This window comes from Anguilla rostrata, chromosome 5, assembly GCF_018555375.3.
Source record: "Anguilla rostrata isolate EN2019 chromosome 5, ASM1855537v3, whole genome shotgun sequence".
NCBI lineage: Eukaryota > Metazoa > Chordata > Actinopteri > Anguilliformes > Anguillidae > Anguilla > Anguilla rostrata.
Window position 1 is genome coordinate 38,446,637 of NC_057937.1, and position 118,042 is coordinate 38,564,678.

A 118,042-nucleotide genomic window follows, 5' to 3' on the forward strand; every position below is an offset into this window, starting at 1 on the left:
CTCCAGTCTGGCTGGTGTGCAGTGAGGTATTTAATAAATGGTGTCGCACTTTATATAGGGCAGTTATAAATATAATCAGCCATAATTACAGCAACTGGACATTCAGTACAGCACCCTTTACATTCATAAAACCATTTACAATTGAACACAGCCCAGGTCTCCTACTGCACAATGCAGCCAAATTACAATATAGACAAGATGGTGCCTCTTTGCAAGGTAGGGTGGACCTTCTACAAAGCTCCAAACAGCATCACCCCGTATCACCCTAAGAGTATTTATAATCCATGACAGAAGCTACTTTGATACAGTACCACAGTGGACGGAGTGTAGCACAGTGGGTAAGGAACTGGGCTTGTAACCGAAAGGTCGCAGGTTCGATTCCCGGGTAGGACACTGCTGTTGTACCCGTGAGCAAGGTACTTAACCAAAATTGCTTCAGTATATATCCAGCTGTATAAATGGATACAATGTAAATATGCTATGTAAAAGTTGTGTAAATTGCTCTGGATAAGATAAGATACAATAAGGTACTCTGATATAATTATTTTTATACTGATAAATACAAGAAAATACTCATGCCATTAAGTTTATGAGATAATCACATTAGATGTTTAATATTGCTGTCTTGGATTATCAATAGATAAAAAAATAGTACTTCTTAGGTTTGGGAAAATGCTGGCTCCTGAGAGAACTTGATTTAGTTATTACAAAATTAAAATTGGCACGGTACTAAATGTTACACCTTCCCACATGATAGTTAGGTCATTTTGAAAACCAAAAATTAGCTCTAAAAACCATTATTCAAGCAAATGTTTCTTATATTTTGCCATATATTGTAAATGGTCATCATTAAAGGTCCTGGAACTAGATTCAAATTGTGATTATATTCCCCAGAAGAATTGATTGTCTTCTCAACATTTATTTCAAGTTTTTAACTCAGTTATAACCAGTAAATTGTAATAAACACTATTAGATTATCGTGACCAGTTTGGCAAGTATGCCATCCAGCCAAGTTACGCCTTGGCAGGGCAGCATGTCCCATACCTATACAGCACAGAGAGTTTGGCACTTTTCAGGGTTCCCGACAGAAATAACCGGAATGACCACAGACTCTCAGCCCTTAAAAACATTACTTTCTGTACCTTCTGACCTCATTTCAACAGACATAATTCACAGACAACTTCCACACACGTCCACACAATAAAGCCCCAAACAAAGGGGATTTTGCCTTTCTCCTTGTTTTTCCTTCCTGATTACATCATCACAAATGCTCCAAGCCCACAAATAAATATGTCTCCCCATTGGACATTTAAGGTACACCAGCCAATAAAAACATTGGATGCACACACAAAATGATAGAAGTGCACTCATTTAAAACAGTCAAACTTCACTATTCTCCTTCACTAGCAGCTCAAAGTATTGATATCAAAATTTCACCAAGTTACATGAAACAGATGGTAAGATTTTTAAAAACACAGGGCCAAGTTACTTAAAAGAATTTAGGAAACATTGAGTAGCATTGCTTTGGAATACAGCTTATTTAATTGTCTGTCCTAAAATAGACGATATTGTTTCATGTAACTTGGCGCAAATTTGATATCAATACTTTTAATGGCGGACCTAGATTTGATTGAATGACTTATAGACAGTGCTTTGTATGTGTGAGTAACTTGGCATTTTTGACGTTGAAAACGTGTTTTTCATCACACATTTTACAATACAACTTCAATGTGTTCAGAAAAGCAAAGCACATTTCCATATACATACTTTTCAGTGCATGCACACGTGTAATTGTGTGAGCAATTCGCCACATATGACATTAACTTTCTTGTGTTGCTTATTTCCGTACTGTTTGATTCTATAATTAATATTGAACAAAGGGCATTTTTTATCTCATCCATTTAAAATGTGACAAATTAACTACGATGATTAAGATGTTTTATGAAACACCTTTATTTTGCTTATGAAGCTCACTAACTAGTTCAAATATATAATCTTAAGACATTTCAAGTATATCCTTTTTTTTTTTGCATGTAACTATTTTTTCTTACTCCTGTAGCAGGACCACCCGCCCCACTTCCACGTCTGAGAAAAAAGCGCGAGATTTTATTTTTTTTAATTTGGGTTGCTTCCCATCACCGCTTGCGGCTTGTAGAACTAGTGCGAAGCAAAATGAGGGCAGCCATGTTGTAGCATCACCACAGAGAGAAAGAAAGAAAGGAAGGAAGGACGAAAGAAAGACAGATAAAGGAAGAAAGACTGAGGAGAGACCATTGGAAGTAATCACCCGAGGACAAAGACCATTTAAATTAATCTCAATTCGCCATCACAGGAGTCCCACATAAACCGGAGACATCATGAGCGGGGGGACCCCTTACATCGGCAGCAAAATCAGCCTCATTTCGAAGGCCGAGATTCGCTATGAAGGGATTTTGTACACTATCGACACAGAAAATTCGACGGTGGCACTCGCAAAAGGTAGCTAGCATTAAGTTATAAAGAGGATAAATACAGAAAGTAGATGGCTGTGGTAATGCATGCCCTAGTTGGCACATAAATCATAGTGTTTGGTCCTACAGTTCTGCATTTGGTTAGGTAACGTTGGCTACCTGGAAGCTAACTAACGGATAGAATGCTAGGTTGCTAAAGAACTGGTTTAAGCAAGTAGCTCTAGCCAAGGTAGCGAACTAGTATGGGGGTAGCGGTTTCGAAAGTTCGTTAGCTAACCGTTCAGCAGAAGATTAATTTAGTTGTATTTAGATGGTGGTGACTAGCTAGCCAGCTATAGTTGTGATGAGTCACGACTATCCCCAACCTTAGGTAGCGAACGTTATCGATTGTCTAGACTAACTACGTTGTTATGAGTTCGAGTTCACATTAGCTTGCTGGCTAACGAGTGATTTCAATTTCAATTCAGTAACGTCGGTATAGTGCTAGCTAGGTAACGTTTCATTTATATCTGTAATTAGCTTTTCGTCCACACTAAAATTAATTTGCTAGATTATTTGAATGTGCTACATTATTGTAATCATGGTGACTGACTATTCGCATCAACCAGTTAACGTGAGCTACTTGGTCTGTAGTCTGATAATTTATATTATATGTTGATGATGGTAGTCAAACAATAAATTGAGACTTTTTGAACGTATTCATCGATATCCGCACAGTTTGCTAACATCGTTGACTGTCTGATTTGGTTAATTGCAAATATGTTCGCTGTCAAAATGGTGAAAACATTTAAGTTAGACGAAATGCCTTATTTACTTAGCTTCCGTTATCTGACTAACACTAGAATTCCGATGTGGCTAGCTCTAGCGCTAGTGTTTTTGATTACGAATACAGTAACGTTACCGATACAATATTTACATACTAGCTAACAGAACATTAGATAACTTAGTCTTTTAAGGAAGCGAAGCCATGCGATGGTCTTTGAGCCACGTCGTCCCTCGAATGCAAAAGACAAAGATGGCTAGCAGCCCGAGTCAGTGCCATTATTACGGCTTTAACATGGTTACAAACGTGCATGTTTGTTAACCAAGGTACATGGAAAGGTCATTAATTCGCTTCTTTTTCGTGCTAATAACCCTAACCATGACCCATGTGTTTTACTGCTTACAGTGGCATTGCTGTGGACTGCTAGCTAATTTATTTAAAACTGATCAAAGTTAGCTGACTGGTTATGAATATTAAACTATGTGAAATGTAAGCGGCATAACGGTAGGCTGGCTAAGTTACAAATTAACCAAACTTCTCTCGAAGTGCAGGCGTGGTGCGTTGAACAAAGGGTTGTCCTCAATTAACGTGGCTAACTCTGTGATGGAGCCATTCTCGAAGAAATATGGTTTAAACTTGCTTTTTTCATCATGGGAGCTAATCCTGTATCCTGAAGCTCAACTAGTCAATAACCGTAGCTGAAAAGCTAACTACATTATACATAAGTAGACATTGCTAAACTTGCTTGCTGTCTTATGTTACTCAGTGTGATAAGTACGGTTAGGCAGTTAAAAGTGATCTTGAAGACGTTATACATCATTATCAAACCCATCAGTTTCCACGTTATTAAGGATTCTATGACTGCCAGGAATATATTGCACGTTGTACCGAGACCATCCAGAGAATCCATTTCCATGGGGAACCATATTGTATAAATATTTGCATGTATAATTTGTGTACTTGTATATTTATCATTGAATGTACATTTACCTACCGAACATGACTAACTGTTATTAAAATTAAGCATGCTGGAATGTTGAAGGTTTCGTATCCAGCCCATTTATATGAACGTTCATGTCAGCTTCTCGATATATTGGGAAATCGTGTATTTGAAGCTGATGTGGTAAAACGGTGCATTATAGCTATCTGGTACCAGGGGTGGACATCGCTTTAGTTCAGTTACAACGTGATGAACATGTAATCTGCCTTGATTGAAAAAAGACTGGCACTCCTTGGCTTTCTAGTTTCTCAAGTAATTGTTTTTTTCTGTTGGAGTGAAACGGACTTTGTGTTCAAACATAGTTATAAACTTTAGATTATAAACTTTAATCAGTATAGTCAGCCAATCTGACATTTCCACTTCTATGAAAATGCATTATGGCTAATATATTCGAGTAATGGTGCCAGACACATCTTGCAACATTCCCAGCCTAGTGAGAATATATGTCATCAATTGTACTAGAGTCAGGAAAACAAATTGATACACAAAAGGTTTTTGTAAATGTTTATAATGGTGATATGGGCACAGTGCAGAAATGTATTATATTTATGATACACACATTAGAAACCTGTATGAACCTAATGTACAGATTGTTATGATAAAACTGAGGAATTCACTGTAGGTGTTTGACACAAGTTTGTCTAGGTTTGAAAGTGATATATCCTCTTATTAGTGATAGAGTTCATGCTGAGGTCACCAGGAGAAACTACATGAGAAGTAAATACAAGTGACAACACACTCAGTATGTACAGCACTATTCTGATGATAATATATGACTAGTAGACTGTGTGAGAGAATGTTTGAATCCTTAGCAACACTGCCCACTGATCTACCAGTGATGAGCACATATCTGAAAGGAAGCCACATATGGCGCAGTACCTTTTGAAAAGTTTGTGTTGGCAAGCACTTTCATGACAGGTCAGGTAAGCACGCCATGGCTTATTTGAACTCCACTGCTTTTTCAGCATTGGCATCTCTAACTGTCACTTAAAACATCTGTACTTGCGATGGCTATAGACATGATATGAGTCTTCAAATGAGTAGTTTTAATCAAACACTTAAAGTGAAGTGCAGTGAAGTGTCACAATTGATTCCAAACAAGCGACACAATAAGCAACACTTCTAACCTACCTGACAAGCAAACACATTTGTCACCATACTGAAACCCTGATGGAGCCACTGGCTCCAGCTGCTAGCTGTCGTTGTCATTTACATTTGCATCCTCAGAAGACTAGCTAGCAAGCAAATATTGTATCAGTACGATATTCACATTTAAAGCACTGGGCCTAAAGTTATATTGGAATAAAAAATGGGTATAACTAGTTAGATTCACATTTAAACAGGGTGTAACTAGTTTTGCGGATTTGTGTCCTTGTTATGATATTTTAAGTCTGCTTGTCGATTGTATGTGAAACTGTCCAATCCACAGCAGCAGAAAGTGAATTTAATTTGGTGATGCGGTCCTGAATAAGTTAATATTGTGCGTGTCTGTGTTTTCTTTTTTTCTCCCATTAGTGCGTTCTTTTGGTACGGAGGATCGGCCCACCGACAGGCCCATCCCACCCCGTGATGAGGTTTTTGAGTACATCATCTTCAGAGGGAGCGATATCAAAGACCTCACGGTTTGTGAGCCTCCAAAACCCACATGCTCCCTCCCCCAAGACCCCGCCATTGTCCAGGTAAAGGATCTCATCGCCCATCTTTTCTATAACGCTTGCAACACCAGTTGAGTTCCATACATTGCAGTAATGGGGCTTGTCTTTGTGGCTTTACAATGCATTTTTAGTTTGCGCAGTAACTGCAATATATTATAATTGATATACAAGCTCTGTGCAAAGTTTTAAGACAATTTTAAGCGTGGGATTCAATGTCAAGACATGCAGATGAAGCCTAAAGAAACTAGTGTTCATTGGTTCTTTAGAAAGAATTGTTAAATGGAATCAACAGTTGACAGCTGAAGGGAATTATCTTAAACAAAACCAAGAAGCTGACCTTGGGTGATTTAATAGATGTTCTGGACAAACTAAATGAAAGTTAGAGTTCACGATTCCTGAAAAGCACGGAAATTCTGAACAGGCTGGAAACGAGACAGAAAAGTTTGACTGGGGCAGTAGTAGAGTGAGTTGCAGGAGTCCAAGCAAGAAGAAACAAAGGGATGAACGTCTTCATATCAGAATGGGACAAAAATAACTTAATTGTGCAAATAGTTCTTAACTGGAAGAAAGCACTACACTATTCTGTTGTTGCTTGAATGATAGATCACAGTCAAAAATCCACTCCTTATGTTTCTGGCCGTTGAGGTTCCACAGTTAGATAGGCTGCCCAGGTGGTTGCGAATTGTATTTCTGGAATTGAGTGGGCCAAGTAAGTATATCTCAGATTTGGATTTGTTCAGTTGCAAAATATTTTTGGGACATCCAGAAATGCATGTCTTGGTGGTGGCTAATGAGAGAGGCAACTCAGTTGGGGTCACAGGGTTTTAGCAGGAGATACTGCTGCATATCATCAGAATAACAATGAAAGGAAATATTGTGGTTTTGAATGATATGACCCAGAGGAAGCATGTACAATGAAAAAAGGATGGAGTATGACAAGTTTCCTATAGTAACGGAGAAGTGTCTGCAAAAGTTATATGCCAAGTTCATGCTGAACTGGACATAAACTAAGGAGAGGTAAATTTGCTGACATTTGCCAATTATTCAGATTATATGAAAACAGGTTACCAAGCTAGCTCGTGAGAGAATATTACCTGAGTTACTGGTCATTCCAAAGGGAGCAGTAGTACAAATAGCATCGGCAGCTGATGTTACAAAATCCATTACTTTGTTTAAAAAATTTTTTTTTTTTTTTAAACTGGCCTGCTAATGATTTCTTGCTGGTAGCTTCCAGTTGACATTTAGGCTGGCATGCAAACTAGTTGTATGCCATTATGAAGCGTGTACTAAGTAGAGCCTAGGTCAGGACACAGGTGCTAGCTTGCTACCTATCTACAAAGAGAAGACGATAAAAAAAGATTTAGATGCCAACAAAAACATATCTCTGCTTGGTTATCAGACTTGCCTGTTCAAACCATAGCCTGTAGGAATATATGGACCAAGTCACTGTGACGTCACCCATTGACTCTCCATGAGCTTGATGAAAAGTGTTTTGAAACTCAAGAATTACAGCTCATGGGCGCTGCCATGTTGCACAAATTGGAGCCAGAGACTGCGCTGTAGGGACAGGAAGTTCAGTCATTCACTAAGCGCGTGAGTTACAGTGACTCGGTAGTGATGCAAACTGTCCGTGAGTCGTCCACAAAATATTAATATCTTGTCCGAATAGCATGATTTGGGTGGAGAAACCACATCTGGTTACTGTAAACTTAGTGTTGAAAATATCTCCAAATCATTTTCATTGCATTGTTGTTGCTGCAAATTTGTGACAATACTGGGTTTGGTTTTCATCATCCAGCCCAGTTGGATTTGAAGTGTTTTCTGGATTGCCCTTGTCTAGTGTTACCGATTTTTGCGTTTTGGCATTAGTCTTATCTGAAGTGTGTATCAAATGCCTGAAACTACTGAAAATTGCTACAGGAACGACACAAAAAAGTTCCTTCTGGCTCAACAGTTCCTGGTCTGATCGTGACATTCAACTGCTAACATGAACTGAGTTAAAGTGACCCTCTTTGCTCCACAGACACTGCTGGCCATCAGCTTAAGTTCAAGCCACATCCATTTGGAGAATTCACATGCAGAGAAAGAGATTATACTGCAAATGTGCCCGTCTGTTTTTAGACACTGACTGTGTAAATAATAGCCTATATTCATAAAGTGTACAGCTAATGCTGGCACTGATGCCACATGGACTAGCTCTTGTACAACTGTGTATTGACTGGCTTGTGGGTTTCTTTAAAATCAGAATAAACAAGCAAGCAACCTGTTAATGCTGACTTGGAGTAATTGCACTCTTGATCATGTTTTTTTTCCAGCTGTAAATGTGTTTGTATGCCTGCTTATAGTGAAAAATTTACATCCATGCCATTATTTCAACATTTCTGAAATGGTAGCATTTGGCAGAAATAACTGGTAGAAAAGTCCTTTTGCTGCCGTCTAACATTTGAACCTCTTTGGAGGTTCTACTACACTTTAAATGTCAATCAAGATATCCACCCGGAAAATTGTTTCTGCCCGCAGATATGTCCACTTGTTACACTTTTTAATACAACAGAACCCTGCTGTCGCCTGCTAGGTCGGTTTTGGCCCAATGTTTTCAAATCGGAACAACATGGCCTATTCATAAACACTCATATTCCGCCTAAACAGTCCACTGAAATGTGTTTCTGAAAACATTTGTGGTGTGAAATAGGCCATGTAATAGCTGAATCCTGATGCGTATTTGATCTGCATCGCCAAGTTTGACAGTTTGATCCAAGTTCCAGAGCTGGGCTGGACAAATTCATTAGCATAGAGAATACTTTATGCAAATGAGTGGGTCACACCTTCTCCACCCACTCCAAGAAGCATATTTCAAAATTGTGCAGTAAGCGGAACTAGGCTAAAACAGAGAGTGCAATTTCTCTTGAAGTGCATTTGTTTAAGGCAGGCACCAGTGCGGTTAGACTTGAAGCCACAGAGAAAGGAAGTGATTTTTCTCAGCAGTATATGTTGGTTTCAGGCCAGCTTGTTTCGTCCTGCCCGAAATCTGCGTTCTCCTTGTGTTAAGGATCGTTTTTTCCCCCCATCTTTCTAGTCATCTCTTGGGTCCACCGCTCCTGCGACGACATTCCAGTCCGTGGGCTCCTATGGGCCTTTCAGCCGGGCTCCCGTGCCTCCCTACAGCCAGTTCAGCCCTGGCCCCCTGGTGGCTCAGCAGTTTGGGGCCGTCGGTGCAGGTAGGTGCCACCTCACTGGGTGATGGCTTACACGGATTAAACTTCCATCTACAACCACTATCGCATCAGCTCAATTGATTTTTTTGACAGCAATTTAATATGCTCAGTGCAACTTGTCTTGTTGGGAAGGTATCAACATGAGGTAGATTATGTGCATTTGGTTAATCTGGTACAGAAAGGGTTAGTTAAATGGTAATTAGTTCTATATGAAATTCACTTATTGGATTTAAGGACTGCTTTGTATAAATATAAAAATTCAGTAAAGCTGCATGGAATTTATTGAATACTAGAGATACACTTTTGTGGCCAAAAGTATGTAGACACTCCTTCTGATTGGTGGGTTCAGCTACTTCAGCCACACCCATTGCTAACAGATGTATTCAATCAAGCAAACAGCCGTGCAATCTCCATTGACAAACATTGGCAGTTGAATTGGGTGTACTGTAGAGCTCAGTGACTTTCAATGCAGCATTTTCATAGGATGCCAGTTAGTCAAATTTCTGCCCTGCTAGAGCTGCCCAGTCAACTGAAAGTGCCGTTATTGTGAAGTGGAAATGTCTAGGAGCAACAACAGCTCATCCACGAAGCAGTAAGCCACTCAAGCTCACAGAATGGGACTGCCAAGTGCTGATGTGCGTATCACATAAAAATAGTCTGTCCTTGGTTGCAAATCTCACTACCGAGTTTCAGACTGCCTCTGGAAGCAACGTCAGCTCAAGAACTGTTGGTAGCTTCATGAAATGGATTTCCATGGCCAAGCAGCCGCACACAAGCCGAAGATCACCATGCACAATGCCAAGGGTCAGCTGGAGTTGTGTAAAGTACATCGTCATTGAACTCCAGAGCAGGGGAAGCGCATTCTCTGGAGTGGTGGATCATGCTTCACGATCTGGCAGTCTGATGGACGAATCTGGGTTTGGTGAATGCCAAAATGCATACCCGCCCACTACCTACTTGATGTTTGTTTGGAGGAGGAATAAGGGTCTGGAGCTGTTTTTCATGGTTTGGCCTAAGCCCCTTAGTTCCAGTGAAGGGAGTGGAAGCAAATCCCTGCAGCCATGTTCCAAAATCTAGCGGAAAGCCTTCCCAGAAGAGTGGAGGCTGTTACAGCAACAAAGAGGCGACCAACTCCATATTAATGCCCATGGTTTTAGAACGAGCTGTTGAACAAGCACACATGGGTGTGGTGTTTTGGTGTCCACATACTTTTGGCCATGTAGTCTATATCCGGTTTTGTCATACATGTCATAAACACAATTGCTTCCTCTACACAATCACAGTGGCATCTCATGACTGTACTGGAGTCCTGAAGGTGTAAGGAAATTTAAAGCAGTAGCATTTCTGCGTTCAGTTGTACATTGAGCCCAACTCGAAAAGAATGGGTGTAGAGATGGGAATAACTCCATGGCAACTCCTCGAGTGCATGGCAGCTTGAGCCTGTAGGTTTTCATAGGAACCGGGTGATATGCTGAACATAGGCCACTGATGGACGTCTTCCCTTCGGTGTCCCGACCACAAAAACCCGGAGTGGCTGAAACTGCATTGCACGGATCAACCAGTCTCCATGCCCGCACCTCTGAACCTGCTGTTCCTCTCCATCCAGGAAGCTCAGAGCCCGCCGTTGGTAGCGACACGAGCGTAGCTGCACCCCTGTCCCAGAGCAGTACTATTGGCTCAGCTTTTACCCCTGACTCAGTGAATACACGCGTAATTGAAGGTAACGGGTCTGTGAGGGAGGAAAATACGAATAGACTTCTGTGTATGTAAAGTTTGATATCAGTGTCCAGGCTAAATACATACAGTATAGAAGCACAAAAAAACCTGTTCTGAATACCCCCCAGAGCCATCATTCTTTATTTAAGGGAATTATTGTGGTCTGTATGCTTTGCGGCCTTTGCTTTTTAAGCTTTTATTGCTTCCCTGTTCATCAGGTGTCCCTATTCCAGTATGTGATTTAATTTGTATTAATGTAATGTGCTTTCAAATGAGGCATCTGAGCTTGTTCTCCTTTTCTTAGACTGTATAATTGGACATATGCAGCCAAATGAGGCATGGCACCATGTTTAAAAAGGAAAAGCGTGAAATTCCTAAGGTCATTTCTTATCTTTAACATTGCAGATGGGCAGGGAAAGGGGTTTGTGGTAGCAATAACAAGCTGATTTCATTATGGGATTTTAAGTGGTGATTGTGTAGTGAGAGCCATTAGCTGTTGTGTGTTGCTTTAGTCTTCCTTTAAGCCAGTCTCAGGTTTATGTGTTGTGTTGAGCCGCGGAGAGTTCTTATACTGACTGAGGACAGTATAATTGACCCATTTTTCAAACTCTTATTGTCTCCTCCAGGTCGCACAAGCCCCCAACTGGACCCTCTGATTAAGAGCCCCACCCTGGAGCAGGCAGCACAGACGGCCCCCTCCCCTCCCGTGGCCGTGGGACGGAGGAGCCCCGCCCCAGCCAGACCCGCCCCAACCAGCAGCCAGAAGCCCCTGGACGGTCCAGAGCAGCGGAGAGGTGGGAGAACCATTCCTTTTCAATGACTTGTCGAGATGCACATAGAAATTAATGTTCGAAGTGGCCTTCTTTAAATATTACCCTACATTTGCATTTAATCTCCGGTAAATGAATTGCTGCTGCATTTATTCTGCTGTCTTCCCACATGTATGCATTGACACTGTTTTTTGTTAATCCCACAGGGCATTTAGTAAACATTAAACATTATAACTTGACAGGAACTGAACCCCCAAAAACCCAGAGACAAGATTCTGAACCAGGAAGGGGTGATCCGTCTAAACGGCAATCGGGTAAGAGTGTTGTTCTATTGTATTTTGTTTTTGTGAATTTTATTGGTTTTAACTGTTCCTGTTGATTGATTTCAGTGTATGTTATGTTATGCTAATGGAAGAATAGCAGCCAGGGCCCTTGTGGTCATTTTGAATTGCATAAGTGCGCTGATGTCTAATAACCTACTGTAACTATTTATTGTAAGTTCTAAGTTGACCGTCTCTGGTAGCTTAAGGTGCCATGGTTTAGAGGCGTTGCATTGTTTCCCATCACAAGTAATTGGTGTTAAACTGATTTAACTTGAAGTGAGTCATTCTTTTGTTTCATTAAAGTTTGAAAGTTTTAAAATCCCGTCCATAGAAAAAGGTGTAATTCATATTGTTACATATCTCCTTCTCTGCTGTCTCACTGTAATCTCAGGTGAGCAGGGCTTGTGAATATACGCTTGTTCAACAGTAATATAACAGGCTTCTCTTTGTCTGCAGGGCTTGTCTGCCCAGGGCATTGTGGGGGTTTTCCCCAACCCTGACCTTTATATGAGCATAGACTTGCTAACGGAAGAGTTGGTGCGGAAGGGCTATAGAGTGCAGGGCCTAAAGTGTAGCAGGGACCTGACTGCTGAACCTGCACTATCATGTTTCCTCCAGGAGGGGCACCGCCTGTCCGTCGGGGCCGTGGAAGTGGAGGAGGTGGTGGTGGTGGAGGAGGAGGCGGAGGCGGTGGTGGTGGTGGTGGTGGCGGAGGAAGCGGCGGCGGCGGCGGTGGTGGTCATGGCGGAAGCGGTCACGGCGGTCACCGTGGCAGGGGCCGCTTCGCCGTGCGGAGAGACGGGCCCGTGAAGTTCGAGAAGGACTTCGACTTCGAGAGCGCCAACGCCCAGTTCAACAAGGAGGAGATTGACAGGGAGTTCCAGAGCAAGCTCAAGCTAAAAGGTTCGTCTGAAACCGTGAAGCATTTTTTCAATACGATGCACAGATTCTGCAGGTCGGTTTTCATGTGCCTGGTTGCAGCTGTATAAAGTCAGCTTAATGCTGAAATCTGGGTGTTCCAGAGCAACAGCGTACAGCAGGCTAGCGGGATGTGTGGAGTGATGCCTGCTCGCGTAATAAATGACCTCCTGTAATGAACGCAGACGAGAAGCCCGAGAAGGTGGAGAAGGCCGTGAACGGCGAGGACAAGGGCGACTCCGGAGTGGAGACGCAGAACAGCGAGGGGAACGCCGACGAAGAGGACCCCCTCGGCCCCAACTGCTATTACGACAAGTCCAAGTCTTTCTTCGACAACATCTCCTGTGACGACACCAGGTACTTAGAAGTTTCTACGTTGCGAAGTTTCACAGTGTTACGTTTGCCAAAATTCACTACATTAACGTTACACATGATAAGGAACACGGTTTTTGAGTATGACTGTCTGTACGGGTATCAACTTGAGGATTTCAACGGTCAATTGTAGCGACTTCTGACGCCATTTTCTGCTTCAGCTCATCAGCGTGTTTTACAGCAGTCTCCATTGGGACATGAGATCAAGTTACTCCCGGTTAAGAACCGTTTCTGTATGCGTTCATTGTTTACCTGAAGTTGGAAAATATCTGGCCCCAGTGAATTGCAATGCCTGATTATTTTGTGTTGATTAACTATGGATATTACTTTTTTTAGGAAAGCAGCAGAAAAGTCTGGAATTTCAGCATTCCCAAGGTAATTACATTTTTTCTTCATAATTGCTTGAGGTTTTTCCCTGAGCATGTACAATAAATGGAATTAGTGTGATTTATGGAAATTCAGAAATTCTGGATTTTCAGGGACTTTCATTGTGGATCCATTGATTTTCTGTTAAACATTGCAGATTTTATTCATAATTTCCCTGTAGTTATTGGAACTATGTCCTCCTGTTTCAAAATAGAGATTATAGAGGCGGAATAAATCAGGGGGAGGGGGAAGAAATATACATAAATTGTGAACAGAATAAAGTGGTCTGTCCCATAAACCAAGTGAGGGAAAAACAGGGAGAATGTTGTAGTTAAGCAGATGCTGGATGAAGACATGGATTTCAAATATTTTAGGATGTTGGCCAGCCGATGCGATGAATAAATGAACTGCATCCATCCTTAAATTGTACACATAATGGCTTTCTTACTATTTTAAAAAATTTATTTTGCTTTATTCCAATGATCAGTTCCAGAGACAAGTAAAAAAAACAATTTCAATGAAAACTAATTTCAGAGTTCCCTCTGACTGTGTCCACCACATAAAATTCTAGAAATGTGCGACAAAGTCATGTGACACTTTCAGTTGAAACGTGTCGTGCAACAAAATATCAGTTAGGCTTTGCTGATGGAATTGCAGAGAAACAAGAACGTATTGTGGAGTAAGGTTAACATGGCTTGCATTATTAATTCTGATACTGCAGCCCTTTGCGATGTTTATTGTGGAAATTCACGTGGCAGTGATGATAAACAAAACGATATGTTGTGCAGCCCTATTCTGCTCTGGTGCAGTACAAAACTTTTATTTAAAAAAAAAAAAAAAAAAAAAAATGTATTTATGTATTTTTTGTGGCGTTGTTTCAGTCTGTGCACCGGTATCGCTTTTGCCTCAGGGCTGTTAGCGTAGCTTCTTCTGTCTCTGGCGTAGCGTCGGTACGGTACTGACTTCCGTTCTCACCCCTGCGTCTGCTGCAGGGAGCGAAGGCCGACCTGGGCCGAGGAGCGGCGGATGAACGCCGAGACGTTCGGCATCCCCGTGCGCCACGGGCGCGGCCGCGGCGGCTACAGGGGGCGCGGGGGCATGGGCTACCGCGGGGGCCGGGGCCGCTCGGCCAGCCGGGGCTCTTTCGGGCCCCCGCGCGGAGGCACCGGAAGCTTCCGCGGCTACAGAGGAAGCCGGGGCGGCAGGGAGTTCTCGGATTTCGAATACAGGGTAACGACTCGCCGCTTTCGCGAACCCGTCAGCTCAAGGCATCGTCGCTTACCGCAGCATCATCAGACCTGGGTCAAATACGTATCGTGTTTTGGATTCAAATACTTTTCTGTGCTCTGTTGGTCTTGCCTGGTGTAATTGAGCCTGCCAATATGACCAGAAGGCGGGGTTTGCATTTTTTTGAGTTATTTCATTGGTTCCAACGCACCAGACAAGATCAGTAAAGCGTAGAAAAGCATTTGAATCCAAAACAAATATGTATTTGACCCAGGTGTGAGTGTCATGTACAGCGATATGCGTTTAGTTAACAGGTGTTTAAGTCGTAAAGATGAGACCGTATGAATAAGTGGTTTATCCCGCCTTAGAGTTCATTTAATATAGAGAGCCCATAAATGTAAGAAAGTGTATGATTAATAGCATAAATGTCGCATCACGTATGCATTTATCTGCCTGTTCAAAGTCTGTATTCTTAGTGAAGATACATTTTTGTGCTGTGGTCTTAAGCACGGAGAATACATGTTCAACCCCATTTGTGCTTTCTTCCAGAAGGACAACAAAGTGGCTGCGTAGTACAACAGGAAGGCGGATCCAAAAAGAAGCCTCGCTCCTCTCGGTCCAGAAATTCGCTTGGGGGGTCTCAACTTTTGCCAAAAAAGAAAAAAAAAAAAAAAGAACGAAGAAGAGTACTCGCTGTTTATTCGTCACCAGCACTGGGGGTGGAGACTGCTGGAGTTCAGCGGGTGTAAAAAGATTTACACGCATTTATGACGCAGTCTGCGGGGGGCTTATTCAGCGCTACGTGGGAAACATTGGCAGAAGGACGAGAGATTATGTAAAATACAGTACTTCAGTGGAACTATTCAGTATTTTTGCATCAATTTGAGTTTTTCTTACTAAAATTGTATTTGATAATGTTCTGTTAAGTGTAAAGATGTATGCAGAAGCCCGCTGATACTGTGATGAGTACTTTGGTCACTGATATAGCTTTATTTTTTTGGATATATCCTGTAATGTACCTTAGAAGCACCAAAATCTTGTACATAGCCAGTTTGGGTCACAGTTACAGCTTTATACCTTGTTTTCTACTTCACGTATCTCGATAGCCGGTTTAATCCCACTTCTCAACTGCCTGCTGTATTTTGCCGAGTCGTCCTTGTCCGAAGTACTCGTTTTAATTTGCATTTTTGATGTTCTTGGGTATATCGGCACAGTGTGGCTCACACGGCGAACAGACTTTTCAGCATACTAGTTGAGCATACCTAGTCAGTATGGTTCCACAAAGAAGTACGGAGCCATTGGTGCGAGCTAGACTTCAGCAGCTGTCGTTCTTTTCTGGCTTGATATCGTTCTTTTCTGGCTTGATATCATTTCTGGCTTGATACCACTTCGATGTTTTGTAGTCACTTCAGACCTCCACTAAGACCCATTCACACGGGACATACGAACAGGTGCCACCGCTCCCTACAAACCACTGGAATGAGATTTGTTGGCCTTCGGGTTGGTTGAAGGCTGTGATTTTCTGTGGCGGTAGAAGAATGTGTTCATTTTCATTTCTACCCCAGAGATGCGACACTGCCCATGTTTTGTGACTTCAGAAGGTCAGTATGGAATTGCTGCAATTGAGTTTTGACGAGCTTAAATAGTTTACTTTGACATTGTTATGCTGGGAGTTGAAGTGTGTCCATGCCGTAAACTGCTTATTTTTGTCAGTTGTATAGACCCAGTAACTTGCGCCTGGTGTAGATGTCAATATTCACAATAAGTTAATTTTGTTCTTACGATTACTGATTAAGATGGCGAAATGTTTGCATCACTGGGCACTTGAGTATTCCCTTAAAATTTTGTGATCATTGATGGCGATGGTCTCCATATTGCGAAGGATGTTTCCCTTCCAGCATTTTTAAAGTACTTATCCAGAAAGCCTTGAATTACTCTTAAGGAATTATTTTTTTCAGAAAATACTCAATTGCACTTTGAAGAATTGGGTTTTTAAAGAGCAATGTCATCAGGTAACCCTTTAAAAATAACCTGTGGGTTGTGTTTTGTGTCGACTACGTGGTGATTTGTGATGCCCGCTATATCCTGTGTGAATGGACCTTGACCTTTTAAGCGTTGCGTTGGGTGCGTAAGACTTCATATTTTTAACATTAATATTAGAGATGTCAAATTTTGGTATGGTTTCTAAAAAAATGCTATATAACAAGTGTTAATGGTGACTGTAAGGTGAATGGATTACTTTGTATAGCAGGCTAAGAAATGTAAGCCACTTGATTTGCTGCCTTGTACGTGCAAAGTTGCCTCTGACATGTGACCGGAAATTTACTTTCTCCTAAAATAAGGATCTAATGGCTACATGCTCATGGGTAAGCATGCATAAGTAACTGGATGTTTTTAATATGATTTTGTTGCCTCTGAAGATTTGGGACAGTGTCGAGTTAGTCATTGCGTTACCAAGTGACTGGGTGCTAGAAGACTTTTTTTTCTCTTAAAGTTCTCTGGGTTTTCCGTTGACAGGAATCTGATATAGCCTCGCTCTCAAAAAAAGTACAATAATCATTTTATCCTTTAAAATGTGGATACATTTTTTTCTCCTTTACTTTCTGTTTTTGACCTGTTTTTCAAATCTGTGACTGTTACAGAATTGCATTTCTCTGCAAGTCACCTGGCTCCAAGTGCAAATTTCAGTTTAAATGTAGGTTCACAGACTTGATAAGCTAATATAGGCCTACAACTTTAAACCAGAGAGTTTTGAAATCTAACAAGCAGCACAACTTTGGCGTATTTTTTCTTAAAAAAAAACCGTCTGAATGGAATTAATTTTTTTTCCTTTTGGTGTGGGAGGGGTGGGTGGTCACATGGTAAAACAATGCTTAAACTTTGGTACTCCATTAGTTTTCAGACTGGGGAAGGGGATGTTTCACATTATTAGTTCTCAAATTTGGGAGGTGCAGGGATTATTGTGGCTAGCTACTCCCCAGAAATGTTAAACCAAGAAAAATTAGTTTACGATTCTTGCATAGACTTTCTAAAGGCACTACAAGAAAACCAGACCGAGGTGATACATGATGTAGGGCAGCTAATTAAATGTCTAGTAGTTAGGTATGTACAGTTGTTTGACCGTACATTATAGCGAACTCGCAATACACTGCATGATAGTCGTGCCGTGTGAAAAGCCACAAAATGAACGCTGAACAACTTCGACATGTTCCCGGATTTATTGCAATAACTGTACGTTACTGAAATATCCCATGCTAAATAGAGACCAAGACTGTACATACTGCCAAAATGCTATACGCTGTGAAGGTTTCATTTTGTTTATTCCTGATCTCTGGTTCCAAACTCAAGCAATTTAACAGCATGGTGTACCCTCAGCTCGCCTCAGCAGATTGGGGTTTTTATTCAACGCAAAGAATAAACAGTTGTTCAATACCTGCGCCTCGTCCTTTTTTTATGCTTTTCACCGTTCTCGATCAACTGTTGTTCCTAAAAAAAAAATATATATATGCATCTCAGACTAGATTTTAAGTATGCCAAACTTGGGACATGAGTTTGAAAGTGGGGAAAAGATGAATAGAGATTAAATAGTGTATTTGTGTGCGTAGAATAAAGTTCTTGTGGTAGCCTAAATTAGTTTTGTTATGCATGATCATGTATGTAATGTAAATCCAGAAGTCTATTATAATTTAGTATTTTAGGATTCGAGTTGTGTGCAAACCTTTTTTGCCGAGCTGTCGCGTCTTGTCAAGTGGGCCAGCTTTTCCATCTCATATGCACTGTGTTGCCTGTGTCACAACTGATATTATACAGTTTGGCCTACAGGAGATTTGTAGGAAAATTGTGTTGACATGGAAAAAAGTGTAGGTGTACAACTAGAAGACCAAAAAATGACTTGCCTATACAATATGTTTCGTCTGTGAGAAACCATCCTGGATGGCAAACCATGACCTGCACAGTTTGACCTGTAGAGGGTGCAAGTGTCTTTACAAAGTTTTATATTGCTACTAAATACAATCGTACTTTGATTTACATAATTTGGTTATTGCAAGTACAGGCACATACGAAAGATTGCAATGACATTAAATACGTGCTGGGAGAAACAAAACAATTGCCAAAGTTTTTTTTTTATTGTTAAATGTTCATCTGTAGTAAAGCAAATAGTTTTTCTTTTCTTTTTTTAATTACAGAAGCTTTCGAATGTAAAATACAAAATGTACAATTTCAGGTTGGAAAAACATTGTACTCCACGAAAAAGAAAATGAGTCTAGAGCAAGTAAGTCTGGGCTCTAGCACTTGGCAGTTTCAGTGAAAGGAACGTTTGTGGAGAACTGCTCTGACCAAATGCGATGAAATGAGTTTAAACTGCCTGCTATCTTTTCAAAGTTTTCTCTGAAGCGTATTTAACATTAAGAGCACCTACATAACAGTGTCAGGAGAATGGTTTGCCTTTACACCTTTCCTTTTCTAGAGCCTTGCCTTGGTCTGTTTCTTGGTAGTCATTTTGTAACTGGACTGCTCATCTACTGAAGATAACAAGTGACCACTTTCGGAATCTGCAATATAAGGTTAGGAGAAATTTTAAATATTGAGTTTGGGGTCTGTCACAAAAAGAGACTAACAATAAGCAGAACAATATTTATACAGCTTTTTCAACCCCACAAAGCCAACACCCCCTAACTAAAGGAATTTGTTTGGAAACAACCTCAAGTAAAACAATACCCAAAATTCAAGTACTTGTCTTTCTACATTGATTTTTTTGTTGCATTTAATCAAATAAACAGTAGCCAAACAGTTCCTTCTATTTTCTGTCTGGATTACAATATTTTAGTAGAACCAAGTTGTAAACCATTTGACCCTGCAGAGAGAGTTCAAGGTCTTTATGATTTTTGTTAAAGGCTGCAAAAGTTTAGGGAGATTAACAGACAAAAAGCAACAAACCCCATATTCTGATTGTGCAAAGCATGTAACCATAAAAGGTATACATATATACACAGCAAACAATTCTCTGTAAACATGGTATCTTAGTTTTCAGAAAATGGTGTAATATAAATACAGGCAACATTGGCATCCACAAACATCACAAAAAAGGTAACATTCTCCGTGTTTAAAAACAGCCCACCGCCATAGAAACCAAAGATGTGGTCTCAAAAAAAAACCACCCAATTTCCCCCAAATATTTATAATGGCATATTTGGTAACCTTTTAAATATATTGATGCAGTTAAACTCTGTAGCAAAGAAAATGTGCTTTTCACCATCTTTAAGGGGAAGAAAAAATAGTCTCATACATATGCCTATATTAGCCACATATAGTAATGGTATATTTCCAAAAATACAAAAATAAGATTAATACTGTTAACATTTGTACAAGAAAAATATTGTATTAAATGACCAAATGCAGAGTTTATTTTTAAGAGGTGAATAGTTATTTCAGAAACAACCTGCAAATCAGGGAAAACAAAATCCAAACTCAGAACTAAGAGCTTTGACCATTGGACATTCAGTTTATTATATATTGGGCTGGGCAACTGCATTTTAGACAATATCAGACTCCATTCTTTTACACTGAAGTCACCTTCTGAATGACACTTTGGTTGGAAAATAATTATCTGCAAGTTGCCAATATTAGCATGGCACATAGATACTGCTACTATTCTTACATAGTCAGTTGTCAAAAAAGTAGTGTACGTCTTCCAAATTGCACCTCTGCAATGATTATTATACTTTTGCTGAGCCTGCTCAAAGCTTCTAATAAAAAGAAGTAAATTATTTATATAACAAACAGAGTCATTTACAAACTATGAAACAATTGTGAAGGGCTGTAGTCTGGTTCACCACATGATTTGACATGAGATTTGGCAGTCACAGCTTCTTAGACACACAGTACAGTTAATGGAGGGGGTACCAGAAGAACCTCCCCTCCCCCAGCCCCCTACAGACACAGACGCACACACTATCACATTCATTCGGCTGCGGTAACATCATGGATGGTTGCACAGTGTGCATGCCACAGGCTACCAACGTCGCAGGAAATAAAGCACGTACGTAAATCAGGCCAGGACACGACCGTCAGACCAGCTGCTCCTAACGTGGCTCACGCGCGACTCGTTAGCGGGTTCGAGGGCTTAGAAAACATTTGCTTTGAAAATGGGGGTTTGTGAAATGGAAAAAATACGTACAAAATACTCGCATGCTTTCTAAAAATGCATCTGAAGAGACTCGTTTTTCCATTTTACGCATTTCTGATTGGAGGACTGATGCCTAATGGTCGTGGCCATTTAGCCGTTAGCGAGGAACACAGCCACGAGTACGCGACAAGCCTATGTACATTTCCTTCACTTCTCGGTTGGTTAGTCAAGTTAGAGGCGGCGCTCCGAGCCCCGGACGTTTGGCTGGGTCGGGTTCCCAGCGGGCGGGGTCAGAACTGGTGCAGGTAGGAGGGCCGGTGTTCGTGCTTGAAGGGGAAAGTTTTGAAACCCTTGTTAATGGGCTTGTGCTGGGAGGCTTGCTGCTGTTGCGCTGGGCTCTGCTGCTGCTGCTGTTGGGCGTAGGGGAAACCAGAGGAGATCCCAGAGGAGATCCCTGGCGAGGGGGAGCAGTCGCTGGCCGTGGACCACACCGGCGACTGCAGCATTTGCATCGAGTCGTTCCATTGGCTGGAGGGGATGGTCATCTGGTACAAGGAAGAGCTCGGATTGGGCAGAGTGTTGGTGTGGGGGGAGGAGTGCTGCCAGGGGGCCTTGGGGGGCCACGTCTTTGTTTTACTCTCCTGTGGAGCAGAGTTGGAAGGGTGATTCACACATCCTAGAATGCTCAAAACAAGATCCCACTGATTGTCAGCTAAATCTGCCACACAGCAGCTTAAAAAAAACATCACAACAAATGCTGCAGTCCAAGGAGAGTAGTCAGAAACACAGCATGTAACCTTGGCACAAAGTTCATCTCAAAACAACAGACGATGAAATTAAAATGTACACAGGAACGGTCGGTTTCCAACAATTAAAAATATGTACAAATTAAACAAATGTTAATAGTTTATTAAATACAATTTTATAATTTCTTATTAAATTCCATGTTAAGCAGCAGTGTCTTTATAAACAAACAAAATGCTAACCTTGTAACACGTGTGTAAATTTACATGAAAAAAGCGATGGATGCTTCTTTAAATTTTTTTATGAAAATAAACTCTTTGCCCCAGAAGTTTTACTGGTGCTTTATTTAGGTATAGAGGCTGCAATCTGAGATTTATCTGTTGGGACTGTTAATGCTGTGTTGTGTTAAGTACAAGAATCGAGGCCAATTAACACATCTCAGAACACAAGTAGCAGATGGCTGTTTGTAACCAGTGAAAACAAGGCACTGACTGAAAATTGCAGGAGCAGAGAAACCTGCCCCAATGAAGTCATGGCTGAAAGTTGGCAAGCCGCAGATACCGCAGATTCTGCCTGGGAGGCCTCACCTGATTGTTATCGTCCCCGGAGTGGTGGAGAGGTGACGAGGGCAAAGGACACACTTCCTGCTCGCCACAGCTGTGTTTTCTGCACCGAGAAGAGGAGCAAAACGCACGTAAACAACACAGCCCTGATGGCTCAAAATGGTGGCCAACACCTGGTCCTGGAGAACCTCTGGGTCTTGTAGATTTTGTTTGAAATCAACAGACCACGTAGCTCTCCAGGACTGGGGATTGACTTATTTCACTGATAATGGAGACCCACTGCGTCTGGGTGTTTAGTTTTCACCTTTAAAAAAAAAAGATCAGTAAAAAGCTCAGAGGAAAGAAGTCAAGTGAGGATAGCTTTAGTTAGCCACTGCTTTAGATTTATTTCAGTGCTGTATAAAAATAAATAAAAAACCATTAGGCCCTGTGGCTTAAGATATCAGCAACAGCAACAACAGATTGATGAGAAATCACAAGGATGGATTAACACAACATTTCTCTTGGGGAAGACAATGGCCATGTGACTGGGAGGGGGGCAACAACTGTACCTTCTCTGTTTGACAGCTGCTACGAGGTCAGGTCCTGAGAACATAGAGAACAGGCTGTCCCCATTGGCCGAGGAGGTTTCATCACTGGAGCTGGCGGAGTCCCCCTGATTGGCTGACCAGCTGCTGTTCACGGCATCCCTGGTCACATGACAGAAGGACCTATGATGAGTTTTATTACTTTCTCCCCCCTTGTGTGCCCTTCTGAACACAAAACTGTTGGGACTCAACATCACATAGCACTAGATAAAGTAATTACATTTTTTAATCCCGCCCCCCAAAAAAATCCCTTGCATGAAGTGAGCAGCATTTATTAGGAGCAAGAAGCTCACCCCTCCGTGTAGTATTCAGGGTGGGGCCAGGTCCTGTGTGCCTCATCAGCGATTGGCCAGTTGCTGCGGGCGTTGCTAGGGCGACGGACGTGCTGCGCTTGCCGTTTCTGCTGCATGGCTTGGTTCACCCCGGCCACATACCGAGCAAACTCAGGGTCAGAGCCAACTGCGTACGGGAAGATAGAAACCCCCCAGTCAGTTTCTGCTCCACCTCTATTCAGGAACTCAGGAACTTCATTCTGAAACATAATGACTATAAAATAATACAGAACTACAAAAAAAGATAAGTTTAATATAAATACTTACATGGGAAATACACATAAGTGTAAAACGAGTACTGACATTTATGAAGATATATGAAAGAAACATGCAAAATGAGCCACCAAGAGTCAAAGACCCCGTGAGACAAGGATCAAGCAGCTAACGCCGAAGGGAGTCGTTTCTCACTGGCCCATGATGGCGGGGACGGGCCGAGGCGACAGCCTTCCGGCACGCTCGGGGACCGCCTCTGACTGTCCGTCACCGTGGCCTCACTTCCCTTTCCCCCCTCGCCGCGTCCAAATCGGGAGCGAGACTTTCCGACCGCGCATTGCTCCCCTATCCCGTCTAATCCTGGTGGGGGTGCTTCTCTGCTGCTGTGGGCACGGGGCCATGCCTCCTTGTTGCTGTGGTATTTGTGTGGGGGCGCCAGGCTTCTATAGGCTGCGAGCGTTAATGTGAACGGGCCTGTAATGGCGTCCCAGGGCTACGCTTCTGAGTCAACGTAGCAAAAAATAACCGCCCGATTACTCGAACGGCGCAAAGGCGGTCTCTTTACGGCGATTGGCCCGGATTGTTTTCCGTCACACGGGAACTTAAGGAAAAGAGTGTCCTTTTTCCTTTGCGAAAAACACATTTTCTGGCTCGAGTCGTGAAGGGAAGGCCTGTGGACGGAGACGGCCTTTTCTGAGAAGCACATCTGTGAGCCAAATGGGGGTAGCGGCTACAGAAAGATGGAAGAAATCTCAAAGCAGCAAGTCTGAGACTGAAACGCGACCGTGACAGTAAGAGCAAACCATTCGCTCAAAGAAAAAGAACGCCCCTCTAATGTAACGGCTGCGCTCATAAACAGGATGCTTGGGTCTTTTTGACCAGACACGAGCTGTGATCCCTGTGTTCAAACGACAAGCTCGGAGCAGTTCTGTGGCTCGACAGAGGCATGGTTACCGTCCCACACCATAAGCAGGGGTCCCGAAAAGCCCCTCCGCTGCATCTCCGTCTCAAATCGAATGGCATGAAAAATCGAAGACTTTGACCAGACTCTGCGAGGGGTGTGGCTCTGTCTGCAGGATGCCCCACTCCAAAGCCCCCCCAACACAGACAAGGTTTTGACCCCCTGCCATACTGCCTTCTCAGCTGAGGTCACTTCACCATCTCAACAAAAAATGCTTTCAACACACAACAGTACAAAAATTCCAAGTTACTTATGCATGGAAAGCGCTGTCTATAGGTCATTAATTCAAATTTGCTAAATCTAGGCCTGCCATAGTATTGATATCTGACACCCACTGTGCTCACGCTCCATGGTTCTCATCAGCCTGGCTGCAGAACTTCTAAGGCATACAGTAAGGCCACTAAGGCAGCTCATACATGTTCCATTAAACTAATAAGACATTGCGTGAGCTCATGCATCAAAATGAGGCCAAGTAACAAAAAACTACATACTGTATATACATATATATTCAATTTGTATCTTAGCTCACATAAATTAAACAAGCTCTATTCCAAAGCAATGCTAACCCAATGTTTCCCACATAATTTCAAGCAACTTGGCGCTGTGTTTTTCCATCATGCCATCCGAAGAGAATGTGGTAATTCAAACTTGGTCACATCAAAATACAGAAACATCCGAGGTTCGTTAAAAAGCATTCTGGCGCCCGCTGCGCTCGCGCTCCATGGTTCTCGTCAGCCCCGCCGCAGAACTTCAGCACTGAGGCAGCTCACACATATGTTCCATTATACCAATTAGACACATCGAATGAGGTCATGCATAACAACTGCTGCCAGGGAACTGGGACTTGTTTTCAGCATGACAACCAACTAAAAAGACTGTGCAAATAAGAACTCAAGTCCCTTAGAATTATGGGTGACCCTAAGAGATAGATCGACTGCTTGTTCCTCCAGGCTCATTACATTCAGTTAATCTGTTACAGAAACCATTGGCATGTATATTAATGTATAATGTATGGTGGCAACTGCTTCTCGTTTCCCTCAGACACTACTCAGACCAAGACATAAAATATACGAGTACTTGCATTTCAGGCCAACCCAATTTTATGTTACTGAATTTGATTTATCCCTCTTTAGCTGGAAGGTTTGTTTAGTCTAGTTATCATACTTGCTTTGGAAACAAACCTCAGGTATGTGTCTCAGACCGAAATAGAAACGTTTGGGAATCGTCGACGCAAACGTCTGGGTGGAAAAATCCATCCACTGGAAATGTGTGGCCTCGAACTGTGGTTTGGTGAAGGTGGGACTCACTCACCGGCTGGGTCGAATGGCAAGGTGTCCCCCAGGGACCCGTAGGACCCCTCACTTTGGTCCCGGTTTGGCCAGGTGTTGTTTCGCGGGCCGTGAGGCTTGTGCCCCAGCATCTCTGACACCACGCTGTCCATGTAGGTGCTCACCAGGCCCAGGCTGTACAGGTCCGAGCTGAGGTTCGGGAGGCCCGGCGCACCCCACTGCCCCAGCTGCCCGATGGGGGAGAGCCCGGAAGGGGGAGGGGCCTGTGGGGGGGCCGAGCTCGCGGGCCACTTGGCCTGCGCTCGCTGCGGAGGATGCTGCTGGGGCAGTGGCTGCTGGGACTGCAGCTGGGGAGAGGCGGGCTGCTGCTGGCCAATGGGCTGCAGGAGATGCTGATAATACTGCAGTGCCTGCTGGGACAGCTGCGGCTGCTGCTGCTGCTGCTGCTGTGGTTGTTTCTGAGCTGGGGGCTCCTGCTGTTGGTGCTGATGCTGTTGCTGGGACAACACCTGCAGGGGAGGGGCCTGCAGGATGCCATGGGACAGGGCCTGCGAGGTTGGCGGGGGTCCTGCTGGGGGTTTGAGCTCGGCTGCGTTGGTGGACGCCACAGAGTTCCTCCTCTTGACCTGGGGGGAGGCCTGCTGGGACTTGCCCATGTTGAACCCTGAGAGAAAGTCTATGACGTCCTGCATCTCCTGGTCCGTGGGCAGGTTCATGCCCTTGAAGTCGGGGGGGTAGCCATTGGCCAGCATATCGGCCGGACCTTGGAACAATTGCCCAGGGGTGCGCGACAGGCTCGCGTTGAGGAGGCTCTGCAGCCGGCTGTCAGCCCCGCCCCCTGCCCCGCCCGGGACCTTGGCCTTGTCCTCGGAGCTGCCCCCAGGGAAGACGCTGCGGGACGGGGTGCTGGGGATGGAGTAGCTGCCGCTGCTGCCTCCGCTCGGGGAGGCCTTCTTGGTGAACTTGGAGGTGAGCTTGGAGATGGTCTTGGGCAGACCGCTGGAGGGCTTGAGCCCGTTCCCAGCCGGGAGCTCTGCCGGCGCTCCATAGTCGGGGCTCTCCCGCTGCAGCTGTATCTGAATGGTGGGCAGGGCCTGGTCTCTGTGGAAGAAGGGCAGTAAGGTTACACCACATTATCATTAGAAAGGACGTCTCAAAAGGACTAACCCAAGCTTTTCCACTAAATTTGGCCAACTTCTGTTAACTTCTGGACCAACGGAGATCATTTAATTATATCAGGGACTTCTACCTCTATAGTAAGCCATTGACGAGACTTTCTCTTGTCTTTTAGGACAGCGGTTTCTGTTCACTTGCCTGAAGTCCTTCCACCTGTTGAGGTCGAAGACGGCAGTGTAGAGAACGTCCACCAGGCCCAGCGTCTTCTCGGGGTCCAGACTCCGCTGCAGCAGAGACATGGTGGCCGGGTCCTCCTTCAGACACCTGAAACACCCCCGCACAAAATATCTCAGAGCACAGACCCCTAAGACAGCCCGGCTTAGCAGGCCCCAACCGAAACAACTGGTTTCATTTCCCACAATACACTGCAAACTCCCCTAAGGCACCACAGACTAACAAGAATGCAAAGCAAGGGTATGCAGCACGTCCTGTTAGTAACAACTGCAGAGTTACGGTGCAAATATACCACGGATATTCAGGTCAAATGCCAAATGTGATGAGTCAAAGATGAAAAGTTGACATTCTTACCATGTAGAGGGGACCTGAACCATGATTCTGGAGCCCTCCAATGTGATCTGCGGTGCGTAGGCTTCCTTGTTCTCAATCTGAGCGGTGTCGACAACCACCTGTCAATGCACACATACAAGCACACACACTGTGACAGTCATTCAGGGGGCCGTGTCAATATTACTGCCATGGACACACATATTTAACACTAATATTTGGCATTGTTAGCATGCTTCAGGGAAAAGAACAATACTCGCATTCTTCTGTATGGACAAAGCACCCGTCAGGTTCCATAAGCTAGTATGTGACACGAGACAAGATTGTCATTTCTAAACTTTCCAGCAAACTAAACCAAGGCACAGTATGGACGACTGAGCAAGGTGGTAATGGAAGTCATTCCATGATTCCACTGTTTTCTTAACAATTGGTAGACTGACAGGGTAGACTGGCTGGATATCAATAATGAATTCATGATACTTGAAGACTACTGCCACAAAAATATAAACGTGTTCCCCTGTGCAGGTCAGACGGGGCGTTTAAACCTGCGCCTGGTGCTCGCCGGGCTTACTGACAGGCGGGCAGTGTAGCACAGTGGGTAAGGAACTGGGCCTGTAACCGAAAGGTCATAGGTTTGATTCCTGGATAGGACGCTGCCGTTGTACCCTTGAGCAAGGTACTTAACCTGCATTGCTTCAGTATACATCCAGCTGTTTAAATGTATGCAATTTAAAAAGTTGTGTAAGTCGCTCTGGATAAGCTAAATGCTGCTAAATGCCTGTAACGTAATGTAATGACAGACTGATCTACTTTCCAGTGGAAATCGGCCTCGGGGGGGGTGGGGTGGGGGGTGGGGGGAAGGGGCTTCCTGCTTCCATGGACGCTGCCCTTTTATTTATAACACAGGTGTTTCCTCTGTCGCCCGTCAGGGCCACCCGGAGGGCCGTGCCCGTTCACACTCACGCGTGAGACAAGGTCGCGGGCAGCCGGGGGAAAACGACAGCGCCAGCCTTCCCCGCGAGGCCGTTTAACGCGCTGGCTTCGATCCCTCGGTTACGGCTGCTTTTGACAGACACCGAGAACACGGCGTTCCCTCCGCCGCCCGCGACCTCCTGCCAAAAAATGCGAGCGGAACACTGCGCGCCAGGCCTTTCCAAAGCCAGTAAAAACTGCAGACCCGGAGGAGGGGGGGGTGGGGGGGGAGGACGCTGCGCGGAGCACTTTTATGCCTGTGAGGACTCCTCTCGGGGGGCTGGTCGCCCTGGTCACCGTTACCCTGACAGACAACACTGGGAACCTGAATGAGGACGCCAGTGCCCGGGCGGCTCAGCAGACACACCGGCGACGTGCGTTTGCAGATACGCCCTTACTTCCTTCCCTGCGTTTCCTTTGACCCCGTGGCCGAGAAAAGCCAGGTTTGCTGGACCGGCGATGCCTCTGACATCAGTCCTGCCCTTGACCTATCACACGCTGGGCCCCGCGCCCTGACGGAGCGCGACTCCTCGCCAGAGCAGAGACGCGTTCTGAAGCAGACGGGACCGTTTGGCCTCAGGGCTCGGCTCTGCTCTGTGTGTGTGTGTGTACATGTGTGCCTGCACGTGGGCTAGCATGTATGCACAGGAAGATGACTTAAGAACTTGTTCAGCAGCAGTGTCTGTATGCACGTGCGTGTGTGTGTGTGCGTGTGTGTATGCCTGCGTGTGTGTGTGTGTACATGTGTGTGTGTGTGTGTGTGCGTGTAGGTGTGCATGTGTGTGCCCGCGTGTGTGTGTGTCGGTGTACATGTGTGTATGCGTGCGTGTGTTTGAAGGTGTGCGTGCGTGTAGGTGTGTGTATGTGTGTGCCCGTGTTACTCACCAGACCGGCCTGTCCGAACAGCAGCTGCACAGCAGTTTTGCAGGCCCCTCTCCAGCTGGAGGGGCAGACCTGGTTGAGAACCTCGATGACGGGGGACTCGTCCCGGGGGGTGACGCCGTTGAGCCCCGTCCCCTCCTTGATCAGCTGCAGCACGGTGTGCTAAAGAGAGAGAGAGAGAGGCCCAGAGACACACGGCACCGATCAGCCCAACGGCACGCCGTGATTAGCGCTAGCCATGTCCCACCGTCTGGCTGCAGACGAACCACAACTATTCTTAGGCTCACATAAACACTCGACTGGGGGGGGAATGGCTCTCCTCGTGTTTTGATGGAAAGAGCGCTTTTCGGAGACGGCAGTCGGGACGGCGCGGTGAGCGACGGCCTGAAAGCGCGCCAGCAGAGCCAGCCGCGCGGAAAAGGAACGCCGCTCGCCGGAAACGGAGCCGGCCGCGACCGTTAACAACCGGACCCGTGGAACAAACCGCACAGAAACCAGGTCGGCTTTTTTTTTCGCCGAGCCAGTTTCAAACGAGGCTGGAACCCCCACCGGCGCGTTTGAGACCGAGGTGGGTTGCGAGATAAGCGATAGCTTCATGTGCGTTCTGTGCTTTCCGGTGACGCTCACACCGGTCAGTTCAGGGCAGTCCCATTACGTGGGTCGTCAGGTTCAACATACGCCCTGCAGGACACCCCGCGGAGTCGCTGATAAAGCTGGACTGCGTGCGTCATTTCCTTTTGGGTGTGTGTGTGTGGAGTAGGATGTTTTGGAAATGAGGGTCCCGCGCAGTGGAAAAAGAGAAATGGCAGCTGTGATCCTGGATTCGAGGGGGGTTGGGGGGGTGGAGGGTGGGGGGGGTTACCGTTTTCAGTTTGAGGTTCTCGGCGGCTGACTCGTTGAAAGACACGCCCTTTAGGAAGTGCGAGCCGATGTGCAGTGGGATGGTGGGCAGCTCGTACTGGATGGGCTGGGAGGGGGTCTGCATCTGCCCTGCCTGCTGGGCCTCCGCATCGCTGCAGCAGCCCTGAGTGTACACACAGGAGTGTTAATACACACACACACACACACACACACACACACACACACACACACACACACACACACTGCAGCAGCCCTGAGAGTGTACACACAGGAGTGTTAATACACACACACACACACACTGCAGCAGCCCTGAGAGAGTACACACAAGAGTGTTAATACATCAACACACACACACACACTACAGCAGCCCTGAGAGAGTACACACAGGAGTGTTAATACACACACACACACACACACACTGCAGCAGCCCTGAGAGAGTACACACAAGAGTGTTAATACATGAACACACACACACACTGCAGCAGCCCTGAGTGTACACACAAGAGTGTTAATACACACACACACACACACACACACTACAGCAGCCCTGAGAGTGTACACACAAGAGCGTTAATAGATGAACACACACACACACACACACACACACACACACACTACAGCAGCCCTGAGCATGTACACACAAGAGTGTTAATACATGAACACACACACACGCACACACACACACACACTACAGCAGCCCTGAGCGTGTACACACAAAAGTGTTAATAGATGAACACACGCACGCACACACACACACGCACACACACACTACAGCAGCCCTGAGCGTGTACACACAAGAGTGTTAATACATGAACACACACACACACTACAGCAGCCCTGAGCGTGTACACACAAGAGTGTTAATACATGAACACACACACACACACACTACAGCAGACCTGAGAGTGTACACATGTATTAATACATGAACACACACACACACAGAGTACAGCAGCCCTCAGCGTGTACACACAAGTGCACACAAACAGCAGCAACTCTGTACATACACATTTTAGAGAACATAAACACAACACGAGTTTTCAACTTCTAATGACTTGTTAAGGGTACATAGCCAACATACCTGTAAAGCCGCTTCAGCAGATTTGGGATTGAGGTGGAAGCCAGCCTTCAACGCATACTCTCTGTGACCCAGGCTCTCTAATGCTACTCTATAAGCCTGAATGAAGGGAAAATATACTGGAATTATCAAGTCAAAAAATGTGTCTTTAGCTAACACAAAGAGCTCTGATATGTCTTAAATATTGCCATATTTAAGACATATCAAATATTTGACAGAATACATGATACCGACAACTATATCTTGATACAAACTTGGGTAAAGTCAGGTCTTTGTCCTGAAATCCCCCAATAGAATTGTAAGTTGTAGCCATTTTGGAATGAGGTTCATGAATCACCTATTGGAGCTACCAGATTCAAAATACCTAGCTTCAAATCAGTGATTCACTGGTATCAGCGGACAAATCTGCCCATTTCTAAGCCGACTCCCCCCCCCCGCTCTTCCCTGGGGGAGTTTCCCGCAGGCCCACCTGCAAGGCGTTGTCGATCTTCAGGTTGAGGTCCTTCAGCGAGTGCTCGGGGATGGTGGCGTTGTGAGAGCAGAAGAGCTGCTGGACCTCGATGCCGGCCAGGCAGCCGTCCCGCCCCCTCTCCCTCAGCCGCGACGTAGCCTGGAGCCCGGCGCAGAGGTGGGTCAGAGCCCGTCACCCAAACACACGCACACACACCACACACCACACCGCATACACCAACCCAGCACATCACACACCAACACACGGCACGCCCACAGCATGCACAACACACACGCACACACATCACGCAACCAACACACACACACACACGCATGCATACTCCCAAACACATACACGCACACACACACGCACACAAAAGCAACACCCAACCGCCCCGACACACACACACACACACACACACACACACGCACGCACGCACGCGCTCACACGCATGCACCCAAACACATACACGCACACACACACACGCATACACCCAAACACACGCACGCACACACACACAGGCACGCGCTCACACACACACACGCATGCACCCAAACACATACACGCGCACACACACGCAAACGCGCACACACACACACACACGCATGCACCCAAACACATACACGCGCACATTCACAGAACACGCGTAAATCTCTCACGGACACAAGCCGCAAACAGACATCGCATGCAAACCTCTCATTCAGACACGTACACGTGCACGTGAAAACGTGCACACACCGCTACCCAAACCAGTTCCCCCGAGACCCCTGAGCGCGCAGCCGCGATGTGACAGTGATCTCATCTTTAAAGCACTTCGCCTCTGTGGAAAACAGGCCGGTCCGGTATACTGTACAAACCACAGGCTGATGTGCGTGCTGTGAGCAGGCCGTGAGGGGCATTCCTGTGTGCTAAGAGCCAGGAGAAGGGGGATTAACTGAGGCCTCATCTGTATAGGAAGGCAAAATAGCGCTCTGACTGTTACCTCCCTGCGGCTACGCTCCTCCACTCCCGAAACTTTCTGAAACTGAACTCCACGCTAGCCGGAGGACTAACGCAAACGAGCGCTGCTCACTAGGGAAGAATAACCTTTTCTCCACCTCCCTTCTCCCTCTAGAGCCATTACAACACAAAAAGCTAAATCCCTCCAGCGTGGAGGATGGGGAAACCCCGAATGTTTTCAAAAAAGAACAACAACAAGAACAGTGTAGAAGATTCTAGATTACGTTACATTATGTTACAGGCACTTAGCAGTGTCCTACCCAGGAATCAAATCTATGACCTTTCGGTTACAAGCCCAGTTCCTTACCCACTATGCTACACTGCCGCCAATTCTTGGGATCCAGAAACCTAAATGGAGGTATAGTAGCAATAATAATACTGCAGAAGTTAGCTGACACAAACGACTCGAAAGTTTTCCCCCGACAGCGTTTGCCCGCGTACCTCAGCGGCCCCCTTCCAGGACCGGGCGGCCTCCTCCAGCTCGGTGAGGGGCCCGGGGGTGGAGCCCTGGGGCCGGGCGCTGCCGCGGCGCTCCTGGGCCTGGGCGAGGGCCTCCGCCAGGCAGGACTGGGCCACGGGCTGCACCTTCTGCAAGGCCTGAGACAGGAACTGGAAATGGACCTGCATCGCCATCAGGAAACAGCGGCCCAGCACCTGCAGAACACACAGCATCGCAACGTTACGCCGACGTCGCTGTTCAGGAAACGCTGAACACAAAACACTCGATACATAACAGGAAACAGAAGTGGATTTCCACCGATGAGTCCAGACTCTAAGAGCAGGTTGGAAGGTAACAGCCTTTATGGGGTACTAAATATACATATATTCCACTCACAACTGCAAAACTGCAGCATCTAGATAGGGCAGCTAATAAGCCCCAGTTTGCATAGAAATAAACTGAGTGAGGTCAAACTGAGGTAAATTCAGTTCAGTTACTTTTAAGCTTGTGAGAGGGGGAATAGCCAAAACTTCAGTTCTGGCCAACAGTGGTGCCACAACTAGAAGGTCAGAATAAGCAGTGCAAAATAGGGCTCCAATTTTAGGAGCATCTGCTCCTGAAAATTGATGTGTGCCAACTAGAAAAATAATTTACGAGCACATCTACCACTGGGGATGCATTAGCGTGCTTCAAAATCTTTCAACATGGGAGCACCCGTGCTCCATGAAAAGAAATATTAACATTTAGCCTAGCCCAGATGAGGTACGTTGAAAGAAATGTTGTTGTTATTCAGTGTTGTAGATTGGGTCTACTTTTCTAGCTGTCCCACATTTCTCCCACTCTGCACTGCTCCTGAATATCAGCTAACTGCTAACCGCACGTGCTGGGTCCTCCACGCTTGCTGTCAGTCAGTCAGTCGTGATCGCAGTGGCCAGCTTGTGTCGTAGACACAGAAACTGAAGTCCCGCCACAGGGCCAGCAGACCGAGCGGGTGCCGCTCCACAGAATGCCCGGCAGCTGGGAGGAATCCCTTCGAAAAGCATCCGTGGCTTTGCCCACTTTGATCCCAGTGTCCCTACCCCAACCCCCCCCCCCCACCCCTACCCCACATCCCACACTCTGAGACGCTCCTTTCATGACCAGACACGCTGTCACAGCCCAGACCCTGCATAATCGAACCTCATTTCACACGTTGGGGTAACGATGCCCAATTCTGTGGGGACCGGTGGGTGAGCTGGGGGGGGAGGAGATTCCACAACAACACTAGTGAGGATTTAAATGTCTGAATGTGCATTCAGTATTGTTGTAATTGGACAAAATGGTTTTTTAGAGGTGCAATAGAAGGACTTAAGCTCGGCAATTTGCATTAGAAAATATGAACAAAAGAGCCAGTGAGTGGCTGACTATGGAAACTGAATGCAGTTCATGCCAAACAAAGCATTAAAACAAATTAGCTGCCTGCTTATCCTAAACAGTTGTGAAATATTCCAAGCCCGTGGAACAGCGAGCTTTTAATTCCTCAGCTGCTTATTAGTATGAAAACACCGCGTGAGCTTCCCCCCACCTGATGATGTAATGCTTTAGCTAACGGCCCAGTGCCGGTTTCCACGGAGAAGCGCGCCGCAGCGCAGCAGAACGAGGGAACGTTTCCGCCACGTCTCCCCAAATCGGGCCTGCGTCTCCCCCCCCCCCCGCTGCCGTGCGGCCGGGCCGTCGCTCACGTTTGCCACTGGCCTGGTGAGTCGCGGCTCCGAGGATGCTACCTCCATGTCCATACAAGCGCATAACCTTCCCCCCGGACTGCGGGCTGAACGCCAGACCGAACGCAAAGGAGGAACAAACCCTGCGCGCGATATAAACAGCGACTTAAAAAATGTTGGCTGGCCTCCTCCCCCCCCCATATCCACGCCCCCACCCCCCCAACCTTCCGCTAGGCAATAAAGTCTGCCGAGTTTACAGACGGCTCTGATATGGACTGCCACTGCCGCCGCCGCCGGCGTGGGGGGGGAGGCGGACGAGGCCTTTCTTTCAGATTTACGAAGTGCTGAGGTTTATATAGTTCGCGAAACCAAGCAACCGGACACCGGGGCAGCGACGCCGACGGCTGCCTTTGCTTTTCTTTTTTTTTTTCTTTCCGTGTGCGTGCTGGAAATATTTTTAGGCCCGGCCGTTAAGATGGAAAGACGGTGCCAAGAGCAACATGCCCCGTGTGGAACGCGCAAGACGGCAGGGAGGACGTTCTCCGCCATTCTCTTACTTCCAGTGTTATTGCGCGCTGACCCGTGCCTTCGCCAGACGCTGGGGGGGGGGGGGGACATTTCTCAACACCCAGGACAACACTGATCAGGGACCAAAGTTATCATTTTGAAACTGGAATCAACAAATGGACTGAATAAATAAAAACAGACAGAATCGTGATTTTGTTTCAAGCCCGTTAGTAGTATTTTCTGGTTGTTTGTATTTCAAAACAGTGATGAGAGAGTGATGATTTATGAACCTCAAAACGGGTGGAGCTCAGTCATGTCTTACCCATGATGCACCAACAAATCGGTCCTGTTAGATTGGGAGTAATGTCTTTATTGGTTCATGCAAGTGATAGAGCATATGTGCTGACCCCACTGACTATGGGGTTCATGAAGCCTTCCTGTAAACAAAGTCATACTCAAGTTTCCTCCCAGGTAGGGTTACAGCCTCACTTAGCCGTATCGTGTCTGGAAGTGTCTGTATCGGAGTGTCTATATTACAGTGTAACAGAATAGATCAGTGGGGCATGTCTGAAAGGTCATGTATACTGCTCTCAAAAAAGCATAGAGAAATTTGTCTATTTTCCTCGAGTGGACATAGGTCAAGATGCACTGAAATAATTAACAGGAATAAAAAAAAAACATGTTAGATAGGTACAGACAGTCCAAACGTGGGTACAGAATTAGGCCTACTTCAGGTATTAAAAATAGAAATATTCTCAAATATAATGTTGCGAATGTTTATTTCTGGTCTGTAATAAGGCTCAACATAAACAGAACTGATACATATGTGGCATCCACCCTTTTAGAACTACTAAAGGTAGTATGCAGGCCAGTGTTGTACCACCATGGCCCAATACCTACTGCAGTGTGAACCAACTGCTGAAAGTCCTTAGTAAAGTTGTACAATGGTTGCCTGTGCTGCTCCAAACAAAACAGCCAGACAAAACAAAACGAAACAAAACAAGCTCACTATATATCTCTGAGTTAAGGACCTGAATGATAACATTACCGTTGTCAGAGCGGTGGCAATTCATTTACTGCTAGCAACATGATCATCGACGACAGCTCAGCAATTCCCAATGTGAAATCATTCAAACTGAATATAGTCATAGATTTAGAATGTTCCAATGTGTGTCAAGAATGCCTTTGCTAAAAATATTATTAATGCTATTGTTGTGTTGAAAACAATCACTGGGGGGAAAAAAAAAAAAAGAAGTCCTTCATTTTCCATCACCCAAACAATGTCTTTTGATTAAACCAAAAGTAGTAGCGTAACATCGAACGAGAGCAGTAATATTTTCCAAGTTTTTCTGCGGCTCTAAAACGCTGGCGCGTTTGACAGACGCTGCCACAGCAGCCCCGCACTCCTCGAGCGCCTGCGTTCGCCCCTTTTCGGTTTTCGCCCGCGAGCTCGGCCGACGGCCCGCTAACAAACCGCGACATCCTCCAGCGCATTTGGCAGTCTCCGCTCTCCGAGCAGGCAGCAGGCAAGCGGGCCCCGACTCGGATAAAAAATTTTTTTTTAAAAACACACGTTTTTGTTTTCTGTCCCGGCTGGAATCTTTCATTTCTCGCCGAAAAGGGACGAGGAGACGGAGAGAGAGAGAGAGAGAGAGAAAAGGCCCGGCTCAACATTCCGACATTCCCCGTGAACTGCGGAGCTTTTTCTGTAACCGTCTAAATATAACCGATCTGAGCGCGGCGGAGCGCATTCCTGCCCGCGCCGCTAAAGTCACCTCTTTTGCACTTGGTCACGGACGCTCCTCTGAATACCTCCCATTGTGACTCCCCCCCGGGGGAAATGTCAAGCCTCTCCAACTTTAGCCGGCTTCTTGTTTTTGCGGGCGCCGCGCGTCGCGACCCGGCGGAAGCGAGCGGTCGAAAAATAAGCGGGTGCCGTCATGCGGTCCGAACTCTCGAAAAACGCCTTCCCCCCCCCTGCAGCGCGGCAGAGAGTGTGTTCGGTCGCGTACGGTACGGCTGAGCCCACGAACGGGGGCCGCCTGAAGAATCGCAGCGTAAAAAAAAACATTTCCTGCTTAGGCCGTGGCGACCTTCACCGTAGCGATCGGCATTCCTTCATAAATATACGCAGTTGCTTAGAGGTCTTGCACATTCCTAACATTAGCCTGCACTGTGGGAGGGGGGAGGGGGGGGGGGGATGACTTAAGAAAGCTGGCCTGCCTCGATGTCTGGGTTCGGAGCAGAGACGGCCGCAGCGAGGGGCTGGAGCAGAGCTCGGTTGTGAGCTAAAACAACTGCTTTCTCCATCACCGGGAGAGAATACGCTCTTCCATAGAATTCCAGAAGAAATCTGGCAGCCGTGTCACCGATTTTCCATATGGGACCGTACAACCAGAGCTGTGGTAAGAACACATACTGTAAGGCTACAAACTCCCCTCGTTTTCCCAAAACATCCACCGCAGATGGCTGTGGGCTAATATCTAACATATTTTTAAGCTAAACTCCTGCCGAGAAAGACCGTTTCCTCCAGATGTCAGTAAACAAAATAAAAATAAAGTCTGTTTTGAACTTTTTTCTTCTTCTCTGCAATAATATGATTTTTTTTACTTTTAAATCTTCCAGAAAAAAGCGCTCACTGTATTAATATTAGGCAAATCTTTCTGATTTCAGAAACAAATTAAAGAATGTGGTTGATTCTAACTTTAAGCAATGCAGACCATAGCCAAGATAAGTTTGCTTTCATATAATTCTATAAGGCACACATTTGGAGTAAATAGGGTGTGAGGTTTGTTACCAAACCATGTGCACTGTCCAAATGGACAAAGCCGGAGGGTACAGAGATGTGGTTTTTGGCCTCACCTGATTTTAGCATAAATAATCTACCACCCTCATCACACTCCAATCTCAGCACCAGAATAACATTGAAACCCTGTCCCACTGAAAAGAAAAAATACAAAGACACTACCTACCTACATACATACATACATACACACACACACACACACACACACACACACAGGGGGACTGAAATAATGGTGTTCTCACTTTAGAAGAATTCCAAATCTGATTCTAATAACCGAAGGTCTCGTAGGAGCACACAGCGAAATTTCACTCGTGTTTATATTGGGTCTCTCCCAAAACTCTTCCCATCAGCAAGCAATTATTTTACCAGCGATTCCTGGTCTCTGCCGTTCCGTACAGTAATCCAAGGGGGTAACCAAAGCAATGCTGTTGACCAGCGATGAACACATAACAAGGAACAAGTCATAACAGCAAGTTATTAATTTTAAACAAAGCTTCAAGAAGATGACAAAAAAGAACAGCCCGGAACATCTGCGGAAAGCTAAAAGCGCAAGGTCCTCCCCTACCTCCCCTACACAGACGTTAGGAAATATTTTTTCACGCAGAGAGCGGTCAACGTGCGGAATAGCTTGCCTGGACATGTAGTGGAGGCAGAAACACTGGGGGTATTCAAGGCCCGGCTTGATACAGTGTTAGATACTATTTAGCTTTCAGGTAAACTAAGCATTAAGTACAGTTGAGTGGTAGGAATAGACGAGCAGCGTTGGGCTGAATGGCCTGTTCTCGTCTTACGTTACGTTACGTTACGCTACGTTACGGTACGTTACCTTATGGTACGTTACGTTACGCTATGTTATGCTATATTACGTTACGGTACGTTATGGTACGTTACGTTACGCTATGTTATGCTATGTTACGTTACGTTATGGTACGTTATGGTACGTTACGGTACGTTACGTTATGCTATGTTACGTTACGGTACATTACTGTACGCTATGTTATGCTGTTACGTTACGTTACGGTACATTACTGTACGCTATGTTATGCTATGTTACGTTACGTTATGGTACATTACTGTACGCTATGTTATGCTATGTTAGGTTACGTTATGGTACATTACTGTACGCTATGTTATGCTATGTTACGTTACGTTACGGTACGTTATGTTACCTCCACGTCCTGCAGGCTGAAGTCGTTCTGGTCTTTGAAGTTGGCGGCCCCGGCGCTCAGCTCCATCAGCATCTTGGCGATCTCGGGCTTCACGGCCGCGGTGAGCCGGCCGGCCGCCTCCAGGACGTGCTCCTGCGCGTCCTTCAGCTGCGCGGCCGCTTTGGAGTAGTGCGAGTTGCGGAAGACGCCGCTGAAGAGGTCGCCGAGGAAGGCGCTGGCCCGGCAGAACAGGTTGAGCGCGTCCAGGTACTTGGAGATGCCCTGCTGGATGTCGGCCACGGCGGTGGTGGCGGCTCCCGGCGGCGTCGGGTGGCCGCATCCCCCCGGCGACCCCCCTCCTCCTCCTCCACCGCCAGGGGCCATGGAGGAGGGCGCCGGGCAGGAGGAGCCCAGGGGGGCGCTGAGGGTGCGGCCCAGCTCGGGCAGCTGGTACTGCTGGTGCTGCTGCACTTTCTGCTTGGACCCGCCAAGCAAGAAGCGCCGCTTGTAGTCCATTTTGCTTTCCTGCGCGCTGCAGCAATACATAGGTGACGGGCTGTCCCCGGGAACGGTGCTTTTTTCTTTTCTTTTCTTCTTTTCTTTTCGCGGGCTCGTCCCCTCGCTCCGCTGGTCTCTCGGGTCCCGCGGAGACGGTCCCCCCCCCACCTCCAGACGCAGGGCTTCTTAAAGTCGGGGGAAGAGACAGCTTAAGGGCACCGTCTGCCTTGGAGGCATCTCCGACGGCTACGCAGTAGCAGCGGAGAGGGAGGAGAAGATGGGCAGCGACTTCGCTGACTGGCTGCGACTACTCCCCCTGCGAAGGGAGCCCGGCTGCAGGTTTAATCCCACAGCCCAGGAGGAAGGGTCACGGAGGCGAAAGGTGCTCGTCTTATGGTCTTGCGTCTCAGCCTTGAAGAGGGCCTGTGGCGGGCGGTCGAAGGGTGCAGAATTCAAAGCACAGCCTTTTCAGCACTTCCTCAAACTCGCTCTCACGCCGACGTTTAATCCTCGATCCAGAAACAGCGCAGCAGCCTTCAAACGGAAGCAGGAAAATTCCTTCTGTTCGCGTATACGCAGATCTCTTGGTGAAAAAAATACTAAATCTTTTAAAATATGTAAGCAAACACAAGAGACGCTGGAACGCCGGTCAACAGCGAGAGGAGGAAATGTAAAAAAAAGAAAAAAGTGACTAAACAAAAGCTGCGAGGTTCCAGTGCCCTGACGCTTCCTCCGTCAGAGAAGCCCTGCGTGAGGCTCCGCCGGTTTCGGCTGAGAGGTAAAGACAGACCCGGCCCGTCGATGATCTGTTCCGCGTAGTGGAGGACGGGGGGGGGGGTGGGGGAGTATGGGGGTAGGGGGCTAGGGGGGCGGGGGGTGGGGGGAGGCTGAACTATTGGTAGCTCATCCAGGCCTTGTGTGGAGTGCGCGATGGCCGACTATTAAAAACCCGGAGGGGAGGGGTGGTGGGGGGGGTGGACGGGGGCGGGGCGGGCAGACTTTGTTTTCGCAGCCGTTCTCCTCCTTTCCGTCTGCTGGCTGAGGTTAGCTATTACGGTCGGCACGGAAACGAGTGCTGCTTCCAGATTGAGCTTCTCCACAATTGCGGTCTGGAGCGGCAAAGCACGAGCGTATCTACAAGGCCTCTAGGTCATTTCCTAAAAAGAGATACAGGAGGAAGAAGGCGGGGGAGGGAGAGAGGGAGAGAGAGAGAAAGAAAATATACATTACAACAGCGTGGGAGCGAGGATGAGCTTTGTTTGACATCAGCAAACACATCCATCCGGTCCCTGTGCAAGCCCGAGCTGTGACCCGTTTCATTACGCACAGTTTTCCCACGAAGGGTGTGCAGCCTAAACACACGGATCTGATCAAACCTTTTTCTAATTAACTTGAGACAAGCAACATGTAGTATGAATAAAAATGACAACAGAACCACTTCACTTACTCTTTGCACAACCATGGTACTTAACATTGCTGGGAGCGGGGTGTGAAACGAATGTGTGCATAGTAACTTGTTCGGTCTTGCCTGAAGAGGCCATTTTGAAAGAACATCAAATTCTATTTTCTTCTGTACAATTTCATGATAGGCTACATAACAAATAACCATTAAACCCTGGTATCACTGGCAACAATGAGAACAAAAGAATTACAAACAGACAGGCAAACTTAGAATGAAAAACTCAGCAGTGCTTTACAGGTTTACAGTGAAATAGATTAAAACCAAGCCACCTTGGTAAAGTCATTTACCCGCTTAATGGTGACTGTACTTTATTAAACAAAGTTAAGTAATGTACAAAACCAAGTCCATCACCACCCGTGTCACTTCCACTAAAATGGCGAGTATCTGCAAATACTGCGATGCGTGGCGTGTGTTTTTTAACTGAACATTACACTAACAAAACGGCCTGCAAGCATCTCATTGTTGAACAACAGTGCTGTTCTGTCAGAATGGGGAGAGGGCTGAAGGAGTCACAATATGACCATTCAGTGCTAAGCGCTATAGGCCAACAGGCAAACTGTTGTGCTTCCACCTTCTCTAGTCTTATGTCATTATGCAAATTTACATCCATTCTGGATCACCCCATTTCCATTACAGGGAAAAAAGAAAGCAGGTTTCTTCAGCTAGTGCATTCCAGCTGAAGTGTACAATCTTAAAGACCACTTAAACTAACTTAAAATGATTATTTTACAGAAAAACGAAGAAGAAGATGACATCAACACCATGGCCCTTACAAATGTACAGTACCTAATAAATGCTTTGATCAAATTACTTTCTCACTCGATGACACAAAATTTACTGTTTTTCAAGGCTTTTATGAAAGAAAGTTCAGGGTACTGCATAAAGAAATGGAGAAATGGCTGGTGAGCAGCATGTATCACTGAAACAAAACTACATAACTGGTTAAGTATATATCCAAAACACAATCCCAGTATTGCCAATAATTTGAAAAAGAGCAGTTCGTAGCAGTTTTGAAAAAACTTAAAAATAATAATAAAAGAGGAACCTTTTTAGTTTAGTCAGCATAAATTGAAGGATACCTACTTCACTGCACACATGCATTACTCTGTATTTATCTACCATAAATATCACTGGTACATGTAGCCTAACTCTCAATGTTCCACTGACTTTCAGACCTGGCTTGCTTTCACCGACAGGGAAGTAAGGGAGAGAGGAATAACATCCTCCTTTCTAGAAAGTTCCCCGACACTGGAGAGGGGCTCCCATTAGAGGGGAAACACAGAGGCCTCCATTACGGTGAAAAAGCTAAGAGTTGGCTCCGGTCTTTCTCGATGACTTTCAACAAAAGTAACCGGGACTGTCACATTGCAGCAACCACCCCACAGTTCAGCTCTCCTCTCTAGTATGCCCTTCCTTCCCAGGCGCAGTCATTGTTAAAACACCGTAGGGGAGACTGCAGCCGCAAGACGCATCCATCCGTCTTACTCGACGGCGGTAACCATGACCCCTGCTCCGATTTCTATATCCCGCAGATTAGAAACAGCTGTGTTTAAGCCAGGTTTCCATTCCTCTATGAGGTATTCAGGCAGCTATGTATGCTGCGCAATCCAACTTAAACAGGACGGCGAAGACCGCAAACACAGCTTTTACTGCAAATAAATTAGCCGCGAGGCCAAAAGCAGAAACAAGTGATGCGCTTCGTTGACCGAAGAGGAACAACTGTCAAACTGAAATTGATGCTGGCCGCTTTAAACGTTTAACCAGCGTATTATTTGTCCGAGTAAAAATGTGCTATGACCAACATTCTGTGTTTTAATACCATAACACAGGAAAATATGAATCACCATCAGGAAGCCAAGAGGAAGATGTCCAAATGAAAACGATTCCAGGGGTGACAGGGTCGTCCATTGGAGGTGTAAAATCATAAAAGTGAACGTTTGTATCAATAAATAACAGGGAACTATAATTAATAATACTAATTAAATTATTCAAAACCAGAGGTTGTTAAAATATGAACCACCTGGTCAGAGGAGCCACATTTCAAAAGTGCATCATCATTTGATAATGCTAGCCACACAGCAATGAAGCAAGTCTAGCCCTTTTTTGTGTGCAAACCACTTCAGATTGAGCAGATAGGCTTCACTGCTTAAGGCACATTCTAGCACGGGAACACAGCTGTCTATAATCTGGAAATCTGTTGTACTGGTCAGGGGGAAGGTCGAGAGGAGCCAGAGCCCAGTCTAATATTGAGCTGACCCCGCCTACAACCCCTCGATTGGCTCCCTGCAGCTTGATCCGGTGTGAGATGCATCAGCGCTCGCATCCATAGAAACGCAGGGGAAACGCACCATTCACCTACTCGCTGCCAGTCATCCTCCGTGTGACTCTTTACAGACATTTATAAACAGCCTTCCCAACACAGCAGATAATAGGCTATACGTGTCTCCTGCAGGACTGCATGAAATGGACAAACTGGTGCAATTCTGGGTTGTTGCAACAAGTGTTCATATTTTTAAAAAATGCAAGCACAGCATTTCCCTGCTATTGCATTCTACAGTTACAATGAGCAACATCTCCTTTCCAGTATGTGTCTGCCCATCCTTGATTGCCATGTAGGGTAAGCATTTTTATTAAAGTGCGTTTTTATACATTTTGGTTTCACAATGTAGAAATTACAGCACTTGTTAGGCATAGCCCCCCCTACCCCCATTTCAGTGCATCATAATGTTTGTGGCATATGAATTCTATGTAAATAAAAGTAGTAACGTTTAGTACATTGTTGCATATTTTCTTTTGGGCTCATAAGATGTCAATTAAAATGTATAATGATCTTGATAAGAAACTTTTATAAGAGACAAACTTTCTAAAAAGCCAAATACTTTTTTAAAATTCATTACTACACAAAAAAAACTCTGCTGATACCAGTCATTTCTGCTTTTCACTTATTATTCAGTTCTGGGAATGCAGACAGTATGTGGGAGTGGGCTCCAGTGGCTGTTAATGTCTGCTTTATCCCTAAGGCTCAAAGCTGCTTGCTAAAAACACAGAGGCAGTGGCTGAAATGAGACATCTGAAGATCTCAGAGAGCTTCCTGAGACTTTACTGATGTTGTCTGTGGCAGGAGGTGTACCATGTGCATGCTCCATTAGATGCTACACTGTGGAAAGCAAACCTCTACTGCACTTGGATGTCAAACCGAATACTTACAAGGCTTCAAAAGTTCATGCTTCCACTGCAAAGATGGAGAAGATGGTACATCATGCTAGATTTTAAAAGTCCTACAATAACTCACATCAAAAAACTTCACTGAGGCTCAGTTAAAAATCAAAAGGCCCAAAAAAGAAATTTCAGACAGATAAAGTAGGCATAGACACCTGGAACAAACAGGCATTACATAAACTTTTATCATTATAGTCAGTCTTCTTGTATCATAATCTGACAAACTGTGTATTGCACAATAAATAAACTCCGGCCATGACACAGAGGGGGATGACTTTCTGTCAACTGAAGCTTTTAGGACTAGCCCTCTTTCTGCTGCCCATTTTGCTATCCTTTCTGTAAGACCTTGACTAAAAATGGAAAAAACCATCTCACTCAGCAGATGCACCAACAAGGCAAATTTGCCGAGGACAACATTTCCTGTGAACTCGATGTAGAAATGTTTTTTTTTTTTTTTTAATTCTTTGTAAACACATTTTAATTCTCCTTTTTATTTTCTCTTCCCATTTAGAATTCCCTGTCATAATTGGCATCCTGTCCCCTAGCTGCGACATCCTTTGTCAGTTCAATACTTGTGCATGCTCCAAAATTTGTGTGCCCCCCCCCCCAAGTTGGTCTACAGGCACTTGCGTGACCAAAGCAGTCTCTACTGCATGACCAGCTTCAGGCCTTCTCACCATGGAAACAATAGTGTGTCTCCATGGGCAACCTGCAGGAGTTCTACCCACACTTCCAGAGTAAATTCCAGAAGCCTGCCTAGAAGAATACTTTTTTTCCAAGTACATTGAGGAACAGAGTAAAATGCAAAGGAAGAGTTTTTAAAGGTTCTTTAAGAACGTGTAAATGCGGGCCTCTCTCACTCATCTACAAGTGTTTCTGTAGAAAAGGCTGCCAAACAAACCTCACTGTCCACCACAGGCATCCAACAGAACAAGACTTTATTCGTCCCGCGTGCCTGTATCCAAGAGACTATCCAAACAGTAAAATGTGTGCAGTACACTTTGAAAAGCAGGCCTGTGTTGCAGTGCAGTTATAAATTATATTAGTTCTTGGGAAACTGTGTAGCGCAGTCAGTAGGAGAGGTCTGCTGTCAAGCTGTACACAACTCAAATCCCGTTAGGTAGCCGGGGGTTTGATTCCACACCATGCCACTTTCTGTACTGTCACCCCATCTATCTGTAACCCTCTCTGCTTTCCCCTGTCTGAACAAACTGAAAAACATGTTAGGAGGGCAAAGTCCACTGAAAAAGTAACAGACAGTGCTTAAATATCAGTAGTGTTAATTGTTGCAACTAGACGATTTCACATTTCAAAGTATGATAGACTGACTGCTCGTACTGTTTGTGCAATGATTTCTGGTAAACGCTACATAGATAGTCCTATAACAGGGCTGTGCATAATTAAATATACACAAATAAATGGCAAGTATTTTTAAAACGTTTGCTTTCTGCAAACTATCTGTTTTACCATCTGTAAAGACAGAGTTTTAAACAGCCCTGCTGACACACTCAGCTTTGCTGCGTCGTCGGTTTTAACAGTAAAGACGCTCAGAATGTTTACTTTTAGCAACTGGCAGCTCAGATGACTTGTTGTCATTGGCACATATTTTGCGCTGTCCCAGGCAACAAGCAATATGATTATGCAAGATACATGAATTATTCAAATACGCTTACCATGTGTGCTAAAGACACAAACCGCATAATGCCACAAAAATGTAGCCTACACAGAAAGACATAAGTAACGTTTAATTTTCCCCAAAATACAATATATTTATATTAAAATATATAAGCCCAACTCCCATCCAAGTCCATCCAAGACAAATTGGTATGCTGTAACAACGAATATGTAGCTTGGTATGACCTTGCAATTCAAGTGAAGTTCCAGGTAGCCTAATTTAGTTAATATTGAATACCTAAATATGGCCCCTATTATACATAACTATCAGTGAATACATGTTCACTGATAATATTGAACAGTCAAAATTGAACATGCAACCAATGGTTTCTAAAGGTGTTGAAATCTATTTGCATGTTGCACTGTCGTCATTAGACCCCTGGGTCTATCCTCTTACATTTTCTTTGACTTTATATTCTAGAGACCCTTCCAAACTAAGCTAAAACTGTCCAAAGACTACCAGAATCCACGGTTTTCCTATTTCACCCCCGAAAAGCAAACAGAAAAGTGATGATAGAATGAAAGTGCAGCTAGCCTTTGCGCTGACTGATTCAGCCGAACATCGAAGCTGCTAAGAATGTGGAGCATGGCCACTTGCCCTTGGCCCACCCTGCAGACTACAAGGGAAAATAAGAGAGCAAACGTGTGCATGGAAAGATTCGCTCATATCAGAACGCTGGGTCAAGAAGAGTGCCTGGGCTGATCCCTTCCAGAATCTTATTACCAAGCGCAAGGAAGAGACCACCAGCAGGAAGCCTGGAAGCTAGCCTCCACTGCCGATAGGAAAGAAACAACAACAATGAACGACAAGGTGGTATCCCACTATTTGTTTTTACAAAGTCCAGCTGGACATTTAGATTGTGCGGTTTCCTTTTAAAACTTAATTACACATTTGAAACTCACTGAAATGATTGAGGCATGGTTACCAAGACAAGTAAATTCTGATAATACTTGCATAAAGAGCATAAGAGTCTAGTTACTTTGGTTACTATGTATATGAATACAGCTTGGCCTAGCCTAGCCTACATCTTGTGGCTTTGAATATCAGACTGAGAAAGATACCATTTTCTTCAGTCACTAATGGTCACACACACTTTTTTCCTACTCGGTAACAATTCTGATGCCACTGCTGTCACAAGTACAGCTGATCATGGTTAGTCAAGCTTTATAGAGCTTTCATAAGAACTATGAATCGTTTTCTGTGGATTTGCAATAAAGCATGCATGGGACTTTGTGTGCAATGCTGACAAGAAAAGCCCAGAGGGGGAAGCAAGGAAAAGCCTGTTTTATCATCAGTGAAACTCTGCAGAGCGTTTGCCCAAGGTTGCATTCTTCCCGCTGTAAAATGAAACTTCCTGCAGCACCTGTTTTTTTTTTTCTTCTTCTTATGGCATCCCACCTCAAAGGACTGACACACGCTATTGTTTCTGTGGCGCTTACAGTGCATCTGATATGGCCGGGCCCTCAAGGCCGAAGCGAAAACACAGGACAAAAACGAAGAGAAATGGTTTAACGTGTCAGAAGGTGCAATGAGTAAACCTCAAGACTTTTCAAAAAGGGCCTCAAATTACCACAGGACACCGAGACCAGAAGGGAAGAGCGGAAAAAACAAAGGGAAAAAAAACGACACAAAAGACTTTCTTTACGCCACTAAATATGACACCAGTAATACAACCAATTCAAATCTTTTTGTTATTTCTCAGTGGCCACAACAGTAAATCAAAACTTTACATTACAGCCATTTAGCAGACGCTCTTATCCAGAGCGACTTACAGAACTTTTTAGATAGCATCTAGCCTACATTGCATCCATTTATAGAGCTGGATATATACTGAAGCAATAAAGGTTAAGTACCTTACTCAAGGGTACAGCAGTAGTGTCCGTCCCGGGAATCGAACCTATTAGGCTACCTTTAGGTTACAAGCCCAGTATCTTACCCATTATACTACACTGCCGCCCTGAGAAAACTCAACCTAACTGAGGAGAATTCAAAATCAGCATTGATGTAACATGGATTTTTCCACATGATAAATATAGTGATTGCAGGGAATCATATGGAAATAGGTTAAGGTTCAGGGTTGTGAAAACGGATACTAGGAAAGGAAATGGGAATCTATTTACACCAAGCTTTTTGACAGCTCATCAGACTTCAGACCTAAATACACAAAGTCATGAGGACCTATGCCTATATAACTTCAGCCATGCTAACAAAAGAAAAGTAGCTGAATCCAAATTATTTCCCCTCAGGAATATTGCAGAGGAATGTGTTTTTCCACAGCAATAAAAATGAGAGAAATCAACAGGAGTTACACAGATAACTACATTTGATTTTTGATTTTTTGCAAAGAAGCATGTCCATATCTAAACAGAAACCCAGTGTACCACACTCATTACCTGTACTTAGCCATTTTATATTGCATTAATTAGGCTACATTATTGCTCAACATTCCTGCAAATCAACAACTAAACTGCATTACAGGTGACAGGTAAAAATAGCAGCAAGCGAGCTTGATAATTAATATGCAATCTAACAATGCATTCCATTTGCATGTTTTACTGAGATATCCCACCCTCACCACCTCACAGGTTTTGGAGGGAGACTGCATAAGCTCAATTCACAACAGCCTGAGTTTCTGCAGTATTTTATACAAAAGTGGGAAATCAATTTTTCCAAATGCTCTGGAACACAAATGTGCAAGTATTTTCAAGCACACAAATGAAGCACTTCCATAATCTTTAATTTTCCTCACTCAATATCAAGCACTTTCAAGAGCCTGTGGGAACCAACCTTGCTTAGTTCTAAGAGTATATATACTTTTTTTAAAAACATTTTTATTAAAAGATAATTCATTTTCTTCATTTGCTGTTGTGTAGAATATAAACAAAAATTATTTCATGTAATGCTTAGGCTAATTCAGGGCAGCTATAAATGCAATATTTTTTCCATATAGGCTAGTACCCTACTGACCAACACACAAAACAAAACTCAATATTCAGTAGTGTTCAAAGGTCCAAAAGTAAGTATTCAGAAACCAACTTCTGCAAGAGCTGGGAATAGAGTACTGAATACAGCCCTACCCTAAAAAAAAAAAAAAAAACTGACAACTTTCTTAGCAATTTGACTGTCAACCTGTTCTAAAACCATACAGAAAATGTCAATCTTTTACAAATGACCCACTTCCCAGTCGATTTTTTGATCAATCTTGGAGTGGGAAGATAGCTGCATTTCATATTCATAACTTTATTCAGCTACCCAAAAAGGAAGTGACCTTCATGACCGCAGACAGACTCACTCAAAAGTCTCACCTTAAAACCTCGTTCGAGTCGCATGCTACAGTAACACAAACCTCTGGTGAAAGAACATTAAAGTACACACTGGGATAGGGCTTGTTTTATGCTTTTTAACGATGTACTTAAATTGAAACTAAACTGAATAAAATCTAAACAGCAGCTAATTCATTTCACATTTTACTGAAATATGAAATGGGTAAACCTACGGCACACAACGTTAGCTCATTAATTGACGTGACGTGTCATAAACCATGGTTAAATTTACTACCGTTAATCAAAGCAAGTTAAAAAAAAGCTTGTTGGTTGCAAATTGCGGGTACGCTGTGAAAAAATAACACAAGCTGGCCAAATGAATGCACTGCCTGAGGACTTATTAGCCCTTTCAAGCGTAGGCTTCTTGGAATGTTTTCTTTTCTCTTCAAAATTCTATGTCAGTCTTCTAAAACTCCATTGCTTTTCAGTGATTGTTATGGATACAACAGCATTAGGATGTTAGTTAAGAACATTTGAATCACATGTGTGTGACCTTGCACTTTAAAGTAAGAGATTTAGAATTAAAGAAAAACACGACGGAGATTTTTTTAAATCGCAAACGTTACCTAGCTGGCTATCCGGAACGATTACACCAAGTCGTAGGATAAATTAGCAAGCTACCCAGCTGTTATGATATTCCTAAAACAAATTAACGTACAGTAATTGAAAGCAGTTTAGCTTGTCAGCTTCGCAGTGTGAAGACTTAATCTGTAGTAACAGTTTTTGCATCCACACGGGGAACAGTAGTTAGCCAACGTACACTGGTGATAGCGATTAAAATGATAGAATAACCATGCACCTTGATTTAGCCTAGTACAGCTCACTCACCAGCTAGCTACCCTTTGCATTTTAATTTAGCTTAATAACTAGCCAGCAAACACTCATGAAAACACACATAAGCCACGGTCTACTTAAAACAGGGGAAAACAATTACACACCACTGTCCCCCATCTTCAAGCGACTGAGGATATCAGTTTAATTAAAATCGAACGTCAATAACTAGCTAAATAAAGCTATCCAACTCACCGGCTAAAATGAACGTGCATCCTGTTCTCCGATATAGTTAATGTTAGCGAATAAACGTTTGCCAAGACAGTAGTTTCTTTGCGTTAGATGACGTTTCCCATTTCATACAAACACGCAGGCAACTTGTTTAAAAAAACAGAATAAAGTACACGTTTACCTGCGGCTTTCTCTAGTGCCGGCTTGCTCGTTAGTTACGGCGTAGGAAAAAACAGCACAGGCGTACTATTTGTGATCACTATTTTGCAGGAAGGTGCAATGGAATCCCCGCAAGCGCAGTGTGCCAGTTTCATCGATACTCGTCACAGTTCTGCGATAGTCGCAGGCTACACTGGAGGACACTTTGTAGCAAGCAATGAATGCCTTTTAAAAACGCCCTGAAACGCACCAAGGGAACTGCTTGTTTCTGTGTTGAACTCGACCGACGCAACAGTTCGGCGTCATATGTGCAACACATCAGATGTAGCAATGCAAGTATAATGCTCAAAAGGCAACGGAAAATAGCAAACACAACGAATTGCAACAGATTTCACTAGCTACTGGGTTAAAAGACTAAATGTTCTATTCATTATAGCCATCAAAGTCGTTAATTTAAGGAACTGAAAATATTTAACTTGTGGAAAACAATGAGGTCCGTAGCATACAATTACCATGGGCAACAATTCCACAGAGATTCGTGATACTTTGCTAACAGTCATGTACCTCAAATACTGTACCTTACATATGTGAAGCAGTATAAACACGACTTATGGTTGTTGCTAGCTAGCCAGCTGTGTGAGACTACTTGATGTAGGCTATAGGCTACCGCAGCCAACTATCTTCTACTGCACCAACGCTAGCTGGCTATGTTTCCCTGAGAATCTGCGATATATTTTCACGAGACTACAGAAAATTCCCACATAAACCACTCAGTTTACCAGTTTAACAGCACTGTCCCCTTTCGTTAAAATATTAACTTGTGAAAGCAGTTCGCGTATTAAAGCTTCACCAAACGTATTTAAAACAAAGTAAGCACACAGCCGCATCTCTTACCAGCTAGGTATCCCGCCCTTCTGACAGCGAATCCCCAGCCTGGGTGCGTTCCAAATGAGCGCTCCATAACCTCTGATTGAAGGGCGGAAGTTCAGTGGTCGTCATTTTAGGGGTTGTTCCAATTCTTCTTTGTAGGTCTTAGTGATGACGTATATAGGCCTTAGCTCGCGGATAGAAAATAAGTTATGTGCAATTGTTTACATCTCAATTAATGCTTATTCCAACATATACAGATAGAATGTTAAGTTTATTAATAAACTTTGGTGCAGTTGCTTCAACAGTTGTTTAGCTGCTAGCAGATGGAAAAGTTAGACAGCTGTTAGCATCTTAAAATTTTACCAGTGTAACCTTATGACCATTACAACCTAATGGGACGATCAAATAGTGGCACTATGTCATCAAATTATGCCATTTTTACAACTTCCAAACATGCAGTAAAACGAACCCCAAACAAGTGCTGAATGTCTCAGAAATTGATTGGTGGCACAGAAATGGCAGACCACTCGAAATAGAGCTTCATACGCATAGGCGTACAACGTCTAGGAATTAGCAAGCATATTAGGCTATTAATATAAACTGTTACTCCATTTAGTATTCATAAAGATTAGCAGTGGTTGGGAGATTGTAGGAATGATAGCCTACATCTTAGTAATAATTTCTTACTTTGCAGTCATAGCCTACACATTAACTATTTTGTTACGTCTAAACAAAATCAACGTAGTAATCATATACCACTTACAGCCATATATCTCAACAGCAATAATGGAACTAACTACATTAAATGTGCAGTATGTACATTTTTTCAGAACACTTTTGTTCATATATGGTAAAATTTCCTTCAGATACTGACAGATATCAATAAATTATAAGCTCTAAGAAAAAAACCAGGTCTCTCTGACTGCCCCAGTTGCAACATACATCTTCTGACGCACTGGGGCACATCATTACTGATGTAACCTGGGGCCATTGGGTGTTTTGTGTCTTGCAACTTTAGACACTCTCGTGATGTAATCTGGGGTCATTGAGTGTTTCTGGTCTTTCAACATCGGACACTCTCACCCAAGCGACCTCCCCAGGGTGGATCAAGCCCTGGCTTGTGTTCAAGTAGCACACGCAGTCCACTCTTCACTCCTCTTGATCCACAGCCATCTAGAGGATCTCTCAGACGGCTCTGTGGCACTCTTGATGGCTCTGCTCTTATTCACCCCCGTCACTCCCTGTAGACTGTAGACTTTACTTCAGCTGTTTCCCTCGGTGAACCTTCAGATGTCAGTCACAGGCTACCCCAAGAATCCCTGTCGGTGACCTCTTCTGGGGCTGGTGCAAGAGCTTCTCTCCTTCCTTGATGAATGTCATGTAGTTCTTTGTAGGTTGGAGGTGCTTGGTGTTACTGATGGCACTAGAGATGGTCCCTACTTGTTCCTTCAGCACCTGGTTGTGGCGCCAAAAGTAGTGTTCTCTGTGAGTGCATCTCCACTGGTGTCCCTTGTGCCAGATCGCCTTCAAGATCTTCTGGAGATGGTGGAGAAGTCTTGGACATCTCTTGGACCCGGGATCGAGGTGGCATGAACCATTCTGATGACCTCCTGGATCTGCTTTTAACTGGGTTCCTCATCGTTTAACTCAGTGGTAGGGCTCCATGGACTAATCAAGGTGCTGCAGTGCCCTAGGTAATGTTCCCTCTCTTGGTTGCTGTAGCTATCCTGGAGGTGTGGGTCAATATCCTGCTTTGAACATGGCCACTGCACCGTTGTCCAAGCAGTCACATTGTGAACTCGAAGGGGTTGATGATGAAGGCAGTTTGCTTGTTCGTCCTCTCCCTCCTCCTCATCCTATGCCACTCTGTCCTGCACAGGGTCACATGTTTCTTCCTCAAGATGTATGAAGTATGAAAGTGGACTTACAGTATATTGGATAATTTTTTGTTGTTGTGGTCTCCTGCCCCCCTGTGGTTTGTATTGAACTTGTGTTTTACTTGGTATAGTGATGATATATAAAACAAAAGGGAGATGAAAGATATAGACATATACATAAACATTGAAACGATTTCGAATAAGTCTGACTGGCTGTGCCTAAACATGCAAATTATCCAAGTACATATATTCTTTTTGAATATATATATATATATATATATATATATATATATATATTGATAGTAATATTATAAATAAATACCCAAAGAAAGCTATTTTTCCAGAAGAAACTGTCCACTTGCTGATTTTAGTAGTAGCACCAGCTTTCGTGAAGGGATAACTGAAATGTTTGTGAAAAAAAAGTTAACAATTCAGCACTGTATCATTAGTATGTGCTTGCAAGAAACCATCTAATTTACCCCGTTAGCCTATGTATTGTGAGAAAGCTCATTATGAATGTAATATGTATTTGCATTTGTTTCTTGCTTAGTTGAGTGCACATGCACTATATAACTAAAGGTATCTGGACACCCCTTAGTCCGATGCTGTTTTTCATGGTTTGGGCATGTAAGCATATAATCACATTCTAGACAATTCTGTGCTTCCCCAACGTTTTTGGAAGGCCCTTTCCTGTTTCAGCCTAACAGACACACAGTGAGGCACATATAGAAATTATTCTGTCAAGACTGGTGTGGAAGAACTTGACTTGGCCAGCACAGAGCCCTGACCTGTACCCCATCCAACACATTTGGTATCAGTTGGAAAGCTTACTGCGAGCCAGGTCTTGTTGCCCAATCAGTGCCCATCCTCACTAATGCTCTTCTGGCTGAATGGAAGTAAATCCTTTCAGCAATGCTCCAACATTTAGTATAAAGCCTTCCCAGAAGAGTGGAGGTTGTTATAGCAACAAAGGGTAGACCAACTCAATTGCCATAATTTGATGATGTGATGTCAGGTTTCAATTTTGGTCATGATTGATGTTCCCACATGAGATCTTGCTGCCAACCACAGGATAGAACACCACCCCTCCTCCAGTGCCTCCCCCAGTTAATTCTGGATTTAATATTGAATATTACGTTACTCTCTGTAATCCACTAAGACCAGATTCAAGAGTTAGATGGTTAACTTTCCACACTACAGCTGCAGACTGTTAGCTAATCATTGGTGACAAAAATAATGTGAACTCTTAAACCAGCTTGAGGAGCTTAGGCTGGTTTAAGAAATTCACGCTGAGATACATACTTCTGTGTCTAGGGAAATACCTAAGTACCATCTTCAAAGTACACATGACTGAACTGCAGTCTGTCTACGTAGTAGTAATACAAGAAGTCGCCCTGTAGTAAGTGGGTGTCTCAGTAGTGAAGCCTTACTATATCGTTAGTTGTCAAGATGGTTAGGACGGAGGGAGTCAGCAGAGAAGGACTGGGTGGGTGTGTATCCTATGCTCATTAACATTCATATTTGTAAGACACATCATATGTAAACCATTTCTTGTTGCTAGATTAGAGTTGGTTAGAGCAGATTGTCCTTTCAGTAACATTACACTGACAGACAAAACAAAAGAAAGCAACATTAACTAGGCTTCACCATCATATTGTTAAACCTGAAGATCATTCAATGTGTAATAATGTTGTAACACTGAGTTACTCTACACTAACATTAGACTTTACAGCAGTCTTAAACTTCAGACATTACACCTGAATAAAGAAAGACTTTGATTCCATATGTTTGAGCTTGAAAGCTATTTAATTATCGGTAGCTAATGGGAGACCAACTTACCAATTCACCACATGTCAATTCTGTGACAACTCATGCCTTTTCTTTTGCCAAGATTACATGTGGCATATACTGTCTGTGTGTCGAAATGGACAAAAAGTTATCAATATAAGAAAATAGAAGAATAATAATAGTAATAAAATAAATTTCAGCAATTACAATAGGTTTCCCCAACATCAAAGTGGAACCATAATAATAAGTCAACAAGCATCATCAACAAGAAAAATTTATAAGGATATTAAGTACTTGCTATTCTGTTATTTTTTCACCCTGAAAGATAGAAGTTCTTTTTAACTCCCAAATGCTGGAGGATTTGGAATGAATGTAGATTATCTTTGTCAGACGTCATTAACCAAGCAATCTGCATAACATTTTTTCATCAATCAGCTGTGATGGAAATCTGGGTCATTATTCAAATATGTGAATGTGCCTACTCGTACTGTCTTTACCATAGAAACTGTGAGGTCATAATAGATTGTTGCAGCTGCGTGGCTGTGTCAATATTTAAGAGTAGCAAAATAAGTTAATGTAGTTGTTTCCTATATAGTTGTATAGGCAGGAACACATCATTGTTCAGAATTACTAACTTGCTAAGTTGGTTATCACGCTGTCAGGCCCAATGCTATTATGTAAATATAGGAGCTGCTCATTTAATGTCTTTGTAACTTCTTATCAGATATGAAATGAGCAAAATCAGAAAAAATAATTAGATAGCTCATAGGATCTCTAACTTGTTTTTGACATTGGCATTTTGGTAGAAGGCTTGATACAAATTGAGTTTGCCAGATATAAATAACTTTCTTACCTAGATAACTGTCACAAATCACAGAGTAGGGACCCAAATGCAGTGAAGGACTCAGGAGCTAGGTAAGTAAACTGCAAATGTTGTTTACTTAAGAGCTTGGCAAAAACAACAAATTGTAGAGCTGGTAACAATGCAAACAAACACAAAGACCAATGAAGAATAACTGAAAACAAAGAGCTTAAATAGAGGAACTAATCAGAAAATGCGCAAATGAGACTAAATCAATGATGCAATAAGGGCACACAATAATGAGGGGAAACAGGACCGGAAAAAATGAGACACATTAGGAATGGGATTCTGGCAGCCTCTGGTGGTTCCCAAGTGGAACAATGACACAAATGACTCAGACAGCTAATGTTAGTCACCAATCTGAGTCAATATTTACCATAGTTCACAACTGTAAATATTTATCATATTGAAAATGTCCCACAAATCCACAACTCATGTTCCCCAGTGACGATGGTTTAAGGACAATTATTGTACCATCATATGATTTGTTATATGCCTTTAAGTCAGTTGGATAATTGAATAAGGGCAATGATTCTTCAGCAGTTTGTTAATTGTGGAAATGATATTGAGTCAACTGCAGCAGCATAGCTGCACCCTTCACATAACACCAGATGGCCATGGAGAGCTCAAATGCAAGAACAAGTTAAACTGTTAGCCTTGTGCATGGGTCTTCAATCATTTTCTCCAGCACCAGGGTTGCAGAATCCTGACATGTAATTAAAATATGCTACATTACTAATACTGCAGCTGCTGCTGCTACAACAACAACAACAACAACAACAACACAAATACAAAAAATACAAAAACAAATGACGTGGGCAAGAGGCTTCTGCAATAGCCTATGTTAAAAAGTTGAATGTAACTTAGAACCGACGGTATTCCAACAGCAACTCCTAGGCTTTGCTGCCACCTGGTTGTTCGTAATATTAAGTGCAATTTTGAATCCAAATCATTCATAGTTTGCCGTCCTTATTCAAGAAGTAGGCTATAAAATACTGAAACAGTTTGCTCCATGTCCGCCCACACTCCTCGTTGTGCATAGTTGTAGCCTATGGTAACGCGGTCAGGGACTGCACCAACTCACCCTATGGCACTGCATGCGTGACTGTTCTGTCATCATACAAGGGGCAATTCGGGGCTCCGATTGGAGCGGAAGAACAGACCGTTCCTTGCTGGCTGTGAACTTGCCCTTCATCACCGAGCGCTTCCCAAGCTGCCCCACACTCAGTCGCAGGGAAGGTGCGCAGACAGGACCGCTCCAGACGCCGCTCGAAATCATGGGACTCACAAGTGATCCAAATTACCAGAAGCTGGAACAATGGTTCAAGACCCATGCTGGAAGTCTCAGTATGAGACAGATGTTTGATGCAGACAAGGACAGATTCAGCAAATTTAGGTAAGGTCTTAGGAACACTATTATTGTCCCAAAGCAATTTTATTAAAATTGATATATTTTAAAGTAAATGACGTTTGTTTGCATCGTTCTGTTTTGAGAACCATATACACAATCAAATTGTCAGTGCTCATTCACCTCCAAGAGTGTTTAGATAAGTGCAAGAACGAATACACTATCTAATGAAATTAACTCTGTCAGAGTTCAGTTAACACTAAACATTTACTGTGAGCTTACTGTATAACGCTCACATTTAGCCAACTACGTTTTAAAAATAGGCCTATAGGAAATTCTGCTGGCTTAGGTAAGTTAAAATTGCAAACTATTTCAATACAATGCCTAGCTGCGTTTTGTTATTGCTCTTAAAATAAGATAGTATCTTGATGGTTTATGCACAATCGCGTTCATGTTAGAAGTAGGCTATCGCTTGTACGCTGTATCTTTTTTCGCAAGTGAATTGAGGTTAGTTACATTGCGCGTGCCTTCAAACTGTTGTAATACATTATTCGTGGCTAAATAGATGAACGCAAAACATTACCTAATTACATTCGTACGGCTTTAAGTATTGGATGAATATTTATTTTAACAAGTTTGTAAAATGTAGCGCTTCATAGCCTAATTGTACGAAGCTAAATAAACTTTGGAAGTAGATAGTTTATGTCACGCCGTGGCTCTGCCGCAGTAAGTTTCCTATTTCTGTAACAAGGCTCTCAGTTTAAAGCTGGAGAGCTTCGCTATCTATTAACAGCACGAAGTAGCCATTCAGATGGATGACTATAGCTTTATTTCACTCGTTTAAACTGTAAATGTACGGTTTAAACGCATTGAGAACTCAAAAGTTAAAGATTTAACAGATTAGGTTGCCCTATATAGGTCAAGGCAATCGTTTTAATCAAACCATTTCAGTAAATGTAACTTTTTTGTTCCAATTTATGGTGTTTGATATAGCCTAAATGATAAGTACGTCTGCTGCATATAATGTAAAGCTGATGCATTTACTCGGGTAGCCAAACTTTTTAATAAAGAAAATATGATCTGTCCATCAGTCTGTACCCACAGAATAAAATGACGTTGCCATTTTGCATTGTCTACACAGTACCACTCTTAAAACAGATGATGGAGACATCCTGCTTGATTATTCAAAGAATCTCATCAATGAGGAAGTCATGCACATGCTGGTGGACCTGGTAATAATAAAACTGTGTACTTTTTTCTCCAATATGGAATGCCCAATCACTTTTCATTCACTGCAACACCATCTGTTCATTAAAGACCTACACTAGCACGTGTCTTCAGAAGAAGTAGTCAAGTACATTAGTACAGTCAAGTACTTCTCACTTTCAAAACGTAAATGCAAAAAAAAAAAAGCATCCAGCTTTCAAGAGCTGCCCTCTCTGCTGTTTTCACGCAAGCCAATGTATTTTATCAACATTTTTCTAGCCTGAAAAGAAGGCATGGCCTATTCACATATCCTTGCAGTTTTGTTATCTTTAGCTTGTGGACATCTAATTCCATATGTGCAGTCAGCATGGCCTTATTCTTTCGAAATATCATTAGGCTTTGGAGGACTTCAGAAGCTATATGTTCACTGAATTGTTAACTTCGGTCTGATCTTGCATAGGCAAAGTCGAGGGGTGTGGAGGCTGCCAGAGAAAGAATGTTCACGGGAGAAAAAATAAACTTCACTGAGGTATGCCATGAGCTTGCTTGCCATCATCATCACACCCACTTTGCTCTCTGTGACACAAAAAGACCATATTGAGCTTTATCACTCACATTTAATGTAATGTTAAAAAATCTCAGTATTTTACACTTTCAGTCTTTACTAATCTCTACCTGGAATCACTACAGCTGTGATTTGTAAGGTTTTGTTCTGACAACACACTGTTGACACTGATTGGATGGCCATTTACCCCATTTTAAACACACCCCTTTCTTCTCCCTAAGTTGGAACTGCTGGTTGGGCTTCTTGAGTTACTGCTGTCCCACCTGCATGTATAAAAGTAGCTCTGCAGCTGAAGTGCATGAACTCCTCTGATGCACTCGCCTGCGAGCCAGGGATTACTTAACACCCTGCAAGCTGCATGGTGCTGCTAATGGCAACTGGTTGCTTGCAGTTGGTAGGAAATAATGCCACAGTAACTCGAGGAGCCTTGATCAACTTAAATGTACCCTACCCCTTGGGGTAAGGGGGGGGGGGGGTTGTCCCCTCCCTGTGCACTCCTGGTAATAGTTGCTAATGTCATAGCTGGGCCCTATTGACCCTATTGAACCTGTGTGAATAGGGCCCAGCCTGTGCCCGAGTTGAGCACCTTTTGTGTGTGAGCCATTTTCATGAGCATTTTTTTCTTGAATGAATAAATACTACAGAAACGGGATGTATTCTAGCAATATTCTAATAAGTAAGCAATCCATTTTCCCACTTGAAAGAGTCACAGATCACAATTTTAATTTAGGTTTGTGTCCATCTGTATTCCTTTGCATAGGTAGTATGCAAATGAGGCATGCCAAACAATTGTGCAAATGTGATGATGTCATAACCCTTGCATTACACTGAACCTTATATTTGCATACGATTTTATGGACTGGATTAAAGAATGGGTAATGTCTGATGATTGATGTAATTGCTACTTTTTCAGTTACTGATGTCTTAACTGAAAATACTCTTGTGTTCATTTTTCAGTAATATGTAATTTGTTGGTAATAATTGTTATCCCTGTGTAAACTAGTAAACTATCTTTTAATATTTTCCCTTGTCGTTTTTTCAAATGCTATGTGTAATAAATTGTGAGGCACAATGTCACATGCTCATTTCTGAAATATTTTTTATTCACACCAGTGTGGAATACTGTGGACCTGAAACTGCTGCATGTTTGTTCAGTCCTGTCTCTTACTTTCGGTGGAAAGGACTGACTGTCTGCTTTTATGTCGGAGTAGGGTCGTGCCGTGCTCCATGTTGCCCTTAGGAACCGCTCCAACACTCCCATCATGGTCGATGGACAGGACGTCACGCCTGAGGTCAACAAGGTTCTGGAGAAGATGAAGGGGTTCTGTCATGTAGGTATAAATTGACGTTGGAGACACATTTAACTTGTATGTTTACACCCTTAAGACTTTGTTTTTCTCTCAGTTTTGCTGTGAGTTATTTTTCTTGTGGTGGTCATATGTAATAGGATACATGGTAACCATGCTAGGCTTTTGCAGAGTTTTAGAATTTAGAGGCCCTGTAGACTTGTATCGTCTTGCATTCTTAAGAGTTCTGTGGCAGTCACTTTTTTGTAATCCCACAAGAACATACCATATGTTCAAAAATTAGAAAGTGTCTTTATAAGAGGAACCATGGTCAGATTGAAATATGGACTCTCTAATAGGGAGGAGTTAAAGGAACTAATACTGTATGTGTTGCACTGTAATGCTGATACCTTAATATACATATCAAAAGGCAGTGACGGTACGGTATATATGCTTTGATTCTTGTGCAGAAAGTGCGCAGTGGTGAATGGAAGGGCTACACAGGAAAGTCCATCACAGATGTTGTCAATGTCGGCATTGGTGGCTCTGACCTGGTGAGTAGATGTAATTATTCCATAAAATATTGTATAAAACTGTTTTATTGTAAGATTTGCAATAGTCCATGTAAATTTCTGTGTGTATGATGATCAATCAATAGCTCAAATGTATATTTATTTTAAAAGATCATTTAAAAAAAAGAAGTTCCTGATATAATGGTCAGGCCTCATTATATACCTGCACTATCAGCACAGTGTATCTAGGTGTTGTTTCATGTACTTTTGTCCCTTGTTAGGGCCCACTGATGGTCACTGAAGCGCTGAAGCCCTACTCCAAAGGCGGGCCCCGTGTCTGGTTTGTGTCCAACATCGACGGAACGCACATCGCTAAGACCCTGGCTGAGCTCAACGCTGAGACCACGCTCTTTATTGTTGCTTCCAAGGTAGAGCTCTTTATCAAAGTCTCTTTATCGCAGAGCTTTTAGTGCATTAAGCATATTCTTTTCATTGTACCCATCCATCCACTTGATGGATAATGTAACAAAATGACTTTAATGGGAATGCTATACTAGAAACGCCCCCATTACAAGTGCATCACGAAGTTACATACTTTCTTTTGTGCTTAATGATATGAAAAGAGGCACTTTGAATTTCTAGTCAAATCAGCCATTCAGTGCAAATAATTTTTTTTCAGTGTCAGACAATAATGCAGGAAACAATTATGTAACATTTTATTATTTATGTATCATGTGCATCTAAAATGGCAAAAGGAGATATTTCTAATGAAATTAGATGTAAGAAAATTCAACTGCATAAGGAAGGTGAAAGACAAAGAAAAACAAGTGAAAAAAATGGGAGTTTTCAAAACTGGCGTTTAAAAGATTATTGCAAGATGGGAAAATGGGACTCCTAACAACCTTGCAAGACCTGGAAGACCACCGAAACCAACAAAACCACAAAGACAGAGCTTGTATACCGTATTTTATCTTTGAGAGAGGAAAAAGGCAAGCTTCTCTGTTGCTTCTGATCTGAAGAAATCCACAGGCGCTTCTGTCAAAGCTGCTACTAAGAAAAGGAAATAAACAAAAGAGAAGAAAATTAGCACTGGTACACTGAATATTTACACCTTAGATGTGGAGTATGGTTTTATGGACCGACAAGTCTAAATTTGAGATTTTCGGAAGTAGTAGAAGGCTATGAATGACTCTAGGAGCCATGACAATAACATCAGTCAAGCATGGTGGTGGATCGGGGCAGGTCTGAGTTTGTATGACAATGTCTGAAGTTGGTGATTTTGTTTTGATTGAGGGCATCATGAATGCTGATAAGTACAAACAAATCTTAACCTGTCATGCAGTACCCTCAGGACAACACTTGATTGGGAGCAAATTCATTCTACAGTTAGATAATGACCCCAAGCACACTGCTAAGAAGATCAAAGTGCTGGTGTTCTCAGAACAGAGTCCAGACCTCATCATTATGGAATGTGTTTGGGATGACTTGGATCAAGAGAAGTAGAAAATGCAACCTACTTCTAAGACTGAACTTTGGAGGTATTTGCAGGAAGAAAAATATCACTGCATATTTCTTCAAAAAACTCAAAGCAAGTTTCCCAATAAGAATGGAAGCTGTAATAAATGCAAATAGTGGAGGTTTTTGTATTAAATTTATGTTTCCTGCATTATTTTCTGACACTGAAAAGTAAATAATTTTCACTTAATGGATTTTTTCACTGGAAGGTAAATAAAATAAGGTTGGTCTGACTTTTGCACAGCACTGTAGTCCATAAGATAGAAACAAAACATTCAATATAACTTATATAAAATAAAGAGTCTAGCGGATAATTAATGAACCAGTGGCTGCCATTACATCATTCCATCAATGCTAATGGTGTTCTTTCCCTGCTTGCTGCATAGACAATATGCATCCAATGTTTCCATTTTATGCCTGCATGGACAACACCGAAATGTATATGATGGCAGTGTGGTTACTAATTGTTTCCAAATAATAGTATTTATAGTTCCACATATTGTCCATTTGGAAACACTATTACCTCAGCCACTATATCAAAGGATGCTGGGCTCTAGGGGTTTGAAAGTTTCTAAATTGGACTTTGTGTGCATAAGAATCAGTATGATAATGCACAATATCCAGAATTTAAAGTTAGTCAATTCATGACTGAATAATAAGCTGACCCTTCTAAAGGTTCTGAAACACTGAAATGTTGCATGTAAATATTTTTTTCATTAATCTCAACATTTGACTTGCTGTCTCTGTGTGTTAAATTTCTGTTTTCAGACATTCACCACTCAAGAGACCATTACCAATGCAGAGTCTGCCAAGGAGTGGTTCCTGGCAGCAGCGAAAGATGTGAGTATCCTGGTCATCTCAGATCGAGCGGCAAAGCAGGGAGGCACACCTCAAAGAGACAAGGATGTTCGAATTAAACCTACTTAATCATTTTTCTCTATTCACAGCCAGCTGCAGTGTCCAAACACTTTGTGGCTCTCTCAACCAATGGAGTGAGTTTACTTTTTTTTTTTACAACATACAAGCTTTAATTTTTTTGTGTTCTACTGCATTATTGAATATTTTCCTGCTTATAATAATTATTCATCCTGGTGTATTCTTTTTTTGTTTAGCCCAAAGTGAAGGACTTCGGGATCGACCCTGAGAACATGTTCGGGTTCTGGGACGTGAGTCTGATGATGCCCTAACTGTACAAAAACTTGCTGCAAGCACCAGGCCTGAGGAAGCTGTAGGACACTACTATTAATAGTGTAATCTTCTGACCTGTGAAATGCACAGAGACTGACAGCTGCTGGGTAACCAGAATCCCCTCTCCCCAGGCCAGTCTACCCCATGCATGTTATTATTGGGTGCGACCTTCTCTCTTGCAGAGGTTACTGCAAATGCTGGGTTTCACCAAAGGTCAGAGATCTACATTTAGCTACATTGTTGGTATTTGAAGGGTAATGGTCTTGAACTGTCTCTCTATTTCATTACTGAAATGGATATTGAATATTCATGAGATATTAAGGATGACAGCATCACTAGGAAGGGATTTTTGAATGTCTAGACTGCATTTTTATCAGTCCAGTACAGGTTATGAACATAATATTATTGTTTGGTTTCATATAGTTCATAATATAAATAGTATTCTAAGCAGATTTAGAAAAGAAGCCGCTTCTCCCATTTTACTTCATCAGGAAGAAAAAACAGAATAGAAGTAATAATATATGCATTGTATCACTGTCTTCTATAATATGCAACTTAATGTTTGAGAATAAAGTCTATGGCCTTAATTCAGCCAGCATTTGTCCATAACTTTGACTTGAAATTAATTGCCAAGTGTTCATTCAATTCTTCACTGAATTTGGCATGTTTAGTAACCACCAAAATTAATTTTCCAAACTTTGTTTGTGAAGAATTAAATGATCGCTTGGATTCTGTAATTAGTCAATGTTAGGCACTATCATTGATTGAATTCTGCAAATATATACGCAAATGGAGCTAATGGAAATTCTCTCATGGATCCTATCTATTGTGGCTGCAGTTAGTTTGCCTCAGTGCGTCTGCCTTTGTAATTCAATCTGCGCTCCTCTTGACCAGCTGTTGGTCATACAGTACTGTCAGAGACATGGAGTTACAGTACTTAACAGCTTCCTGTGTGCGTGAATGTGAGGTTCCACTGTGTGACTGAATTTAAATTCAACACACGTCAGAAGCAAACCTCACTTTATTTATTCACTGAAGTCAAAACACACAAGTGGTAGTTCTTGTAATAACAGAGTATATAACTTAATCATAATACTCGTCATTTAAATAGATGGCATCATAATTCATCATCTTACCGCTGAGAGAGTATACGTTGTCACTTAAGATAAATACTTTGCACTCAAAAAGGTATAAGAGAATTTTAAATAGTTTTTTTTTTTTGTAAATATTCATGGTGTGCAGGCTTCCATGAAATAACTGTTCAAAGCTTCCTTGATGACTGCAAAATATCAGAAAGGCTCATGGTTAAAGTGTTGTCTGCGGTGAGGCGCCTAGCCACCCAGGCCTTTCCTCTGTCACAACCAGCTAAGAGCCGTGTCCAACAAGTGACGCTTCTCTGACAAGTGATGCTCTTAAATGAGAGGGCAGGGGAAGTGTAAAAAAAAGTGGCTTGAGGGGATAGCTGGGTAGCTCACTCGGTAGCACCACGGTCTCGGTTTGAATCCGACCTGTGCCAGCGCCAACTGTGGCCTGCAACCCATGGGTGGTGCATAACCGCCTTCACAGGGTAATGGGAGGCGTACAGTCAGTAGGGGTTAGCATTGTTAATTGCTCGGACAACTCCTGCTGGCCATCCAGGAGCCGGGGCCTAGCGTATGCATGTGCATGGCTGGCGGTTGTGGTTATCAAAAGAAGGAGCTTGATGACAAAATGGTGAAACCTCTGCTTTATAGAGCTGGGGGGACTGAGGCATAATGCTGTTCTATTAGCTGAAGACTTTTGTCTTTTTGCCAGTGGGTCGGTGGACGTTTTTCCTTGTGGTCAGCGATTGGGATGTCCATTGCCCTGCACATTGGTACGTGTTACAGACTCATACCATTTTATTAGTAAATATTGATGCTGTGGTTTGGAGTGGGTAATGTTTGCAGTTCTAAAAAGGCTCCCTCTGGGGTAGAAACTGCAATAGCTTGTCTGTATTTGATCATTCTGATTATTCTGTCTGCCTTGCAGTAGATTTATATTAAGTTCAAACAAGGTTTGCCTGACTTGTTAGTTTAAAATAGTTTTCTTATTTAGTTAAACTGGAGACAAAGAAAATATCTTGAATCTGATATTTGTACTTGCCCCAAGCCAAGTGAAAACCTGCTAATTCAATCACAGAAGTCATAATGCAGTAGATCATCAGAGAATCACTCAGTAGTTTTTGTACTATATAATGTGGCATTGATTACGTACTGAGAGCAGCCTGCTTCTCTTTAAAGCAGTGCTTCTGTTTTCCTGCAGGGTTTGAGAATTTTGAGAAGCTGCTGAGTGGGGCTCACTGGATGGTACGTTCCTGTGCTGCTGGAAAAGGTTCCAAGCATCAGTCATTCCTTCTGATGCTATATGCACGTCTTTGCCTAATGTTCTTGGCAAAATTGACAATTCACTCTTCCATTCTTCTTCATGACCATGATTAGAATCTCACCCCTGCCACTGTGATGCAGTGATGAAATTAGTCAATAAAGAATACTAATATTAGTTTGTAAAATGATAGTATTATAATAATACTGTACATAGTATAAATCATATAATTCTTAGATGCAGTTCCACTGAAAAAATTTCAAAGCTCATTTTTGAAAAATAATCATTGTAAGAAATGTTATTACTCATGATTTTACACACTGCTGTTTTAATAGAAGTAATGGCTTTGAACAGCAGGTCAGTGTTGCTGTATGTATGACCACATGATTATTGTGAGTGTTAGTCAATACACACCTGTACCAGAACTGTGCCATATTGTACAATCTGAGCCATCTGAACTGCTCTCTGAAGAAGAGGTAAAGGGAATTTAACTGACCTGAAATTGGCAGGCCTTTCTCAACGTTCCTTCAATCTGTTTTCTCTCAGGACAACCACTTCCGCACCGCCCCATTGGAGAAGAACGCCCCTGTTCTCCTGGCCATGCTGGGCATCTGGTACATCAATTTCTTCCAGATGGAGACGCACGTCATGCTGCCCTATGACCAGTACATGCACCGCTTTGCTGCTTATTTCCAGCAGGTGAGCCATTCACCGGTAGATTGCCACCATTTTGGTTCATGAGCTTCATAGCAGAGACATCAGAATGACTCAGAGTCATGGCCTCTGTCTGTATTATGGAGGCAGTGGTGGGCTGTAGTTGAGGGGCATGAATTCCTTTGAGATATTGAATGGTGCGTTATCCACAGGGAGACATGGAATCCAATGGAAAGTACATCACCAATCACGGCACCCGCGTGAACTACCACACCGGGCCCATTGTTTGGGGGGAGCCAGGAACCAACGGACAGCATGCATTCTACCAGCTCATTCATCAAGGTACTGTACTGACACTTCATCACTGGATCTTACACACTCCAGTGGCCTTTGCTTCTCAGTCCCCACAAAGACTTCCTGTGGCTATGAATGAAGTTCCTGAAGCAAAGAGGCTGGGATAATGGAACTTCTGTTCCACAATGCCGAAACCAAATTTTCAGGGTGAGGTGTAGATCTTTCAGAATCTTGGTTAGTACAGTACCTCTTGCATGCTGTCAAGGGACAAGTGGTGGCTTTCCATTCAAAAGTATAGGAACAGAACTTATAAAGAACAGAGCTTATGACATTCAGTAGCCTGAAAATAAATCCATTGGATTTACTCAAACTGCATTGTTGACAGTGGTTCCACATGATTTGCTTGCTTTTAATGTACGTGAGATATTTGTGTTGGTTGCGTGTTCACAGCTTAAATGATAAATGGTTGTGTTGAATAAATGTGATCTGGTTGAGTGCTTTCAGTAGATGCTCCTTTTTTCTAATTGTTTTCAGTGTAAATATAAACACTGGTACACTGGCAAGAGGCATGCATGCAGAAGATTCAGACTTGTACTGTAAAAATTCACTGTTCATTCACAGTAAATGGAATATGTATTTGGAAATATTCTTGTTGGTAAACCATAATATATCTGGGAATGAGCCTATACTCATACTATACTGTAGTACACTATACTATACTGTACTACTATACTTAAATTATTATTATTATTTTTTTTACATTTTTTATATTTATTTTACATGTAACATTAATGTAGGGCTGTTCACAATAAGGTAATTAGGTAAATTAGGAAAACCTTTCTAAAAAATGCAGATGTGTGTGGTAGCCAAATTTAAGAGTTTGGTTTTTAGCCAACTGAAGAAATTACAAATTGAGCCCTTTGTCTTTCTCCATAGGAACACGCATGGTTCCTGCTGACTTCCTTATCCCTGTCCAGACACAACACCCCATCAGAAACAACCTGCACCACAAGGTAAACCTGCCATTTTCCAAACCAACATGCTTTACTAAAACTGCACAGTGCTAGTGCTGACTATGACCCCCAGCCCTGCGGGATGACATATCACATAGTGTTGCCCAGGTAGAGAGGCAGAACAGAACATGTCACACTTGCCAGGTCTCTTGGAGGTTAATCAGGCGCCCATGTTGTGCTTGCTTAAAGCTGCACGTGAAGTAGCTTCCTCCAAGTGGTGTCTGTGCAAGCTGAACTTGTAGACCATGCTGTAGAAAGGGGCGGTGGCTTAATATCACGTTTTGGATGAGAGCACATGCCTGTCTCCACTTCCTGAATTGATAGCAGAGGTTGCAGCAGTGAGTGTGGCTGGTGAATATGACTGGCCATTGGAAGAAAGGAAAGGGGGTGGATAAACAAATAAATAACCATACATTGTTATCACTGCCTTCTTTTCATTGGCTTCTGCAATTCCACACTACCAAGGCACAAATTGTTTTAACTCTGCTTGGGTAGATCCTGATGGCCAACTTCCTGGCCCAGACTGAGGCTCTGATGAAGGGAAAGACCACAGAGGAGGCGAAGAAGGAGCTGGAGGCTGGAGGTCTGAGCGGGGAAGCCCTCGAGAAACTGCTGCCTCACAAAGTGAGCACTGACTCTGGTTTCAAACATGAGACAGCAGTGACTGAGAAACAGAATGCTGACACCCCCTTGTGGCTCTTTTGTGAGCTAATGGACGGAGTGTAGCACAGTGGGTAAGGAACTAGACTTGTAACCGAAAGGTCGCAGGTTCGATTCCCGGGTAGGACACTGCCGTTGTACCCTTGAGCAAGGTACTTAACCGAAATTGCTTCAGTATATATCCAGCTGTATAAATGGATACAATGTAAAATGCTATGTAAAAAAGTTGTGTAAGTTGCTCTGGATAAGAGCGTCTGCTAAATGCCTGTAATGTAATGTAATGTCTAATGCAAATGCAAAAAATATGCAGTATGTATTAGTATTTCATGTTATGTTCGACTGTATGTGATCTGTTTTTATCATTTCCATTCAAAGGTTTTTCCGGGAAACAAACCAACCAACTCTATTATCTTTAAGAAGCTGACACCATTCATCCTTGGAGTGCTTATTGGTAGGTCAGAAACTAGAATTATCAACCCTAACAATGGAATTGTATTTTGGAAACACAGTGCATTGAACAGTGCAATGAATGTGCACAAACACATTCTCCATTGAACTGTAAAATTGTAGTCTATCCCACTAGCTCAATTTTAATGACTGAAGCAGATAGGAATGACTGGATTTTCAGGTCATGAATATTAGCATTTATCTTTATTATCTTATTACTAGGACTCCCCTCTTACTCCGGTGCTGTTGTCTGTTTTTTTTCCAGCCATGTATGAGCACAAGATCTTCTTACAGGGTACCATCTGGGAGATCAATAGTTTTGACCAGTGGGGGTAAGTGCTAGTACTGGATAGCAAAATATTGTCTGCTACACTCTCAGAAAAAGGGTTCTTTGGCTTGTCTCCATTGGGGAACTCTTTTTTGTTATTTATGGAACCCTCTGTGGTAGGTGTGAAAAGTGTGAAAGCTCCCAGATTGAACCATTTTGCCTGATGAAGAACCGTTGAACTAGATGTGGTTCCTCTATGGAGACATAAAGGAACCTTTTGGAACCCTGTCTTCTGATGCATGAAGTCACTTATAAGATAGTTGACTTTCTGAGGGTTTCATAAAAGTATTACTTCAGTTTTAGTGTATGTTTGTGTGTGTATGTATTCATTGGCCCTGACCATTATTGTGCACGAGGGAAGGATGGTTTAGATATTTACAGAAGTTACAGTTTCTGATGAACTGCCATTTTTTAATGACTATTATGGGGGTATTCTTGGGTTTAGAAAGAAAATGCAGTTCAAGTAACTCCAAAGCAGCTTGTACAGTGACATCATGCCTCCAGAGGTTGTATGTGTGTATATTACAGCCAGGATTATTCCTCAAACAATTATGTTTTCTTTTTTTCAGTTTGAACTATTTCCTCTGGCACATGCAACCATGCTCTCAGGGAAAGAAGTACAGACATGTTATAAAAATGTATACTTATGTTTATGTTCGTGAATAAAAAGTAAAAAATGTATCCGTGCATATGTACAGTCTCTTGAGGCATATCAATGCTGTTTTGGAATTACTTTTATGTGTTCTTTCTTGCATTAGACCAGAAGCTCGTCATCAGAAACTTCTTTAAGCATCTCAAACGTCCTTCATTGCACACAGAACTCTGGGACAATCAACATTGTCAAAAATGCATACAGTAAAACTGAAATTGTATATTTAATGAGCATATGTATTTAAATAGTAATATAAAAATGTGTAATCCTGCATTGCAGTGTGTTCATTTGCATGCATGTTTTCAGTTATTTATTATTTTTTATTATTGTCATTTATATTTTAAAAACATTATGGTATATTTTATTCTAATTATATGTTGTTATTAATGTGTTCATCATTGGCGATGGTGATCTGATGCATATTTATCTTGTATTTAAACAGAGTGGAACTGGGGAAACAGCTCGCCAAAAAAATCGAGCCTGAGCTTCAGGACACCACTGAGGTTCACTCCCACGACTCCTCCACCAATGGCCTCATCAACTTCATCAAGAAGAACGTAGCCTGAGCCTCCTGAACCCTGTGCTGTGCTCCGCTACCCCGTGTAAATTACTGACGCAAAGACTGTCAAATGGCGGTTGTCCCTACCGTGGGAACAGGAGCACTTTTCGACTGCAGTCATCTGTCTCTGCACTGAGTGTCTATCAGTTGTGAGGCTTGTGTAAGTCTGAAACTGATAAAGGAAATGGCATGTGAAAGTATGTTGACGTTTGACCACGCCTTTTTCTTCTGTGTCATGCAAAGAATAAATGTCAGATTCCTTATGCTGTTCTTAAGTTCTTCTTTTTCATGCTATGTTTGTTCTGTGGTTGATTCGGAAGCTGATGTAGATTAGCTGTTGACTAGCTGGATTCACTGTGAGTTTTTGTGTGTTAAGGGATACATTTAAAAGGTTCATCTTCAAGCTGCTGCTGAAATACTGTATGTTGGTTGTAGTTTTAGATTACACCACTAGATGGGGTTTAATACAAAGCAATGACAGAACGTGCATCCATCTTTAAATGGAAGGAGAAAACGTTTTTGTCTAATATCTGCATTATGGTCACACAGAAAAAAGAAATTTAATGACTGCATTTATGGCCAGAACCTATTATTAACAAGAGCATTTTCAAAGGTATAATTGTGCAGGCATCAGTTGTAATTGTGCACAGATCAGAATAACACTGTCTCAGGAGCACGTTATCCTAGAGCAGTGGTTCTTAACCTTGTTGGAGGCACCGAACCCCACCAGTTTCATATGCTCATTCACCGAACCCTTCTTTAGTAAAAAATAGTGTAATAATGCAGACTAGACTGAGGGGTGGACCTCTGCGGCGGAGGCTCCACCGAACCCCTGAGACCGACTCACCGAACCCCTAGGGTTCGACCGAACCCAGGTTAAGAACCACTGTCCTAGAGGGTTTGGTGGAATTTTAAAATGTGTATTCAAAATCAGTATAGAATTGAAATGCAGACCTAGAAAAATAAACCCTGTCACCAAGATGTCAAAAAGCATGCAGTCAAAAGGCATAACAGTAAATGCAACAGACTGTTGTAAATATCCTGTTTGCATGAATGGTTTCAGGCTGCACTGCACACTGACTCACCTGGTATACAGTCTATGCAAAGAGACCCAGAGAGCACTGCGGCCTGAGTGATTCATGAGCGTCGGTCTGCGGCTTGTCGTGACTTTCCCGTGTCCGAGGTAAATTGGGGCCATGTGTGGCCTCTGGCGGACCCGGAGCGTGTTTGCGCTGAGGGTCCCGGCGGAGCGGGAAAGACACTTCCTCTTCTCCTGCGAGGGGGGAACTGTGGCCAAGGGACTGCAGGGCTTTCCCACGAACCTCTAATGGACATCACAAGACCAAAACATCCCCGCTCCGACCGCCAATGCAGCCACTGCTATATGGAGATCTCTGCGTCACAAAGATATAACAAGATTAAAAATACAAGCGCCTTTCATTCCAGAACTTCATTTCTCATAACAGATTCAGAGCCAAGCACGGCGTAAAATTTAAAAGCAGTTTCACTAAATGTATTAAGTAGTCTGAACATTTTAAAAAATGGGATACGTTGTTATAACTCTATAGTTAGACCAGGGAATATTTGAGCTGATAAGGTTTCCCTATTCAAATGGTTCATGGCAAGAGGTTTCCTCAAACCATTTGAGTAAACGGAACTTTTTGTTTTACAGTGCCTGGAATTGGATAACAATAAACATTTTGCCTAGGATCATGTAAAATGGGTAAAATACTGTACCCCTTCAAACTTAGACTATTTTTACATAAACTTCAGGTTTAAAAAATTGGATATTTAGTATTAAAAACTATTTAATATTTTAAAAATTTGGTCAAATTTGCTGTTTATCAGAACAAGACTCCACAAACAGCACTCAGATGTGATTAATGTGTTACATATGCCACTAGATGACACTAATGACTTAAATCTGACTGAACCCCCCAAAGTATCTTACTGGAACAAAAGGGCAAAGGTTGAATGACTGCAGTCTAATGCTTCAGTTGTTAACAATGACAAATTACACATCTAAGAATATGTTAAATGCTCAAAATGTGTGCAACTTAATAGTTATATTTATATTTATCTGTAATATGAAAGAACTCCAAAAGCAACAGAAACACAAGCAAAAGGATAATGATGTGTTTCATTAGAAGTTTTGTTTGTCCCACAGGACTGCTTAGATCATCATATATTCTTCTTGTTAGCAAAGGAAAATTTGTTATTAAGTCATTTTATCAGTCTGTATGTTCTTGTGTAACATAGTAACATCATTCAGAGCCCATATTGCACTAACTTCATTGTAATTTCTGCCTCACAGATCGCTGTAGCTTTTTTCCAAATTCCTCAGCCATGTCTACATCCTACAGCGTAGAAACAGACCAAGGACCTCAGAATCTGGAGCTAGGAAGTCTCGTTGCCAGGCAACAACACATGAGTTCAGACACAAGTTGTTCTTTGTCATTCCAAACTCAGACCCAGGAAACACTGTAAAAAATGTTGATTATATATTGAAGAAAGGGTGAATATTTTTTGAAGGAAAAAACACATCCCAGAGGACTTATGCACTGCAGCTGCCAGGTCTATAAAAGGGGCAGGTTTCGACTAGCGCAGAGGGGAATTCTTAAAAACAAGGCCTAAAATTGCAGGGTTTTATGTCACGTAGATATGTCTTAATTCAATATTTGGTGCTAAATTCCACACACCATAAAACACTAATCTCATTACGCACCTTGATATGCAGTTCTGTTTTATTGTGTTTCTGGAGGGGGTGTTAGAATACTAACTCACCTTCACTTTAATATGCTTTGAAATCATTTATAAATCAATCCTATTATAAATCCATTATAAATCAATAATTTTCATGGTTATTATTATCATTGCAATGTTGAAGTAATCTACCTGATATATTACCAGGTTGGATGGAAAAGGATAGGGCTTAGGAATCCCCAGAATACGCAGAGAGAGGTTTTTTGTGTTGTTGTCATTTATAATCAGAGTAATTATACTGACTTCTCATTAAAAAAAGAACTCTGATTGCATCTAAGCCAGGACACAAATCCAATGATGCCCTGACATTTATTGCCATTGTTCTAGAACAATGGCACTGAAAGAACTTAAACCTCCTTTCTCGCTAAATTTGTCAGCCTGTCAATCCGTTGTACTGAAGCCCATCTTTGGGAATGCCCATAGCCAAATGTCTGCACATGCCTGTCAAAGTGCTTGCCATGGCAACAGTATGGATTGTATTTTGTGAGCTGGGGAGCCAGGAGCTGCTATCACAGCACTTCTTAAAGGGGTCTCCAAGTTCACATAGGTGTCTTACAGGAGGGAGGGTGCCTTTGTTCTCTGGAGACTGCGTGGCCATGGTGTGTTCACAGTCCACTGTTTGTCTTTACCAGTCAAATACTTACAATTCCACCAGTCCCCCTCAGACTGTGCTAGCTCTGATTGACAACCGGGGCAGCCTCATGCTATCTATGCTTTCATTTAAAGGCCAGTTTAGTTTTAGATATTTTTCAAAATATACACATTACTCGTAAAAGGGCCTCCCTTCTTGCCGTTCAATTATTTGTGCTATTAATTTATTCTGTTGATTATCTACAGTTATTCTGGTATTATGGTTGTACCTGAAGTTACGACTCAAAAGAACTTATCATGGTGCAATGTCTGTGACCACAGGTCCACAGTGTTCACAGCACAGTTCTGGATCAGCTGACCCACGAATATGGCCCTACGCCTGTTTTATTTTGCAGCTAAGTCTAACCTTTTAAATTAATTTTATTTGTGATGCTCAGAAAATAATCAACAGGATTACACCAGCTGAATGTGGCCTGACAGGCTTAAGGTAATCTCCTTCATATGTTGTGGCAAAATCAAGCATTATAACAGATTTAATCTCACTGATGTCAAATGTTTTGTAGGTGTGAAAAGCTAAACTCTTTTCTTTACGTTCATGAGTCAGGGGACTGTAATGTGTTTGTTCTGAATTCTACAACAGGTATTAAGATATAGGTCAAATTAATACCAAAATATACAGTGTATATGTTGTGAATGGTGGCATGTTATCATTCTTTGCTCAGTCACAATCATTTACTTGAGAAATGAAAAAGGAATTCAGGGCTAAACTGTTAAGTAATACCACTTGCCTTGTACAAACCTTGTCTGAATTAGCATTTATATAAAGACGACCCTAAAGGGCCTTAGACTAGCAGTAGTACATGCACTTGTCTGATGAATGATAAATGGATCTGATTCCACCCCAAACGTCCATATTCATAGCTCAATACACAGAAAACAAAATGCCAACTGTCCCAGCTATAAGGATGCAAAAACAAACATGAACAGACTCCACACACTTTCACTAGTATACATTTTTACTAGTACAAAATGGGGAATCCGCTGTGTTGAGAAGAAGAAGCCATTGAGGCAGATCCAACTATGGTTTCCCACGGCTACTAAAGTTATATAAAGGTTAGTTTAAGTTGGTGGGCGGGAGTAATCATACAGCTCTTAAACCTGCCCCCTGGGGAACTACAATTCTGGGTGGTCCCTGGCTCTGCGTCTGTTAGCCTGCCAGGGGTGGCTATGACATTGTCAGGCATGCTGGCTTCTGGAGAAGGTTGGGCCTTTTTGACCTTCCTGATAATCAGCTCTTTTTTCCGGGGAGGGCTCTGCTCATTTCTAAAAAAACCCACTGGACAGCTGCGGGCCTCTATTGGTCCTTTGGTTCTGGCACGTCCAAGTTTACAAGCAACTCCATGTTTATTCAGCTGCATTCCCCGTGCTCTTTTTGCCAACATCTCTGTAGAATGGCCAACCCTGAACTCCTCCCTTTATTCCTCGGTAGCTCCTCCTCTTAAGCATACTGGACTGGAAGAGCGTACAGGGGGTTGTGCTGTTGAGGATCCCACATACTGTCCTCTATTGGCTTCAGTATTAAGAAGGATGCCTCACCACATTCATTCATCACCAGTTATCTTCTTTCACCTGGACTCTGGGGTTAATCACTCTATGGTTTAGAGTAACGTTCACTTCACTTAATGGTCACTTGATTTACGAGGACTAAAAAATAGTTTCAGTGTCAGACATAAAAGTTTTTGGTAAGTGTGTATTTCATCCACCACCAATGTACTTGGGTGACGATTGATTTTGCGGCAGAATTCTCAGAAGACAAGGGTGACTGTGTCATGGATTGAACATGCGGTCAAGGGCATGGCAGACAATGCTATAATTTAGAACCTACTCCCTCTGAACATCCACTAGTAAAGTGTCCCTATCCAATTTCCTACTTGTCCTTTCATTGCACCAACTCCACTTCCTGTAGCTGCCTGATTTTCTAGTGCATTCTCATGTACTGATACTAACCATGCCTTACACACTGAATGGCTACAGTGATCTGGCTTTTAGATTCATGATAGTTTGTGAGGCACATGGGAAATGAATTACACAACAAACATCTCAGTTAAATATATGCTGAAAATACCGTGGGTATTATCCTTGCAGCTCTGGTTACAGACAAGTCAATACCCTCAAACCATAACATGGGACAATTGTATGGGAAACTCTTTTACCCACATTTTCAGTTGGTAATGATTGTAATTGGCACGTTCCGCTTTATTCATTCCAAAAATACGCTGGACCTTATTTCCTGTGGGAGTTAGCCGTCAAAAACAAATTCCATTTTGTTCTTTCCCCAGACCAGTAATAGTCGTGAACTAGTGACTTTTTCGCACACAGTACTCCATAAAAACCTTAGCACTGATAGGAGAGTCATACTGTATTGCCATTGATGTCACCATGTGTTGGCACAGGGAAACTACGCTCATGACCCACACACCCCAAATTCAACAGAAATTTAGCAGGGCGGATATATATTTCAGAAACTCAGTTTTTCATGCACCATGCACCAGTGGTTCTTTATAGCAAAGCCATGTTATTTTTGTAAATATTTGGTGAAGTCTTCCTCATGAAAATGGGCACTATAAATGAGAAGGCGCAAATTTCACGCATTTACAACTTAGCTTGCATGCACAAAAGAAAGGATTTCAGTGGTCTTAGCATTTCAGTGACGTACATTGTACCCAGTAAACCCCACCCACTGAAAATGGCATTAAGCTAAGGCAAGAACAGGAAACGGGCTTCACTCCCAAAATTTGTTTGAAACGTACCAGTGCTGGACCAAAAAGTGTAAATCAATAAAATTGAAAAAAGGGGCCGCACTTTGCATAATCTGATTTTATTTTTGTCAGATCGTCTCAGCACAGATGCGCTTCGGTGCAGTGTCTTCAGTGTGCTAGGCGAAGGCGAAAAGTGAGCCAATCTCAGCCTTTTTTTTTTTTGGAAGAATCATTAGAAAATATTTCTGGGCCATTTGTGAATGTGAAAATGTATTGAAATACACTGGCAAAAAATCCAGAGATTTCAGTTTCATGGACCTTTACGTACTAATAGTTTACAAACAATAAAATATTAGTTACAAATATTACCCTAATTAGTGTAATATTTGTAATTAATATTTTATTGTTTGTAAACTCTCTTCTGGGCCTTGATTTTACACACATTCACATGTGCGCCCACACACAGAGTGATGTGGCAAATCAACAGGCCCCTCAAAGCCTGCAGCTAATCAAATTATCCAAGCCTGTCACTCTTCAGGTCTGGTAAAAGGCAGGTTTTTTTACTTAATGGGATTTCTCAAATAGTTAAGAATGTCTTCAGGCATACCCTATATTGAGGTGAATTTTTTTTTGAAAGAGTAGTATATCTAGGGAGGTGACAGGCATAATGTAAGTGAATTAGTCAAAGTGATTCCCTAAAATTGATCTGAGGCTTCCTTCTGGCTGTGTATTATTAATGTTATGTCAAATAATTAATGTCCTTTTTTTGTCTTTTTGTATATTTTTCTATTTGAAAGGTCTTATCCAGCTGTTTTTAAATTCCCCTTTACAACCAATAAACTTGGTTAACCAAAATGCTTTAGGACTAATCCATAATGTAGATTTACTTATCTGGCTTCAGTGATTGGACAAGGTCTTTAATATGGTTTCTCCTTTTCATGCTAGCAAGTGAAACAATGGACAGCCCAAAAATATAGTGGGCCGAGGCTTGAGATACTAAGTCTCATTTTATATTTGCCTATGGTTGACTACTTTAAATGTTTTGTTATCTAGCTTATTGATGTCAATCGAAAGTGAAGTTTTATGTAAATGATGTGTGATCATTCTACTGAGCAGTGCCACATTATTCATTCTCACGGCCTTTGGTTTACCAATCAGCATGCAGAACCAGAGCTATCTATTTTATAATGTTCATTTAAGTCCTCATTCCATCATCATATTATTTCTACCATCCTTTATAATAGTTACAATCCTCATAATAGTTAATACTCTAGTAACACCATACAGACCCATAGGGGCCCCTATGCACACAACTGCCAAAAAGATAACTGAATTCAATTTTCAAGATGTAGAGTTATCCAAATCTAATTATGTCAGAAGAAACGAAACATGAGAAGACCAGACTGTTACTTAAACTGTTTAGAGTAAAGCACTAAGGGAAGATGAACGTGTGCGCCAAAACACATATTCAGTGTCAGACTCCTCTGCAGAAAACTTGCTTTGGGGCCATTAAAGGACTTAATCTCATACAAGCTGCCATTACCCAGTTACCGCTCCCACAGACAAATAAACACGTAAATCTTCAAGTATCAAGCCTGGAGCAGTTCTAGCATAGAACTGATTACTGATATTGAGGCAGAACCCTTAGTGTTGATTATTCTGTCATTACTCTTGCCTTGTAGTGCAGAGTGTCTAGTTTATGCGATACGGAGACTGATGGCTGTCTTGTGGGCAGAGATCGAGGTGGTCTTACCGTGCACTTTGCATTCCAGAATGTAATTTAAGTCGATAATGACAAACTCCTGTTGTTGGAATGATACCACTCTGTTCTTCAGTGGTAATGGGAGGCATATTTTCCTACAGCTAGGTTCAATCTAAGACAAAATCATGAACCGTCAAAGCTTAGCCGTTTGCTTAGGCATGACCCTCACTGAGTAAGTACAAGATTCAGATGTTTTGTCAACGTCAAAATAAGATGAAGAGGTCATGTAAATTACTAAGACAACAGGTGTTTATTTTCTTTATTTTCAGTTGTGAGCTCTGACCTGGTTCTGGAAACCAAAAAAAAGAAAAAGAAAAAAAAAAAAAACCCAAAACAAATATTTCAAAAACCCAGCAGGTCACATACATGACTGACAGCACATCATGCTTCAAGCATCCTTGACCAGTAATGACAGAATCACTTGGCTTAAGTTAACTACAAGACCACGTTACTGAAAAAATGAAGAATATTATATCATCTAAGGTTAAATGACAATTCTGACTTTTAATACATTAAATAACTTTAGACTTTTCATATTTGGATAAATAAATTCTACATAACCTGTCTTTTCACAAACCATCTAAGGAATCAAACTGAATGATAGACACCTCTTGCATTCACACTTTAATTGAGAATTACTTGCAGGAGAAAAAGATTTTTGTTTGGGTTTACGACAGAAAGTGAAGTTATACTAGCTGGTTCATTTTGTGCAGGTAAACTAATTAGGTGGTATACAACAGAAAGTCTAATTATTGCAATACAGACAATTATCCTGGAATGGAAAATGTTTGTTTCAATTTTGTCTCGTAGATAAACGTAGGTAATATACTATTTCTGTACTGTACTTTAGTAAACCCAACTTTGAGAACCACATACATTGGGAATGTTGCAAATATAACAGAGATTAGAGTCTCTCACCATAAAAAAGACTAAAAACAGACAGAGCAAGACGGTTCTTTGGAAATGTTGAATTTACAGTAGAAAGACACTGTGCTTCCCACTTGCAAGTGGCAACGTATTATTTGTGCTGATTTAGGCATTAAGTTCGAAATGGGCCCGTTTTATACATAAAGTTTAAGTACATTCCGTACATTCTCACCCATTTTCTCTTCTCCTATAGCTTCAGTCTCTGTTCAGTTCAGTAGTATTAAGAAACCCCCGCCGCCCCTCCCTTTCTGAGCAAGCTTGAGATTCAGAGCAGCGGGTCAGTGAGTGTTTATCGTGGTTGAGAACGGAGAGTGCGTTTGAACTTTAACAGCAGGGGTGCTTGCAAATGGTTCTGGGAGGAACAAAGAACTATTGCTACACATGTAAAATGGCAGAATGAATATTTTAAACCAGTATGAGATTGAACACTGAAAAGCCCCAGGGCCCTGCTGTTTCCAGGGTGGAATGAAGTGCTGTCGGGCTGTCCAATACTCCCCGTCCACGCTGCGCTGAACACCTCTGTCTGTGTGTCAGCGTCTGTCTGACACACCGTGCCACTCACACCACTCAGCTCTAAAGTTACCGCCCCGCATCACTGCTGCGTTTCGCTATTAAATGTGTGTGTTTAAGGTCAAGGGGACGTCCAGCTATGGTCACGTGATGCGTGCTCTGCGTTCACCGTTTGACAGTTCGGTGGCTTCAATACATTAAAAGCAAACACAAGGCGTCTCGGAGGTCTGGGGTGTTGTCTGAACTGGGCAAACCAATGACACCTCCTGGATCACCATGACAGGCTGGACAATGCCCTGGACCAATACTGTACAGCAGATTAAGACTATGCATCACATGAATATCCCGCCTAGAACATAGGCCCTGTTCTCGGATTCCATGTGCAACCAAAAACAAAACAAGACAAAACGCTACATCTCTAGTTTCCTAAAGTGGAAAAGTTGAAATTCCTGTAAAAGATTCTGCAAAATATATATTTTTATATATAAAAAGGGCAATCTATGTACATCTAACTCTTGTTATAATTAAGACACTGCTTGTGAAATCACATCGAACTAACATTGACGCTGGTTGAGATATTACACGTGGAATTAATGCCAGCAATGCGTTCTTCAGCAGTACGTGCTAGGTCGCAAACTGCTTTAAGTTCTTGGAAAGTCACACAGGGGGGGCTGTGCGTCACTTTTGGGTGTGCAGTTCCCTTGCATAGCCAATAGGAATGTAGGTGGACTACTGTGTCCCGACAAGGGAGCGAAAAGGACAACAGTTCTCTTTAAGTGCGAGATTCCTGAAGGGTGGCTACTTCGGAGTTACGATGTCAGCAGTTCCTCTGTGCGAGGGCAGTAAGACGGTTGTTTGTACATGGCTAACCAGAGCCACGGTGTTTATGGTGAGTTACACAGGAAAGCAGTTAACACCTTGCAGGTGCACAACTTCAGTCGAAGGAGCCAATGGGAGAGGGGGGAATAATTCCTTCTGCCCTGGCATTGTGGGTAGGCACTGCCCTGGTCACGCCTGTGGGGTTTATACTGGGCCTCTCTGACTCGTAGAGCTCAGAGGCTGAAATGTGCTTAAAAAACGAAGGCGAGACATCCGCCATTTTCCCGCTCTTTTCCCACTCGGCTAGCAGCGCGCGCCATCGCAAGTCAATTTAACCACCTCCCAGACTCCGGAGGTGAGCGCCCTCTGGTTGGCCAGAGAGGGTCCCAGGGTGCCTCTCTCCGCATCCCCGTCTCTGCTGCTTTCTCTCAGTCCCGCTCTGCCCGCTGTGCCCGCTGGCTCCGTTCACAGCTCCGTGACGTGCAGGGGGCACCCGGCGGGCGGCTGCGCGGGCGCTTGCGCCTTCAGCCTGCGGATGTGGCAGCCGTGGCAGAGCAGGCGGCCCTCCAGGGGGTAGCAGCGGTGGCCCTCCTCGTCGTTCAGCTGCAGCTGGCAGTCCTGCGGAACGGAGCAGAGGGGAGCACAGTGGAGTTAGCAGTGGAGCCGCTAAGTCCTACGCTGCAAGTCGCTGTGGACAAGGGCATCTGCTAAATGAATGTAATATAAGGCTGGATACCACCATTCAATGCCTACTGCACAGAGCCTGCAGAATGCTTAGGGTTGAAAGTGATAGCAAGAGCCCCTCCACACACACACACACACACACACCACCCACAAACGCAACTGGAACAGGAACAGTTGTTAGGCAAGCGCGAGTGACAGGGGTAAAGAAATATATGTGTTCAGTTCCCGCAAGGAGAATACCCGTGAAATCATATTCTGCTGTGACCGACAGCTCATGGTGCTCAACGTGCGTGTTTAAACATCTAATCCTTTTTTTTAATCTTTGAGAGGAAAGTATAAACAGCAATGGTTATTTATGGTTTGTAATGGATGTTGGACTAAAGCCAACCGCGGTTGAGTGACATTCAAAACGCATCTAAGACGAGCCATTAAAGAGTCTTAATGCAAACGAAAACAAAGAGTGAATGAATGTGCCGTGACTAAGGGTTGAAATGGTAATGTTGTTCCACAGGGCAAGAGTAAAAGCCAGAATCAAGCGGATTCTCACACAGGGCAGCGGAAGCGCAGTCAATGATAACCACCATGTTCTAACCACCAGGCGGCCAGAAACGGACAGTCAGATATCACACACACATCACCACACACAGACCCCCTCAGACAGACAGAAAGGATAGACATGCACACACACACACACACACACAGACACACACTCTCAGACAGACAGAAAGGACTAGACATGCACACACACACCTACACACGCACACAGACACACACACTCCACACAACAGACAAGGACACACAGCACACACACACCTGACAACGAAGACAGGATGCACACACACACACACACAACACACCACACAGACACACACTCTCGACATACAGAAAGGACTAAATGCCACAACCACCACCCCAACATACACACACACACACACACACACACACACACACACACACAAAACACACCAGACACAGAAAGACATGCACACCACACGACGACACCACTACACACACACACCTACACACACACACACACACATTCTCAGACAGACAGAAAGCCCCGGGGCTTCCAAAATTGACACGGTGGCTCAGTGCGCTTTGGGCAGATGCAGTGTGGAAAGGCCGTGACGGATTATTCAGCCTGTGTGAAACGGAGACGGAGGAGACAGACGGGGAGACCGGCTGCACAGCCTCACCTCGCAGTGATAGCACTCCACGTGGTAGTCCTTGTCCATGGACACCACCCTAATGGTCTCCTCAGAGCCCTGCGGGGAGACACGCGCACACAATTACACAATGTGGGGACCCCCGTTGAGCAGAACTCGCTCCTGCGGTTACAGCGCTGATGTCAGCCAAGAGGCACGGCGCGGCTAACGGCAAATTACCTGGGCGGGAAGGATCGGCTGGTTGCAGGAGGCGCACTTGGGAGCGAATACCCTGCGAAACCAAAAAAATGCATGCGTCAGGACAAGCTTTTCTGTCGACACAAACGGAGCCTCGGGATTATCGGTCTCCACGGGGGCAGCGCTGTAGTAGCGCCGCGCAGTAATCAGGGCTCCCGAAGGGCTGATTCATACGCGTAAACACACATTAGCGCTAATTCCGCCCGCATTTTAACCATGGAGACACCCGCCGGTGCCAGTTAGCGCGGTAATTCGGTTTGCGAACATCAACGCGTACAGCAGTTCGCGGCTTCGCGACGTGTTTGGTTCGGTGGCTCACGGAAAGCTGCTTCTCAGAGCCCTTCTCGGTTTCCCTTGCAAGTTGGATAAAGAAGGACATTGGGTGGGGATGGTCCTATCAGATAGAGGTGGGAGAGGGGCGGACCCCTAGCCCGCTCGTGGCTTTGCGACCCTATTAGTTGGGAAGCTCGTGGAAAGCTGCTTCTCAGAGCGCTGCTTAGTTTCCCTCGCATGTTGAATAATGAAGGACGCTATGTATGGGTGGCCCTATCAGACAGAGGTGGGAGAGGGGCGGACCCCTGGCCGTACGTGTGGTAGTCTTTCACGCAGTAGATGTTGTTCTCCACGTCCACGGTGAAGGGCACCCCGTCCAGGCCGTCGTTGCAGACGACGCAGCGGAAGCAGCCGGGGTGGTAGGACTTGCCCAGCGCCTGCAGTATCTGCACACAGCCAGAGGAGAGACGATCAGACCAGCAGGCGGAGTCAGGCGCTATAGACGGGAACTTTAAGGGAGCCCTGCTCCAAATGGGTTAGAATTCAACACACCAGGGATGTGCTCAACCGACAAAAGTGCAAATAACCGACAAGAGAACTTAATGCAATTCTTACCATTTCCATGATGAGGTGGCCACACACAAAACACTTTTCTGCCGTTTGCTGGAACCCGGAATACTGTAAAAAAAGAAATTAATTGTTAATCTTTTTTTTTTTTGGAGAAGTTACTATTTCAATATGGATGGTTCTGCTAACTGCACTCCTAGCATGCAAAACAGAAAAATACACAAATTTGGGACCACCGCACAGGACAAGACCAATTACAGCATGTGATCTATAGTGGGCGCAAGTGTTCCCTTTACAACAAGGAGAATTCAAATTTTTCTCTGCTGTATGATAAAGGGGAGATTTTTTAAATATCTTTTTTGGTGTCAAACGCACAGGAACTAAACACATTTGCTTCCTGCTGCATGCAGACAGATGATAAAAGTTTAAAAAGGTCAGCGTGATTCCACAGCGGATCTTTAGGGTCACATCCTCGAGGGTCGCCAAGGCACGCAGCTCGGACGAAGGCCATCTGTGGTGCGTGACCTTAGGGTCGAGGGGGGGAACCAGCTGGGTGTTAGCTGCGCTGGTTGATTAGATGCAGCCAACATTGTTACGCCGTTCTCTAAAACACACCATCTGCCTGCCTCTTGGAGACAGGGGAGTAAGGGGGATGGTCCACCTTGCCAACGGCAAAATGACCGAAGTCTTCGGCACGCAATGAGCAGTCATTTCCAATTTTTATTTTTTTATTTTTATTTTCTTCTCTAGAAATTAGCAGGACATCATTGTCTGTCAAGGGTGCACAACCCTGGTGAACCATCCGCTTAGGCGGTTTTCCTTGTTGCTCAGCACTTCAATAAAGTAGCAGGTCACACAGTGAAGTCACCTGCATCCTTGGGTCTAATCTAGTTTATGATTTTAAGGTAGGAAACAACCCAGTAATCCCTGTGGCCCCTGAATCAGGATTTGTAACCCTTGTCTCAGGCATGAAGTACTGTCCTAATACTTTTGAGACCTATCACTTCACGTAATCTACTGACTATCGACCTGTGTTGATACCAGGGGTTTCTGAAAACAATTTAAATCGTCACATCAAAATACTTCTCAAACTTGTACATTTTAGGGAGGCCATATTCGAAGACTGAGCAGACAAAAAACACAGGTATTTAATCAATTATATAAAAAATATTCCAATACACAATTTACACAAATTCGCATTCTGCATTAATAGTCTAAATTATTTCACCGTTTTGACACATACCATTATGAGAACTGCCTCAAGGGCATGTTCATTACATTCCACTAACTTGCCAAATAAACAATGAAATTTATTACAAGGACAAAAAAAAAGAAAAACGCTGGTCATTATGTCTGTTGTGATCATTTCAAAATATTTCACATAGGCATGATGAACCTGAAGCCAGGAGGTCAAATGCAACAACTAAGGAGAGATCTGCAGTGACAGGCCACTGATAAATGCTGCACGGTTGTGAAGAATGTTCCAGAAGCGCTTCGAGATTCATCCTTCAGGGCAGGGAAGAACACAGACTGCATACTATTTCTGTGCGCATAGACTTATTCCTCAAGATAACGACCACATGTCCGCATCCACGGTCTTACTTAACTAATGTTGATCAAAGAAAAACCCAGCACGTGCTGTACTTGTTTGGTGGGTGCTGTGATGGCTAGTACACACTGAGGGGAAAGTAAGCGAGTTTCCATTCCTGCACTGAGTGACCGGTACTCCCTGTAACTGTCCAGTGTTCATGTTTAAACAGCGCTGTTAATGGGCACCCATGACCTTGGACCCTGTCTGTGTTCCCCTGCGGGACAATTTCATAACAGAAGCCATTACATAACAGCTCGCAGAGAAAATCCCAACGATGGACTATACAGCTATCTCTCCAACACTCAAAATCGTGTTCAGACAAAGCTCATTATAAACTAAATGAATAAGAAAGAAGGAGCTCTCAGATGAAGTTGCCGACAGGCTTCGGCAGAAAGCTTTCGTTAATCAATTCCTCTTCTCACAGACAGACACACGCACACAAGGTGTTTTTAAAAAAAAACTGCTTCTTCACAAAATGTGTTAATTCATAAAGAAACCTGCTTCACTGACTCATTTCTCGTGAAATCTTTTGAACATCACCTGTTGATGCGGAAGGCACGACACGTGTCCAATTAGTTGAATCTGCCGGCAGAGTTAAAAAAAAAAAAAAACAGCTATGCTATTAAAAGGGGACTAATGTAAGATAATGTAAGATTACTAATGTAACATTCAGTGAGAGATTTGCTTTGAACTCTAAAAGCCATAAATAACAGGGAAACAGCACCACCTCGCATTTTAAAATCTAAAGGCTAAATTTTAAGTTATGATTTTTTTTAAATCAAGGGCTGCCAACTAGGACTGTTGTGATGAATACTGATAAATGCAGTTGGTGCATTAAAGCCTTTGCATGATAGCTCGGGGGTAAAATGGCCTTGTCCTTGATGTTTTTTTTCATACGTGGAAGTGGACATGCTGTATGCAGAAATCCTCAGCAGAACCCGGCATGCCCGTGCCTGCTTCCTGATTAATTCTTGTTCCCTTTCCCGCTGTGCGATATGGCAGCGGAAGAAACATGACTCCGGGACCTGCTGCTGCTCAGACCTCTCCCACAGTGGGGTCTCATCATTAGCGCTCCTCAAGACTAATGAGGTCATTTTGCTCCTTGGGAGGAACCGAGAGTTTAAAGGGCTGGCACTCGGCATTCGATGAATATTCAGTAGCGGCGCGCGAACATCTGCTTCTGTTCGCGACACCCCGCGTAGCTTCGGAGGAAGGGCCACGGCGTGCGGCGGGAGACATCTGTAGGCTTGATGGCCGCCGCTTTGCCCCATCTGCCGCGGGCTTCCGCGACATTTACGCTGAACAAGCGGACGACTTACCAGAAAATCTTCTTCGCAGTAGACCTTGCCGTTGACATTGTAGAATGCTTTCCCTCGCAGCCTTCTCCCTGTAAAAGACAGAAGGAAATATGACAGGTCAGTAAGACACAACGCGACACATCCAATCACAGTTAAGGTGATGTGACAGTGGAAAAGGTGATAGGCTGAGGGGCTTATCTTGATTTATCACTTGATTTGCAGGTAAACTATGAAACCTCCCAGATATACAATGTTGGAGACTGACTCAAAAAAATAATGAAATTCAAAATTTCCATTTGCAAATTAAATACCAAAGGACGATGAAAATAATATTTTCCTATAGTTTAATAATATTAAAGTAGCATATCTTACAGTACTGACTGCAGAGCAAAGCCATTTATTAGTACATTTATCAATGTGGGGAGGAAGAACCAGCATGAAAACTGTTGTGCTTTTTGCAACTTGAATATAAACTATTTTGTCCTGACCACATTGTTTTCTGTTATACAAAGTCTGCAAAACAAAGAATTTTAAAAGTTCTATTTTACCATGTAAGATGGTTCCTTTTTCACCTCTGGCTTGGAAATTACATACAGTATGTACATATAGAAACCAAGACTAACGGGTTCACAAATCAGGCTTTGCTGACTTAGCAACTTGCGAAGTCAGCCATGACAGTGCAGTGTAGATCTGTTCAAAATGGTCATAATGGCCCATGGCTGAACTAATGACCTTTGACACTATCCAGTTTCCTATTGCAAAAGAGCCTGCAAGTAAGGCTGTCCGATGGGATGTGCCAACAGGCAAATCTCTTTCCCTGCAATCTGCCACCACACCTCTGCAGAATGAGAAGGGTGTCGCTTTCACTACAACATGTTTAATCGCACATCTTATGGAGCCAGACAGAATCCAGTGAAAAGCTTCCAGGAAACGATGCCCCCACTGAATACTGCCTCCATTTTCCTTGGAGCAGAGCTTGCACAACAGCACATACTAGCCAGAGAGAGTTAGTCCCCCCTGATGTGATCTGGAAGTTATCCTCATTAAAACAACATCTTCAGTAGCTCCTATGGGAGTCATGTGAACGCACAGACCAGGCTGGGCTGCATGGAGTGCAACTGTATTAATCGGAGAATTGCTACCACTACAGTAAATATAGTAAGGCTGAGCCTGTTGAGAAAGTACTTTTGAGATCTTTATTGCTACCAGCGGTTTTAGCCTCATGAACCCTCTGGGAGGATGTTGTGTACCAATAAAAGTTGAAAATAAAATACATCTGCGAAAAGCATGACACTTACATTTTCAGCATTTACACTGGTAAAACTGAACATGTGTTGAATTTTTTTATTCCATCATTACCCCATAACTGATTCACAATGAAGAAACTATTATTTATTATGAAATGCCTCAAGCAATGTCCATCATTTTTTCTCAACCAATATACATCCCTATTTTTCAGCAGAACAGCCCAGTCGTCCTATAGGGGAGGAGTAAAATTCATGTACAGTTAGTAGATCCACCAGTACGAGTTTAGAGCAGTGATACCCAATCATGTGGGGCCAAGAGTTTGCATGTTCATTCCAACCAATTACTACACTTGCTGATTTCACTCATTAGTGCACCTTCAACCTGAGATGCAGGAACTAATTAGTGAAATCAGCAGGTGTAGTGATTGGTTGGAATGAAAACCTGCACTCTCATTTTGACCTGTATGTAAAAAATTGTGTCAATCTTACTTTCTTCAACCACAAACTGGCATCACTGTTGCTGCAGTTAAAAACTAAGACCAAAGAATATAGGCCCTTATATAACAATTTTGTGGGTTTAATTATACTGCTCAAAAGCTATATTTTTAACGTAAAAATAACTAAATGAATTAACAATAAATATGAATTTAAATGCATATAGTTCTAATTATGCAACACAATCAATCAATCAGGGTTTATTTAGAGCACATTTCATACAAATTTGCAACACACACACATCACACATAATGACATCACACTGGCTTCACAGAGCACAGTTCAGGCACATCTTCAGCTCCATACTTAACCGCCAGATCTTACAGGATGTGAAATAGCTGTTTTCACTCCTTCATTTTCAGCCTCTAGCTCTCTAAATAGTGTACCTGTATTTCACACAAATCATTTCTAAGCCGTGAAACCAGAAAATCCTTTAAAACAAAAAAAATCTTCTGCGCTGGAAAACGCTACTCGCATCCGTAAAAGACACGGTGGTGGAAGCCGCTTGCCTTTTGTGCCTTGTGCTGCAGGCAATGTATTATGAAGCGTTAAAGGACCAGTCACCTGCGATTTTCACTGGCTACAGACAACATCCGCAATCTCACAAAGTACTGCTTGTACACGGTGCATTCCACGCTACGGACCCACCTATAACGGCCAGAGCATACGTGCCGCGGAACTGGAAGGTAAACACAAAGCAGGTCGCGGTCCCCTCCCTGCCTGCCGCCCCCCCACCCCCCGGCACTGGCTGTGGTCTGTTCCTAAAGGACCAGGAGGCCTGTGCAAACAGGGACATTCTTTCTGTCTGAGGTCACTGGCTTGTCCTATTCATCCCCCCTCCACCCCCCCCACCCCCCTGCCCAGGAGCTCGGCTCAGGGAGGGGAGGGGCCAGGCTCCACAGCGGGCATCTCTCTCTCCTCTTTGTTCCACAGAGACGGCAGCACCAAGCCCCCCACTCAGGACCTCTGCATTTCTGATTACCTGTCGCTTCGGGAGCCCTGGCTACTTTACCTGGACTTCATAACAGGGCTGATTTTATACACCAGCACCGTGTGATATGACACTGCAGCACCTGTCTACTGCAGTTTCCTCCTCAGCCACTTACACAACCAGAAGAACAGCAAATGTATCTACTATTGCGTTTTGTCCATTTCTTCTGTCATTTTCCCTTGTAAATTCTTCAATTACATTTACAGTGTCATCGACTCAGGTGCACTTCCTAATGTTGTTTTCATTGGCTACTCAATTTTTATACTCAAATCCTGTTTGTATTTACAGCCTCGCTGTTGCTGTTGATGCGGTCGTAAATAAGTGCTATGCTTTATATGAATATTTTCACATTAACACAGAGTTCCTTAAATTTTATAACTCCTGTTTAGTACTCTGCAACATTCTCTGAGGATGCCACTCTGAATGCTTCATAACTGAAAGAGAAATCAAACTAGCTGGTTATCTCCTGGACTTATTTTGCACTTACTGTCCCTGACAAAAATGGTCAGTTTCCTTGTTTTGATACTGCGCTTAAAATTCTTGTAGTGGTACGATTCCAAAATATCCTCTGACAATTTCAAAAGAATGTTAAATAAACACACAAGGAGTCTCAAAGGAAGGTTTGTTACAGTTACATAATACTCAGGAGACAGTGATGTTTATTTCCCCCAAAATTTCTCCATCTTTTGTATTTAAAAAAAGAAGAAGCAATTTTTACATACAATTTACTTCAATAAGGAGCAGGTGCCAGGAAGAGTTACCTACCTGGCTACCTACACAGTGAGGACCTACATACCAGGATGAGAATTAGTGTATAGCCCTAATGATAAGATTTACTGCCATGGCTTAATAACTATGACCATTCCTAGGCTGACTTAATGACCACAAATTCACTGTATGTCAATACGCCACCACAGTACACGTCTGAGGAGAGGATATTTCCTAGAAAACACCATCAGTGAACAAAGGCACCCAAAATATCAATAACAAGCAATCTCAGCATGCATTGAAAAGGCTAGACAGAATTGCTTCTCCACTTATGTTAACTGTTCAATAGCTTTTGATGAAACCACAAATGCCGACATGCATTACGCATACTCTATTTGTTTAAGCCATCATCTCTCTGATCTTCAACAACCATTTTGAGTGCTATAAAGTGAGACACTGCACCTTTCAGAAACAGTATAAATAACTGTCTTTATTGCACACAGCACTGCTGCCTTATTTCTCCAAGGACACAAACTCCAGACTTCCAGACTACACGGTCTGTGGACAAGGATGAGGTTCGACTGTAGATAAAAGTCGCTGGACTAATTGTGCTTTAATAAAAATGTAGTTTTTTTTTCAAGTGGATTCAGTCCCAAGAGCCTAAATCTTTCCACGGAGGACCCCATAGAAAGACTGCGGCAGAACCAACTACTAGGCCTTTTCATGAATAACTCCATTAATAGGCTGAAGAAGATTTCCGTAACCAGGCTATTCCAAGCAGATCAATTGGTGGTCAACTGGAGGTTAAAAATCAAAGCCCGTTCAATGCATTATTTGACCTGAACATGTTGCCTGCAAAATGTTGCCTGGAGAAATATGGAAGGTTTTTAGCTGGGCTGGTTGTGAACTTCTTTAAAAACACTAAACCTTTTCTGCTACAAGCAAAATTTGCTGACACCTCAGAAAGTTACAAACACGCTCAGCTTTAAGTGCAACTCAACTGCTTTCCATTTTCATCTATTAAAATGTAAGCTTAGGCTAACCTACAGTAAGAACATACATTTTAGGTTCCAGATAGTTATACCAAGCTTGCTAACAACTGGTGCTGGTATTTTAGGTTATGTTAGCACATACAAAATGCCAGTAGAGTAGGTAGCCTACCCAGCAAGCTAAAATTTTAGTGTTATTCAGTGCTGTATATGCAGCCACAATGTAATGTTGTCATTGGTTACTTGAGAATGGAATCTTACCATTTGCATTTGTGTTAGTGGAAAGCAGTTACAGTACATTTCATCTTATAACCCTTGGAAGTCAAATCTAATGTAGCCCCTGAGGTAGCTGAGCCATATTCAAAAGCCAAAACAATCACGAGATGACTGTAATATCATACAACTGCAACTTACATAAATCATACCATTTGACAGGGACCATCTGGCCATAAGCTCTATTAGCAGTAAAGAGATTCTCCAACCAAACTGTGGTTTGATCTCAGACCTGTTGACCAAAGGTTACATTCTAGCATCTAGGCTAGATAGTTTGGAGTTATCATTTAATTCCTCTAGAGCAGGGATGTCTAATCTTATCTAAAATGGTGTGGGCCCAGGTTTTGTTTAAACCCAGCACTAAGACAACTGATTGTACTTATTAAGGTCTTGATTGAAGAGAATAATTAGTTAAATAGTTAAATCAAAACCTGGTTATGGTTATACACTTTGTTGTGCGTCGCTCTGGATAAGAGCGTCTGCCAAATGCCTGTAATGTAAAATCAGGTGTTGCAGTGCTGGGCTAAAACAAAATCCTTCTTGGATAAGATTGAACACCCCTGTTCTACAGGATACGGGATACCAATCCCGACCGACTTTGTTCCTTACACCACGTAAACAAAGACAAATTTGTCCACAGAAAGCCAGAATGGCCCCAAAACACGGGGAATAAATAAATAAAAACAGATTACTGAAAGTCAATTACACAGATCCAATCTTAAATTCTCAGAATTCATGTGACCCTTTTGCTTCCCACAATAAACATGCTGATAACCATGGTTTCCTGGAAATTATTTTTGGCAAACCCCTCGGGAAAACAGTTAAATCACTGCTCCAATTAAAAAAAGAAACCTTTCACAGACCAACTGCATTAGCCTGTATTTTTGAACATTTATCCATTTTTATAGCAAGATATTTAACACAGAAATGCATTTAAATGTATTTGAAATGCATTCCATAAACACACAGCAGCATTACAGTCTGTCCCCGAGACCCAGCTGCCCCAAAACATAATTGAATTTGAGTCAGAAAAATTCCATTCCGTGAAGATGGACCAAAAGAAAGACCAAAATCCCAATTATAATCTAAAGGTCCATCCCCTCCAGAATTCAGACTAGCAGGCATGCAGCCAGCCACACCACGTTCACCCAACATCACAGCATCTGATGTTTGTTTTAGTCACTGCAGTGGAAGCCTGAATGTCTTGCAGGGCTGGAGCATGTGGATCGCAGTTACCGGATCAAGGAGTCGCCTGTGCGACTAATAAAGTGAAGAAAACCCAGGAAGCTGAAGGCCCACCCTATGGGACTACTGGCCACAGTTGCCTTTGACACAATGAAGATTCAGTTCTGGACCAGACATACATCACTACAGTAATGCTTTAGCTTTACATGTCCCAGGAGGCCGTACAGCAAGTACACTCTAATCCTGTGATAAACAATTATGAAGATCTGCTAGCAGAAAACAGAGCTCAGTGATGGGCCCGCTGCTTCCCGATATGCTAGTCTAACCTTAGCGGCTGGCTTTGTCGCCATGGCAGCAGTGACAACGTACCTTGGAAAGCTGCCAGGCAAAACGGTTGGCAAAGAGACCGCCCTGTGGAATCTGAGGTGTGCGTAAGAGAAGCGAAAAACATTTCAACAATGAAACCGACTGTGGTTACAATATGAGGACTGCTAATGAAGCCTCTGAATACATTATATAAAGACACTTAATGCATTGCACTGACAACAGTGCAGAGGCACTTCCATATATTTTTGAAAGAATGCCAACGCCATAAAACGCCATGGGAAATTAAACAAAAAAATAAAAACATTGGCACTGTCATGTCTGCTTGCTGTTGCTCCCACAGAAGAGCTGGCCCATGGTACATTTTTGTGGTGAAAAATCGGTGAAATGGCATCTAGGCTTTCAGGTAACAAAACCAGCTATATCTGGTTCACAAGTGAAAGTTTTCTTACCGACTAGAATTTAGCCATGCTATATCCAGGTAAAGCCTGAGCTATATTGGGGTTAACAGAGTCAGTTTATGACAAAATATCTTTCAACCTAGATTTCCACCCCTCGAGACACCTGCAGTCTGGCTCTGGCTCACTGGCGGTAGTGAGGAGGTGAGTCAGTGGGAGGACAGCACAGGTGAGACATTGGCTTTGGTTTTGGCTTTGGCATCGCATTGGCTGTCCTCCTGCAGGATGCTGGGACAGGCCTCCAGGAAACAAGGCTCCACTGTCTCACCCCAGATGTTAGCGACGGCCCTGCATTTACCTGACGGCAAACATAAAGGGGGAAATCTAGAGCCCCCTGGGGGGGGTAACTGGTCTAATGTTGGAAATAAGGTTTTGCTTTTGGTTCAGTTAGCCCAAAAGAAGTTTCTTTTAAATAAATACATTTCTTCTAAATCGCTTAGTCCTGTCTACAGTCTCAGTAACGCATTTTCTTTTCAGCGTGACTGTCAATGTTCATAAATCACTGTCGTGTTTATGCGAGGTGACCTCATTTAAGAAACCCAAAAGAGAGAACTTCCTTAAAGAAAAAAAATCCCCTTCCCAGGTTTGAATCCACCCTCCTCTGTCTGAACAAACAGGGCTCTATTACCTGCAGACACTGTGGTCGGGATGCTGAGGGTGAGTCACTGAGTTTGGTTCTGCTAAGACGGGAATTTCCCCGCCATTTTCTAAACGAGTGCAGGCCTGCTCCCCCCTGTGTGTGTCCCATGTAAACACCCCCCTCTCCCTGGCCCCCTTCAGTGCCGGGACGGGGCTCGGTGTGGCCGAGTCACGGACTGGGTCGTAATCCTGTCTCACCTCCTTCAGGTGGGCAGCCCATGCGTCAGGTGTGGTCGTCGATGGACGAGGAGTCACAAACAAACTCGGTTACATTTATTAAATAGTGTCTGGTGAGTGAAACGAGTCACGTAACTGTCTACTGAATCATTGGAGGGCCAGACAGAAGTCTATTATCTGACTGACTTTGTCGCTGGCACTCACTTGTGGTTAACAGTGTCAACCAGTACACGGCAGGGTATGGAGGCGGAGTCAGTCAAGCGGTTGAGACGACCTCACTGTGTTGGCTGGTAAAGTGTGTGTGTGTGTGTGTGTGTGTGTGTGGGAGTAAATGCAGCCAACTTTAGAATCTATGTTCTACGTACTTCAGGACATTATACGTGAGAATACTCTGAAGTGTGCTGGGTTCAAAGTCACACTAAACCATGCAGGGTTTAAACTTTGCTTTTTAACTTTTTAACCATCAAGACCAGTTATCATTAACCTATTCCAGGAAATGTGCACCCTAATTATGCCATTGGTTAAAATTATATCCTAGAGGTATTTGCTAATCAATTATTAAAAATAAAAATAACTGTGTTTAAGTAACACCGAAGATGGAAGATGCAAGTGCACGTGTGGAAACATCACTCTCAAGAGTATGGAGTTCAGACACCAAACCCTGCAAAATGAACAAGTGTGCAATTTCAGTTTTTTTTATTTCACAATGTAAACAGACAATATGCTTCTATCCTTTGGGGTCAAATACTACAGGGTGCGCTATCCCCTGACTTTCAGTCAAAGTACAGGGTTCACCAGCATGTCTTTGCAGTACGAACACAGTACGCTGAACTACACTGCACGAGAAAATACCACAGCAACCCACAACCCACAAGTATCTGAATGCATTCGTAACCTATAGAGCTAATAAACAATATTATGTTTTTTGTTACCTGGTGCTTAAAAAAAAAAAAAAACGGCTATCAGAATCGAAATCGGTTGTTTTGGCTTCATGACTGAGATTAGAACTGACATGCAGCCATTCGAAACATAGTCCTGATCCTTGAGGATTTACCTTCCTTCTGCTATGACTATCTACGACCCTGACTCAGAAACTTCTTGCAGATGCCGACTAAAAATGCAAACGGTATCTGTCGGCTTAAAACGTAACTCAATTTGGTTTCAGTCGATGCATTCCAGCTTAACACTCCACATGACAGTTTGGTTGTATTTTGACCTCTGATCCAGATGTGCTTCCACCCTGTTTTGCCCGCTAAAGCAGAGTGGTACAATGAGACGGTCATGGGAGCCCAAGTCCAAGTGCTTATGAAATTAAAGGGGGAGGGATCGCTTGGAGGGAGGAATCAATGAATCCATGAAGGATAAGCCAAGTCCTCCCCAGAAATTGACACCCGATTCCAGCTCCGGTCAGAAGTGTGAAGCGGTCGAACTCTGGCTCAGCGCCACACTAGGAAAAGAAGTTGACCACTACTCTTCCAGCCACCCCATCTCCGCACAATCCCTCAGATAGCAGTCAGCAGCTTATTAGGAGCGTAAACACAGACACCAGCTGGCTGTCTTACACGTCACCCCTGGGTGGACTTTTGTGCACTTGTGAGGACTTTTTAAAAGCTCTCACAGAAATGGTCCAGGTCGCAGTGAGTGAATTCTCGGGCCTGCCTCGACTGCTCTGGAATTGATGCGATGGAAATACCTGGAACAAGCTATAATATTGTTGGTGTCAATAAGAAAAGGCTCCATTCAAGCCATTAAAGCTCCCACATCAACAAGACATGCCTGGTCTCAATCGTAAAACCCAAAGTTTTTGTATGTACCTTCTTAAATACAGATCATGTTGCCAAGCTGTAATTTTTGGTCCATTGTACTTGTCTAATTTACACCTGTATTTCAATTTCAGTGATTATATATTTAAGCATAATTACCAAGCTCTAACATCTCTCATGGAAACGTAATGTTACCTTACGAAGTCACTACTCATTACTGGCAAATATATATTGGATAACTAAGTAGCTACCGTAAGCAGGTACACAGGTGTGGGGACAGTGAATGGATCCTCAAATTGTGACTTCTATCATAAACACAATATGAAGCAATAGAACGTTAAAACACACCACAGAGTTCAGTCATGAGACACAGGCCTTTCAAATCACACAGATTGGTTACTTTGCTTACAGCTCAGAATAAAAAAAAATTATAGACAGACCTATGCGTCATATTCAGGTAAATCACAGGCCCGCCTCTAGGCCGTTTCACACTTTTCACACTGAATACAAGCCAGTTCTCTGTAGAGTAGCAAACTGGCTGAGACTGAGACAGACTTACCGCATGAACAGCAGGTAAAACAGTTGGTGTGGTAGAGGTTGCCCATGGCTTGGCAAGCTTGGCTGGCTCCATACACGCCCTTACCACATTTGACACAGATTCCTGAGAAAGAGAGGAGGCATAGAGTCAGTGACATTATACACATAATCATATAGGCTTTCTATTACTGAATATACCAAGGCCTTTCAGGTAAGATATCTGGCATACCTTTAAGATTTTCAGTAGCAGTGCAAATATTGAAGTAAAATAGTGATTGCACAGATAATAGTTGCATATTTAAAAGGATATGATTTAAAAGTATGATTAGACTCCATCACTTCGAGCTCATGTACACTGATGGGGGACTGCAAATCTGTAAGAGGCAATTTTGAACTGTGAACACACAGCTGCTTCAGTCTTCATCGACACCATTATGTCTGTGGAAATGTGAAGCCATGGTGACAGAAGAGTGAATCTGCCTTCATGAACGTGGTTATGGTTACTCTCCAAAACAGAATCAGAAAATGTGTCATCCCTCACCAGTCACAAATAATTTGGGCGGGTTTCTAGGAAAAAGATAATGATATCATGACATAGCTTGCTAGCTTGACAGATAAAAGACTCGCTGAGGAAGGGCAGACTTTTCAGAACATCAGAGAACTCCGAAAATGACTGGAAGCATTGAGTGATAAGCAATTTCAGTGGATTTGTAACATGCAGTTTGGCTGATTCCTGCCCATGAATGGACGCTGGCCCTAAGTAGCGGTGCTAGTGGGTGGAGTGAGTCAAGGTTAATCACTGACTGCCCTAAGGCTCACACATGCACACCTAAGCCTGCTGGGGTCACAGAGATTCCTCCCTTTTATACCGGAACATTCCTGTGGGCACAACCTGTGTTAGCGGGGCGTGGCTCTGAACAGGACCTGGCAGGTAAGAGGACCACCATGCCCATGGGACACCAGAACCTCAACAACGGATGAGCTAGACCTGGCATGCTTTCCCCGGTCATAAACAAAGGTAGGGTTATGCTGCCATGAAAACAATGGTTGGGTTGAATGTTGGCGAAGGCTAGCAAAGGCTTCGGAGAGGGCTGAACAATCAGGTTTTAAGCTCCATAAAGAATTGTACAGTGTCACACCCCTCCTGAGGTTCCCAAGTTTTTTCTCACATGGGAGGATTTCAAAACCGTTTCCCAGGAACAGCTTTGTAGGCAAGAAATTATTGGCAGTCAAATGGCACAACACACTATATCTTAACGTTTAAAGTATTTCACTGTGTGCACATGGTAAGTTCTTCAAGGGCTCACGGCAAAATCAGGAGGGCAAATAGAGGGCTAGATCCAGGCTAAACTGTGGAGTGTACACAGTCCAATCCAAGTTTGTTATCTCAAGGTAAAACCCTCTGACAACACGACAAAACATTTAGCCTATGATGTCAACGTTTTAAAAGACCAACACAGATGACTCAACATATGTGAACAATCATTACTGTGCAATTGCTTCATCATGAAAATTTTCCCTTCAGCCACAGCAGCGACAAAAAAAGCAGCGTAAAGATATCAACTGAGTCTTGCTCCTGCAAAAGTTTCTACCTTCAAGTTCTTGTTAGAGTTCAGATGATACCATCAACCTTTACATCCCGATTTTCTGTACATTTCCACCATTTGGAATGATATTTCATAATCTGAAAGCATATTCTGCTAAACAACCTGAAGGTGATATATTTGCTTCAGGATCAATGCTGACTGTTGTCAGCTGATCAGTTGAAGAAAATGATTTTAACAACACCTGACCTGTATGGGCTTGCAGATTAGCTGAAAATCAGCACGCTGGTTATGAACTGTGAGAGATCTGGTTTGGTAGGGTAGAGTTATCCTAAATGTACAGATTAAATGGGCAGCACTCACCTAACTATATATTTAGCAAGTAAATGTTAGTATTCAGAAACGTATTCAGAACAACAGACCACAAAAGTAAATGGATGTGTTGGCTATGCCTAAGTAGGGGTAGGTCAGACTGTCCTGGCCCCAGTCTCGAATAAGACTTACAGGTGTGAGCACAGGCCACAGGCAAAGGAAAACCAGCCAGCTTCCTGTCCGACCCCCACACAGGCAGCAGAATTATGGCTCTCATTTTAGATTAAGAGTGTTTCCCCGGAGGAGGCTCAGCCATGGGCCCCTTTATCAGCAGGAAGTAGCCTGGCACACGCTGGTGCCGTTTCCTCACGCGGCCAATCAAAGGCGCTTTTTCTTTTGCCGGCTGATAAAGGCCATAATGTAGCAATTTGCCGGGCCAGACTCGGTCAGAGCTCCCTCTGCGATTAAAGCAAGGTCAGCCAGTTGTGCTATCGAACGGGAGCCAATAAACTGCAAGAGGCTGATTAGTAGCGCTCACTCTTCTGGGGCAGGGAGCTGCTTACGCTGTGGGGATTGGGCTTTGGTCTGGAACGGTTTTTACCACCAGACGTTTTCCCAGTAAAGTTTCAAAATAGATAAACTAAACGGCCCCTTAACACAGTTTTTTTGTTTGCCTCGGCCCAAGGACACCTCCGGTTATGCCCACATGGCCCCATTGCATTCCAGCCTACCTACTCATCTAAAAAACAAACCTTCAGCTCCATTACTATCTGTGAGATAGATTCAGTTGCATTAAGGTGGTGGAATGGGATAATAAAGCAACATCTTTTCTAAAATGTTTTCCTTGACATGAAGGCTATCATAACAGACCCTTTCAAAGTTTGTAAATAATTGTGACATAACAAAGATGTGTGGGCATTTTGGTGACAAAACACTGTTGGAAAGCAAGCTAAGTGACTATGCGAAGCAATAAGACGACACTTCCAAGATTGAGAAAGTTATCTTCGTAAACTTGCCATGCCAACTGGCGAAACTCTTCCAGATCCCTACGGTATAACCGACTGGGGCATTGCCAGAACACGTTTACTGAGGCACGGAGAGTGCCCATGTGGCTAGATGAGATGAGATCATAGCCTACTTCCTGAGCAGTGATATAATTGAATATAAATATGGTACATGCTGTATATACACAAAACTGCTTAGCTAGCTCAGGGTTGATGTAGCCTACTTAAGATATTCGATGTAAAACAAATGAGCCTATTCTTTATCATACATTTCAGCTTCTGCAATGACAAGTTGATATAGATTTTTTAAACTAGCTGCCGCATGGCTGGTATCAATGCTAGGCAGTGTTGCCAGATAAAAAGTACTGCAATTTTGCCCCGTGGCCTTATAATTATCAGATTTTACCACAAAGTAGCTTGCATAATGTAACAACCAGGAAGCATAGGCGGAGTTTGCAATCACTGACTTAACTATTGTAATCCTGGGTATAATGACTGAGGGCTGTTTTCATAAACTTACTTTGGCAATGTTGATTGCACCTAGATGTTTTTGCAAGAAAAACACATTTTTAAAAGATCAGTATAAATAGTATTCGTGTTTTTGTACTGCTGATATACAGTTCCCTCCACAAGTAATGACAATGAAGATGCTCCAGATTTTCAGGGATGTAAGTGCCCCTGTAGAGCTTTAAGTCTAGCAACGTCTCTGGTAGAGCATATCTAAGCCCTATTTCGAGCCAGGAAAAACCCTGTCATATACACACACAGACTGATAATTTCTGTATTTAGGCTAAGTATTTGAGAAAAAGATCTTATATGAACCAACTGCCGCCTTGTCACACAGGATTCCGTAATAACAAAGCGTACTGTTGCCAAAATGCAGGTTTTTGATGACACAGTCCAAGCAGTGTGCTTTTTGAGTACTTAAATCCTTATGAACAATTCAGATGTCACCTTTGCAATGCTATGGGCATATGATGCCACTAAAATATCCTGGAATGCCTCTTCCACTGTCAAGAGCCTGCAGAATTGTTAATTGTTATTTAAATGGCAACACTAACTAAATATTGACAAGAGTTTCACTGCAAAAACCAAAAAATAGTGTCTTAAGTGTTTTGTTCTTGCATTGAGACTTAAAATCTTACTTTTGTGACTTTTGCCATTAAGTACAAAATATTACAGCAAACATTTAAGTTACTTTTTACTTGACAAGTGAAACTGTCTTATCCCATTGGCAAATCCTGAAATGAGCCAAACTGTCTCACCTCACTGACAATCTTTCTGTCTTATTTAGCTATAAAAGTCTCATAAATAAGATTTAAAGCCTAAATATAAGACGAATTATACTACTTAATAAAAATACTTAAGATTAAGATAATTATTTTAGTTTTTTGCAGTGGTGGCACCTGTAAAGCCAGCTTTCCCTCCTTCACACACCCAGCCACCTGTCACCTGGCAACCTCCTCATGCCCTAATGATCTGGATTCCATTCACAGCTTACATTTGCTTTCTGCTATATGCAAGTCCTGAATTGCACCACATGTAGCACTGCATCACCATACACCTGCCATATATTTGTAACAACAGGAGCAGAGATAAATTCCAAATATCGGCTATAGCTAAATAGCTTATGTTATGGTTAAAAAGTTACTCCTCCTTATATCTGAAGAACAAAGAAGAGTACTTCAGAATTTGTACTACTGCTAAACAAGCACAAGGCATTTAGGGCTACACTAGGCCACATATAGTGCATATAAACCATGACAATGCTTTACCATTATATCCCCAATGTTGTTATTGTGTTGTTTGTGACCATCACATGGAACAATCCCAACATCTTTGGAGTTACTCCCTACTGTAATCATATCCCACGCATTAGCACATTGAAATGACTCCACACAACCATAAGCTATGCTAGCTTGGTTGGTTCCCAAACCTGGTCCTGCAGACAAAGTATGTGTGCTGGTTTTTGTTTCAACAACAATAGCAACTTCTGAATATTAAAAAGCAGTCAACTGTTCTTCAATTGTTATTTCAATGTCTGTTGCAGGATGATTTAACTTCTTATGGCCAAATTAGAAATATGTTAGATATACATGTTAGACATAGTGTTGCATACTAAGAATAATAAATGTCCCACATTCACATCCAAGGAATTTTTATGAATCAGATCAAATCATTATTTTAAATTCTGTAATATGACAAATAACTGTGTTGGAAAGAGTTTAAGAATACAAATGACAATACGTCAAAATGCATTGCATTAAAATTAAGTTTAAGGAAGAATTTACAGCAGAACTTAAAAGACATGCTTTCCACAACCTTAACTAATCAAATGATTGGCTGCAACAAAACCCAGCATAGTGGGTCCCCAGAACCCGGACTGCCACCACCGACAAAGAGAACCAATCTGATGCATATCCTTTATCACACTGCTGAATAGCTGGTGTAAGTAGCTTTAAATAAGAACAGAATAGCAACAGTGATCAAAGTTAGGATATAGCTATCCTGTTTACCTTTCGATTTCATGGCCACACATTTCAAAGAGTCCTCTGTTGACAGTGTCAAAGCGACACAAATCAAGATGACCACCCGCAAACTTTCATCATTGCACTGACAAAGCAGTCATTTAAAAGTTTCAGCGGTGTTTCAAAGAGAAGTGCACAAAGCAGTACACAGAGTACAATATCTGTATGCTCCTCTAGAAGCATGCCATATAGTAGTTTATTTAACAAATGTGTCATGGGGAAAATTGAAGGAAGGAAACAAATCATGCCAAATTGTGACAAAACAGCCTCTAATTCAGATCATTTCTACACATTAGATTTGACTGAAAAAGCCACCATTTATGTTATAGACTTGATCCAACTTCATTAAGGAAGCTATAAAATGTGTTTCCAAAAATTTGTAAACCACACTTGCACCCAGCATAATATTGCAATAAAACTTTTAAAATACATGGATTTGATTTTGATTCTTAGTATAATTTTTTTTAAAAGCTGTTGTGATTTAGTTGATATCACATTGATCCCCTAATTCAAACCACAATAAAAAAGCAGAACCTCTAGTCCACTCAAGTTTTGACCATTGCCCTGGGAAACACTGAAATCACGAATACTTATCAGGACGTGAATCCTTAAGGAAACCTAAACATTATTACAATAGTTAAGATATGAGTGCATCAACCATAAATGCTGACTGAGCATAATCACACTTGCAACATACAAGTCTGGGCTGAAATCATTTCCAAATTACATATTTTAGTTAGACATATTTTTAATTGTCAGCCTATGTGAGCATTTGTAATTGCCAATTAATGCCAAAAATACACTTCATTAAAACATTCTCATGTTCTATTTTCTTCTGGTCAATGTCCTCCATGAATCACTGCTATTAGATTTCCTAATAAAAAAGGATTTTCCTGTGGCTAGACACTGATCAAGGTTTCCAAAAAAAAAAAAAGACTGGATTTTGGCAGTGAACCAAACCTCTACCACACATCAAGGGTGCAAAAGCACTATCTACCACAGAACCTAGGCTACTACTTTCTCTAAAAACAGGTTTCTTAGAAAATTACCATGACATGAGGAAGGTGAAATGAAGTGGAAACTTTTAATTTGGGCTTCTTTTAAACCAGATCATGAATATGATGTGCTTACGTGATTGCATGGAAAATTGCATTTTTAAAACAGGGCTAAAAAAAGGGGGGGAGGGGGGTGCAGATTTCATCAGATTTTCGATCTACCAAACAGGTGAGCATGGATACAATGCAATATGCAATGCTGGATACAATGCAATATGCAATGAAATGCTTTTAAAAAAAAAAAATTTTTTTAGAGATCTTCATAACATCCTGAAATGCACACCTGAGATGCTATTTTTCTCCCAATTACTTCAGAGAAAGCTGGGGTCAGATATGGTCAAAATCATTACTCGACTGAAACCTCCCATATAATGAGCTTGAATGGAAAGGGTAGACTCATATCACCATTTGCTTAATTTTACTGGTACTAAAAGCCAGCGTTGCATTTCCTTTTTTTTCAAACAAGGACAGAATGTTCTGACATCTACTTTGTGCTCAAAATACCAGCACTCAAAAATGTTTGCTCAGCACATAGTTAGAGACACACAGGTACACTGAAAATATCCAAATCATTCTCAGGGGTGTGAATACAGAGCTCAGTTAGGCCATTGTAAAGGTTTTTCCACAGTAAATATTATTCTCTCCCAGAACAGGGATAGAAATAGGACAGAAATAATGGGTTTGTTGTAAAAGAAAATAAAAATAAAAAAATAGCAAAAACGGTGCAGGTGGAGTTGGCCAACCAAATTCCTCATCTGTGACTGGGTTTTTGTGTGTGTGTGTGTGTGTGTGTGTGTGTGTGCTGCCGCTGCTTCTGCCTTAATTATTATTCCAAGCAGGTGACCAGACTTGACCCCCACCAATTCTGTCTGGCACATGAGCCAAGATCTCGTGCCAAGTGTCTGGTGCAGCCCAAATACCCCACTGGCTGGTTAATGAAGGGGCTCGTGGGGGAGGTAGGGGAGGCGGAGGCAGGGTGGGGTTCTCCCTCTCCCCCCGGCATTGCCTTTGCCTGTCCAGAGCCAGCTGTTGATTCACGACTCTTTTCGAAACAACAACAACAAACAGAAGCCACACAAGGACTGCGAGCGAACAGCAGACAGTTTAACAACCCCGGGCTTCAATGCCTAGCTGATTGGTTGCTGTGCTGTCGCCACGGAAACAGAGTAGGCTTTCTTGGCCTGGTGTGAGAAGCTTCTGTCCGCTCCCTCCGCTCTCACCTGCTCCGCCATAATGAATGCACAGTAGTTTCAATACTGCTAAGACACCAGAACAGTATTGCAAATCTTAGTGCTGTTCTCAGAGCATCTCCATTGGCAATCACTGATATTTACTGGCAATGCCGGCAAGTTTGGAGCATTAAATTGCTTTTGTGCTGATTGTCATAGAAAATCTGAATATTTGTGGTCTACGATACTATAGAAGACAACAGAAATTTCTGACTGCTCAAAAATAAACACTTTTTGGTGCCTTTTGTTAAGAGTAAAACAATAGGCGCGTTTTCAAGTCTGAAAGGTCTGTCTGTTTCAGTTATACATTTAAGTGTAATTAGTATGGAAAAAAGCACACAGAAGTTGCCTCCAGCAGCCATTTAAAACAAACAAAGAAACCACTGAATCATTGATAGGCTTCCACACAACCAGAGGCCCAGTTTGGCTTCATTGTTTGCTTAGTGATACATTAGCACAACTTTAACAGTCTACACTTAGATTCCCCCAAGAGCACTTATTTATCATATACAGAAATGTTGCTGTTGACATCACAAAGCAGCTAGATCGAAATAGGACAACAAGGCTAGATCAAAGACATGTTTACACACATGGCTTGTACTAACAGCTAGCCAGCCTACTACATTACTGTAATGTAATGACTGATGTGCATCCCTAAAGGGAAATGAATTCCAGATAACAGATATTTATATACTTGAAATAAAACAATTTAGAAGGCAACATTTGCTGGTAAAGAAACAGTTTTTTGCTGTTCCTAATAATTAGGCAACATTTTGCAATACTGTGCAAAATTCAATGCGAGTTCCAGATTCAAAATTCAAGATTTATTTTATTGCCCCCATAAGGAAATCTGTATTGGACTCAACGCTACTGCATAAATACCGAGCTGGTGTTCAGGTTGCTCCCAGTGCAGTGCCGCCATTTTAAGTTGTTTGCACGACGCAAATGTAATGTTTGAAACCTGCTTGCTTGAATAGGGGAGTGGATCCTCTTTAATGACCCTGCTATGAAAGGAGACTAATAAGACAGCCAGAAGCTTGCAAAAGACAGGACGTGCATACTTGTTCATTAGTTCCCTACAAAATATCATCCATGGATAGGTTTTGTTATTTGTCATCACTCTCAGTGTTCTTCTATGGGAAAAGAAACATCCCGAAACAACAGTATTGAGCAAACATCAAAAATCGAAACTGGCCCAGTGTGGCCGTTAACCCCCCATTAAAAGCCTACTTGGCAGGCAGTTCTGGAGGCAAAAATAAAGGCTTGGGGTATAGCAGTAAGTTTCCGTACAATGCGGTTGAAAAAGGCGGTGACACAGCGCACACTCATAAATTAGCCTCAGCATCTCCTAACATCACAGTGTTCGGTTTGTTCACTTCTACACAGACTGCATAGCTGACTGGTGGGAGATGCCCCAAACTACAACTCCCAACCTCTATAACTCCTTTGCAGGCAATCCTGCTCTGGTTTTTTATGAATGAGTGAAGCAACCATGATCTCATCACCTCCTTTAACACAGCTGATACAAATGTTTCATCTGAAACAAATTGAAACCCATTCAAATAAAGGCAATAAAAAAGACAGCCTTTCCTTTCAAAGCCGTATGGGGGTTTGGCCAACAGTCCACAGTGAAACAAACGAGATGTACAGTTACGATGTAACGCCCTCCAGAACGCATTTATTTTAGTGCCCGTCTTTAGTTTATGCCGCTTAAACCTTTTGTAATCCTCTTTTACACCAGCCTAGTTTGCATAAGCAGGCTCATTCAATATTATTGTAGTACTGTAAAAAGCTGAATCCACCAGCATGAGCCGTATAATCAGTCTGACGAGATTATTTGTCGCGAGCCTTCGCTCTGTCCCCCTCCCCACCCTTCCTAAACATTTTGTTTGCAAAGGGAAGACGCCGGATCGGTGTGGCCCGGTGCTCCCAATCAGTGATCGGCTGTGCTGTGAACAAAGCCGTCGAGAGGACCGAGTTAATGCTCCAGTTAGCTGAGGCTCACAGCCAGGGAATTGGTATTGTGTCGCTGAACATCCAACAAACCAAATACTTTCCTACTGACTCATCAAAACGATTAGAAGATCGCCCCCATGCAAATGACTTAGCAATAGAAAGAGTATGGTGACAAGTGCATGTTACAGTCAGGGAAGTCCTTTGAAGATGTCCTCTTTTCAGCTGGCTTGGATGTAAAGGTTTTAGCCACTAGGGTGGGTTTCCTTCCACAGTATATTTTTTTGAAAGCTGCAACTAGCGGCGCTAGGTGTAACAAACTTCTCTGTTTTTCCTCAATATGGATGGAGCAGGATACAAAGATTACGTACCAAATGATGGCAAGAATTTGCCTTTCACCAGAGATCTCTGTATCCTGCTGTAGCTTCACTAGCACACAGGTGAAAGAGTTGCAGGCCAAAGCATGAAAGACAAATAAAAACTAACAGTAATGGGTGAAATACCTCTGGGGTACCCTGCTGTGGAACCTCCTAGAGAAAGTTCAGAAAGTTTACGTCCCCAGCCCGCCAGATAAAAAACATAAAACAAGACCGCCAGATGACTTCCTAGTAATCCCTGTATAATAATCCTCGGTGCCTATGCTGCCTGCAAGTTCATCGAATGGATATCAAGCTACAAGACTAATTGTTACAACATGGGTAGTAAAAAAACAGCTAGGAGTGGATGCAAGCTTTGAATTTCAGACCCTCCAATATTTTAATGAACAAATGTTTTCTGTCTAGTGAACAGAGATCTCAAGCTCAACTGTTCAGGGTTCCCTCCCCCCGAGTTTGACCAATTTCGCCAAACAAAATCATCCTTTTTCTGCATGACTCACCTTTTGCAAATCAATTATGCTACAATGGCTTGTAAGTAAGTTCTGATAAAAACTGGTAATAACAAGGCCGAATACAATAAGTACAGCCATTGAGCTTGAGAAAGGTTTGCGTAATTTTGAAAAAAATAGATTTTCAATAAGCCGTTTCATCATGAAAGAATGACCTTTAATAAACCCATCCTTTCAAAAATGCCTGAATTTTACCATACCAATTGAATGAACAGATGATATGTCATTTTGTACTTAAATGTAGCAGGTCTGCAACTAAGTAACACAGGGAAAAAGCAGTTGCTTCCATCCATTTCAAATTAAAATAAATGGGGACACAGTGTAATATATTATAGACAAGGGCTTGTAACTCAGAAGTTGCAAATTTGATTCATTTTTATGCAAGCTACTTCAGAAAATAAATGCCTTTAAATATGGATTAAATCTATAAATAAAAAAAAAGTATGTATGGCTAAGATGGATAAAAGTACCTGATAAATGCCTAAATGCAATGTAATGTAAATGGTTTGAATGAGAATGGCGTGGGAGGCTGGGAAGTCGGTTGTCGAGGTAACCAATGGTTCACGTTAAAAACTCTGGGGGTGGGGGTCTGAGATGGGAGAAAAAGGCCAAAGCCATTCCTGAAAAAACATAATTTACAGTGACAAGTGAGACCCTACTATAAGACCCTGTTTTAGTTCATGGGAAATATTTCATTCATTACCATGGAAAGTGTTGGGGGAAGATGTGTATAAATAATAATTTTATACAAAAAATAATTTACAAATTTTAAATTACCCACTGGGTATGTTTAATATGGATAGTAAGCTTCTTCATAGATCAACATCTAAATTTCAGAAATGTAAAATGCCACTCTGCCATCAATAAACCATTAATACATATTACAATAAAGTTCATTTAAAAACGAGAACATTACTGAAAATAAACTACACAAAGGAGTAGTTTATCGTGCTCTTGAGTCTCATAAGCAAAAGACGGAAATAACTCACCAGGGGCCTCCCCACTTCAGTCTACACCACATACAAAGTGTAGTTTTTATGCTATTTTAAAATCCCATTAATTTTCACACTCAGCAGTTTTTACATGGACATCTGTTTATGATTAGATCAGCTTCTGCCTTTTATATTTAGCCAGCTGTGCTCTTAATTCCCACGGCATATTTTCCATTTCTACATATTATCTATATATTTTCATGTGTACAAAAGCGGTGTCCCGATTGGGGATAAAACAATTCAGTTTTCTGGCAACTCCAAGAACACTGCGGAATGCAGTATCCGTAGTACTGGTAGTGGTTGTGGTTGGTTAGCATTAGAATGTAACGTATATTTAGTGATTGCACTTACCAAAATATTCTTTTTTAATGTGCATCTCTAGTTCCTTCTCCAGCTCTAGGGTGAGCGCCTCTAGCCGTTTTTCGGCTTGGCTAGGGCCACTTTCACGGCATGGGGTGACCTGGTAAGGCAACTTAAACTTCTGTGCAGGGGTCGAACTTTTCGTGGGGCTACCATAATTAAAAGATGCTGGTAGGCCCGGCGTTGGTTCTGGGTTTAATCCAAATTGTATTGCCTGCTGTTGCTGTGCCTCCTGCATCACAGGAAATGACTGGAGATCAATCGTATTGTGAATGCAGCTCGTGTCTCCAAAATCTTGAATTGCCGTGCTTTCTTGTAAACCAGGTCCCAACATAGACGACCGAGGTGATGGTAACTGCAGCTCCGGATATGTACTCATGGATCCCCGTGAACTGCGGGAACTCCTGGAACTGTGGCTAGAAATACTAGAGCGCGGGCTCAACACGCAGTTAGCCGGTCTAGCGTTACCGTCCTGGTTGCCCATGCCCGACTGGGGATTGCTCGCCGGCAAGCCATGTACAACTGCGCCCTCGAGCTCATGATTTCCACTCGGCATGTACCGAGAATCTGAGTAGCTAGATCGAGGACTTGTGGTACAAGAGTACTGGCTAGCCGTACTAGACCTTGGACTGATGTGCCGTTGGTCATAGCCCATACTGATGCCACTGGTCCGGTTGCTGCTGGGTTTGCTACCGCAGTCATAGCTATTCAAACTGGTCCTTGGACTGGAATGTTTACTCGTATCGCTGGCTGTGCTTGCGTAACTGGACCTCGGGCTAAGTATGCTGTTCCCGTCGTATTGCACCAAACTGGATCTGGGACTGTTAAATTTTTCTTGACCGGGCACCACCAGACTTGTCCGCGGGCTGCTGATACTAGATCGTGGGCTTGGGTGCTTGCTCTGCTCCTGTGAGAACAAGGAAGACGCTAAACTCGATCGTGGGCTTGTTGCATTGTACCTGCCGTCTTGATTGGTAGTAATGCAGACACTGTTGCTTCTGTTGCCGGGGAAGGGAGGAAAGGCGCCTTGTTTCACCGCTACTCCATCATACGCGCTACCGGTGCTGTACCTATGCGCATGCACCTCCATTGAGTATCTCTTGTGCCGTTCAGAAGATCCGCTGTAGCACGGCAAGGCAATCTCGGATTTGGTGCAATGGCCATCTTCACAATACACAGAATCTCTAGGAGGGTTACAAAAATCTTCGTGAATTTGTCGATTTCCGTTCACAGGGCGTACAGGAGCCGCATTGTAAACTTTACTCCCAGACCCGTAGTTTTCAAAGGTATGGGGCAGTTGATGAGGCACAGAACTACCATTCATTCTTTTTGCTTTTTGCTCTGGAATTATTTGAGTCGAAAAATCCAAATCTGGGCTAATGACCATGTCTCTTCTTGCATTGTAAATCCCATCTTTGTACGGTTCATACATCGAAAGATCCTCTATTAATTTACTCGCCCGGATACCCACATCCTCCTCATACTTATCCATGTTTTTCGCTCCCGGGAAACAAGAGTTACCAAGAGAACTAGCCAGCGAGAAGCAATTTCACTTCACATGGAAATCGCAACAAAAAAACGGACTTAAGCCAAACATATCCGCTATTTAGCTTTAAATATGCCCTTTCACATTATATTAGCATACTGCACGACCTTCCCATTCGAATGTAAAAATTGTTATGGATAGATTTCTCCCCACAGGCATAGAAGACGTTTGTCAATTTCAGTCTTTGATAAGTTGAAAGGTCTTTACAGTCAATGGCGCGCTGCGCGGAGGAATTTCCCCTTGTATGCTATTCGTTCTATTAGATAGTTATTGTATTATGTTCTAAATCGCAGAAAATTAAATATTTATAGACGACGAGAGTAGTGCAGATTCTACAGCAAGCCACGTCTTTGGCCTGGAGCTTTTGTAGTACAATACACGACTCGGGACTCCTTTCTGTGGAAGGAATGCGAGGAAGGAGACATGGTGTGCTGCGTCTCTCTGGAATGTAGTTAATGCTGAAGCGAAACAATGATTGCAACCAACTCAGCAAGGGGTGCAGGAGTTTTGAACAAGAGTTCCGAAGGAAGATAGGTCCTGTGTGTTGCAAAACAGTCGGCTATATGGATGCAGACTTTGCTGAATGAATCACAGTTACGCTTCATACACGTCTATGACAAAATTGTTACATTAAATTAGTTACGGAGTGTTTGGTCAATAAAATGAGAGCCCAAGGAAACTACCGGGGACAGCACGTTTTCCCAGGCCCAGTGCCAGTGTTGAGACATAGCCAGCGCACTCCAGCATACTTGCAAAAATCCGATTACCGAGGGGTAAAATCATGAAAACATCATAGAAACACAGTATATACAATAAATACAATTTTTTGATATGAATTGGAGATCATTTGTCGTATTGCACGGGCTCATATATGTTATCATCACCTTTCACTATGTATAGCACAAAATGTTCATTTTCAATCTTAAATTGATACTCTGAGGAAACCCCGTTTTAATTAGTTATATTCAATTTATACAACAATATATAGCCTATATAATCCTCTACATCAGTCTTAGGCTGTAGCTATTCCACAATAGACTTTACTGAAAACATATACGGTATAATTGAATCTTTCCATTGATTGCGTGCGCGGTAGACATGCTACTGAATACGTTCGATTTGGAATAGAATGTTATTTTGGCTGTATTATGCCATCTGGGGGTAATATAAGATATTGCACGACGCATACTGTGCATTTTTTCTATTTTGGTAGATAAACCACAATTGCAATCGACAAGTTGTTTTAAATGGGAAATGAGAATAAGCCCCCTATGATACCGTGAAACGTAGGGGGCAAATCGGAATTGAATAAACATAATGTATGTAATCCTCCTATACACAGCATGTTATAACAATTAACTATATTTGTTATACAATGGTTTTGATATAATTGGTAGTTTTGATACAAATACCACGTTCATATAAAGTACATTTGAAAACAAAAGAATAACATAATTGCAATGTTAAAGATAAAAGGATAATACCCCCAATCAAATAAAAAACACAGGCAAACCAAAATAAACAAAGTAGGTTGTAATCCCATCAATCAGTCTTAAATTTTCAGACTAATATATAGACGGGTGACAAAGGAAAAACCAACATATAGTGTCTTAGTGAGGTGTTGAACCACCATGAGCTGCCATAACTATTCTCTTGGTGTACACCACATATGCACTCACCTACTTGATGAGACTATGGTGAAGGATGACTCATCTGACCATATCACTTTTTTCTGCATCTCTGTAGATCAGTACCTATTGTTTTTGCACCACTGAACTCTGAAATGTGCATTCATCTTTGTAATGAGGGGATTATGCACTGCAACCCTACTATAATATCCCTCTTAATGTTGTTGTTGACGAACTGTTCTTTCTGACACAGTCTGATCTTGTCCTGCATTGACATTCTCTGTCACCTGAGAAAGCGTTGCTTTTGTGTTTTTTCTTATGTATTGCACTAATGCACAAGCACCACTGTCATCGAATGTGTGCTTTCAACCACAATTTCTGACCCTATTTACTGATGTCTTTCTCATAGATCTAAATGCAGATTTCAATTAAGTCACTGCTTCTACTGAAACACTAGCCAGTTGAGCAGTCTTTTTGACTGAAGCTCCTGCCATCCATGTCCCAATAATGGACCCTCTTTCTAAGTCACTTAGATTTTTCCTGTTGCCATCTTTGATGCAAAATCATCAGCTGGGCCTGCTGAGCATTTTTATACATGCCACAGAGCATGATAGGATGTTAATTGCTTAATTGTATCATACAATACAATGTATGGAAGCATCTGCATTCCTTATGTTTCTCCACTCATTTATTCAGGCTTTTCCTTTAATTTGTCACCCAGATGTGTGTGTATATATATATATATATATATATATATATATACAGTCCCCTCCAAAATACTGGAACAGCAAGGTCAATTCCTTTGTTTTTGCTATACACTGAAGACAATTGAGTTTGAGGTCAAAAGATGTACATGAGATGACAGATCCGAATTTCAGCTTTTATTTCCTGGTATTTTTATCTAGATTTGTTAAACAACTTAGAACATATCACCTTTTGTATCAGACAACCCAATTTTTAGGTGAGCAAAATTATTGGAACATGTGACTGACAGCTGTTTCTTGTTTCCCAGATGTGTCCTGTTAGATTGATTTGTTAAACAATAAATAGTTCTGAATGTCTACTCTTGGTTTTAGCCTTGGGTTTTGCCTCTGAAGACTGCATTTGTGTTATAAAAGATAAACTAACATGAAGACCAGAGAACTGTCTTTGGGAGAAAAGCAAGCCATTTTGAAGCTTAGAAAAGAGGGGAAATCGATCAGAGCCATTGCACAAGCATTGGGGATAGCTTGTACAACAACTTGGAATGTCCTGAAAAAGAAAGAAACCACTGGCGTACTGAGCAACAGACATCGAACAGGTCGACCAAGGAAAACAACAGCAGTTGATGACAGAAACATTGTGAGAGCTGTGAAGAAAAACCCCAAAACATCAGTCAGTGACATCACAAACAATCTCCACAGGGCAAGGGTGAAGGTATCTCAATCAACCGTTCGAAGAAGACTTAGAGAGCAGCAATATAGAGGCTATACCACAAGATGCAAACCACTCATCAGTAGTAAGAATTGGAAGGCTAGATTACAATTTGCAAAGAAGTACAGAGATGAGCCACAAAAGTTCTGGAACAAAGTTTTATGGACTGATGAGACCAAGATTAACCTCCACCAAAGTGACGGAAAGGTTAAAGTGTGGAGAAAGAAGGGATCTGCTCATGATCCAAAACATACGAGCTCATCTGTGAAGCACTGTGGAGGAAGTGTCATGGCTTGGGCTTGCATGGCTGCTTCTGGAGTGGGCTCACTAATCTCTATTGATGATGTAACTCATGATGGTAGCAGCAGGATGAATTCAGAAGTCTACAAAAACATTCTGTCTGCCAACTTACGGAGAAATGCGTCCAAACTAATTGGGAGGAACTTCATCATGCAGCAAGACAATGACCCAAAACACACTGCCAACACAACAAAGGACTTCATTAGTGAGAAAAAAGTGGAAGGTTTTAGACTGGCCAAGTCAATCACCAGACCTTAACCCAATTGAGCATGCATTTCACCTCCTGAAGAGGAGATTGAAAGGAAGAACCCCCCAAAACAAACATCAACTGAAAGAGGCTGCAGTAAAAGCCTGGACAAGCAGCACAAAAGAAAAATGCAACAGTTTGGTGATGGGTCAATGGGTAGCAGGCTTGATGCAGTTATTGCAAGCAAGGGATATGCTACCAAATATTAAGTGTTATTTACTTTCATTTACTTAAATACTCTCTGTTCCAATACTTTTGCTCACCTAAAAATTGGGTGGTCTGATACCAAAAGGTGCTATGTTCTAAGTACTTTAACACATCTAGGTATAAATACCAGGAAATAAAAGCTGAAATTCTGAACTCGTCTCATGTTCGTCTTTTTTTCTCAACCCCAAATGTATTGAATGTATTGCAAAAACAAAGGAATTGGCCTTGCTGTTCCAATACTTTTGGAGGGGACTGCATATATATATCAATCAAATTCTGCCATTTGACGGATTACATCTACCCTTCTGAAAACTGGAACTATTATGTTTAATAGTAGCTTAAATTTGTTTATATCCTGTATCATCCACCATTTCCTTACAGCTTGGTCTTTCAACAGTGTCTTGTGTGTATGCTGGTACTATAGGCAACCAATTTAGTGTAAAAAAGAGTATGCTGGATTAATTATTGATATAAAAGCCTGTTAGCCAAAATGTCAATATCCTTATTCCTCTCGTAGAGAAGCAAAAACATTTAAAAAAAGAAAAAAATGAGTCTTTAATGCTTGAGAGCATAAGTATTTGCTTTTACATATACATTTTAAAGAATACATTAGTGCAACGTGTATTCTCCCTGAGGTTCAGTGGAGTCATTCTAAGATGAGCCGTCCTGTAAATGTTGTATTTTGCTATTGCCTATCCATAAATATTAATTTGGTTAATTCAAACATCCAAATTCTGATACCACCTCAGAATTTACCATTAGAATACATGGTTTATGGCTGGGTGGTGTGTCCCGCTAGGTGTTTTTGTGTAGCCTATGGCTGAATCAATGGTCTTAGGCTATCGAATTTCTACCAGTTTCAGATGCTGTGTCCAGCAGATAAGCAGGGTGGAGCACACTTAAACCTTGCATGCGAAAACTACACATCAACGGTTGATTGCAATGTACCTTAATTTTCTAGAGTACAGCATGGTATTAAAAAGGATTTCCAAAGTAGCCTACCATCTAATGTGGGTTTGGGTTCTCTGCTGAAAAATCCAGCTAAAACAAGCTGGGATTCTAAGGTGGATTAAGTTGTGTTTTGACACTTCTTGCTGGTCAAAGCTGATCTGTGGCTGGTCAAAGCTGGTCAACCAGCTGAAAACAGATGGAAGTGTCAAAAACACATCTTATCACCTTAATGGAAACTAGATTGCTGTGTATAATTGGAATTTATGTAGTAGAGTGGCAAAGAGATATTTGACAAGGGCTACATTTGTAAATTAGCCTACAGAAACATAATATGATAATTAACACAAGTCTATAAACCGCAGAATACACATTGAAAATGGAGACAATGATTTGATGCTGAGTTTTTCACTGTGCCTTCCTATCAACTGTACAATTCACCTTGGACTGTCAGTAGGCAGTAGCTCTTACAAAAAGCTGCACTGCATAAAGCTTTAAAGAATATAGCCTATAGGCCTATAAATAATGACCTGCTGATTGGTTTGTGACCTCAAATAAGTGTAACTTGCTTGTCAATCAGCATAATTATTAAGAATAAATTCTTAATTCAAACCTGTCTGACAATGATATCTAAATAAAATTATAGGAGTTTTGAATTTGTAGGCTATGTCATTGCAGCACGTAACCCACACATCCAACAAACTGCCTACCCTATGTCATACAGTGTATTTACTATTTTTTAAATGATCCAGAATAAAATTCTGTGTAATAAGATTCATTCAACTTTAGAATTCTATAGGTTGATGAGCACATTACAATCGCGACTAATGCAATTTTGTCTTGAACTTGTTCCAGATCCAGGAACTACGGAAAGTCTTCCATAATAATTATATTATGCTTATTCATTTTTATTTGGTGATAATTTCCATTATTGCACAATTCAATGTATTTATTATTCACCTACACTTCACAGTTTGATTTCAGTATTTACTATGAAATATAGCTGGCTATATAATACTGGCTATTTACTTTTCTATGTTAAATGCTGGTTCTGGATAACATGATGGATACAAAGAGGAGAGGGAATCAAGATTGTATTGCTTATTATGGAGCTGTGAATCTAGTGAATCTAAGAGAGGGATAACTCAAACAACTATCAATGTTTTTGATATCATTTGTCAAGCATATGTTGTGTGAATATGGGATCAAAACTTTCATAATACACAATTAGGTCCGACACCATAGGCAAATGCCAAAACCAACAAATCTGGTTTCCATTGTATCACCAGCAGAGGGCAGCACTATGTTAACAGTAGAGAACAGAACTCCACACCCACACACAGAAACAGATAACATCATCGAGGAGCCAGCACAGCTACTTTTATCGATTCACAAATTCAGATTTTAACCATTTTCACATCAATGATTTTGTGCCTAGAGCTTCAGTTTCCTAATATTTGCTAGCCTGATTTTACCAGAGATTGTGTTTAAAATTTCCAACAATATTGTATTCAGTTTCCATTCAAAAAAGCTGTTAATATAGTTTACAAGCAAAGAACCCTTTAAAGTCGTGACCACAACTTGCAAAACAATAGAATATAAAATTACTTTTCAAGCTTTTATTTTTAACGATGTATTTTATTGATTGATTTAATACACTTGCACATGAATTGGGTAGGACAGTTTAATTGACTTCCCGTCTTAATAAATATACAGAATCATCAAAATCCTTGCACCTTGGCAGGTGCTCTCATTTCAAAAGTGGTTTGGAAGGTTAAAAACATAGTGGGGAAAATGGCCCCACTTCAGTCATAATTTATGACTTTTGCAGAGTGCTCTGCCTCACTAAGAGCCCAATTGATAAAGTGGGTCTGAATTATGTCTGTTTTGTATACTGTGGATGTACCAGACATTGTCGGAAAACTAATTACATCCCCTCAAAGTGGCATGGGTGAATGAAGTCTATGTTTCCGAATCAAAATGGCTGGCTGTGCATCCTCAGCACAAACAAAATGTGCACCGTCACTGTGTACTGCAGTGCACTCAAGAAAATAGTCTGAAAACTGAATATATATCTCCACGGATGAATTCTAAGCGAGAGCCAGCCTTAAACTAAAACATGTCATTAAGTAAGGCATAGACAGATTCAATTTTCCGCCAGGCTCTTTGCACTGACCACAGGAATACCAAGTAGTTTATATACCGTGATAAACCCCACACTGCATGCCTTTAATGAAATCTCTCAGACAACAGCCTTGACACAAACTGAACGAAATGGTCTAAATAAGGGAAGCAAGAGCTGGCAGACCACAGTAATGTGGTGACTGTCTGCACGGTATCTGTATCGAAGCTGCATGTCACAGTGCATTAAAAATAGAAACATAAGGTAAGACAAAGCCGTAACAGCTATTTCAAGAACACTGACTTGTGTGTGGGATCACAGTACAACTGTGTGAGATGCAAGGCGTGACACATACATTACACAGGCTTCTCACTGAATTCAAGTGGCATGTGCATTAAATCAGGATTTCCATCCCAGTTTGACCGCATATTAATGTTAACGCCAACATTTTGTTCTTTCGGTGTTGCACAGAAGTTGTACTGTCTATGAAACAATGCCGCTATTCACTCTGTCTGGTCAATTGAGACACCACTCCATTTTCAAAAATTCATGGCGCTTGTCTTCTCACTTTATTCCGACCCACTGTTCGGAAACCCGCCGCTGCAGAACAAAGTTAAGCACGTATTGGCGTTCTGCGGTGGATTTGGTGAAGGGGGAAAATGCACATGTATAACCGACCTGAAGCCGTACAAAAGCTTTGATTCCAAACGAGGAGGTGGCACGTGCCTCCCCCTCTGATGAGAGCAGGCGGCCTTATGTAACCCAGCGGGGACCGCGGCGACTGCGGCGGAAATGAGATATCCTGCGCTGCAGTGTTTGATGGGTCATTGATCGCGGCGCTCGGAAGCTGTCAGCTGGAAAGAGGGAACGATCCCTGGGACTGCTGTTCATTCAGCACACGGGCACCATTGAAGTACGCAGCCTGGACTCGGCTAAATAAACTGCTTTCTGGCCCCCTGCCTTTTAGTACACACCATGATCCATCCAGTCAAACTACATTATGAGCTTGGTGAGGGGAGCCAGGCAAACTAAGAAGGACACATCTAAAGTATATATGGGAAGTATGTATACACTGGAGCGTTGAGTCTCCATTATGTCTATCAGCTCTAACTAAAGACCATAACCCATGTCCTCTGCATACATAAACACTATGACCAGGTTATGTACTGGACACCTGCATGAGCTGTTGGAGAATGATTGATCTCACCTATACCTTGAATATAATCTTCATTCTGCAGTCGATAGACAGACAGACAGACAAATAGATAGATAGACAGATCTTTATTGTCTGCTGCACACAAAAATCTTAGTAGTCACACTTGAAAACAAATACTCATTTAACAACAAACAATATAATAAAAGACATGATACATGATCATAATCATAACATACAGCCCTGTCCTAATCAGTTATCATCCAAGCTATATGAGTAAAGCATGCATAATTACCATTTAAGTACCTAACAGTCAATACATAAACACAAATACATGCAAATAAATAAAAAGACAGACTCACGGTCAAAAATGTAAGTGCAGAAACATCCAACAGAAGACTATTCAGTACTTTGAAGCAAGTCTTAAGAGGTTCAGAATTCTTTTTTTATCTAGCCTGAACAG

General features: G+C 42.6%; 4 protein-coding genes across 10 annotated transcripts; 2 read left to right on the forward strand and 2 right to left on the reverse strand.

The window, feature by feature from the left end:
- The first annotated feature begins 2,133 nt into the window (after positions 1–2,133).
- LOC135255234 (protein LSM14 homolog A-like) lies at positions 2,134–18,207 on the forward strand. 4 transcript variants are annotated; one of them, XM_064336117.1, is made up of 11 exons: positions 2,134–2,478; positions 5,729–5,892; positions 8,945–9,086; positions 10,690–10,803; positions 11,426–11,593; positions 11,776–11,883; positions 12,511–12,795; positions 12,996–13,167; positions 13,519–13,557; positions 14,541–14,778; positions 15,325–18,207. In XM_064336117.1, the coding sequence occupies exons 1-11, from the start codon at positions 2,358–2,360 to the stop codon at positions 15,346–15,348; spliced, it is 1,575 nt and encodes a 524-aa protein (XP_064192187.1). In that variant the 5' UTR covers positions 2,134–2,357; the 3' UTR covers positions 15,349–18,207. The 4 variants fall into 4 exon arrangements, with proteins under 4 accessions (XP_064192187.1, XP_064192188.1, XP_064192189.1 ...); XM_064336118.1 differs by having other exon boundaries at positions 15,328–18,207; XM_064336119.1 differs by having other exon boundaries at positions 11,812–11,883.
- A 673-nt stretch (positions 18,208–18,880) lies between these two features.
- LOC135255233 (granule associated Rac and RHOG effector protein 1-like) lies at positions 18,881–51,484 on the reverse strand. Of its 4 annotated transcripts, none has more exons than XM_064336116.1 (14): positions 51,347–51,484; positions 39,136–40,769; positions 32,956–33,168; positions 31,534–31,674; positions 31,068–31,163; positions 29,988–30,149; positions 29,129–29,287; positions 27,296–27,393; positions 26,906–27,031; positions 25,614–26,692; positions 23,090–23,255; positions 22,761–22,898; positions 22,234–22,312; positions 18,881–21,543 (listed from the first exon to the last, which is right to left on the reverse strand). In XM_064336116.1, exons 2-14 carry the CDS (start codon positions 39,658–39,660, stop codon positions 21,193–21,195), a joined length of 3,333 nt encoding a protein of 1,110 aa, XP_064192186.1. In that variant the 5' UTR covers positions 39,661–40,769; positions 51,347–51,484; the 3' UTR covers positions 18,881–21,192. The 4 variants fall into 4 exon arrangements, with proteins under 4 accessions (XP_064192186.1, XP_064192183.1, XP_064192185.1 ...); XM_064336113.1 differs by having other exon boundaries at positions 22,761–22,919; XM_064336115.1 differs by lacking the exon at positions 51,347–51,484 and adding an exon at positions 50,475–50,712 and having other exon boundaries at positions 22,761–22,919.
- A 5,524-nt stretch (positions 51,485–57,008) lies between these two features.
- Positions 57,009–70,682, forward strand: LOC135255235 (glucose-6-phosphate isomerase-like). The gene is made up of 18 exons (XM_064336122.1): positions 57,009–57,245; positions 58,339–58,429; positions 58,864–58,932; positions 60,180–60,299; positions 60,725–60,808; positions 61,048–61,194; positions 63,050–63,121; positions 63,229–63,273; positions 63,394–63,447; positions 65,264–65,324; positions 65,753–65,796; positions 66,359–66,511; positions 66,679–66,808; positions 67,697–67,773; positions 68,269–68,397; positions 68,809–68,884; positions 69,146–69,212; positions 70,303–70,682. Exons 1-18 carry the CDS (start codon positions 57,127–57,129, stop codon positions 70,424–70,426), a joined length of 1,662 nt encoding a protein of 553 aa, XP_064192192.1. The 5' UTR covers positions 57,009–57,126; the 3' UTR covers positions 70,427–70,682.
- A 7,843-nt stretch (positions 70,683–78,525) lies between these two features.
- LOC135255236 (Wilms tumor protein 1-interacting protein homolog) lies at positions 78,526–109,931 on the reverse strand. Its single transcript, XM_064336123.1, has 8 exons — positions 108,007–109,931; positions 96,175–96,276; positions 86,388–86,455; positions 83,526–83,588; positions 83,226–83,356; positions 82,620–82,671; positions 82,431–82,499; positions 78,526–81,168 (listed from the first exon to the last, which is right to left on the reverse strand). Exons 1-8 carry the CDS (start codon positions 109,505–109,507, stop codon positions 81,016–81,018), a joined length of 2,139 nt encoding a protein of 712 aa, XP_064192193.1. The 5' UTR covers positions 109,508–109,931; the 3' UTR covers positions 78,526–81,015.
- Between the last annotated feature and the right edge of the window lie 8,111 nt (positions 109,932–118,042).

Coding starts and splice junctions, on each gene's coding strand:
- LOC135255236 (XM_064336123.1), bottom strand. CDS start 109,507: ATGGATAAGTATGAGGAGGATGTGGGTATCCGGGCGAGTAAATTAATA. Junction 86,456..96,174: donor TTTTACCTGCTGTTCATGCG/GTAAGTCTGTCT, acceptor TGTCTTTTACAG/GGAGAAGGCTGCGAGGGAAA. Junction 81,169..82,430: donor TGGAGTGCTATCACTGCGAG/GTGAGGCTGTGC, acceptor TCCGTTCCGCAG/GACTGCCAGCTGCAGCTGAA.
- LOC135255233 (XM_064336113.1), bottom strand. CDS start 39,660: ATGTATTGCTGCAGCGCGCAGGAAAGCAAAATGGACTACAAGCGGCGC. Junction 26,693..26,905: donor AACAGGTGGAAGGACTTCAG/GCAAGTGAACAG, acceptor CTTCTTCCACAG/AGACCAGGCCCTGCCCACCA. Junction 22,313..22,760: donor GCAGCTGTCAAACAGAGAAG/GTACAGTTGTTG, acceptor TTCTCGGTGCAG/AAAACACAGCTGTGGCGAGC.
- LOC135255234 (XM_064336117.1), top strand. CDS start 2,358: ATGAGCGGGGGGACCCCTTACATCGGCAGCAAAATCAGCCTCATTTCG. Junction 10,804..11,425: donor GAATACACGCGTAATTGAAG/GTAACGGGTCTG, acceptor TGTCTCCTCCAG/GTCGCACAAGCCCCCAACTG. Junction 13,168..13,518: donor ATCTCCTGTGACGACACCAG/GTACTTAGAAGT, acceptor TACTTTTTTTAG/GAAAGCAGCAGAAAAGTCTG.
- LOC135255235 (XM_064336122.1), top strand. CDS start 57,127: ATGGGACTCACAAGTGATCCAAATTACCAGAAGCTGGAACAATGGTTC. Junction 58,430..58,863: donor TGCACATGCTGGTGGACCTG/GTAATAATAAAA, acceptor GATCTTGCATAG/GCAAAGTCGAGGGGTGTGGA. Junction 60,300..60,724: donor AGATGAAGGGGTTCTGTCAT/GTAGGTATAAAT, acceptor ATTCTTGTGCAG/AAAGTGCGCAGTGGTGAATG.